This window comes from Culex pipiens, chromosome 2 (assembly GCF_016801865.2).
Source record: "Culex pipiens pallens isolate TS chromosome 2, TS_CPP_V2, whole genome shotgun sequence".
In the NCBI taxonomy this organism is placed as follows: domain Eukaryota; kingdom Metazoa; phylum Arthropoda; class Insecta; order Diptera; family Culicidae; genus Culex; species Culex pipiens.
The window spans coordinates 113461050-113599783 of record NC_068938.1 but is presented as its reverse complement, the minus strand read 5'-3'; the positions used below and the strand labels follow the sequence as shown (position 1 = coordinate 113599783).

The 138734-nt window shown below is 38.7% G+C and overlaps 9 protein-coding genes and 2 pseudogenes across 9 annotated transcripts; 8 read left to right on the top strand and 3 right to left on the bottom strand.

Moving 5' to 3' along the window:
• The first annotated feature begins 22889 nt into the window (after nucleotides 1-22889).
• LOC120414678 (sarcoplasmic calcium-binding protein 1) lies at nucleotides 22890-37383 on the top strand. The gene is made up of 6 exons (XM_039575963.2): nucleotides 22890-22956; nucleotides 23367-23458; nucleotides 28949-29115; nucleotides 31078-31158; nucleotides 36902-37054; nucleotides 37207-37383. The coding sequence occupies exons 2-6, from the start codon at nucleotides 23407-23409 to the stop codon at nucleotides 37327-37329; spliced, it is 576 nt and encodes a 191-aa protein (XP_039431897.1). The 5' UTR covers nucleotides 22890-22956; nucleotides 23367-23406; the 3' UTR covers nucleotides 37330-37383.
• A 2061-nt stretch (nucleotides 37384-39444) lies between these two features.
• Nucleotides 39445-44397, top strand: LOC120414676 (farnesol dehydrogenase-like). The gene is made up of 3 exons (XM_052707339.1): nucleotides 39445-43728; nucleotides 43790-43915; nucleotides 43970-44397. The coding sequence occupies exons 1-3, from the start codon at nucleotides 43153-43155 to the stop codon at nucleotides 44009-44011; spliced, it is 744 nt and encodes a 247-aa protein (XP_052563299.1). The 5' UTR covers nucleotides 39445-43152; the 3' UTR covers nucleotides 44012-44397.
• Nucleotides 44398-50236: 5839 nt separating this feature from the next.
• Nucleotides 50237-56811, bottom strand: LOC120414663 (tudor domain-containing protein 5). Its single transcript, XM_039575933.2, has 6 exons — nucleotides 56516-56811; nucleotides 56312-56451; nucleotides 55408-56251; nucleotides 55230-55352; nucleotides 51032-51081; nucleotides 50237-50970 (listed from the first exon to the last, which is right to left on the bottom strand). The coding sequence occupies exons 1-6, from the start codon at nucleotides 56717-56719 to the stop codon at nucleotides 50481-50483; spliced, it is 1851 nt and encodes a 616-aa protein (XP_039431867.1). The 5' UTR covers nucleotides 56720-56811; the 3' UTR covers nucleotides 50237-50480.
• A 3303-nt stretch (nucleotides 56812-60114) lies between these two features.
• On the top strand, nucleotides 60115-61627 carry LOC120414675 (ATP synthase subunit gamma, mitochondrial). The gene is made up of 3 exons (XM_039575960.2): nucleotides 60115-60274; nucleotides 60490-60801; nucleotides 60865-61627. The coding sequence occupies exons 2-3, from the start codon at nucleotides 60501-60503 to the stop codon at nucleotides 61455-61457; spliced, it is 894 nt and encodes a 297-aa protein (XP_039431894.1). The 5' UTR covers nucleotides 60115-60274; nucleotides 60490-60500; the 3' UTR covers nucleotides 61458-61627.
• A 4271-nt stretch (nucleotides 61628-65898) lies between these two features.
• On the bottom strand, nucleotides 65899-68024 carry LOC120414669 (inactive selenide, water dikinase-like protein). The gene is made up of 2 exons (XM_039575946.2): nucleotides 67326-68024; nucleotides 65899-67132 (listed from the first exon to the last, which is right to left on the bottom strand). Exons 1-2 carry the CDS (start codon nucleotides 67824-67826, stop codon nucleotides 66449-66451), a joined length of 1185 nt encoding a protein of 394 aa, XP_039431880.1. The 5' UTR covers nucleotides 67827-68024; the 3' UTR covers nucleotides 65899-66448.
• Nucleotides 68025-69257: 1233 nt separating this feature from the next.
• On the top strand, nucleotides 69258-71335 carry LOC120414716 (uncharacterized; annotated as a pseudogene).
• LOC128092662 (nuclear pore complex protein Nup50-like) lies at nucleotides 71246-71736 on the top strand (annotated as a pseudogene).
• A 15483-nt stretch (nucleotides 71737-87219) lies between these two features.
• Nucleotides 87220-88441, top strand: LOC120414674 (CDK-activating kinase assembly factor MAT1). The gene is made up of 2 exons (XM_039575959.2): nucleotides 87220-87469; nucleotides 87553-88441. The coding sequence occupies exons 1-2, from the start codon at nucleotides 87346-87348 to the stop codon at nucleotides 88365-88367; spliced, it is 939 nt and encodes a 312-aa protein (XP_039431893.1). The 5' UTR covers nucleotides 87220-87345; the 3' UTR covers nucleotides 88368-88441.
• Nucleotides 88442-88448: 7 nt separating this feature from the next.
• Nucleotides 88449-90280, bottom strand: LOC120414668 (protein maelstrom homolog). The gene is made up of 2 exons (XM_039575945.2): nucleotides 90192-90280; nucleotides 88449-90129 (listed from the first exon to the last, which is right to left on the bottom strand). The coding sequence occupies exon 2, from the start codon at nucleotides 90125-90127 to the stop codon at nucleotides 88589-88591; it is 1539 nt and encodes a 512-aa protein (XP_039431879.1). The 5' UTR covers nucleotides 90128-90129; nucleotides 90192-90280; the 3' UTR covers nucleotides 88449-88588.
• A 2254-nt stretch (nucleotides 90281-92534) lies between these two features.
• LOC120414658 (Bardet-Biedl syndrome 2 protein-like) lies at nucleotides 92535-109451 on the top strand. The gene is made up of 11 exons (XM_039575918.2): nucleotides 92535-92809; nucleotides 92971-93154; nucleotides 93220-93339; nucleotides 94926-95035; nucleotides 95093-95498; nucleotides 95579-96130; nucleotides 102544-102647; nucleotides 102743-102955; nucleotides 104113-104276; nucleotides 104476-104624; nucleotides 109217-109451. The coding sequence occupies exons 1-11, from the start codon at nucleotides 92684-92686 to the stop codon at nucleotides 109315-109317; spliced, it is 2229 nt and encodes a 742-aa protein (XP_039431852.1). The 5' UTR covers nucleotides 92535-92683; the 3' UTR covers nucleotides 109318-109451.
• A 10889-nt stretch (nucleotides 109452-120340) lies between these two features.
• Nucleotides 120341-134154, top strand: LOC120414654 (titin). The gene is made up of 5 exons (XM_039575911.2): nucleotides 120341-122876; nucleotides 122936-123088; nucleotides 123156-123256; nucleotides 123885-123985; nucleotides 124041-134154. Exons 1-5 carry the CDS (start codon nucleotides 121005-121007, stop codon nucleotides 133994-133996), a joined length of 12183 nt encoding a protein of 4060 aa, XP_039431845.1. The 5' UTR covers nucleotides 120341-121004; the 3' UTR covers nucleotides 133997-134154.
• The last annotated feature ends 4580 nt before the right edge of the window (nucleotides 134155-138734 follow it).

Below are 138734 nucleotides of genomic sequence, written 5' to 3'. Positions count from 1 at the left end.
TTCGTCATTTGCATCTGTTTACAAATGTTAACTTAATGCTGTAACCTAAAGATGGCTCTGCGAAACAGGGGGCTTTTTTGTTTGGGATTTGCGAAATAATAATTTTAATTGTTCTGTTATCATGGACCTCAATCGTGTTCCAAATTTATAATTCGAGTTAAATGAATTATACAATGAAATAAAGATGAAAAAAAAGTTCGCTCTACAGCATTGCCTTTGCGTTCTCGCTTGTGAGATTCCTACTCGAAACTAGGTGTCCGAAGGCTTGATTGTTGAGGCAATTGCAAACCTCTTTTTACACCTAAGCTTCCATCCACCCTGGGATTCGAACTGACGGCCTTTGGACTGTTAGTCCAACTGTCTACTAGCGACTCCACCGAGACAGGACCCAGTGAGAAGACTCCTACACCTGGACTAACCTCTAGGTTAGACCGGGGCAAACTTTTTTTTTTACTTTCCCATATCATTAAAAATGCTTATGATAAATCACTTATTAAGAAGAAAGCATGTATTTCCATCGAGCACCTTATGTTGATCAATCAGCATATTACCGTTCCTAAAAAGCTTTGTGATGTTCATGGGTGAGAGAACATACAATAAGTAATCCGTAATCACTTTCACTTTGTTTTATATCATTCTTGTTAATCAAAGTTTTAAAGTAAACTCACTCATGCAGTTAATATTCTACTTGATCTTTCACTTAAACAAAACCACTTGTTAGTTTTGCATTTAACTTATATAAAATATCAAAATAAATGGTTTTATGAAAACTTAAATTTTCAGAATGGATAAATCTTTCGAAATTATGAGAAGGTATGGATTTAATAAACTTGAACGTCTACCTATTAGGTAGAAAATTTGCTATACTCAAGAAGGAAACAAAATATATATTATCATTCATTATTTTTTTCTAACTTAACCTATTAGGTAGAAAAAAAAATCCTTTCAAATACCCAAGAAGCTAAAAACATAAATATAACAAAGGGTAAAGAACAATGCATTATTTCTTTCAACCATGAGAATGTTTATGTAAAATGGGTTGACTAAATAGTTGTCCTGTCTTTCAAATTATGGTTTGAGTTTTCTCATTCTTTTGTAATATATCATAAGCTTGTATATTTTTTTTACAAATATGAAAATAAAAAAAAAATAAATGAGGAGAAAAAGTCAAACATGGTTTTTTAGTTTTCTCTTCTTGTAAACGAATCTATTTTATTTATTATAATTTAGAAGATGAAATGTTTAGCACACCAAAATCAGAATAGAGCTCCAATTTTTGTATGGATCGAATTTCTCAGTTATGTGACAATATTTTGAATGATTTTTAAGGTAACATATTAACTAACTTCTGACCAAGTTTTATCGAAATTTAAAAAGTATGACCTTTGTTCAATCCAAAACGTAACAACTGCTGACATGAAAGTCATTTAAACCGTTTGAAGAGCCTTTGCACATTGTATTTGAAATGTGAACATTTTTTTGTTCGGCATTTTCAAAATTCAGCTGTGAGAACAAAAAATCTTGCATGCTGCACCCAAAGTTAAAGAACGAGGGGATAGTCCTCACGAAAAGAAACGTGAGGAAAGTGCTATTTTGCGAGAGTATAGTCCTGTCGCGTGTTCATTCGTTCATCCTATTGAGTGGCTGGACAAATGACCGCCACTAAATCACTGAACCATGGTGGCCCATACGGCAAAGGCACGGTTCAATATGCCGAAGGTCTTGGGTTCGAGTCTCGGTACCGGTACTTTTTTTTTTTTTGATAGATGAACTTTTTTTGAAGATGAACCCATGAGTAAAGTACTCTCGGTAATTTCGGGATTTATCCTCTCAGTCCGCACACAGCACCATTTTACTACCGAATCGTGCTCTTTATCCTCTCGTATGCCGATGTCCAGTTCTGGGTGTGATTATTCAAAGTGCGTTAAAACCAAGTGTTTAGTACCGAACATGTTTGTAATAGTCAAACTTTTTTTTCTATTTTTCGGTAAGTAGTAGACTCGAAAATATTTGTACCGGAAAGCCCGTGCAATTTCCCATAAGTTTGTCATTGACATCTTTTCGTATTGTAATTGATGTAAATTAATTTACTATCCGGGTTACTATCATCCAACTAACTACACTGAAAAAATATCCTGAGCTATGTAGTTAAGCTTATATCTGTCCGTACTTCCAATTGAAATGCTTAATTATAAGGTAAAAATATTTTTGAGACCAAAAAAGACTTTTGTGTATATTGTCTGAAGATTCCATTCTTGCGGTTTGTAACCGTTCGGAACCTCACTCGTGAAGGTTACCGCGATTTACGCGATTTGTTTTCCGTTTAATGTAAAAGTTGGGAAGTGTTCGCGTGTCAAGTGTTTTGTCTCCGGTAAACGACCCAGCAAGTGACGTCCACCAAGAACGCAGCCAGCAGAAGCTTCCGAAACCGACCACCAGAGGACCTCGTCGGCAGTGGGCGGTAGAGAGGTGACATGACGGTAGGTTGGAAGGTCAGGGAAAAGGCGCGGAAAGAGGAGGGGAAAGACGAAGACCGTCAACCGCCAAGGACTCCTCAAGACTCGTCCAATTGCCCGGAAAGAGTCATAGCGAACAGTTGGAACGCTACAACTCCACTGTTTCGCCAAGTAGTGCACGGCCACGGCCGTGAGTGATAGTGCCAGCGGGAACCAGGAGTGTTTGAGACCGCTGAAGGACATCAGGTATGTCCACCAAACCCGCCAGTTTGCCAACCCTAACGACCCCATCCGCCTAACCAACAAAACCAACCGTCATGGCTCACCTAACCTCAACCATCACCTTCAGGACCCCTCGTACCTCACGTTAAGTGCCAGTTCGGCACCGCCTCGCAACAACCGTGTCGAGGACACCAACCGGGGACTCGCCGCAACCATCGAGTCACCCCCAGAATCCAGTCCGCAGCCGGACGTGGACCCGTGTCGAGCCTGCTCCTCATCCGGGTATTCCGGACACCCTCGATGGTGCTCCGAAGGTCGTAGGACGTAACCATCCACGACGGAGAGCAGGCCGACCAGAACAACGAGGAGGATCCGTTAACGACCGCAGCCGGTCGACGCCATCCAGTACACCAACCCCGGAGGATGCGTCGCGAGACGGCGAGCGCCGGAGCTGCAGCAAGCGACTGCGCCGCATGACGGCGAGTAGCAGCAACCACAACAGAAGGAGAGGAAGCGGCGTCACCGGAAGCTGAGTCGGAGAACGGGGCCCCGAGAAGAAAGAAGAACAGATAACAGGTCAGATAGATGTAAGAAAGTGGGAGTAAATAGAAAGAGTTCGATCGAAGTTGTGGAGTTTTACCTTGGCCGAAAGCATTTCCCAAGCTTACCGCGATTCAGGACCGCCGGCATGCCGACCCAGAGGCTACATGAGGGAGTCTCGGTAGCGCTCGTGAGCCGGTGGTAACCCGACAGTTACAGGTTTTTGAAAATGTTGACGTTTAGTACACTTTTTTAAAATGTTTTTTTTTTTTTTAATTAATTCTGTACTTTTTTAGGAGAGCCTTTTTGTAACATCTTAAGCTATTTTCACAAAAAAAATTGAACGAATTATACTTGATTTGACTTTTAAACATAAAAAAGAACAAAATAAAACTCACAGAAGTGGGTGTTTTTTCTTTCAGTGTATTATTTTCACAAAGCCCGTAAAAACTTGCAGCAAGTTCGTCTTTGAACACCCTTTGATACGACACAAACTACCCATAAAAGTCCCATATGCAAAAACAGCATGCTGAGAAAAACGCAAGGCAAGTTTCTGGAGTTTTTTTTTTTGAAAAGGTCCAATAAACCAAATTTCCAGTTTTTGCTTGTTGGGTGTTTTCAAAACCGCCTTGAGTCAGGGGTATTAAAAAACACCCAAAAAGCAAAAACTGAAAATTTGGTTTATTGGACCTTTTCAAAAAAAACTCCAGGTTTGTTCCACACATAAGGCTACGTTTTAAGTTTTCACGAAAAAACAGGATTTCCTCCAGAATTCTAGACCAAAGTTCTGGATGTTTTAGGCTTTTCTGAAAGAGCACACGATTTTAAACCAATCTGCATCAATAACTCAAAAGTGATGAAAAGCATGTGGGACATTTATGCCATCAGGGGCAGCAAATTCTTCAAGACGCAGAAATATGTAAATTACGAAATAGGGTAATTCTCCGCCAACTCACACAGCAGTTGCCCCGACCCCTCTTCGATTTGCGTGAAATTTTGTCCTAAGGGGTAACTTTTGTACCTGATCACGAATCCGAGGTCCATTTTTTTGATATCTCGTGACGGAGGGGTGGTACGACCCCTTCCATTTTTGAATATGCGAAAAAAGAGGTGTTTTTCAATTATTTGCAGTCTAAAACGGTGATGAGATAGAAATTTGGTGTCAAAGGGACTTTTATGTAAAATTAGACGCCCGATTTGATGGTGTACTCAGAATTCCGAAAAAATGTATTTTCATCGAAAAAAACTCAATTTTTTTAATTCTACCATTTTCCGTTACTCGACTGTAAAAAAATGGAACATGCCATTTTATGGGAAATTTAATGTACTTTTCGAATCTACATTGGGTCATTTTTTTCATTTAGAACAAAATGTTTCATTTTAAAATTTCGTGTTTTTTTCTTACTTTGCAGGATTATTTTTTTTTCTTTGGATGTTCTACAAAGTTGTAGAGCAGACAATTACAAAAAATTTGATATATAGACATAAGGGGTTTGCTAATAAACATCACGAATTATCGCAATTTTACGAAAAAAAAGTTTTGAAAAAGTTACATTTTGCGTTTCTCTTTGTTTCTTCGTCCGTGTCTGTCGCGGGTGAATATGAACGGCCATGATCAACGACGACCAACAGTTTCAAAACTTTTTTTTCGTAAAATCGCAATAACTCGTGATGTTTATAAGCAAACCCCTTATGTCTGTATATCATTGTATTTTTGTAATTGTCTGCTCTACAACTTTGTAGAACATTGTTATACTCTAAAAAATAACCCTGCAAAGTTAGAAAAAACACGAAATTTTAAAATGAAAAATGTTGTTCTAAAAGAAAAATGACCCTTCTGGGTCAATGTAGACTCGAAAAGTACATTAAATTTCCCATAAAATAACATGTTCCAAAATTTTTTACAGTCGAGTAACGGAATATGGGAGAATTTTTAAAACTTTTTAAGTGTTTTTTTTTCAATGAAAAATACGTTTTTTCGGAATTCTGAGTACGCTATCAAATCGGGCGTCTAATTTTACATAAAAGTCCCTTTGACACCAAATTTCTATCTCATCACCGTTTTAGGCTGCAAATAATTGAAAAACACCTCTTTTTTCGCATGTTCAAAAATGGAAGGGGTCTTACCGCCCCTCCGTCACGAGATATCAAAAAACGGACCTTGGATTCGTGATCAGGGACAAAAGTTACCCATTAGGACAAAGCTTCACGCAAATCGAAGAGGGGTCGGGGCAACTTTTACCGATTTCGTGTGAGTTGGTAGAGAATTACCCAATACAAACATATTAAAAAAGCGAACTCAGCCCAACTGGCAAGAGGAACCCACGCTTACCACAACACTTTTTGAAATTGTGAAAAGACCTCTTATTTTTACGAGAAGGGGGAGGTAGAGGGGTTTGACAAATAAAAACAGTGTCCACGTGGTTTATGGATGGTCCCAAACACAACCTGTAAAAATAAAAAAAAACTTCCTCCTAAATCTTGGCCGATTTTAGCGTAAAATACATTATGGATAACGCCTAGGAGCGAGTGCTAAACCTGCGAAACATACGAGAATTTCTCCTCTTTGATGAAGAGTATAATTTTTTTAAATGTGGTTTTAACATTTTGGTAGTCCCAACCTTTCTGAAATTTTAATTAAAAAAGTTTGCATAGGATCTAAAATGAACATATCCCTATTTAATCAGCGAAACTTTCACAACCAATTAAGGCAAGGTAACGTGCTTTGAAGAGACGTCGCTAGCAATTGAAAATTTCTTTCTTGGCGTGTTTCGTTTTCAGATGCTATCGGCTTTCACTTTAAATTTCAACTAAACGGTAAGATCTCTCCTCCCAGGACATTTCAAAGTGTAACACTTTCAATTTAAATTTAGTGACAATAAAATAAAATTAACCGCCGAAATAATACATCGCATTCAGCGGGTGAGCGATGTATGATGATGAAAAGAAAGAATTTATTCGCCTTTGCAAGCAAGAAGCAAGAAAAGTCGTCGCCATCGTTTGTAGCCGCCTTGAAGAATCTTCGTTACTGTGCGACTTAACCGGCTGAAAATTAAGGAAGAAGGAGACTGTGGCGTAAGAATTTGCCCATCGCATGGTGTACGCAACGTTCGTTTCCCTGATCCACCAAACGAATAGAGACATGATCCTTCCTTTTCCCGAGCTCTCAGAGTGGCGGTTGGCCGAACAAGTCAGTTAGCAGCAGACAATATGTTTTATTATATTTTTTTGTCGTCAAGTCTATTATTACCGCTGCCTCCCTGGTTCTCTGCAATAGCACTCAGCTGAGAAGATGGTTTACAAGTACCTCGTAACCGCATACCGTCAAATCCAAACGTCCGTTAAAAATATGTAAATTAATGTTCCCGGCTGAACAGCTCTGGGCTGGTTGTCTAGGACCTTGCGATACAATCCGCTTGGAATCATCTTAAATTGAAACGTACATTAACCTATGCTTCCGCAAGCTTCATTTGATGTGTGAGTTGTAAAGCCAAAGTGATTGCAATGCCTTACTTTATTATTGAGTGCAAAACTTGTAGACTTGCTAACAATAACCGAGCCACTTTGATTAGTGGTAACGCTTCCGCCCCGTAAGCGGTAGATCAGGGTTGAAATCCCGGCTCGGACCAAAGTAAAGAGTAAAGAGAAGGTAGTGTATCATCACCAGTTGGCCCTTATCACGACACCTTAGGGAAGGCGACCACTGAATCCGCTTTGTAAATGCGGCCCCGATACTCTTCATAGGTCATGGGAAAATTTTACTAACAATCCACCATATTTAATTGACACTTTGTGTACTCAAAGCAAAGGTAATGACCGACAGTTTTCCAAAGGTTTTATAGAACACCCAAGTAACATTTTTTCCAGGAGTTCTACAAGAGCTCTTCAAGATAGCTACAGCATAGCAGTTTGGACCGCGGTAGGATAAAATTCTCTTCAAAGCCTCTTCAGGAGTTTGGAAGAGCACTTGAAGAGAATTTTACCCTACCGCGGTCCAAACTGCTATGCTGTAGCTATCTTGAAGAGCTCTTGTAGAACTACTGGAAAAAAATGTTACTTGGGCAGTTTTATAGAAGGTTCTTTTATTACTTATTATTACCCCTTTTTATTTAAAATTCAATCCAACAAACTTTTTTGAACAAAGTAAGGGAAAAGGGCATTATTATGACGCGTTAGAATTAATTTATTTTTCACAATTCAATTTAAATTGCTTTCTTAAAATGTGAAATTTGACTACTGGTTTGGCCAACCCGATTTTATGTTTACGTGTTGGTATGTAAAAAAGCTCGTACTTCATCAACATGGATGAAATTACCTTTATATGTTTCCTAGACATGTGCAAAAAGAAGAAGGCGAATCTCCGAGAAATTCGATCTCAAAGACTTGGCGCGCTGGTGCGACCATGGGTGATTGAGGGTTAAAGCTTGAAATTTGGAAAACTATGCACCATTTTCTGTTGTTCTGTGTCTGTCATATCCGGAACTTATCAAAAATATCCAAATATTGTGAAGTAACAAGGCTAAAACAGCTCTCTTTATTCGCCCCATGTGTCCAGTTTACCCGCAGATGACGGAACCATTCCAGACGGTTCAACATTTCTGATATTGAAATAAATTGCAAAACTATTCAGGATGCTCAAATAGTAGCATTTATAATAAAATTACAATATGTGAGTTAAATCCCATTAAAAATACCAAGTCAAAATGCCTTCTCCATTCTCACGGTTTGTGGATGCCCCCATATGGCTCTAACCGGGATCGAAACATCTCAATGAGATCACTCGAATAATTTGGTGTGGACGCCTGGTACCTTGTACCGCTTGCACTTTGTATGTGTCGAATGTCGGCGTATAAAAAATGGGTGAACCAGAAACTGATTTTCAAAACGTGTGTGTGTTTTCTTTTTTCATAATTTTACTTTTTTTTTATAATCAAATCATACCAAGGAGGGATTGGGATAGTTTAATTTTTGGCTATAACCCCTGCATGATGGCTACAGGAAATTATTATTGCAACGGATCGGCAGCCAAAGCCGCTAACCAAAATCGAAAAACTCAAAAAGTCCTGCACTGAAAACCCAATCATGATAGAATTTCAATGTTTCAAAAGTTGATCGTTTTGCAAAACAAATCACGATAGCTAAAATTTAACTCAACTCTAAACTATTTTGGAATAAAATAAAAATCTACGCTTTACCTCATAAATTTACTCATTTCTATAGTGTTTCATAGCATTCGGAAAAGGTCAGAATCTAATTGCGAAATTTGTTTGTTTTCTTTATAGAAACGCCCAAAAAAAAATGCATCCAAAACAATCGTCTACACAGCTCCTTGCTTTCGGGTTAGCTTCGGCAGCACTTTTAATTGAATCACTTGGCAACAATCGACTTGCAGCTGTTGAGCTACGTTTAGCATTGGTAGGCAAAATGTATGCACAATATAACCACAAAAATGATAATTTATTAGTTCGCAGTATGAGGTCCTGTATTTGCTGAGGTATTCGCACGGATTTGGCAGAGAATTTTGTAATGAACTCTCATGTATTGTAGAAATTGCCTGCGCCCAACTGATGATATCTCATCCCCCTTTTAGTTAGTCTTTTGTGCTTATTATAAAATTACATTCTAGATTCACATCTCGAGAGTAGCGGCAAGGGAACAAAAAGTCGTATTTAGATGGATAGGTTCGGGTTTGTCTACGAGATGAAGAGTATACGACACTGTGTCGGTCGGCCACCGCAGAAACACAAGTAGCAGCAGATCTTGGCTGTTGGCTCGCCGACACGAGAAATTAACAAAGAAAAACTTATTTGTTTCGCCGTGTGTATGATTTTCCACTTCCCGCTTTGAGGGAGAGAGAGAGAGAGAGAGAGAGCAAAAAAATGGCGCGATTCAGTGGCTTAGAACGGGGCAGCCAGCGCTACGTGAGCTGAGCATCTTCTAATAAATTATATCGTAAATCTAAACATAGAACATTACCAACCTGTAATGTTTTGTTATGACGTTTCGTTGTCATTTTTAACGTGCGGCTAGGCCGGGTCGCCAACCCAGTCATAGTTGCAAGAAACGCGACAGAAAAGTACGGAGCTAAAGCTCTACTTTCTTACGTTGACCACGCGTTCTGGTGTAGAGTACTCTATTCCTAGAATAGGTACCGTAAAACGGGGTGACTTTGATAGCCGGGGTGACTTTGATAGGATTGCGATTTTTCCGCAAAATGAAGAGCACAATTAAAATACGTAAGGAATGGTTCAGAAACATACTGACCGTGATAGAGAAGTGTTCAAAGTACCTCAAGAAGAACTTTTCATAAATTTTTGAAAGGTTTATAAAGTTAGTTAACTATAGTTAAGAAAATGTTGATGGATGTCATTATTTTATTTAATGATTTTTTCAATGAACATGATTTTTAATCGGAAAACGGAATGCATTTTCGGATTCTTTGGACAATTTTCCACTAGGAGAAGATTTAATAAGTTTGTAAATAATAAATAATATGTATTTTTGAAACACAATTTAAAAAAACTCCTTATTTATAGGCAATTTCAGTTAAACAAATTTCATGTAAAATGTGAAAACTTGTGATTCGTGCCTCAAATTCAGTATAAAATGCAATATAAATCGATAATTTTATAAACAAAACTAGTTTTAACAAATTTCAGGCAAAATTCTGACTTTTTAACAATTTTACCTAAAATTTATATGTATTTTGTTAAACAGTTTATAAACTTAGTTAACTTAACAAAAACATTGATTTTTTTCTTACAAACTATATCAGCTACTTTAGTGATGGTACATTTAACGTACAAATGATGTTTGAACATCTTAAATATGATTTTAACAAGAAAAAACTATGACTATCAAAGTCACCCCGGAATTAAAACTAAGAATTTTTAACGTAACTATTTTTCTAAACACAATTGAAAAAACTTTTTTTCCAAAATAGTGCATGGACTCTGTGTGGCCTACTCCAGTACATGTTTCAAAAATAATAATCTTGAGAAAAACCTTACCTATTGGAAAATATTCTAAAAACAAATTGAAATCCTATCAAAGTCACCCCGGTTTACGGTACCCGACGCCCGTCCAAGCCAACCAAGCTAAGGAAGTCAAGGAAACTGCCAACGGAATACGGACCGGCGCGCGTTCTGAGAGGAGCCAGGAAAATTATACGAGACATACTCAAACCTGATTGGGATCATTAATCTGCGTTCGCATACACTTCCATGATTTGATTAATCTGTTGAGCTCAGCTCTATGCTCAGCTTATGTCTGAATTTAATGTTGGAATGTTGAGACGGTCTGAGGAATGTAGAATAATTAAACTTTAATGATGGATTATTTCCTATTATTTTAATAAACATGGTTGCCAAAACAAAATACTAAAGCAAATTAAAAGAACTCCAACAGCGAAAATCTCGTGGTCGCTAAAGACCAATTTGAAACCAATTTAGAATGCAATAAGTTGCAAAAAGAAAAAAATCAGCACTAGCTGCACAAACATGGTTTGCAAAAAGATTAACAACATATTTTGCAAAATGGGTTTTTCGCTTGAATGTTGTTTGCCGTCAAGCTAAGAGTCGAACACCAAAACAATACCTAAAAGTTTTACTTTCCGATAAAAATGCTGAAATGTTGAAACTTAAATGCATGTAGACACCTCCGTGTACGCACGAGAGCAAGCAGCAGTCAAGTGCTCAGTGCTCCATCGTTTTTTCGATTTTTTTCGCCGTAGTTTACCGTGATTAGCCGCGAGTTTGCTCCTGCAGCATGCCAAAGGCCGGCCGTGGCCGTGGCAGTTCGAGTGCGGCCTCGAAAAACCCGCGAAGTTCGTCTACTGGCCGTGTGCAAAATGGTAAACAAACTAACGCCGTGTCGGCCGCCATCGCGCAGGGGAGCGTGAGCGCAGATGGAATCGACAAAAAGTTACTACATCCCGGGTATGTTCCGAGATCACCAGTGCGAACCCGTTCCGGTACTTCCGGTGCCACGACCAGTGGCACATCAACATCCGCCAACATCCCCATCAGGAACGAGTTCCAGATGCTGAGCGACGACGAAGAAAACAACAACACCAACGGTTGCAGCACTACCGACGACGACGACGACGATGATGGTCGTGCACGGAAAAAAGTGCCGACGTCAAAAAAGAACAATTCTCCAACGGAACGAAGACCACCTCCAATTTTTGTTTTGGACACGTTGGCGGACGATGTTGACGAGTTGCTGGAAGGCCTCGGATATTGTCTGAAAATCGGTAAGTCGGCAGTGCAAGTGATCACACTGAACAGAAAAGATTTCGACCTGGTGCTTGAAGAACTGAAGCGTAGCAACTTCAACTTCTACACATACGACCCAGAGAAGCCCCCTGTTAAGGTCGTCTTGCAGGGTTACCAAGACCGTCCGATCGCCGACCTGAAGCGACACCTCTCGAACGCCGGAATAAAGCCACGGGAGATAAAAGTGCTCTCGCGAAAGACAACAGTCACAGACAACAGTCCAAGATCTGCGGCTGACTAAGACACTTTACGGTTTTTGGGTAAACTGGCGGTTTTACACCAAGAGCCCGACAGACGTAGCGCAATGCCACCGTTGCCAGAAATTCGGCCACGGCTCGCGGAACTGCAACCTCCGGCCCCGCTGCGTGAAGTGCGGTGAGTCACACCTCTCGGAGGCGTGCGCACTGCCACGAAAGGCAGACTTGGGGGAAAACGCAGAACAAACTAAGCCGCGCGTAAAGTGCGCGAACTGTGACGGCAACCATACCGGTAACTACCGCGGATGCGTCGCGCGCAAGGCTTACCTCGAGGAGCAGGAAAAGAGGAAGAAGAAAGCAGCAGCGTCCCACTCTCCTCAGCGAATTACGAGCGCAGCCGTTCCTGCAGTTGGGCAGTGTACGGTTCCAGCGGACAACCCAGCGATCCCTCCTGGATGGGGGCGTTCGTTTGCCAGCGTGGTCGCTGCCGGTAGCGGCGAAGCGGCCCAGCAAGGAGTCACCGGGGAAGATCTCTTTACCCTGCCGGAGTTCTTTGCTCTCGCGGGGGAGATGATGACGCGGTTTCGGAGTTGCCGTAACAAGGCGGAGCAATTTCTGGCCCTCGGGGAGCTGATGATAAAGCAAAAGCATCTATAATTGATATTATTTTTGTCTGTGATCTAGTTTTAAGCTTACTCTCTATCTATCCTTTTCCCATTGCACTTTCTGTAAGTTTTTTGAAAACTTTTTCTTACTCTTGTCTATTCCATAGTTATAAGTAATAATTTTTCGATTGAATTACGATGTAAATCACAGCTGAAAGGAACACCAAAACTCTGTTGTGTACCTAAATGAACTCATTGTAAATTGATTATTCACAAATAAAACCGAATTGAATTGAATTGAAATGAATTGAAAATGCATGTAGAGATTTTACAACAGGCGTAATACTACCAGTTAACAACAAAACTGAACAAGATAATAAATGCATATAAAAATGAGTGAATAAAACAGAAAAAGAAGAAAAGTAAAGTAAAAGCAAAGAAAATAAAATTATCGAAAAAGAGATTGTAGTCAAATTTTACATCATGTATACATCTATAAAGGAAGAATTGTCAAAAGTCCCATATGTAATCTTACCATGATTTGTTTTTATGAGACAATTTTACTTTTTTTTTTAAATAAAACAAGATATGTAGTACGTCCATCTCGGGAATTCCCGAGACATGTTCTAATACTGAAAATTTCCGAATCCCTGGATTTTTTGATATTGTGTCCCGGGAATTCCCAAAATTGAACAAAAATCGAATCCTGGTCTAAAAATTCAGATCTGGTTGTGGAAATAGATCAACAGTTGAATACTTAGTAATCGATAAGATTTTTAAGCATTAATTTCGATTGATTTCGGTTGAAAAAGGAACAGAACAAAAAAAATAATTACACCGATTTCCAAATAATTAAACCGAATCCATTTTTTTTTACGTTTTTGTAGCCATTTCATGTAAACAAATAAATAATATAAATATACTGCCCATGTTCGCATAAATGTCCCATGTACAAAAACAGCAAGCTGATAAAAACGTATTCGAAGTTTGTCCCACGCGTAAGGCTACGTGTTAAGTTTTCACGGAAAAAACTGGATTTCTGGATGTTGTACAGTCATCCCACATATTCGGAACACCCACAAATTCGGAACACTTTTATGATAATTTGTCAATAGTATGCCAAAAGCAGCTTTTCTGTCGACCTAACTATTTTTAGAACCTTCATTTGGACATTATCTTGCTATTTCACTAGTAAAAGTAGTACTTTTTGAACAAAAAACTTCATTCCAAGACTATTTTGCCCAGAGCAGCAAAACACTGCCTCCAAATGGCCTGTTTCATAATTGTGGGATGTTATTGTGCCTCCCACAATTGTGGAACACCTGAATTTAACTGATATTTTCACAAAAAAAGTTTTCAAACCATGCATAAAAAATCACTAAGCTTGAGTTTCATTGGTTTCAGTGTGTGAAGTCATTATTTGGTAATAAATATGTACTCCTGGAGAGATCCAAAGTTTGTTTACATTCGTAAGAAAAAAGTGTTCCGAATTTGTGGATTTCAAGGGTCAAAGTAATTCTTCAAAAACTTCATATAAAAGTTAAAATATGCAGATGTTCGATACAGCATTCGAAAGATCGCAAGAAAAGCTTTCAAATGAAGGTAAAAGCGAATCATAAAGTTCAATTATCGATGTGCTATGATTTTTTGAACATTGGCCGATCTGGAAACCGTTCCGAATATGTGGGATGACTGTAGGCTTTTCTGAAAGAGCACGCGATTTTGAACCAAACTGCATCAATACCTGCGATCATGGACAGTGTATTAGTAAGAAATTGTCGTTCATTTTAAATCCAAAGCACGAAAAAGAACAACAAAAATCTATTTTAATTTATTTAAGCTTTCTGAAAACTGCTGTCGTTTTTGATTATCACCAATTAAGAGTATTGAGCTAATTCTATTATTTTAAGCTTGAAAAACATAACAAATATGATTAAAATCTTACTTAATCCACCCTTCGGTGGTTGGTGCCTTCCTCACATTTAAAGGGTGCTATCATACCACTAGACTGGGTAGTCAGACCTTCATATTGCAGGACACTGATGTGTAAAAATATCTGAGATCCGGCCTATAAAAAGTGCATAAATAACACTTAAGTGCTTAAAACTTTTGATAGGGTTGTCAGGGATCCGGACAACGTCTTCATCAAAATATCTGAGATCCGGCCTCCAAAAAGTGCATAAATAACACTTAAGTGCTCATAACTTTTGATAGGGTTGTCAGATCTTCAATGTCTTGAAGACGTTGAAAAGGTCTTTTAAACACCTTTCTAAAAATGTATAACACAATGGGTTTTCTAACAAAAACCACCCTTTTTACAATATTCCGAACTTTAGTCAAAATCGTTTTTTTAATCATCACTTTTGAAGTACTTAACTAAACAGCAAAATTTTGAATAGCGACCTATGGGACCCCAAGACGGATCGAATGAGATCAAAACGGATAAAGTCGGTTCAGCCAGTCTCGAGATAATCTAGTGACAATTTTTTGATCAACATCTCACCACACACACAGACATTTGCTCAGAATTTGATTCTGAGTCGATAGGTATACATGAAGGTGGGTCTAGGAGGTCTAATTGGTAAGTTCATTTCTGGAGTTTTTTTTTTTTAAAGGTCCAATAAACCAAATTTTCAGTTTTTGCTTTTTGGGTGTTTTTTGATACCCCTGACTCAAGGCGGTTTGAAAAACACCCAAAAAGCAAAAACTGGAAATTTAGTTTATTGGACCTTTTCAAAAAAACTCGAGATTTTTCGAGTGATTTTATAGCCTTTCCTCAGTAAGGTGAGGAAAGCAAAACATAGATTTCACAACTGTTTCAAAAAATTCCCGAGATTTAAAAACATGTTTCCCGTTTCCCAGGAAATTTAAAACCCTGCAAAATTGGACGTACTACAACCTGTTTTCTGCCCATGTTCGCATAAATGTCCCATATGCATTTACAGTCAGTTGAAATAACGTGCTAGGATAGCTGAAAAAATCAAAGAACTTCAATATGCAATCAATTCAGTGAAAATACATTCAATAGGGATCTCATACTCTTGTTTATGCTTTTGTTAAGTTTTTATTGATTTTTCCTGATTTATTACTCGAAAACTCAAGACAAAGCTTTCGCTTTAAAATGTGCTCAGAAAGGGACATTCTGATAATATTCGAACATTTTTTTCAGCCGGAGGACTCGAACGGACTCTTTTTTGAACGAAATCATGAATATCATTTTTAAAGCATAAAGTCACACAAGAAAGATTACCAGTAAATCTAGTTCAAAATGCACACACTTATCACTTTTTTAAATTCTAAATAATGTAAACTAGTGTGGTCCAAATCCGGGTACCCCCAGTGCTACCCCGGTATCAGAGATTGAACCACCACTAGTTTTTGGTATGAGAAGGGTGCATTAGGTGCGTTGTTCAATTGTCAGTTGTTACAAGTTTCAGAATCCTTATACAACAAAATCGCATATTTTCTGATTTTCTTTAGCAATTTAGTGACTTTTCTTGTTTTTAAGCGACATAAATAATTTAAATATTTCTGTTATAGTTAGTAGTCGTAAAATAGCAAACCACTGTAACAATTCACTTTTTCCCCAGCTGATGGGTTTTATTAAAAATAGGTGATCTAAAGCTGAGCACGTACGAGACCACCTTGCAAAGTGGACAAATCTTAACATGAGCACGACACGTAATCTCCCACGTAATACCTCTTCGAAGAATTTTGTTACAAAATGTAGCTGACCCGGGAAAATGATTTATAACTATCACAAGTTGACTCAACGCCATTCATTCCTTGCGGCTTTTTTATGTTTTACACAGAAAAAAAATCATGGTAATATTACATCTGGGAAGGGGTACATCTTTTATGTCAGAAAAAATGTGTAATTTTACCTCTGGAAATGTGTAATTTTACCACTTTTCTGGTGTAATGTCACTTTTTCAGTCTAAATTGAGGTAAAATTACATCATAAAAGAGGTAATATTCAACCTTCCAAAATTACAGCTTCAAAATTTACATTATTTTTTACTGTGTACATAAAATCTTTCAGTATTTTTTTTTTTTTCTTAGCATGGTTACACAGGGTTTGGCAGGATGAGGTTGTTCAAATTTCATCTTTAATATTCATATCGTCAAACTTCATCACAAAATCCCCCAACCACAAGTTTCCCGAAAACTTTATTTCAGTAGAGGATTCTAGAACAACTCAGGATTTAAATTTGAATTTAAATTTCAGTTTAAATCAAACCTGAATTCCCTTAATAATTAAAAATACAAATTGAGATTGCATTCAGTTCCAAACAATTAGTAAATAAATAAGACATAACGTTCATACTTTATGAAAACAGTGACTAAGAAGCTTATGTGTGCAAGGCTAATTGTTTATAAATTAATATTGAATCTTTATTATTAAGTAGTGAGAAATAACAAAAAATAAGAAATAACTTGTTTCCACCTTTGCATCAAACTAAATCATCTGCACTATAAGGGCTTGACGTTCTCTGTTTTAAAAAATCCTTTGCAAAACTAAACTTGAATGTCTACCTGTTTGGATATATCGAACAAATTAACAATCCAGAGGGCTTTAGTTCGAATCTCACGGTGATCGCAAACATTACAAGTGACAAAGAGTGTTTGGCCTCCCTGTGCCACACCTTCATACTTAGGAGACCCGGCAGGCGAAAGCAAAACGGCAAGACACCTGCCATTGGCACTAGCAATAGTGGCCAAATATTAAACATGGCCACGAAGTATAATTATAATAAAGTATAATCGGTACAATGATACGTTTAATCTGTAGAACCATTAAACTAGCTTTGCGATATTAATATTTTGTACTGTAAGGATTTTATTTAATCGCTTCATTAAAAAAAAATACGAATAAGTTCATCAATCTTCTCTTCAACAACAATACAAATCCTAGACCTGATGCACAGTTTAAACTATTTTGCTAGCGTAACCAATAAAAACATAAATTAGAAAAAAAATATCGATGTTTGCAACAGGCCATTCACCTTTCGATTAACAAACTAACACACACAGGACGTCGACATTTGTTGGCCCCTGCTGCTGCAATATTGGTTCAAATATTGAAAACAATGATCTTTGCCAAACTCGAATGTACACCAATTCACACCGTAATGCCACAAGCTGGAAATCAGCCAAAAACGCCATTCAACGTTTCTTGACAAAATAATACGGTCTTCAGTCTAATCGATTTCGACGACTTTTCATGCTAACACTTTACTCTCAATCATACTTAACACCGGCACCTGTATCGTCGAATCGCAGCTTAGCAGTTGTCTCTGCGATGATATTTTTGTTTGCAGGAGACATGGCGCGATCGCCACGAGATTGTCGCTGACCTCTTGTGTATTTTAAAATTGTTAAACAGCTCAGTCCCATTTCCGCTGGCATAAATCAAAAATTTCGGCGTCCTTTCTGGCGACAATGGCCTGCATCAATATGTTGTATTTAATAGAATGCTGCCCGTTTCTTTTTTTTTCTCGCGTGTTCACACATAATCATTTAATTCCTGAGTATCTATTGTACGGGGTTTAAAGTTTAAAACCGTACAACTTTTTTTGCCAACTCACGAACGAGAAAATAGCCGTTTTCTGTTCGGACCCGCACCAGGAACAACCCTAGCGCATGCGTTCCCAGCTTTTGGTAGAGCATTCCGTCTAATGAAACGCTCACAAAACAGGACACAATCTTTATGAAAAATATATATAATGAAAAAAGTATTCTATATTGTTTTTTAATGCTTGTTAAGAGCACCCTTGTACTATATTTATTCACTAGTAAAAACTCTTAGGATTCCAGAACTCCAGACCCACCTTCATTAAACCATTCATATAGAGCAATTCCAGCTCAAATCAGGAATTTTTCTAGTACTTTTGTACCCGACCCTCTCCGATTTCAATGAAACTTTGTAGACATGTTATCCTAGGCCTATATAAGCCATTTTTGTGTATATGGAGCCAACAGTACTCGAAAATAACATTTGAGAAGGGCGTAAGGTATTTAAATATTTTTGTATTTTGTAATTTAAAAATTACTGTATCTCGAAGCCGTTGCGTCGTATCAAAAAGTGGTCAAAGACAAACTTGTAGGAAATTGGACGGGCTTTCTGAAAAAAATACACTGAAACAAAAATACAAGCCATATCTATGAGATTTTTTGATGTTTAAGTCTAAAACTTAAATTTAAAGGTGATGACACGATATTTTTTCGTTCAAAATTTTTGAGGAAATAGCCTAAAATGTTACCAAAAGACTGACGAAAAATGCAGGATGGTATGTCTCTCCTAAAAAAATACAAAAATCATTTACTAAAACTGTTTTTTTTTTTTTTGAAAAGTGGTGTAAACATCAAAATTTTCAAAAGCCGGTAGACAATTTTACATAAAAGTCTCCATATTGACCATTGTCCTATGTCCAATCCTTGGGAAGATACAGCGGTTTTAAAAATAAAAATGTTGAAAAAACGGGTTTTTTTGTGGTTTTTGGCAATTTCTATATGACAGACTTGGTTTTTCAGTCTCGTAAAAATATTTTTACCGGAAAGCTCGTCCAATTTCCCATAAGTTTGCCTACGCGCGTGAGTCGCGTAGCATGCGTATCGCCGTAGGCTGGATTTTTGAAACTCCACATAATTTTTTCTTCGAAGTCAAACTAATCATCTTTCATTTGCGCCCTGGATATTTAAAATCGGTTGAAATGGAGCGAAGCTATGATTTTTTGAAAAAAGTGGTTTTTGTGAAAATCGATGAAAATGACAATTTTTCGGACCACCCTAACACAGCGTAGGCCACCGTAATGGCCAAACAAAAAAATACGGGTCTAATTATTTTGGCAAAGGAACCCCCAGATTTTTTTTTTCTTCAACTTTCATATGGAACTGCTGAATTAAAAAAAATTATATGAAAAAAAAATAAAAAAAAATTAAAAAAGCTCCTAAATTAATTTGTAAATAAAACCTAAAATACAACATGAATGTGAGGAAGGCAACAACCACCTTACGGTGGATTAAGTAACGTTTTTTATATAAAATAACCCTTTTTACAATCTTCCGGACTTTCCTCAACATGTGTTCATTAGCGTAACCTTTGAAGTACTTTACTAAACTTCATAATATTCTTATGGAAGTGGAGTGTCTTATGGAATCCGAAGACGGATCGAATGAGACAAAAACGGACAAAATCAGTTAATCTAGTGCCAAGATAATTGAGTGACAATTTTTTTTTGGTGCGCACATCCACATCCAAACACACACACAGACATTTATTAAGTTTTTGATTGATTTGAGTTGATATATATACATGAAGATGGGACTAAGGTGTCGAATTATGAAGTTTATTTTCGAGTGATTATTATAGCCTTTCCTCAGTAAGGTGAGAAAGGCAAACCGAACAAATATCTGTGTGTATGTGCGTGTGTGATCAACATTGTAACCTCCGTTTTCGCAGCACTTGCTGAAACGATTTCAGCTAAACTAGTTGCATACGTCATTATTGAACTTTGTGTTCGAACTTTCGATAACTGGTTCAATTTCGCATATATTCGGATGTTACATCCGTTAACAGAATCTTGAGATTCGTAGAAAATTTAATCAAACGGAAGCTGTTTTTTTATTACAAACCTCCTTAAGAAAATTAAGCCAAAAGTTCACATTTTTTTAGTTTCTTTCCATTTCCAGTGCTTCTCATTAGTGTTCTTTGCAACTTATAAATAAAATTAACAAAATTTAATAAGCAGTTCGTCACTCCAAATTCGCCAAATTTGCCTTCCTCACCTGAGGTAAGGCTATAGTCCTGCTCGGAAAATGAACTTCTTTCAGAAATGTCGTAGACCCACCTTCATGTATACTTATCGACTCAGAATCGAAAACTGAACAAATGTCTGTGTGTGACCAAAATTCTTACTCAGTGTTCTCAGCAATGGCTGACCCGATTCAGGTCAAACCGGTCGCATTAGACTCGGTTTAGGGTCACATACGTAGCTATTGAATCGTTTGAAGTTTCGATAAGAAGTTCAAAAGTTATGTATAAAAATGTGTTTTCACAAATATCCGGATCTCACTTAAATGTATGTAAACTATGTCCGGATCTATCAACCGACCCATCGTTGGTTAGGTAATCGAAAGACCTTTCCAATGAATCCAAAACATTGATGATCTGGCAACCCTGTCTTGAGTTATGACCACTTAAGTGATATTTATATATCTTTTTGAAGCAGGATCTCACTTAAATGTATATAAACTATGTCCGGATCCATTATCCGACCCATCCTTGGTTAGGTAAATGAAAGACCTGCCCAGCATCTTTTCAGAAAAATCAAATTTGGTCCACAATTTGGGTACCGACTTCATGCACCAAGACATGAGGTGAATTAGGGCAGCTGTTTCAAGCATGTGTTTGCTTAATATTTTCAAGAATCTGAAGCTTTTCAGTTCTTTTAAATCCACTACCCATAATTAGACTTCAGTCCAACTCACCCAGTTAACGGTAAACTTCAACACACTCTTCAACACAGAATTTTGATAAGAAAATTACATTCAATGGAGCAACCGAAAAACTGCTCGAATGGAAATGCTCTATTCCATCATATTTATCTGTGAATAATCTAGTTAAAATAACTTAATTTTGGGTAGGTTGTGTAATAGAGTGTAACAAAAATGACTTTTTGGCGGGCATTCAGGGGTTTGTTCCGGTGGGCATACTGAGCCCAAATCCCAAATATGAGCTTGATTGGACGTAACAGGAGCTGGCGCTCCGCCCTTCAATTTTAAATAGGATTTAACCCGTAAAAAAAGATGTTTTCAAAAATGTCAAATTTTGAGGCATTTTGGCCACTGAAGCGTTTACCAAAAACATCACTGGCATGTAGGCCAGATCCTTGCGCATCTTTTGGTATACATAACATTAAAGTTTGGAGCACCCTGGAGCTCGGTACAGACCTTCAAAGTTTAGCATTTTTTCGAAAAACCGGCCCCGGCAAAAAAGATATGCGTCGCGTCTCGCGACGCCCGAGACGCCATTTGATTTTGCTGGGACCGATTTTTCGAAAAAATGCCAAACTTTGAAGGTCTGTACCGAGCTCCAGGGTGCTCCAAACTTCAATGTTATATATACCAAAAGATGCGCAAGGATCTGGCCTACATGCCAGTGATGTTTTTGGTAAACGCTTCAGTGGCCAAAATGCCTCAAAATTTGACATTTTTGAAAAAATCTTTTTTTACGGGTTAAATCCCATTTAAAATTGAAGGGCGGAGCGCCAGCTCCTGTTACGTCCAATCAAGCTCATATTTGGGATTTGGGCTCAGTATGCCCACCGGAACAAACCCCTGAATGCCCGCCAAAAAGTCATTTTTGTTACACTCTATTGTGTAAGTAGGTTTTGGGGTTACTTTCTGCTGTTAGATACACTTTAAATCCTGTTGAAGTAACTAAAACTTTATTCTTATAAATACCTTTAGAAATAAGTAAAGTTAACAGAGACATAACTTTGTTTTTTTTTTAAGTAACTTTTAGAACCGTTTTTTTGTGTGAGTGATTGATCCCCTTTTAGTATCGCGCAAAGCTCTCTCAATTTATTACAAAACTTCGAACTTAGGGATTCGTTAGAGTTTTGGAAAAGGGTTCTTTATGTGCGAATTTTCTACTATGGACGATTTAAAAAACTGTCTTCTTTTAAATCGTAAGATAGATGTTTGAAATAGCTGGCCGAAATGTAAAGATTATTTAAATGAAATAAGAGCCGTTCGTAGTGGCAGTGCGTGGCCGAATGGTTACGCTGTCCGCTTTGTAAGCGGATGATTCTGGGTTCGATTCCCATCTGCTGCAACCTTCCATCGGATGAGGAAGTAAAATGTCGGTCCCGGCCTTGGTTGTTAGGCCGTTAAGTCATTCCAGGTGTAGGAGTTGTCTCCATGCCATAAGTACAAACAACACACCAAACCAAGCCTACTCCGGTGGAATCGCTGGCGGCGGTTGGACTCGCAATCCGAAGGTCGTCAGTTCAAATACTGGGGTGGAAGGTTCCTTGGAGTAGAAAGAGGTTTGGGTGCTCTCCCCATTCAAGCCTTCGGACCCCTAGGTTCGAGCAGAAACTAGAGCAGAACTAGAGACCACAAAAGACCCGAGGGTCGTTAATGTGGATGGCCTTTTTTTTTTTTTTTTTTTTTTTTTTCAAGAGCCGTTCGTTTAATGAAATGTACTACAGCAGCCTTCTAATTTGAACCAAATGTTTGTGATTTTTTTCAATATTTGAGACTTTAGTCAATCAAAAGATCATTACGGAAGGTTACCAGAAATGAGCTCGTTTTTGGTTTGAAAAAAACCCGTAACAATAGAACAATCCCGCTTGCCACCTGTTGTTCAACCATCAACGCACGTGGCCCCGCAAAAGGTATTATTTTCGCGCGTAACGCGTCCCCAGCTGATGTTTCCCGTTCGGCAGTGGCTAGGGCTTCGCCGCCAGTGCGCACACTCGGCCTTTCGGCGGCCGGCGATCGTTCCGTGATTCGTCGCGCTCGATGCCGAAGTCGGGGCAGGTTCGGGTCCGTTTTTTATCAGTTGGTGGCCGCGCAAAGTTTTTAAAAAAGAGCACCACGATTCTCAACTCTCAAGATTGTTTTAGTCTTCGACGGGAGTTGGTTTAGACAAGTAATAGCCTCTTCCTCTTGTAGAATAACGGATTTCTGAGTGTAGTTTTTGAATAGTTTGTATTGTAACAGGGTTTTGGTGTGATCTTACTAAGTGTTACTTGGCTGATTGCAGTTGCAGTGAAATTGTTTGCATACTTTGGTTTTTAAAGGATAATTTTGTGAAGTAGCAGTTTTGAAAATGTGTTAACGATTTGAAAATATAAACTCGTTGTTAATCGAGCTGCAACTGTGGAAAATTACCAACAAATTACAAGGAAGCTGGATTGTGCCAAAGTTGACAAACTGAATTTTAACAAGAGACCTTTGAATTGTTTGTGCATAACTGTGTTGCTTGAGTTGTGATAAAATATCTCGATGATGAATTGAAAATCTAATAAATGTTTTTTTTGTTTCTCTTTCCGCCAACAGTTAGTTCAAGTAGAAACTAAATTAAATACCCAAAATCAAAATGAGCTACTCGTGGGATAAGCGCGTCGAATTCATCGTCGGTCACATGTACGGTAAGTATTGGCTTTGAAGGTGGTTGTTTAAAAAATCAAACAAACAAACATAAATAACATGTGTGTATAATGGCGGGCTAATTTTTGTCAGCCGTGAAAAGATATTAATGAGAGAAGAAATGTATAATGTCTTATGCCGATGAGCAAAGGTGCGAGGTGCGAGAAAACGATACCGAGGACAGAGATCCTGGTGAAGTGTACGATTAACCCTCAAAGTAAAATTAGAGCCGAGGGAAAGAATACAATACGCCTCACCGTGAGGAATTGACATTAATTAAGCATATGACAAGTGACAAAAGTAAGCTCGTGCGGCGATTCAGCAAGTGTATAAAATGTTGCTAAATTTAATTTTGAGCACTTTTCCTCGCATCCTCCTCATTATGGTCGGTTCTGAGGACATTCCCACCCTCTTGGAAAAAAATGCAACTTTTAAACAATGCACCGAAAGTGCATTTGACATACAAGAGACAGAGAGACAGAGAGATGCCTTGCTTTCACCCAATTGTGACCACGGGACGTTCCGAGGTCCGGAGGTCCGGCTATTTTTAAACAATTACAAACATTTCGGCATAATAATACGCGAAAGTATTTATTTCGCACGTTCAGCTGACAGATGTAATTAAATTTGAAGCTCACGAGAGAATGTTGCCTGGGGGCCGGCCACTTGGTCACCGCTTAACAATGTCCGACCGACCTGAGTGGCCATTTTTGGATTGCTGCCGTGTTATAAAAGAAGCAGTCTGGCTGGCCGCGTGTCGTCGAGCAACTTTGAACTCGACCGTCGTAAATCAATCGACGGTGTACCCTTTTGCTACCGGATTGTCGGAATCGCGTGTGGCATTGATGATTTCTGGTGGATGTTTGGCAGTTTTTGAGAATGTCTTCGATTAACTTGACGTTAAGCCTTAAAGATTTTTGGGAACTTGAAATCAGTTCAAGAATTCGATCTTCAACCACGCATCACAGCCGTTAACATCATGTAGGCATCTCACTGAGCTGCTCTTTTTGCTGCTCTCATGTAGTGAGTGGAAAATACCAGCATCCAACACCACCCACCTGTTGCTTGCTTGGTCTTTAAGTAATTTTTCCGCAATGAGAATCATCATTTGCTGGATTGTTTGATTGAAATTTAATTTCAACGATTCCTGAAGGAGTTTTTTTTCTACTTGAATGTTTTCAGGTTGAATAAAAATCATAGTTGAAATTAGCTTGGGGACCATCCGTAAACCACGTGGACACTTTTTTGGGAATCTGTGACCCCCCCTGTTAGAGGCCCCCCCCCCCCTAAAGTGTCCACGTGGTTTATGGATGGTCCCTTGCTTAAATTTTCAGTTAAGCTTTGGAGATAAAGTGTACCTTTATTTTTTTATTTGGTTAACGGGGATGCTTAAAACAACATCCCTCACATATGGAATAAATAGAATTGACTTGAATAAGGGGAGAATCTTTTGTGCTTTGTGAGATTATATTGCTCGACAGAATCACCCCTAGAACCATCAGGACTTAATTTTGGGATTTTGCCTTCCCAAAAATTCGAGATCCTTCCATAATCCAACATCGACCCGTAAATAAATCCGGGTAACCGCTCTTTCTAGCCGGTGAAACAAAACGTATAATTTTTCCTCCCAATTGAAGGGGCACATGTTTCTCCATCTTCAAACATCGAGTACAAACATTTTTTCCCCTCTACTTTCTTCAAGCTTTGTTGTTTTTCCGACGAAAAGAGGCAAAATTCAGGTTTCAACCGAAACGAGAGCAGAAAATTATTGTAAATTGAAACAAAACACCGCCGCCACTCTCGAACACAGAGGGAGAAAAAGACTGCAAAAATTAGTGGTGATTCGCTGTGAAATTGTGTGTAATTCTACAGTGTTGCACAGATTCGTTGAAATCGCACTTAAAGTCTAGCTCGCACACACCCCATTTTCCCGCGGAGTCGAAGTCAGGCCAAGTCGGTGATGTTTTCTCGGAAATCGTAACCCAAACTTATCTTTTATGAAAAAGGTTATCTGGGCAAGGCTGCTCGCGTTGCCGGGGTCGGAAAAAGCCACCCCGTAAGATGATGTTTAGAGTTTGAAAGTGAAAACGAATAAAACATACTTGTGTGTACATTTGTTGTTGTTTTCCGCGGGAAAGATACGAGGATGGTGGTGCAACAGTTGGTTTTGGGTCCCGCGAAGATGCTGCGGGAGCTTCTTAACGTGGGGGAAAATTGATTTATGGCTTCACGGTATGCAACCGGGTCGACAGTTTTTTTCTGTTTTTTTTTTTTTCGTTTCTGTCGGAGGACCTGCCAAACGAAAACAAAAGTGGGTTGGACACGTGCCTTGAATCTGCAGATTGGTTCCTGCCAGCTAATTCTAGGAAGCTGACATTTAGGAAAGAACATTCCCAGGGAAAGCAAGTGTTTATGGAAAAGAGTTTGAAGTAATTGAAGCTGATTATAAATAGGTTGATACATTTTTCAAGTGTAAATAGTATCTCAAAGAAATTACATTTTACAACATTTTTAAAATACTAAGCAAGACTTTGACATTCAATTGCCGAAATCAGTTCAAATTCTGTTAAGAATAGTTTAACAAATCAACCAAAAGTTCAGCTCTTTTCAATTGGTCATCAATGTTGAAATGTTTATAAAAAATCTCCTCAAATTTAAAAGATCATAAAACCTTAACATCAATAACAAAATTGCCATTCGACATTGTTAAAACTTAAATCTCTGTTTGATGGAGACGCCTAGTATTTATGACATTTGAACTCTTTGAACTTGAGCGTCTTTTTCATATAATCTTATCTATCATATTCAGATGATCATAGGTGTTCAAATCCAATCTGAAGCAATAAAGTATTACACTACAACTCTGGTAGTTTGACATCTTTTTGTTTGACACTTTTTGGTTTGTACTCCGTTGGCTTGAGAAAAAACATAAAAGGTTACAAACTGTTCCTATTCTAGCTGTAATTCCGATAGACGATACACTATTAAAGCCGATTTTCATAGATTTCGATATCGATCGTTTATCTGAAAACCTTTATGATAAATCAATTATTTTTTAGATCTGACAACTCTGTTTTGAGGCGTTGGAACCTGTGGAGTTTTTCAAGTCTGTCTAACTGTCTATCGATTGATAAGTGTCAAAAATTTCCTATGAATTTCTTGAGTTTGATGATCTGGCATCCTGTCATGGATAATCTACTTTGAACTTTGATGAAAACTATGTAGTCTTCTGAACCTCTTTGTCACTCGCAAAAAGCTCTAACCGCGCTCAAAAGAATGCTCTTCATTGTGCACCGCAACATTCCACGCACGTTTTCAATCAGCATAGTTAGAACAATTCAATTTGCACCTTGGTTTGCCGATTCTCCTACATTTCCCTCAAGAAGCAAAGTCCACCACCAAGAACGCTAGAAATCACGTCAAACTGTGGCTTGGGAGCATGCACCCGAGTGCTTTGTGCCCACTTTGAGTGGGGTCAAATTTGCCAAAGGGTGGCGAATGTAACTTTGGCATGGCATCATTTAGAATTCAAAGCTGGAAAGCGAAATATTACCCAGGCCGCTTCACGAACGCCCGAGCAGCTCGTAAAAAGACACATTATGTAGAGCGAAAAAAAACTTGAAACAGCATTTCAATATTCGTGGCTGGCGTGGGTAAATTATTGGTCGTATCGAACAAATATTTTTAACCGCAGCAATTTCCCACGGTCTCCTCCCGGTCAAGGGTACTCGCGGCTGGCACAAAAGTTGTACCTTTATCCGCCGCTAGGGACTGTGCACATGTACCTACGCGATTCGGCAGTTCGGCAGAGAGCACACTCGCTAGGTTATGCAAATTTGAAATTTCACCGCGTCGGATCACGGCATTCGAAGGTCCAAACGAAAGTATAAGTTGGAAAGTTGTTTCGCGGTTGCAAAACCTCCATATTTAATCAATACACATCAAATGAAGAATCGGTTCAGTGAGAGCTTTGAAGAAGATTCCTGAACCATCGGGCGTCTCCACCATTTCCGCGAGTCCAAACTAAGTTTAACGACACCACGTGGTGCAGAGATAGGCCTACAACTAGAAACGGAGACATCAAATTCTCGTTAAAATTTCATTAGTTCCGAAGTGGAAGTGAGACTGTATCACTCATTCACAGCTCATTTGCAGTCTTCTTTAATTTAGTTTTTTTTTGCCTGATGTCTCGAACATCAACTCTTCCTTCTTGAGAGGCTGGCTGGCTGGCACGCGATTCCGATCACTTTCCGTGCCACACAATTCGACAAGGATGTGGTGTTCGATGGCCATAAAAGTTAAGGGCCCTCTTCGTCGCGCTGGGACACTCGATAAGACAGCGAGCGAGTATTTGCGGAAATGGCTGGGGAGTATAGCTTTGTGATGTCTATACTGCTTGCTGCCACTAGCAGTGGATATTTGCGGATCGAACTAACCCGGTTGTTCAGTTGGATCATAAGTTGATATAAAAATGAGAAAATAATACTTGGGCACTCTAAGGAGAGTGATTTTTTTCAAATATCAAAACAATCGACCTAGCTGGCAACGTTGAGTCTGAGAAAATATTGCAAAATCTAAGAGTTATCAAACAACTTGTTGAGAAAACTATAGGAACTCGTTTCAAACCTTCTAATTTGTCGAAAAGAAACAAGTCTGGAGTTTTTTTTAAAAGGTCCAATAAATCAAATTTCCAGGTTTTGCTTTATGGGTGTTTTTGAAACCGCCTTGAGTCAGTGGTATTGAAAAACACCCAAAATGCAAAAACTAAAATTTTGGTTTATTGGACCTTTTCAAAAAAAAACTCCAGAAGTATCTATCTAAACTTAAGCCACGTTCACTCAATTTATAAATTGTCAGAAGTTCTAGAGAACCGTTATTCAAACCAAATGAGACAATTGACAAAAAATAGTATTAGATTAATTTTACCATTTATATTTTCTTATAATAATAATGGCAATCGGTGGAATTTTGGCATGGTGCAATTTTTTGACCGAAACCATTTTAAAAATTCTTCTAGTTTGTTGATTTGCTTCAAAATTAGCACGAGTCGCCAAATTAATGCCCCGCTGAACGCTGATAAGCACAATTTCAAGCTAATTTCGAACCCCATCATTCATGTGCGCTTCCCACCGTAATCAAACCATTTTCTGCTCTATTATTAATACGACTACTTCCGGCCCGCCACATGGACGAATATTTTTCATTCTGCGGGCATACGTTAATGTGATATTTAATTACAAAGTGACTTTCATCATACCTTGATTCGGTTACAAATTGCACCTCGTTGCAGCAACAGAACCAGTGTGAAACTTTACCATTATCAAAATGCAATTAGGTGGTTCCCGTGTGGGGTTCACGCTCGGTGCACACCTGGTGCAAATTTTGAACAACTCGTCACCGTGTACACACATGTTACCTCGTTTTTTGATTAAATAGACTCGTTAGTTCCAGTAGGTTAACTCACTGAATATTTGCGTTTTTTTCTGTTCCAGATCTTGACAACAACGGCTTCCTGGACAACAATGACTTCCAGTGCATGGCTCTGCGTGCCACCGTCATCGAGGGCAAGGGAACCATCAACCCAGCTCGCCTGAATGAGTACCGCACCATCATGAAGGCTCTGTGGGACGAGATCTCCGCCCTTGCCGATTTCGATAAGGTAAGTTAACCCCCATCTCTCCCCACCAAAATCGAAGCAGCAAAGTTCAATTCATCTCACCTCAGTGGGTAGTGGTGTGTGGGGGAGGACACTCTGTTCAAAGTTTACACAAAATTACCCCTAATTATCCATTCCGCGGCCGGGTGGGTGTTTGCACGCCTCGTTGGCAGTACCCACAGTTGTCGTCGCCCCGAAGGCATCGCCATGCCACCCACTAAACTCTCTCTCTCTCTCTTGTCGACTCTGGTCGACTTCCACGGTGGAAGGAGTAACGAGATAAGGAGCGCAATATTATCCGGTTTTTGTCATTCAGAGAATGTCCGTTCTTGTTGCAAGAAGTTCTCTCTCAAAACACAGGTTGTATTGTTTCAAAAGTTGTTGAACTTCTCGTGAAAGTGTTAATTAACTGAATGATAGCGGCCAATTTTGGGAAGATCCAATGACACCGTTTCTAGGCTGTAGCCTGTAATTAAACGAGCTTCAAACAGTTGGCTAATTTACTCACCTGTTGCTTCCACATTCTTGGAATCGACTTTGCAGTCCATTTTCCCGGGAATAGGACGAATGCTCATTTGTTTTTCGGTGAGATTCTACGAAGTAACGAAAATAACATGATTTCATTAGTGCAAAATATCTTAACTTTTCTCGCTCAGATGCCAAACAAAGCTTCTCCACTTAATGACAATTGTTAAAAATATTTGATGGAGGTGCATGGTTGATTATCATTTCTCTAAAAAATATCAGCCAAAAATTAAAAAAAAAATCTCTAAGGTGAATCCAACTTCAAACGCATAAATGAGCTCACTTTAAAAACGCGTTTCTTCTAAACACGCCCCGCTTTTGCCTGTGCTGTCCCACCATCATTCCATCACAGAAGGCAACACAGAACGGCCTAATTGATGTTCTGTCTTATTACTGCTCCGGTGATTTCATTATTTGCGTCGCCCATGCTGTGACATTTTGCCTAGCAAATGTTTTGATATTAGAGCTACGATTTATGTCTGCGGACAGTGTGTGCGGGCGAAAAGTGGGCATAATTTTACTTTTTACTGTTTTTGCCAAAGTTTTTCGAGTTGTCCGAAAATTTAAATGTGCAAAAACATCAGAAAGTACAGAACAGATTCGTTAATTTTTCGCTAGATCGAATGTCCGCTTATTCGTTTAACCCTATTATTCGACAATTACCCAGCACGTAGTTTCAAGCTTTTGACAGCTCATTCGAATGCAGTTCCATTCAAATCAGCGAATCTACTCTGTTTTAAGAGTTTATTAAACGACCATGCTTCTCCATTACATTACTAAAGTTGGGATGGAAACGCATGGTTATTCAGTTTTCAATAAAGTGTTGTTTGAACAATTTTCTAGACAAATCACACTTCAAATCCAGCTTTCAAGCTCTACACAAATTTTGAGCAAATTTACCCAAAAAAAATGCCACTTTCCTCCTTCAAACCACCCACTGTGCAACGTGGGAAAGCTGCCACGTGCTCTTCAAATGAAAACACACTGTTTATCTTTCATTTCCAATTTCGCCCACCCACACTCACACATACTCCGTGAGAGTCAGAGAGAGAGAGTTTCGTCATTTTTTTTCGCTGTTCATCTACTGGAAAACTGCACGTTTGAAGGTGGAGTGCATACGGTGTAAGCGTGTGTACGGCGCGAATCACTTTTGCGGTTTGTTGCCAGCAATTAGCACGTGATTTGGGGCGGATTTTGCTTCCCGCCAGACCACACACCTGGACTTTGATTAAAGCTGTGGAAAAGATTTTCTTTGATTGGATATTCGGTGGAATCTAAAGTTGGTGGATTAACCTGTTTCGAAAAATTTCCATTATTTTTTGAAAATAGTATATTATTCGCAGCCCAACTTGTCTCAAAATTCTCATCAGTTTTTCTTATCACATTATTTTTATATTACGGTATTTTACAACAATTTCTTTTTTTTTTTCTTCTGAACAGGATGGCAAGATCACCACCGATGAGTTCAAGCAGGCCGTCCGAACGACCTGCCTGGGCAAGCCCTATGCCGATTTCCCCAAGGTAAGTGAGATGTTCTATTTTGGCGGGAAAGCTAGCAGAAAAATGCTGCTAAATTTTGCAAACACAAGAGTAATGTCCAGTTTGAAATAAAAACAAACAAAACTTAAACAATTTCGATTGTCTCGTTCGATCTCCGTCAGTGGGAGGAGATCACGCAGCAGGGATTTCCGATTATTGTGTTTATTTGTAAACAGCAATAACCGGGCGCAAATTAAGCACCACAATTATCTACGCGCTGAAAATGGGCCAGTTTGCAGTTGGAGTTGGTGGTGAATATCTAAATCAGTTGTAAGACAAATAAACTGACCGATTTTTTTTTAAATTTTACTTAGACTGTGCTAGCCAATTTGTAACTCTTAAAATACTAAACAAATCATTTTTGTTTTATTCAAATCTTCTTTTATGTGTTATGGTACGTTACAATCTCAAATGACAAGAAATTCCGAGGAGATATCCAATTAAATTTTCAGCTTCCGTCTTTTTAACAAGAAGCTTGTTCTATTCGTAGAAAAGCACCTCACACGTGCTTTCTAGACATACTTTTTGCCAGTCAGTCCGACTGAGTTTTCTCTTCCTGAAAGATCTCGACTTTATTTATAATAAAATTACACCTCGTTTTCACCAGGAAATGAAAGACTTAACTTGTCGTCTTTCCCTTCCCAAAAAACACGACGCCAGTAACATAACTTACTCGCCAAACAAACATGCCATTTGTGCAGTGATTAACACTGGCCATTGTGCGTGTGTAAAGTGTATTTTAAGTACGTTCTAACGACGCTCCGATGCTGCGATGCCCCGCACAAAAGTAGCTTAATTTATAATTATCAAATTCGCACGTATTCTGTGTGTGTCTATTTTTAATGACGTCTACGCGCCACTTTTAATTGGTTCGGGATTTGACAAATACCACGCGGCTCCACCACACCGCCGATGCGTTCAAATTTTTGCGAAACTTGTTTGTTCTAGAAAGGGGGGAAATCAAACGTGAAACATAGCGAGACACACAGTAAAAAGCTTAAAAATAGAAAGTTAAATAATTGTTTGAAATTTTACAAGATTTCAAATCTTTCAGCGTAAAAAATCTTCACGACGCGTGTCAAAGAATGATTCCTCAGAAGGGGGGCTCAGTTTTTCCTCAACTTTCCACCCACCGCTTTTTTGTGTGTAGTTTGTGGACAGAAAGGGAGCAACCAACAAAACACTGGTTGGCTGATTCCGACGCTGCTGCCCTCGGGATGAACGCGGGTTCAACATTTTTATTTATTAACTTTGCGGGAGAAAAGTAGAGAATAATTAATGACTCCGCTTACACGACGCGATGACTGATGGCCACGGTGAGGCAATTCCCCACCAAAAGTGGCGACTAAATCAATTTGGATCATGTCTGGTGTCACTTGGGAAAGTGGTTGGCAAATCCGTTGAAATTTAGGCAACTGAAAAGCTAATTTGATCCCTTGATTATGCCTCAAGATGACAAACGTTCAAACTTATCAGATATTGTTATTGTTTCTATCATGTAAATGCCATGACCTCTAGAGAAACAAAGCATAAATCATTTTGTTTAAAAATGGCTGAAAACTATTTAGCTCAAATTCCTAACAGATCACAAAGCCCAGCAGCGCAGCCCTTCCTAGTACTAGAACTAGTTTCGATTCCCATTTGGTCTCTACGATGAAGCCATAAATCAAGCCGCTACCAAAGGATTCTTGAAGGCCACGGACAATGCCAACATGGTGTGCTCGTTTTAATGGCATGTACTCGTAAATTCCGCGAAACGGCACTGCGAGAGAGTTGCCTTCTTGCCTCGAACATTGTGGCATCCACTAAGAAAAGTACAAATGTGAACAAATACTTTGAGTTTTCCACAAAAAAAAAAAACAAACGTAAAATTTAAGGACAATTTTAAAATAATTATGTTAAAACACAATTTTCAAATTCAAACTGTTGCTTACTGTGCCCACACAATTGGTCAACACCGAAAGAGAAACCAAAATTTCTTGTTTCCACCCGGAATGACCCTATAAATAAGCTGCAGCCCTTGCGTTTGCAGCGGACAGCTTCCGCCTCGGGCTGGTTCCAACAATGCCTCCACCAAAGATAGCAACAGCAGCTAAATTAGCTGGCAATAGAACGCCACTTAACGCAACATTGACACGCTTGAAATTGTCCCTTCGGTGGGGGCAACAATTGAATTTCATGAGTTATGCTCGAACATGGCGTGTACATTAAACATTCACGAGCCTTGTCCTCGTTGAAGAAGGATGAAATGTTCGGCTTTTGTCATCATCTTCGTGAGAAAAGTGGGATTTTCGTGTTGGACTTGACATTAGGCCCACCTCATGGGGCGATTTGGATTAAATTTGAGCATCAAAAGTAACTCTTCCTGCAAATTTGCATTGATTGGCGTTGGTGGACCAGAGCGATTCAGGTTGGTGGGCGGTTTCAATAAAGCAATAGTCGAGAATGGGACAATTTATGGTACACACTTCAGCTGTGGGATAGATGGCAGCCGTTTAGAAATTTTCTTAGGGTGTCCTTGCCTAGAAAAGGCTGAAAATTTTGGCGAAATGTTAAAAAATACAACAAAAATATCAAAACGTTTTCCGATACAACCTTATTCTGCAGAATCAAGTTTGTTCGCATTACTTGTTTAGAGCGGATCCTGTAAAATAAAGCAGATATTAGACTAAGACATTTATGTTTGCCCTCATATTTTTGCCACAACGTCAGACCTGCATACATTTTGAATTGTTTGCGAGTTTGGTCATTGTCAAACACAAAAAAAAAATTGTTTGTAGTCTTGCAAAATCTGAATACCAGAGGTTGAAATTTCATTATTCATTTGACTAACGAATCTGTTCGGTTCTTGCATTGTAAGCATTGTTATATTTGAAGTTCTTACTGCTCATATGAAAGAACCCTTGACTGGTTTTCAACGGCTTTTTTCAAAATAAAACCACCCTAGCATGCAACTCTGTTATCTACCAAACAGCGACATAATTGCAATCAGAACTCAAGTACATTCCGCCTAAAGAGCAGCCCAACCAAACCATGTGACATCCCCCGGCCACATTGCTGCAAATGATTTGTGGCTTTAATATCTGCCTGACTCAACCAGCAAGCACCGGAAATGGAGCCAAATTTCGCAATTATACAAAACTTATTACGCGCTGCGATGCTTCCTCAGAACTCGTAGGCCTACAATGCCTTCAAAGGAGACGCAGGGTGGCCGCTTTGTTCTCTCGAGTGGAAAATTACAGTTCAGCACCTGCTCGGTGCTGCAACTTTTCCAAAGTTGGACGGAAAACCATTCGGGATCACAAATTCCTCTTCCCGCCAATCGCGCCTCGTGGACATTTCTACTCCGATTTTGGCAAAAGCCACTTCCCGGAACCCGGGCGGAACTTCACAACATCATTACAAGGCACCCCACCCTCCTCTACTTCTGTGTTGACTTCTCATCAGTAGCTAGAGAGCAAGAGCAGAACGCCCTTGAGAGAAAGCAGTAACACATTAACGGAGTCGTCGGTTCCTCTTGGCCACCCCCCCCACTCGCAAGCTAAGAGGCCGCGACGACCATATCACGACCAAAGAAGCTGTTTTACAATGAAAATTTAATATGCAAACTTCGGCACAGACAAGCATACTGGTTTTATTTAATGAAACGGAGATTTCGAATGAATTTATCCGCTTTTACCATGTTTCTAGTCAGCGTATAACTCGATGCCAACATTTCAAAAAGCATCATGTACAAACCATGCGTTTTGAGAAAAACGCATTTGAATGTTGAGCATCCATTTTCAATTGAGGTTTTGCAGCGCGACTGTGTTTCAAATGTAGGTGGCGCCAAAATGAGGTTACTTGCCAAAAATCGCATTTCTTTCTGCTGGATTGAAGAATAAAATCGCTTATTTCTCATGATTCCCTGCATCAATCTTAATGAAACTGGTTGCAAAAGACGAGAAAAATTTTTTGCTTGGAAATAATGAACATCAATTTTTTGGCGCGCAAAAATTTGTGACCTTTTTCTTTAAAAAACATGTTTTGGAACACGAAAAAATGAGTTTCCCGATATATATCAATGAAATAAATAGTTAAATAGTTAATAACAAGTGTGTTAACGTATATTCAACAATTTTTATTGATTTTTGACAGACTTTCTTGCCAAATAGTTCAAATTACTATCTTTTACTAAATTTACAGTTTTCTCATAGTAAAATCAAACAAATATTGGAAAGTTATACACCACACTGTTGGAAATAATTTTTCTCATCCGAATCCAGCATGAGTTTTATAAAAATGTTGATTATGAAGGAAAAAACACATTTTTTCAAACAATCATAGGTTTACGCTATTTGTTCATAGGTAGCGACATGTGTCTTTAAGCTTTGCTGCAAATTCTCTATTACCATTTTTATATAAAAGCAAAATAAGATGTTCTAATGATAACAAACGATGAAAAACGTTGCTTTTGTTGATACTTGATCATCCATATTCAATAAAACATTATTTCCGTAATTTTATTTGAGAAAAACAAACATAACTTTTTTGAAATCACCAACGTCGATATCACCCTGCTGTCACTGAGGAGGGCGCTTTGTTATGATTCGTTTTTCTTCGCCGAATGTACATGGCGCTTTTTTCATGTTGCTTTTTTTTCGTCACGAGGTTTATGTAGCCTTTTGTTTGACAGGTTGACAGGGCTATATAAGCAGGGACTGCTGATGGCAGAGATTTTGTTTATGTTACTTTATTTAAAATCATGATTAAACAGACTTTACTGAAGTAACTTTTGCTCATTTTTGGTGGAGAGGTAGCTTATTAGAAGTACTTTCAGAATATACAATAACCCAGAAAGTGTCAAAATGTACATGATGCTTTTTGAAATGTTACCGTCGAACTGTCACTTTATTGCACACGTCTCTAAAAAAAACTCACTTCAGGTTTATATTCGCTAATAAACATACAAAAATGTCACCTGAAGTATACTTTTTGGGGTAAATTGTATATCTATTTCTCTATGGTCGCAAGCGCGAGCCCGTAACTTTGCCATGACACGAAGATGGTTTATATTGCCTCCAACGACGACGCCGACTGGCTCAGTGCGTTCCGGAGGTATTAAATTGTATTTCAATTCAAGACTACTTTAAAAATAAGCCCAACTCAGTCTTCAGAACACATGCTCGAAATCTCTTGACGGAGCCGGACGTTTCGGGTCATCATCACTAATTCACGGTGACATAATTAGCACGGGGCGTTCGTCTTACAATCCTTTCTGCACATACGGATTGAAAGCATTTAGACTTGGTTATCGGTGCAAATTGCGTGATATAGTGAGGACTTTACGACTCTATCAACCAAATGCACTAATTGTGTCCACTTCATTTCGCAAAGTGAGGCTCAGAGGCCGTTTGTGGCAAACATAAAACAGAACGCCAAATCCTTCGGCGGACTTTAGTTTGGGGGGAAAAATCCTATCAAATTACGAAACGGAGGGAGGTCGTAAAATGCTCATCTTGTGGAAAGCTCGCTTCATTATCTGGCAATTATTGAAATTTGGCTCGATTTCTTTCCACATAAGGACGCCGCTGGCAAGCGAATTTGATTAGCAGACACATTTCGACGTTGTGATGATTTGAAATTTGGGTGGATCTGCAGCGATAAAATTTGTTCGATTTTTAAGAACATTGAGCGCCAATTTTCATCTTGAATCTGTTTTTCTCTCTCTCTTTCATTTCCACAGGCCATGAAGGCTTTCATTGATGCCCACTACCAGATGATGGACATCAACAACGACGGCCTGGTCAGCATAGAGGAGTACCGTTACAACTGCATCACCAGAATCGCTCTGGATGACATCAAGCAGGTCGATGATTCCTACAACAACCTCGTCAGCGTAAGTACAAAAATGCCACGAAGCCGAAAATTACGCCCTGTTACTGAAAGACCATGCGTCTCCATCAATTCATCAAAATCGGTCGTAAATTTCCGGTTATCAAGCAATTTGTCAACCATACTCACTACTGTTTTCCCATCCAAACCCAACAGGACGAAGACAACAAGAAGGGAGGAATCACCCTGCAGAGATACCAGGAGCTGTACGCCCAGTTCATGGGTAACGAGAGCGACAAGTGCCCAGCCATCTACCTGTACGGCCCAATCCCCGAATAAGCTGCTCAAACCAACATTCGAAGATTCACCATCTATAGTCGAACAAAACAAAAATCACCACCAACAACCGTATAACGTAACCGCTTCTGCTTAACACACGCGTAAGCTAACACCAGCAAGTTTCATGTATTAAGCAGTTATAGCGTCGTAAAATCAGAGAATGATGCTAGAAGGTGCGAAAGAGGAAAAGATCTAAATCAACTTCTCGATCAAACACCATCCTGATTCGAATACTAAAACATCCCAACTATACTGACTACTGACTGTAAAAAAAACATCCAAGCAGAAAAAGTCAATGTTAATTATGAAAAAATATTAATAATAAACAACAAAAAAAAAAAACAAAAAAAACCTACCAAAAAAACAACTCTAGCAATCATCATCCAGCGATTCAGATAACAGCCCGAATCCATCCTCTTTTGCTGCCCTTGGTAGACGACCATGGACGACCATCACCACTGGTGGTGAGTTCCGATCGGGCCCACTTCCACCACCAAACCACGGCCGGGTCGGACTCACCGCAATAGAAGCTTGGCTAAACGGCGCAGCTCTATTGCTTTTTTTGTTACTTTTTCAGTTCATTCATTGAAAATAAAACTTTTTTTCTTTTCACAAACAGCTAGGCGCATTTGCGCAAGCAAATGTGTTAGCCCGTTTGCTTTATTAAATTGTTGATTTTTTTTTTCGTTATTTGCTTCAATTTGTACATATAAAAAAACCAAGTGAGAATCAATATCAACTTTTTCAACTCTAATTATAATGTTCAATTTGATTATTCTCAGAGCATACTAACTATTAAGGATAAGGGAAACCATATTTCTAATGTTAATGATTTTTTAGTGAAACTGCTATTTCTTATTCTAATTATTATTGTTCATATATGTTAACGATTACGGTGTTTTAAATGTTAGCTTTAATGTTTAAGAAATATTTCTCGCCTCCTTCTTTGAAAGTTTGAAAATCTGTAACAACATCAACAGCAAAAGCACACCAACATCGTGCGAAATTGAGGTTATGTCATAATGTTCGTTTGTAATAATACCATCAAGATCAAGAAAATAACATCAAGCAAATAACAAAAATAAAACAAAAGAAGGTTTGTTAGTTTTTAACTCTAAATACTAATAAATAGCTGCTAAGTGAATGAAAAGAAAAGACAAAAAAATGTTCTAAAAAATAGCTAGGTTATATAATTTCATTAATGTTACTCAGTGCAGGAAACTATCTTCAAAACAGATAACTTTTATTTCGTACTTTTACTATAACTACTGTATTTGTTATGAAGCTGTACTAGAAGATCAAAAAAGCAGTGATTATTTCCTGACAAATGAATACAATGAAAGGTAAACAACAGAAATTCCAACATCTGAAATTAAACAACTTACTAGAGAGAACTGGTTTGACCAAAGAACATCCAATTTTAACTATAAACAACTTAGTTGCGAGGTAGTTTGTCCCATTAGTTAACCTTTAATTGCGTGTGTCGTAGTGATTCCTTTGAAACAGAGAATTCATCTAAGATTTTGATTTTATTTATTGCCCAAAATAATCACTGTTTTTTTCTTCACTCAAAAAAAAACGAATTATCCCATAAATGTGAAGAGAAACTTTGCTTAGTTGTACAATACCAAAAAAAACTCGTCAGAATAATTAATAATAACTTAGAACTACAGCCCAATAACACGAATTATTTATTGTCTTCTTGGGAGTTTTTTAAGGACAAAATAGTATACATTTTAGAGCACTCCACCTGTCTAACTGTGTGTATATGTTTTATTCTTGGAAAACTGCTTCCCGCGGTCGCAACCACAGCCAACATCCTACGGACGGCCGCCGGGAAGTTATGGTGCGAATACAAGAAGTAATAAATAGTTTGTCTTATTGATTGTATTCGTAGAAAGTAACATCTTTTTTATATACAACATCCAAAGATTCGCTTAAATATTATCAACATTTTTGTTCGAAAAAAAAACATCCCTATCAATTATATTTTTTGCTAAAATCCTTTTAAATGTTACACATATATAACAACAGACAACAAGATCTTTAAACCAAAGAAGATTAGCAAAAAAAGAAATTGAAGAAAATATGAAACCACCTAAAAAGAAAAAAAAAACCTATTTTGTTTTATTTATGTTAACTAGGCACTTAAAACTTACGCACTACTGTACAGGAGGATGGCAGAAATTATTTCTTATGTTTTCATCGAACGTTTAAGTTAGACTTAGAACACTGTATTTGTTCATCTAAGAATCGCATGTTACGAACGAAAAGTATGAACTAACTTGAGAAGTTTTGATCAAGACAAACTGGACTTTGTTTAGTTTGCTTGGGTTAAAGCAGTTAAAGTTGTTGTATTCTTGTTGACAGTTTTAGAATTAGTCAACTCATTGCTGAACTGAAACTTGAGAGTTAGGAACGCAAGTTCAAGGAAACTTGAGTTAAAAACTTTTTTCTAGAAATATCCTTTCAAAAAGATATTTTTAAATCTCTTGAATGTTACAATTTTTTTAGAAATATTTAATAACTCTGAAAAAATTGTTTAAACGTGGTTTAAATCACATTTGAAATCATCTCATAAAGCGATTTAAGACATTGCAAGCAACAAATCTAGAATTTTCTCATCCTCCTGTTGGTATGCATGCTTCAGTGTTACTTTTCTTTGAACGTTTGTGACGGAAGATTATCTAAATTATGATGACCTGGAAAATGGTAGGTGTGTAATTGAGCATCTCTCCCCTCTTCAGGTTTTTTTTTTGTTTTATTATAGAGACTTTACACCATTGTGCATTCATCTCTTCAAGGTGGATAGTGGAAGAGGAAAGGTTACCGAGTTTTAAATCACTTGTCTGGCTATATTTCAATAATTGTTACCATGCCTTTTTTCTAAATATTTCTGTCTATGTTTCAAATATTTAGCGGAAAATTTTGATCTTAAATTATCAAGTTCTTCAATTTTATCTTCGTCCTCTTCTTCCAGGGATTTAACAGTTATCTCATAACACTTATTCCTATAATATTTTGCTTTTATGACATCTTCGTCTTCTTCATCTGTTGATTCTTCTTCAGCCATCTCTCTTCGTTTTGTTGTCAATTCGTCATCCGCGTCCAAATATGCTTGTAAGCGCTTCCGGGTTTTGCGAGTGTGCTTAGAAAGCACGGTCTCGAATCCATCGTTGTCTTCTTCGTCAATTTGACTCGTTTGTTTTGAATGTTGGTCTGATTTACTGTTGTTGCTTTTACTGCTGCTGCTGCTGCTACTTGGCTCAGGTTCAATCGGTGGTGTACTGCTTTTTTGGTTCACCTTTTTAGTTGAATCCGCACATTTTTTTGTTCTTTGCTTTGAGTTTGCAAAGCGATTTTTTGCCTATAATCGTCACTGTTGCAGCACCATTGTTTACAGTGATTGATTTCGGCGCTGGCTGTTTCAGCAACATCCCACTATGGGGTTTCAGGCGGCCATAAATCGAAAAACCGACATACTCTAATTATTTTTTTGGTATTTTTTTCGAAAATAAACATTCTAACTAAGAAAAATCCGGAGTTTGAAAGTTGTAGGATCAAAATTCACTGAATTGCAGACCTTCAAAGGCAAAAATGGTAAGAAAAAACATGTTTTTTGACAAAAAAATGATTATTTTTCATAGTTGTACTGTGTAGCTGTTTATGTATTTTTTCCTGCATCATTATATATATTCAGAAAGGTAATTGATTCAACTTTTCAATAACATTTTTCAAAACACACTTTTACACGCTAAAAAAAAATAATAAAAATCAAAAAAGATGGATTATTATTCAAAATTTAGTTTTTTTCAACTTTGTTAATGGAGTCCTTTTTTTGTGTGCATTTGTGCGATCTGAAAATTTTGCAGCCTAAAATTTGAACCATGTCCTAACTTGTCTCTAAATTTCAAAGTGCACTTATGTGCACTTTTTGAGTTATGCCATTTTGAATATTTTGATTCATGCAGGAAAATTAATGATTTCGCGTATACGCTTGGTTAAAAGCATATTATTTTACCTGCTGAGGAAGAAATAATGTACCTACTATGCATGTTTTGAAATTGATTTGATATTCATGACTTTGTTGGTACTTAGGTACGTTTATTAAAATTAGAAATTCATTCAAAGAGAGGTGGATTTTAACTCAAGAAGAAGGGGAGGGAGATTGAACGTAAATCAGAAACTTTAACATAGCATAAACCGCCATTCCGTGCATCAAATAGACAGAGCAAGAATATTAAAATTCACCACTTTAATGCATGTGGCCTCAAATATATGAAAAAATCGAAAATTAAACTTTTTTTTGCAAAAATATCAAAATTCATTTGTTTTCATTATACTAAGTACAAACAACACAAAAAAGTCACAAAAAAGCAAAAAAATATTTTTGGCCGCTCGCTTATATGGAAATACCCCATGGTGCATCCGCAGGGTCCGAACTCCATTTGGGATTCCTGGGAAGAAGTTAATCCAGCGGTCGTTGGTGATGGTCAAAATTTCGCCGTATTTACTCATCACTTTTACTACGTCGTCATTGCTTATGCCTAGAGGTAGGTCAAGCACACGAACTTCCGTAGCGTTGTTGTCCAGGTAAATCGGGATTTTGCAACCCTGATATACCAGAGGTTTGTCGATGATGGACGAGGCCACTGCTGAGTCGGCGAACTGCAACACGGCTATTCTTCTTCTATTGCATAATTGCAATGCTCGCAAGTTTTCTTGGTTTACTTGAAGGTCTGCGAGGAATTTTTTTACAAGCTTCGGGCCTGGTTGGGTTTGGAGTTGACAAAAATCCAGAACCACACTGTTTTTGTCTACGGTGCACATTTTAAAAAAGCGGCGACGCGCACACAAACTGCGGACTGGCGTTGATAATGCGACTTGTAAGGTCGGCGGTTACTTTGCAACTCTCTTCAGGCTTTACTTTGAATGTCGTCGTGCCTTCCGAGCTGGAATGCTGTAGGAAAGTCACCCTCCTAGTCGGCGTGCTTCCCAGGCTGTTAACTTTTCTACAGGAGCATTGATTGTTGATATTTACCTTATAAGTGCGTTGTTTACAGATGATTTTAAGTTGCCTTGATCACCAAGACTTGCCATGCACTTACTGGTAGAAAAAGTTGTTTTTTTCCATGACCCACGCAGAGTATTGGGGCCGCATTTAAAACGCGGATTCACGTGACGATACACTACCTTCCCTTCACTTATGCATTTTCGGGAGTTCTGAGATGTACAGAAATTAAACACACTTAGATTTTGTTACCGAATTTTCAACTGAAAATTACCGAGCTCGGTAATGCAGTTCATTATTGTCCATCGTACAACCGAAATTCGGTAGAATTTTTGTCATTTTGACAAATGGTTTACCGATCAAAAACTTTACCGATATTTCAACTACCGAATTCGGTTAAAAAAAATGTAAGTGTGCAAACATTGACAAGAAAATTGATTTGGCCTGAATCAAACCTGGATTTTCAGCATGCTTTCGTCTGACAAGGTTCGAATCTCGCTCGAAGTCACCTTTTATTTTTTAAATTTTATAATCATTATTTGACATAACAATTCTGAAAAGAAATCTTATTTTCTTCTAAAAATGATTACAAATTTGTAAATTTAATCATTCGATCAACAGAACACACTCTGCTTTTCAGTCACAGTCACAATGAAAACGCACAATTCTCATCATGAAAAATATCATGACAAAATCAATATTGCGTAGATCCAAACCTATAATTTTCACATGCTTTAATGACTTGCCTGAAAAACTGCAACGTTCTATAAAAAGCCCACCTAACAACTCGATCTCCCACACCCTTCATCATCATGGAGCAGTGGCGGGGTAAGATTGCAGTGGTGACCGGTTCAAGTTCGGGAATTGGCGCGGCCATCGTGGTTGAGCTGGCCAAATCCGGCCTGGTTGTGGTCGGATTGGCGCGGAGGGTTGAGAAAACCGAGGCGTTGAAGCAGCACTTGACGCAAAACGTGCGCAAAAATCTGCACGCCGTAAAGTGTGACGTCAGCAAGGAGGCGGACGTTTTGGGGGCGTTCGAGTGGGTCAACAGCAGCTTGGGTGGGATCGATGTGATGATCAACAACGCTGGTGTCTTGCGGGAAACCCGTCTTATCGATGCGAACAACAGTGTGCCGATTCGGGAAGTGGTTGATACGAACATTTTAGGTCTGGTCTGGTGCACTCGGGAGGCGTACCAATCGATGAAAAGGCGGGGTGTTTCGGGACACATTATCAACATAAACAGCATTGCCGGGCATCACATTCCATTCGTGGGAGATTTAATGCAGTCGGTGAACATCTACGGACCAACGAAGTACGCTGTAACGGCCATTACTGAAGTTACGAGACAAGAGCTCCTAAGGGATGATTCCAAAGTTAAGATTACGGTGGGTTTGATCAGCAATTTTTACAAGTGTGAAAATAATTATAATATTCCCCATTTTATAGAGCATCAGCCCAGGTGCTGTTGATACCGAAATTTTGGATTTCGCCAAATTTAACATACCCGTTCTGAAATCGGAGGATGTGGCCAAAAGTGTGCTGTACGTGCTCTCCACCCCACCACATGTTCAGGTAATCTTATCATTGATTAATTTTCACTTTTCACGCTATTAAACTTCTTTCCAGGTACATGAACTGATGATAAAGCCTGTTGGAGAACGGTTCTGAATGCTTGCTCTATTTTGGGTTTCGTTCACTGCTGATCTCAACTACCGTAAACTGGAGTGGATCGGGAGTAAAGTCTGAATAGAGACAGCAGGTTTATTTCAACAACATAAAATTAAGCTAATGACATGAAATTCAAATTATAAACTTGGCATGAAGGGTCCAGATTTTCGGTACAAAGAGAAATTTTATTTTTTCTTTTTTATTTGCCATTTTTGATTTTTGATTTTGACTCAACCATTCAATAGTTATAACAAAACAGCAAACATTCAAAGAAAAAATCTCTTGCATAAAGTGTTATAATAAATTTTTTGCCTTCCTCAACTTACTGAGGAAATGCTATAAAATCACTCGAAAAATGAACTTTTTAATTAGACCTCTTAAACCTACCGTCATTTATACATATCGACTCAGAATCACCAGCTGAGCAGATGTCTGTGTGTTTGGCTGTATGTAGACATATGTACCGAATCAATGTCACTGCACGGATAGAAATCCTGTCCAGGAAATCGACAACATTGTTGTCGATTCGTTCTGAAATTCGTTTCAGAATGTTGTCGACCAGTCGTACGGTAACATTTGCAACAAAATCGAGAAAAATGTTGTCGATTTTGAGTGGTTACGGTTTGGTGACGCCTGGCTCAAAACAAAACAAAAAGCAAGCAGCCATCCGAATATCTCGTCTCTAACTGAACCGATTTGTACCGTTTTGGCCTCATTCGATTCGTCTTGGGGTCCCAACAATCTATTTTGAAATTTATAAGATTTAGTAAAGCACATCAAAAGTTATTCTTAAAAAACTGCTGCATATAAATTTCACAATTTGGGTGGTTTTTGCATGCCACATTACTCATTTTTAGCAAGGTTATGAAATGACCTTTCTTGTGGATTAAGAATTTTCAAGATCTGACTTACCTATCTAAAATTACAAGCAGTTTAAAAAATGGTTTGAATTTACATAACCTCAAATGGTCGGGTCGGATCGCCACGAAAAAGCCAAAGCCGTGTAGAGGGATGCCATTTTCCTCAAAGGCGGTGTCTGTATACAATATATAATCTTAATAGACATCACACCGTCTATTCAGACTGAATTTACTAACTAAACGGGACAAACACAGAACACCCAGAGGAGATGGGCGGGAATCGAACCCGGGCCCCTTAGCACACATGAGGGATCGGCAGCCGAAGCCGCTAACCACCGCGCCACGGGGTCCTCACTGCATCTTGAAAAAAAAAGTCTGTAGGTCACCCCCCCCCCCCCCCCTCAACAAGTACGTCACATTTTGCCGGGGGGGGGCCTTGTTTTCGATGGGATTTTTTATATTTTTAAACTCTCATAATTTTGGTATTTTTAGCAATTTTAAAGCAAAATAAGTTAAATTCTGGAGTTTTTTTTTTTTTTTTGAAAAGGTCCAATAAACCAAATTTCCAGTTTTTGCTTGTTGAGTGTTTTCAAAACCGCCTTGAGCCAGGGGTATTAAAAACACCCAAAAAGCAAAAACTGAAAATTTTGTTTATTGGACCTTTTAAAAAAAACTCCAGAATTATTCTAATTATTCATTTTTTAGAATAAGCATTGCGATATAAAAAACAGTTTTGTATCTTTTAAAAATTGGAAGACTTGGTATAGCATTCAAGTATTAAAAAATCTTGAAAACGGTTTTTCACAGCTTTGTATCTAATAAGTTCAAACCAATTACAGCAGTTTTCTTATGAACACCCTGCTTTCAAAGCATTTATTTTTATCAAGCAAGAATTTTGCAAAATATTGAAGTTCCAGCTGAAAAAAATGTGACTATATAATAAATTATAATGTGATACCGTCATCAGGGGTGACATTGGGTCTGGGGGGTGAGTTTGGGTCATACAAAAATGAAGAATTTGTATGACCCAATCTCCCCCCAGACCCAATGTCACCCCTGATGACGGTACTTCTAAATAATAGTAAGCAAAAAATTTTAGAAAAGAGGATTTAATTTAATTGTGTACATTTCAAACTAATATTATGCAATCATAAAAAAACCTAGCGTGACGTCACAATCTCGCAAACCCCCCTCCCCCCTTCGTCACATCTTGTCACACCTTCGGTAACCCCCCCCCCCCCCCTCTCCCCCTAAGAGCGTACGTACTTTATGGATGACGCCTCATCACTTATTTTTATTAGGACCTCTTAGGTGCTGCGATCACGTTAGGGGAGATCCATAAACCATGTGGACACTTTAGGGGGGTTGGAATCACTCTATAAATGAGAGGAAGGCACCAACCACCTAAAGGTGGATTAAGTAACGTTTTCAACATTCAATAACGTAAAAAATCAACACTGCCGATGTTAAAAGATTATAAAGTTGACCAAGGCCTGGTAAGGGATCGGTCACTGACAGAGATTGTCTCATATTTGACAGATCTCGGGAGTCGTTGAACGTTCACTGGCAGTGCCGGTCATAATCAGCATGTAGATGCGACCGTCAGTTCGACGGCAACATTTCAAAAGGCATCATGTACATTATGACACTTTCTGGGTTAGGTATTGCGTATTCTGAAAATACTTCTATTAAGCTACTTCTCCACCAAAAATGAGCAAAAGTTACTTCAGTAAAGTCTGTTAAATAATGATTTTAATTAAGTTACACAAACAAAATCACTGGCAACAGCAGTGCTTGTTTATAACTGGAGTTTTTTAAGGTCCAATACACCAAATTTCCAGTTTTTTGCTTTTTGGGTGTTTTTTAAAACGGCCTTGAGTCAGGGGTATTAAAAACACCCAAAAACTAAAAATTTAGTTTATTGGACCTTTTCAAAAAAAACTCCAACCTGTCAAATAAAAGACTACATGAACCTTGCGACAAAATAAAAGCATCGTGAAAAAGACGCCATGTACATTTGCCGACGAAAAGCGAATCATAAAAAAACTTCCCCTCCACTTAGAAAAGGCGCCATGTAGGGGAGTGTGGGGTAATTTGGACACCCTAAGGAAATTGCTCTGTTACGGGCTGCATGGATATTTCAAAGGAATGTGGATGACACCAGAGGATAATAGAGACCATATTTGATGGAAAAATGTCATTCATTTCGATAAATTTTGATGAAAAACCCATTTTTATCGTAAAAGTTAAAAGGTGTCCAAATTACCCCCACATTTTTGTGTGGGGGTAATATGAACACCCCTATGGGGTAATTTGGACATGCCTTGTGGGGTAATTTGGACATGCCTTGTGGGGTAATATGAACACCTTTTGTGGGGTAATTTGGACACATGTTGAAGAATAAGTTTAACATTTGATTTTTTGAGCATGTTTTTCATCCTTCAACCTGGTTTTGTAATTGCTTTATATTTTGAAGTGTTGCTCACAATATTTCATCAAAGGTTTAAATAATGATTTTGTGATAGAACTATAATTCAATAGGAAGATAACAAATAGTTCAGTGTAGTATACATAATTTAATCATTAATACTGAAATGATTTAAACATCGATTCTGGATCAGGCACACTATACTTGTTTTTAGTGATTAAGGTATCGTTTATGTTAATATAAATCAATCTTTATATAGAATTTATTAGCCTGAAATAGTAGTTTATGCAACAAGTTGCAAAAAGAGGATTTTTTCAGCACGTACATTTATCCAACGAGGTTCACCGAGTTGGATAAATACGACGAGTGCTGAAAAAATCAAGTTTTGCAACGAGTTCCATACAACATTTTTTGCAATTTCGAAAAACACCCATTGAGTGAAATCGGTGAACCTCGTTGGATAAATACGACGAGTGCTGAAAAAATCAAGTTTTGCAACGAGTTCCATACAACATTTTTTGCAATTTCGAAAAACACCCATTGAGTGAAATTTTAAGTCGAATTTTCATGTATTTTGTCAATAAATCGTTTAAATCTAAAAAATGTTGAAAAGTGTTACTTTTCGAAACAAGTGCTGAAAAGTTGAACTTTTCAGCACTCATTTCAGTGCTGAAAAGTAGAACTTTTCAGCATTTATTTTGAAAAGTGTTGCTATTCGATTCTGTTATTTTTGGTACAGAAAAGTAGGCTATTTCGTCGTTCAAGAATGACAGGAAAAGTAAGTAGTTTCACGACGGAATTGCAAAAATATCATTTTTTTTACATTCTGTAGCCCTTTAAATTTAAATATTATTGTATACCAGCATAGAAATTAGAAATGTCAAAGAAATTAATTAAAAGCAATCAACATTAGAGTCTTGTTGAACGCCAAATGTACAGTAATCAGATTTTCATCAATTCGAATATTGGAATAAATTTATCTAAATTAAAAAAATAGGGGTTTTGTGAAAGTTCTCATTGCTCACATTCATTTTTGATTGTTTTGACATATTAAATCCCTCTAAATTTATCTAAATCCCTTTAAAAACTCATCCAACCATGAAAGTTACTTTTTTGTTGCCTGACAGGTAGACTTTCAGGTATGTCCAAATTACCCCACAAGCCATGTCCAAATTACCCCCATAGCATTTTCTATCATAAATTGCGATTTTTGATGATAAAAATGGATAAAATGCATAATTTTTATACGTACATATCTCAGGCATCGTCCAAGCATCCCCCCTAAACAAAAAATGTCCACTTTTTTGCCATATAACTCCTGCAAAACCTTATTTCCTAACCTTCAAATATTAGAATTTAAGGCAGTGCAAACCGGCCTTTGGAAACTTTTACATATTATACCAAAACTACTTAACCTATTCCAACTTTTTTGGTTTGTCCATACTCCTAGGCCATTACTAGTACTAGCCTTATCACTTAAATTGCCGTTTTCACTTTATATCCGAAGAAAACGTGATTTTTTAAGGGGTGTCCAAATTACCCCCACTGTCCATATTACCCCAAACTCCCCTACGTTAGGCGAAGAAAAACGAATCATAAAACTACCTGCAACGCTGCTCTACTTTGTTCTAGCTGTTTCATTTTTCAAATAAAACTGAAACAGACCACCCGCAGTTCTAGTTTCATTTCCGCCAGTTCTAAAAACCAGCAGGGTGAAAAAGACGTTGGTGATTTCAAAACAAGTTATGATTGTTTTTCTTACATATATTTAATGACGGAAATAATGTTTTGTTGAATACGGATGATCAAGTCTCAACAAAAGCAACGTTTTCCATCGTTTGTTATCAAACGTTTTCCTCAAAACGCACGGTTTGTTCATGATGCTTTTTGAAATGTTGGCGTCGAGTTGACACACACGAAGTTGATACGAAAGAATGCCGAGCTCAACACTTAAACAGCTGGGCGACACGACGGCACCTTCTTTCTCTTTCTCTACTTTTCTTTTTGCGGGTAAATATGGTGACAACGATCAGTTGAATGCAGTCATGGTGATGGTGATCTGATCTTCTACAATGAGAGAATATGTAATCTAGAGAGCCTATATGGAGAGGCGAAATGTCACTCTCAGGGTTCCAATCGAACTGTCAAATCGGGATTTCAATCGAGCAACAAGATCATGCAAGAACAAGGTTGGAATCAATTTAAAATAATTTTGGCAAAAAACCATACTTATAACAATTACAAGTATTGTAAAACTGTTGTTGATAATAATCTGGTAGTTTTTATTATGTTCGGTTACAAGAAAAGTGCCAACACAAAAGAAAAACTACAAGTTTTTCAACCTTAACTTTAAATGACTTTGGGTGTTTGAAATTTCTCCCAGAACATTTCATTTCCCTATGTAGGTCCCTAATGTAATCAAATAAAAAACATGACGTATGGTTTGGAAAATTTCAAAATCTGTGGTAAGTTGACGTTTCCAGCCCAGCAATGTTTTTAAAGTTGATTGTAGATGACGCCGTAAGTTACTTATTTTCCTAAGTAACTTATCTATTTTATTTTACTTAGATGTTCTAAGGTAAGTGGTTGTAGATAACCCATAAAGTGATTGTACATAGGCCATGAACGAAAGACGAGCTCAGCCAACTGTCACAAAAAATTACGATTGATCACAAGCAATTTCTCAATATTGCTCCACCTGTCGATAAATTCTTTAGTCCTTTCAAACTGCATACTTTGATGCTATTTTTTCCTTGATTTTCTTTCTAGTTCGATGAATCCTTTCCTCGACGGTAGCTTGGATTTCATTAGCTCCAAAAGTGCTTTCCATTTGTTAATATTTTCTTTCTCTCATGGCTTGCACAAACATGTTCCTTTGCGAAACTGAGCTTTGAAGGGAGTTTGACAGCTATTTTTCGAATAATGAATTATTTAAAATATTGATAAACATTCAAATTATATTGTCAACATTCAAAAACAACCAATCTTTCTTAAATATTAAGAGTACATATCATGATATTAGTACACTTGATCGAACGGAAAAATGAGAATTGCTGATCTTTGCTTAAATTTCTAAGCACACAAATGGTTCATAGGTCTTTTTGATCTATTGAAATAATAATAGCTGATGAAATCGAATAAATTTAAAAAAAAATCGTCCAGTCATAGTAACGTCAAAACTTCAATCAGCACTGCCAGCTCCACCGTTCAGCAGCGGCACATCGATGTAACTCAGTTCACTGAACGTGGAAACAGACTCAAAATCACTGAACCGAACCTTCTTTTGCTTCTTAACTTTCGGCACAGCCGACTCACTCTCGACAGCGACAACATCATTCCGTGGAGGACTCTTCTCCACCGTTCCGCCCTCCATTGTCGATCCACCGTCGTAACTCAGCAGTTCGTACCCGTTTACCTCGTAGACTTCATCGTCAAACAATTCGTCGTCCTCGGACTGAACTTGCTCGACTTCTTGCGACGGCTGCTGGATCGTGCTTTCGTCCACCAGTGAGTGAGATTTGACCTTAAACCTACGGCTCTTTGCGTTCTGCATGTACTGGCAGCGCTCGGCCAAGGATTGCGAAAAGTACTGGCCAAAGTTAAAGCCCTGATTGCGATAATCGCCGAGTTCCTGAAGCGACGGATAGTTTCCGCTTTCTAAGTCATCGAACCTGGAGAAGATAAAAGGTTATTAAATTCACCTAAAAAGGTAGACAATATGATTGGACCTACCTCGGATATAACTCGCAAAAAAGTTTCTTCCGGTTTCGAAAATTTTCTGTCTGAAAAGAATACAATTTCAAATGGTTAGCAAGTTTATAGCTTTTGCACACTTAAAGAAGAACACGAAAGACTTATATTTATTTGAGATTTGATCTTTTTGGGACATGTTTCAGCAATCCAGTCGAAAAATAGTACCGAAACATAGAACTAACGAAATATCAGCTGCCATCAGTCAAAAATACGAACGAGAAAAGCCAACAACTAAAAAATAAAAGCCAACTCCAAGATCAGAGCGAGACAGTAATGACTTTTTCGAAAAATACAACTTAGTGACGGTTTATTGGCTTACAGTAAAAAAATAAGCAGCAAAAACAACTTTTTTGAATTATTCGTAGCGCGCACTGGACTCACCATCCAGAGGTCGCCGGTTCGAATCCATGATCACTGACAGTGCCGGTCATAATTGTCATTTTAATGCGACCGTCGATACACACGAAGTTGACACGAGAGAATGCCGAGCTCAACACTCAACAGTTTGAGTGTCGGGCGATAGGACGCGCAAGCTTTTTCTCTTTCTCAATTTACCTCTCTCTTTTTTGCTTGTGTGGATAAGTATAGTGTCAACGATCATTTGAATGCAGTCATGAGCCAGGTGATTGAAATTTCCACCTCTATCACGAATGATAGAGGTGGTGAGCAGTGCTGAAAATGTCAGGGGTCATGACTCGAAAATCGGCGACGCTGACACGATTTTTTGAGATCCATTCACTGAACCGCAAAACCGTGACATAAACAAACCTGGCGCAGTCGTGAGTGCCCTAGCTCAGCTGCAATGCGAGGCAGTAGTCGACCAACGCTCATTCGACGTTGCACGCACACACATAAAGAAACAAGTTTTTACACAAAAAGTTCGTATTTATGCGTGGAAATGTAATTTTGAATATAAGTTATGGTTGTTTTAAGTGTTTTGCACAGTCTACAACCATTCAACTGTTTGAAAATAGTCGAAATAGTGTTTAATGAAGATTTTACGAGTCAGTCATATGACACGAATTGAGTGAGTGTAGCTCATTTTTTCACGTCTCTCATTCTCCAGCAGCCAACCGGCACGAGTCAGGCGGCAGTGGTTGAACAGACACAGTAGGCTCACAGTCATATGCTAGCAGTGAACTGACATTTTGGTTTGCTTCATGTGTACGCTGGGTTGGAAACTTTTTGCAGGCCTGGTGGTGAGAGTCAAATGACTGTGTGAGTGACTGGATTGAACTCATTCTTTCGGACGTGTGTGAGCGAGAGCAGGGTATCAAAGTGATCAAAATCAGACGGATATAGCGAAAATACACTAAACCCCCGGTGGTTGGTCACTTTTTCGTTTGACACTTTTTTAGTTTGTACCCCGTTGGTTGGTCAAAGTCAAACTAAAAAGTGACGAACTGTCACTTTTTACACGGTGCTCACGAACACTATCAAAACAAACGTTTGGTAGTGCGTGTGAACTCCGTGTAAAAGGGGTGTCAAACTAAAAAGTGACCACGTTCGTTTGACAACAGTTGGTGTCAAACCATCGGGGTTTCAGTGTAGAAGACGACCTAAGACAACTGTCGTAAAACAAATGTTCGTATTATTCCCTGGGCCTGGTAAAATTAGACACCAAGCATTAAGAAAAGTTCAGGAAAAATAGAGAACCACTTAAAACATTTTTTTAGGCAAAGAACTTATGATTAGGATAATACAACCACACCAAACAGTGGGATCAGCGTTGTGGAGCCTTCCGGAGGTAGGGCGTCCTCCAAATGCTAATGCTAATGCTAATGCAAAGAACTTATGATTAGGAAGCGCAGAAAATCCAATTCAACTAAATGAAAAATTTTGACAAAAAAAAAATTAGTCGCTGCAAATATTTTTTATAGTTTTTGTCACCCTTTCAAAAATATTTGCATCGACCTAAGTTTAGGCTACCAAATGCCCTTTTTAAATGTATGTATGTTATAAATATATTATAAATATGTGTATAATCAAAACTTTACATAATAGTAGTTTATGCACTAGCGTGCCCAACTCTTTGAGGAAGGTGGGGCAATAAAATGGACGTTTTGACAAATACGTCATTTGTGGACACCCCCTGACCAAATTTAGAACAAATTTCTGAGGATGGTGGGGCAGTTGCCCCATGTTGCCCCACCCTGTGCACGCTAGTGGTAGATAGAGAACCTGGAGCCTTTTAGAGAACGGACGACGGAACGGACGGAAGCACGAGAACTGTCAAACGGAGGTACCAATCGAGCAAAAGACAAAGGATTTTGCTCGATAGGCACCTCCGCTTAACAGCTCCCGCGCCTCGACCGGCACTTCAGGCCTGAGACGTCCGTTCTCTAACAAGCTCCAGGCTCTCTAATGGTAGATAAAAGAAGAGAAACCCCGTTGTGCGATGTTTTAGGTACATCCACAGCAGTTGACTCAACATACTGCGAATCAAAACAATACCGTCTACAATCACAAATTACTTCCCTTTCCCACATTGTCGCGCCCCTTTCTTTTAGCCGTCTCGACTTTGACCCGCGGTGGTCAAAGGTTTACGATCCGTTTCCACAGGCCACCAGCTAGGTCATCATGAAAACCAAGCCAACGTGGAGGTAAGAAAATAGGACACTTGCAAGGAACCAGAGCTATACTGTTCTAATCAAGATAATTCGGATGATCTAACAGAACTACGGATGTAGTTAGTTACGCTCCTTCCAGGATGTTCCTCGCCTGAGCGTCAACTGATTCGCACTGTGCCTGCTATTTTGTCAATAAATCGTTTAAATAAAAAAATGTTGAAAAGTGTTACTTTTCGAAACAAGTGCTAAAAAGTAGAACTATTCAGCATTTATTTTGAAAACTGTTGCTATTCGATTCTGTTATTTTTGGTACAGAAAGGTACCAATTTCATTTTTGCAATTCCGTGGTGAAACTACTCACTTTTCCTGTCATTCTTGAACGACGAAATAGCCTACTTTTTTGTACCAAAAATAACAGAATCGAATAGCAACACTTTTCAAAATAAATGCTGAAAAGTTCTACTTTTCAGCACCCAGATGGGTGCTGAAAAGTTGAACTTTTCAGCACTTGTTTCGAAAAGTAACACTTTTCAACATTTTTTTTTAATTCAACGATTTATTGACAAAATACATGAAAATTTGACTTAAAATTTCACTCAGAGTGTGTTTTTTTGGAATTGCAAAAAATGTTGTATGGAACTCGTTGCAAAACTTGATTTTTTCAGCACTCTTCGTATTTATCCAACTCGGTGAACCTCGTTGGATAAATGTACGACTCGTACTGAAAAAATCCTCTTTTTGCAACTTGTTGCATAAACTAATATTTTAGTTTAAAACCATTTTCGATGTTGCCTTCTTCACTAAGGCAATAATAATGAACATTTTACAACAACAAAAAATGAAAATCGGCTCGAATTAAAAACTGAAACCGCCTTGAGTCAGGGGTATTTTGAAACATCCAAAAAGCAAAAACTGAAAATTTGGTTTGTTGGACCTTTTCTTTGTGCAAATCATCAGCTACGATAGGAATACTTTCAAATTCATACAAATATAAATAACCATAATTGAACAACACTTTGTTTTATAAAATACATACTGCATCAGCATTGTTTATCATCACAATTCCACATAAAACACTAAAAGACAATCAGGCAGACGCAAATCTTCGCTTTATTCTACCGTATCCGTGTAAATCCAAATTATCAAAGTTTAAAGTTCATCACACTAGGGGAGAACTAGCCATTTTCTTAGTGTTATAGTTTGAGATCTGTTTCCACCAAAATGGGCCGTCACTTGAACCACAAACAAACAGACGTAAATCATTGAACATTGTTATTAAAAATGCCAACCTAGTTGTGAACGGGTGCATCATTCAACTGTCAAAAGAGAATAAATGAGCGTTTTTAATAACAAAATGGCGTGGATAGTTTCCAATCATTCGAATTGACCGTTAAGTAGCTTTTTGATGAAGTTTAAAAGAGATTTACATCTGTTTGTTTGTGAATGAACTATTTTTTTTTTGTTTTTGAGGTTAAATTTTGTTCCGGATAGCAAAAACAAATGTTGAGACGAAATTTTCGACCCTTGCAAAAATAAGTCTAAGACTTTTTTCAATTGCGTAGACGGCTTGCGGATTTACGTCTGTTTGTCTGTTTGGCTCAACTTACACTTTTCTCCTTGTACGGCAGATCGTCCTCCCAGACGGCGTGTCCTTTGACAAACAGCTGCTGGTTCACGATGTAATCCTGCAATCCACTCGTGTCGATCAGCACCACGTGCAGGACGTTATCCTGTGGAAAGCAAGGATTGTGACGTTGGAATGATTTGGAACAAAGCGAAACTTACCACTCGATCAACGTCCACGACGTACGCGTAGAGGAGCTTTTCGTAGACCAGCGAAAGCAGCGACCACGAGGCGTCACGAGTCCAGCGGTGATTAACCGGCTTCACGTAGGCCAGCGATGCCCGCATGGCCTGCGCCGGAACGTCGGCGAATATCTTGGCCATGTACTTCAGATCTCGCAGCTCAACCAGGGCCACCGTTCCATAGTCGATGTAAAACACCTTCAACTTGTTATGCTCGTACTCACTCACGATCCGGGCCCGGTGCCACTGGCCGTGAAACTTGGCCATACAGTAGAACCCAGTTCGAGCATTTCCCGGCTTCAGGCGCCACTCCTCGCGAGGCAATTGACCGTAATACGCTTCAATTTCATTCATCATGTCGTCGATCTTACCGACGTTGTCTCCAATGTGGTACCACAGACGGTTCGGGTTGTGCACCTCGGTCACAAACACCCGGATCGACCCCTTCGAGACGATGCTGGGCGGAACTTTGGCCACTTCTATCTTATCGCCAACGTTCATTGCGTCGGATGGAACCTCCAGAGAGTTGACAAAGTCCAACGCATCACTGTCCGGGATGGCATCTCTGCTTGTCGGAGCCGGTTCCTGAACCTGTTGCAGCTTGCTGGTACCGTTCATCGTGAACTTTGGCTGGTCGTCCGAACTTTCCGAGTCATTCTCGTCAATCGCATCTCCGTCGTAATAGTCAAACTCGCTGTTGAAAACCTTCCTCGGTTCCGTCTGACGATTATTGCCGTTGCTTTTCTCGTAGGACCTGTTGCCGCCGGAGTGATTACCGTTGCTTCGACCGTTATAATTGTTGCTGCTGTTGTAAGTTTTCGGTCTAAAAATTAAAAGAAGCATGTTACAGAACCCCTTTCAAACAATCTCCTATCAAACTTACCGGTAATTGGAGGTCATATTCGGCTTTTTATTCCGGTTCCAGTTGTTGTTGGTCTTGCTGGCGTTGACGAGCTCCCGGATGTGCTTGTTACTTTGGGTCACAACCGGATCAACCGTTGCCGTCGGACCGAGTCCATTGACCTTCATGAAGATATCAAAATTGTCAACTCTTTCCAACACGCAGGCTAAACATTGTCCCACTTACCCTGACGGTGTCCTTGAGCGAACTCAGGAACTGTTCCACCGAGCTGAACCCGAGCCTACGGAAGGGCAGCTCGTAGCCCTCCATGTTCTTAAAGTCCCGGGCCAGATCGCGTGCCGTTAGCCCCTTCGACGAGCCGGAAATGGCGAGCGACCGGACGATGCACTTGATTTCCTCCATTGTGCTCTGCTGCGGCTGGTCCACCATCGTCCTCGAGGTCCTTCGATTGTTTTGAACAAAACACGCACCACCGACGAAAGTGACCGAAGCGGCTTTTGTTTGGTAGTTTTTATGTTATTGGTAACGTTCACAAATCGCGTAACGCCAAAAGACATCCCAGTTATAATTCCAAGGCGATTTTCCAAGAGGTAAGCAAATAAAGCTACACTAGGACGAAAAAAAAAACTAAATTTTGGAAAATCTCAACAGATACCCCCGGCTTGATTTTTTAGGCAATCGAGAAATTAAAAGTGAGAGAGTGTGCGTGCAACATGGAGTTAAACTTTTAAAAGTGCCGTGGTAATCTTCACAGAAACTTCACAGAAAGTTTAACTCCATGTTGCACACACTCTCACTTTTAATTTCTCGATAGAGCTTTATGACGTTTTGCGTATACGCACACTCCCAGTCACGAAATATTCTAGCAGAGCTGGTTCTGCCAGAATCCTGCTAGAACGGTTGAACATTTTTGCTAGAATGCTGTAAGAATATCCAGCTCTGTGAGAACTCTGCTAGAATCCTGCTAGAACGTCGTGACTGGGCTAGCGCACCATTTGATTTTGCTGGCTGACAAAATTTAACCTCACTTTATTTTCGTGTTCTCCTTTAGGAATTTTTTTGAAATTTGCAAAAAATGGCATTTTGGGCACCCTGGGGCCTCCTGAGGGGGCGCTATATCTTTTTCATGAAGGCGCAGCACAAATCGGCAACTTGGCAAATTTGCAAAATGCAAAGTTTCTTTTGGGCCCTGCTGAGGGCGCCAAATTGTTTAAGAAAGGCGACATTTTTTGCAAAGAACTTGTTAGTCGACGACTAACCTCGACTAACCTACAGCTCAGCCCTGTTCGTGTACGTACACTAGGCCGTCCCAAAAAAATGAAAAGTTGTCAAATCTTCGGTGCTCACCCCTAGAATGATAGATTAGGATGTCAGGAACAATGTTTTCATACAACAAAAAATTCCCGAAAATGGTTTACAACTCGCGCGCGGAGCTTGAATGAAAAAAGTTCATTTTCCGAGTATTTTTCAGAAATGCGCGTAACAATCATACTAAAGTCATTAAAATTTGGTCACCTTGGGCTTCAAGTGATAGTTTAATGTCCCCTGAACAAATTCCTGTACAGACATAGTCCATAAAAGCTTGTGTTTGGGCATGGCAGGGCGTTTTAGGGAGAAAAATTTGTATTTTTTAGACAAAAAAATCAAAAATCACTCCCCAAAACCAGCCAAAAAAAATCTCAGCCAAAACTAATGCATTCAGCTTATAGGAAATTTTACGGAGATCATTTGGCTTTTTTTAACATTCAATTTATGTCCACGCAAAGCCGAGATATTTGCATTTTAGTGAACAAAAAGTGACGAATTTTCAAAATTCTTGGTATATAAGCGTTTTTAGCATAAAACATTGGCTACTATGATTACAAACGAGAAGGCATATATTTTTGATATATTTATTTTGTTCGCTCAAAAACGATATTTGTTAATAAAATTTCATGAAAAAACATGAGATTTTCTCACAAATAAAGCTCTAATGGGTAACTTTTTTTGAAAAAAATAAGTTTTTTGTAAATGAATTTGTTTCATTCGAATGTACATACATAAAAAAAATCACGTTCACAGCTTGGAGATATGAACTTTAATAAAATTAATTTTGATTTATGATTATGTGTCGTTTACGTCACATTGTGAGAAAATCTCATGTTTTTCAAATTCTTTTTCAAATTTTCTTTTCTTGATTTGTGTGCACCTACGTCGAAGACCAAGATTGTTTACTCTTTGCTCTTTGGTCTGACAGTCTTGGTCTGACAGATTTGGTCTGACAGCTTTATCATGGATTTTGGTCTGGCCTAGGCGAGGGATAGGACACAGCACCTTCCTGCTTTGCATGGACATAAATTGAATGTTTAAAAAGCAAAATGATCTCCGTAAATTCCTATAAGCTGAACGCATTAGTTTTGGCTGCAAAATTTTTTGGCTGGTTTTGGGAGCGATTTTTGAAATTTTTTGTCTAAAAAATACAAATTTTTCTCCCTAAAACGCCCTGCCATGCCCAAACACAAGCTTTTATGGACTATGTCTATACAGGAATTTGTTCAGGGGACATTAAACTATCACTTGAAGCCCAAGGCGACCAAATTTGAATGACTTTAGTATGATTGTTACGCGCATTTCTGAAAAATACTCGGAAAATGCACTTTTTTCATTGAAGCTCCGCGCGCGAGTTGTAAACCATTTTTGGGAATTTTTTGTTGTATGAAAACATTGTTCCTGACATCCTAATCTATCATTCTAGGGGTGAGCACCGAAGATTTGACAACTTTTAATTTTTTTGGGACGGCCTAACGTACACGCAATACATACGCACGTAAATTACTATATAAGTCTGGAGCAACATTTGAAAGGTGCGGTGCGACATTGCTCTTACGGTCTTTCGTCCTATTTAAAGGCTGGTATGCAGATCGGAAGGAAAGGGGTCAAGAAACAGAACAAACGAGAGGGAATGATTTTTTGGGGCTTTTCTTCGCCCTCTCTGGCTTTCTTTCGCTGCCGCTGCTGCCCATTTGAAATTTTTCTTGACCGGTTCCTTCCGAAGTGCGTATACCGCTTAAACCGTGGGAAAGTCCAAGGGAAATTCGCGAAAATGTATGGGGAAAATCCTCGCAATGACCCTTTGTACGTTGTACATAAAAAAATACCTAGGGCTTTAGTACCCTATTGGGACAAAATAGACCCCCGCCGTTCCGTTCGGTGGGTTAAGCTAGAGAGCCTGGAGCTTATTAGAGAACGGACATCTCAAACCGGAACGGACAGTTCTTGTGCTTCGATTGGGTCCTAAAATAAAGCTTAGATTGCTGATATTATTGTTTACAGCGATAAAGCTTATTTTTCTGAGTACAATCAACCTTTGTACGACCACAAAGAGTTTAAAATGGATTTTAAAATCAATTTTGAAATATTAACCTCGCGGTCCTTCTTGACAGAAAAGCTCCTACTTGACAGCTCGTTCCAAGGGGACCATAGATGATCCATTGAAAAAATGTTGTCTAGTCAAAAAAAAATGTTTGCATTAAAATGAAAAAAAGTGATCAGAAATTGTTTTTAATCGTGTTATTTACCGTTGTACATAAAAATTGACATAGGGCTTTAGTACCCAATTGGTACTTTTGGTTTGAGATGTCCGTTCTCTAATAAGCTCCAGGCTCTCTAGGTCAAACCATTCCTCGGATTATTGAATAAAAAAAATTAGCCGCGTTTAAATAAATAAGGCCGATTTTTGCTCCGGCTTCGCCAACTGTGCGGTGCACCTTTTTTTGGCGTTCACCTTGCTCTCAAACGTCAGCGCATCCACCGCGAAAACGTCATCCGTAGTTCCAGTGCTCGCCACCGGACACCGCAGTGCGCCTCCTGTCTTGTTCTGCTGCCAGGCCACTTTTGTGTGCGACCATCTTTTTTGACATCCTGCGCTGAAAGTTCCGACCGACCGGAGAAAATCTTCCCGTTTGCCCATCTTTGGACCGTTTCCGTCTGCAAAAGTTAGCAAAGGTTGGTAGCCAAAGGCCGGAATCGTTGAATTTGATATTGGTTGTTTGGGAAGTGCGGTAAAATGGTTGTTTTGAGCGGGTGGAAAAGTTTCTTACATAACACTGGTCGTCCATCGTTAGGTTCCCGTCGCCGTCATAGCCTGCTGCTGTCAGAATTCCGGAATTATTGATTGTATAATAATTTGTTTTCTTTTTTAAATATATTTTCTGCTGCAGGAAGCCGCAAAATGTTCAAGTCCGTCGTTCCGGTTCTCGGCCAGGTGCCCGCGGAGATCTGCCTGGGACAGCAGAACCGTGGCATGGCCACCCTGAAGCACATCTCGATGCGTCTGAAGTCGGTCAAGAACATCCAGAAGATCACCCAGTCCATGAAGATGGTGTCGGCGGCCAAGTACTCCCGTGCCGAACGTGACCTGAAGCAGGCCCGCCCGTACGGACTCGGTGCCCAGCAGTTCTACGAGAAGGCCGAGGTTGCCGTCAAGGAGGAGGAACCGAAGAAGCTGTACCTAGCCATCACCTCCGACAGAGGCAAGTTGATGTTTGAGTGACTGGCTAATAGTGGTATTGTTTACTAATGGAAGTTGATTGTAGGTCTGTGCGGTGCTGTCCACACCGGTGTCGCTCGCCTTATCCGTAACGAGCTGGCCGAGGATCCCAACATCAAGGTGGTGTGCGTCGGCGACAAGTCCCGTGCCATTCTGCAGCGTTTGTACAGCCAGAACATCGTGATGGTGTGCAACGAGATTGGCCGTCTGCCGCCGACCTTCCTGGATGCGGCCAAGCTGACCAACGCCGTCATCAATTTGGGCTACGAGTACACCGATGGTAAGATCGTGTACAACAAGTTCAAGTCGGTGGTGTCGTACGGCGTCGCTGACATGCCAATCTTCAGCTTGAAGTCGGTCGAGTCCGCCGAGAAGCTGCCCGTGTACGACTCGCTCGACTCGGAAGTCATCCAGAACTACCTGGAGTTCTCGATGGCCTCGCTGCTGTTCTACGCCATGAAGGAGGGCGCTTGCTCGGAACAGTCGTCCCGTATGACGGCTATGGACAACGCTTCCAAGAACGCCGGAGAGATGATTGACAAGCTGACGCTGACCTTCAACCGAACCAGACAGGCTGTCATTACCCGCGAGCTGATTGAAATTATCTCGGGTGCTGCCGCGCTGGAGACCAAGGATTAAGCTGTGCGCTTCTGTGAATGCCGCGAACGAAACACGAAGAACCGAAAGAACATAATTCCCCCGGGCAGGTCCGCCAGCTCGGCCTGCGTTAAACACACTACACACTGCGTCAACATCTTATCGAAGGGATAAAATAGTACATTCAATAATCAAGGATTATGTTAACAAAAGTTTTGCCTGTTGAAATGCAGAGAAAAGAAATGTCCCTTTTGAATTGCTTCTCCGAAGAAAAAAACAACAACCGAAAGAATGTGCCGTTTATCAGGTTGTCTTCAGAGATTTAAAATTACAGAAAGAATGCATCTTAAAATAAGGAAGTAAAATGCCTTAAACGTCTCGAACCCCAAACGATAACTTTTCAATAGAAATTGAGAATAGCCTCGTTTTCGCACTACGTTGTAAGGGTTGTGATGCATTTGCGAACCTTATCAATACCAATCAGAAAGCTAGCGACCATTTTGAAGATTTCTAGCGCGAATTTTGTTTACACTCCTAATGCGAAATCTTAAATTTTAATGAAAATTAAAGTTTAGCCAACTGAAAACCAGTTAAAATGCATTTCGCGTTTTCCTATGTTTGAACTCCTTTGAAAGCATTTTAAATTTTCATAAAATACCAATGTACAGTCCCACGAAAAAAAAATTTTTGGGAAAAAAAATCTGTCAATACCTTGAAATTTTCAAAAATAATGACTGGAAAGCAACTGTATGCCTGTAACATGCATTTAAAAAAAAACCTTTTTTCATCCAGATGTTGAAATGAAACCTAGGCTTGTAATTTCAATTTTAATATTTTTTTTATTTTTTGCCCCTTAACCCCTTCCCGCCCAGAGCAAAATCGAGATTTTTTACGTTTTTCCACATTTAAGGCTAGTATGGAGATCGGAAGGAAAGGGGTCAAGAAACAGATTTACGAACAGCAGAACAAAGGAGAGGGAGCGTTTCCTTGGGGCTTTTCTTCACCCTCTCTGGCTTGCTTTCGCTGCCGCTGCTGCCCATTTGAAATTTTTCTTGACCGGTTCCTTCCGATGTGCGTATACCGCTTAAGTACGGTATGCTGATCGGAAGGAACGCGGTCAAGAAATGTTGCGTGTACTTTTCGTAACCCCCAAAGAAAAGTTGACAGTTCGGTATGAGCGCGATTGACGGTGTGCGCGCTTAAGGTTCTTTTGAGGAAAAAATAAAAAGATTAAAAATATTCAAAAGTTAAAATTAAATCGGAATTAAATAGATTCAAAATGTTTATTCAAAAACTTTTAACAACAATTATGAACAAAATTAAGAAATCAATAATTGAAAATTTCTTTAAAAAAAAAAACAAAAAATTAGAAATTCTTAAATTCTGGAATTAGAAAAACTAAAATTAAAAAAAAAATGTAATTATGAAATAAAGAAATCAAAAAATTATGTAATCATGAAATAAGAAAATCAAAAAATCAGGAAATTAGGAAACCAGGGAATTAGGAAATTATGATAATAGCAAATTAGTAAAATATAGAAAATAAGAAAATTAGGAAATTATGATATAAGGAAACAAGGAAATTAAGAAATTAGGAAATTAATATGAAAGGAAATTAGGATGTTAGGAAGTTAGGAAATTTGGAAATGAGGAAATTAGGAAGTTAGGAAATTTGGAAATGAGGAAATGAGGTAATTAGGAAGTTAGGAAATTTGGAAATCAGGAAATTTTTAAATTAGGAAACTAGGAAGTTAGGAAATTAAATTAGGATATTAGGAAGTGTGGAAGTTAGGAAATTGGGAAATTAGGATATCAGGAAACTAGGAAATTTGGAAATTAAGAAGTTAGAAAGTTAGGAAATTAAGAAGTTAGGAAACTAGGAAATTACAAGTTTAGGAAGTTAGGAATTGAATTCTTAAATTCTTAAATTCTTAGATTCTTAAATTCTTAAATTCTTAAATTCTTAGATTCTTAAATTCTTGAATTCTTAAATTCCTAAATTCTTAAATTCTTAGATTTTTTAAATTTCCAAACTCTTAATTTTTTTTTAAATTTTGGAAGAAATAGAGTTTTTGATTGTTATAATTTCGAGGTTTTCGGAAATTTGTATTTCAAAAATCAAACCATCCACATTAACGACCCCCAGGTCTTTTGTGGTCTCTATTGCAAGTTTCTGCTCGAACCTAGGAGTCCGAAGGCTTGAATGGGGAGAACACCCAAACCTCTTTTTACTCCAAGGAACCTTCCACCCCAGTGTTTGAACTGACGACCTTTGGATTGCGAGTCCAACCGCCGCCAGCGATTCCACCGGAGTAGGCTTGGTTTGGTGTGTTGTTTGTACTTATGGCATGGAGACAACTCCTACACCTGGAATGACTTAACGGCCTAACAACCAAGGCCGGGACCGACATTTTACTTCCTCATCCGATGGAAGGTTGCAGCAGATGGGAATCGAACCCAGAATCATCCGCTTACAAAGCGGACAGCGTAACCATTCGGCCACGCACTGCCACAAATTTGTATTTACGAATTTCTATATTTTCAAACTTTTTGAATTCAGACTTGTACATTCGTTTCGAATTTTAACATTTTTGAGCTATTGAATTTACAAAAACTTTAATATTATAATTACTATTCAATTCTGCATTTTTTTTATTTTGAATTTTGTTGAAATTTTCTTTATTATTTAAAAAAAATGTTATGTGAAATTTCTGAAATTTATGTTTTTCATATTTTTGAATTTGTTGTTTGGTTTGATTTCAAAATTTCAGATTATTATTGTATTTTTAGTAAAAACATAGATATTTGTATGATTATTGTCAAGTTTAATTTCACTCCGATTTACTTCATTTTGGTCCCACGAGTGTGGATCAATCGGACAGCGCAGGGGACTCGTAATCCAGAGGTTGGCCTACTAGCAATAAATAGTTGGTGACACGATGGCCGACATCTACAAAGACAACTTCTTTCTTTTTTTCTCTATTTCAACCAAAAAACTAAATCTGTCCTTTTAATTTCATTATTCTGCATTTTGAGATTCGGCGGGAATTTTAAATATGATTATCTCCAATACAAAATTATTAAAACGTTTGTAATTATCAGTCGCATTCAAAAAGAAAAATTACAATTCTTTGATTTTTTCATCAAAACATATTACAAACAAGCACCGCGCGAAGAAACGTCAAACGCAATCTTTCCGTTTTTGTTACTTTTCAGCTGCGTACCGCTTAAGAAAAATCTTTTCGTGACCCTTTCCTTGACCGTTTCTTTTGTATGGAGTTTTGCGTTCCTTCCCATCTGCGTATCAGCCTTTACTCGTAACTGGATGGACCAAACTGGACAAAAATTTATTGGTTATTAGTTAATATTCTATATTAACTAATGCAGGTTGAAAAAAAGAATGGTAACAGAGAAATTTAATCCAAAAATTAGTGGTACTCTGGAGTAACCATGGGCGTTAGAGGGTTAAAAAGTCGTTCTGAATGAAATCTATATTATGGTATTATATTTTAAAGAATTGATTGGATAAAATTGATCAATTTCACGAAAATCTTCAACTTTCACGCTGTCCGCGAAATCGTGAAAATTCACTAACCCTAAACATGATCCACCCGAATAAAGTTTTCAGAAGAAAACAATACACAGTAAACAACAGTTAGATTTTGAATTCAAACTACAAATCAACCGTGTTGAGTTGCGTGTTAAGTTTTCGTGAAAAAACTGGATTTCCTCCTGATTTCTAGAACAAAGCACTGGATGTTGAAGGCTCTTTTGAAAGAGCACACAGTTTTGAACAAAACTGCATCAATAACTCGAAATCGAAGAAAATGCATATGGGACATTTATGCGATCAGGGGCAGTATGGTAATCTTCACAGCAACTTCACCGAATGTTGCACACACTCTCACTTTTAATTTCTCGATAGTTTCTTCGTTGATATTATGTGTTAATCTAAACAGAAATTAAGCACACTTCAAATTGTGATTTTCGATTGTTTTAGTTGCTTTGTTTTTTTTTTAATACTGAGAGCTTTTGTATTCTCAAAAAGCGTGGCATTTTTTCGCATTCCCAAAACCCTGAATAACGAGTAAACCTTACCTTGAATTCCGGTCAGCAGCTTCTATTCTGGATTTTTTGCATAGTTCAATAAATTCTTATTCTGTTTCCTGTTTGAACGTACCGTTTGGAACCGGAACGTTGCCTTTGGTCACCTTTAACCAACGAGCTGGTCGACTGTCATAGTGGTTAGGTTGCAGGTATTTCCTTCTTTATTATGTTACTCCGTGTATTTTCCGGGTGTTGAGGATAAAACAAAAAATGTGCAGTTGACTTGCAATCATGACTAGAACTGCAACCACACAATGTGATGCTCTCAACATCAAACCAGAAAAATTCAGCTTGTTAATAGCTGTCAAGACATACGGCAAACAAACTTATACGATGAAGCGGAAAGACTTTGTCTGGTTGAATAAAACAACAGATATAATTTTTACTTACTTTATTATGTTATATTATTCAGTATCAGCTACAAAATTGTCGTTTCAAGATGTTTTAACTGCATTTGTTTTTGGAAAATAATTTTGAATGTTTATTTTTCATAGAACGAAAAATGTCACCTATCCTGCATTCGTCTTTTGTGTAGTTTAATCCTTTTTTTATATCTCTTTCTCGTCTCATTACTGTGTAAAGATGGCTCGATCTCAGCTTAAGACGCGCTGCTACGTATTAAAATTTAAAAAAATAATAAAACTGTCCTTACATGCTAGTTTATAACACATCTACTAATTAATATGTATATCGCTTTTTCTCTCACTGCCGTATTGATGTTTTTTTTTCTTGTTATCCAAATGAAATAGTTGCGTTTCTTCAAGACTTATCTTACCAGCTAAAAAGTATCTGTTTTGTGGTTGTGTGAAATAGGTATAAAAACACTGTTGGAAATGTTACAAGCTTTAAAGAAAGGTTGGCTGAATCTAATGTGCGGCTGAATGTGGAAATCAAAAAAGTTAGTGTTTTGCAGCATTTTATGTGACTTATTCCTTGGCGGGAACTTCAATGACTCGTGGTTTGTCGATGATTCGGGCGGTGCGATTGCCCTTCTCGACGATGCCAATGATCCAGGCTTGGCATCCCTCCTGCTTTTCGATGTCCTTGCAGTAGGCAGCGGCCTGTTCACGGGGCAAGCAGATCAGCAGTCCACCCGAGGTTTCCGCCGAGTGGCCCTGCAGCAGCTGGAACATATTTCCGCAGGCCTTGGCCACGGCGGCCATCTTGGCAATCACCGGCAAGTTGTGGATGACGAAGGAGACTTCGTTCTTCTGGTGCGAAGCCAACGTCTGGGCGTGGCCGAGCAGACCGAACCCGGTGATGTCGGTGGAACCATGCGCGTTGTACTTGTGCATGAGCCTGGCTGCGATGCGGTTAAGCCGAGACATCGAGTCCATCGCACGGTGGTACGCCTTGCGGACGTCCTCCTCGGAAACGACCAGCTTGATGCGGTTCCAGCGCTCGGACTGGTCCAGCCACTGGTGCGCGTTGACCGCGACCTGAGTTCCGAGGGCCTTCGTAAGGACCAGCACGTCACCGACCACAGCATTGTCCGGCACGATGAACTCGTTCTGCTGACAGATCGTGGTGGCCACTCCACCGATCGTGCACCACGGGTTGACCACACTCTGGCCACCGGTCACCGATGTACCCGCTTCCAAGGCAGAATCCTGTTAAGAATGATTAATTTAATTATGTTATTTATGTTGGTATCAGCTGATTGATGTTTTGATTGCATTTCGCGCCAAATGTCAACCCTAGGCAAAACCGATCCCAGCAACCGGTGAAAATTTAATACAATAATAACAGGAACAACAAATTGCAGGTTATGTAATGAGTTCCCGGTCCCATCCAGATTCTTACCTTGAATCCCCGCATGATGAGCGGAATCACGACGTCGCGCTCCTTTTCCGTCATTTTGGTGCTGACGGCCAGCAACATCAGCATGTTGTCGCACTCGGTCACTCCCATCGCGTACAGATCGCTGAGGACATTGGCGCAGGCCACCTTTCCCATCATGTACGGATCGTCCACAATCGGGTAGAAAAAGTCCGTCGTCTGGACCATGCAGAGGCCACCGTGGCGCAGCGGGATGACGGAACAATCCAGACCGATTCCGATCCGGGGCGAGGACATGGACAGGTACGCCGCTTCCGGATCCTGGGTGTAATCCTGCTGCAGCGACGAGACCAGCTTCTCCAGGACATCCTTCGGAACCTTGCAGCCGCGGCCCTTCAGATCGGCAAACCGGGTTAACCGGAACGAAGCTTCCAGATCGTGGGCCGTCGGATCGAAAGGACGCCGGACCATTCCGGTGCTGGCGCTCAGCTCCGGTACCAAAGCATCATGATGATAATCACCCATTATTAATCACTGCTCACTATTTAAACAAACTGTTTTACTTTTTAATTTTTTCCTCAAACACCGCACTTCACTTGGAGCGCTTGGCTTTTGGCCGCACTGTTTGGTTACACACACAAAATTGAATCGAATTCAAAATGGCGAAAAGTTTTCAAAAACGTTGCCGTCGCAGGGAGCGTCCCCGTTTTTCGACCTTCTCAGCCAACAGCCAATGTGTGTCTGACTATGTGGCGTGTGTGTGCTGTATGTATTCGACCTTTTCGACTTTCTAGAATTTTCTTTTTTTTGCCCTGCGCATTTTGCCAAAGTTTATTTAAAAAAGGTCAGACAGCTTGTCAAAAATGCTGGAACGCAAGGAAAATGGAACCGATTAGCGCCATCTATGAGTTTTTTTGGCCTAACAGTCACCCCACCAAATTGGAAAAATAACGCCACCTATCCCAATTTTGTTCACCTTTCACTCATAGAGTTATCTACGTGCGCATGTATTGCGCGTATTGAGAAATAATCAGTTTTGGTGATTATATTAAAGGGGTCTCAAATATAGGAGCGCAAGGAATTTTTCGAATTATCGCAGCAATCGTTTTTATTTCTATTTTACATTGCTGTCAGTTCAGCTCAATTGTTTATGCTTATTTTTTTTTTTGTTTTGAAAGTCCTTTTTGGAGGTGAGCGTTTCAAATGGAAATGATATTTAATATTTAAAATTTATCTTCTTCCTTCTATTGCAGGGGTCATGTTTGATTAAAATGTTAAATCCATCCTGAGGCTTCTTCGCAACATAATTATTTTATTATGTAACGCAGTTAGAGGGATGTGGTAGAGATTTTGTTACGCTTTATACTTTTCTGTTTGCCAACAACGGATTCCGGATGTGACCACCGGGGAACATGGGAACCGGCCCATGAGACGAAGGTGTACACTAAAAAGACTCTCCATTCAAAATCATCAAGTTTTATACGTAGCGACGCGTCGCATGACCAGTTTACGCTTTTTCTTAAATACGGTTCTGGATGGGACCACCGAAGATCGTGGGACCGGTTCCGATGTTCCAGTCTAATGGATTTTTGTTTTGTTTGTGTATACTTGAGATGAGATGATAAAATAAATAGAATCAAAATGGAAACTAAATTCTTGACAAAACTGGATATTTCGGTTGCTCGTTCCCCGGCTATTGCAGAGTGCAGAGATTTTTCGTCAGATTCTTTTGATAGTTTGCGTAGAACCAGAGAGAAATACTCAAGAACTCTTTGGTGGAACCGTGTTTCGGTAAATTGTTGGTCATTTTGCCATTTTTACTCGTCACGAGACGTGCCGTTTAGCGTCATCAAAATCAAGGAAGACAGCCCTCAGGCCGTTGACCTTAACCATCAGGAAGTGTCCATTCTGGGCATGCCCGGATTAGCTTATTCATGGACACAAAGTTCTCCAAAGATGGGGAAGCTGACGGAGCCAACGCTGTGTGGCCATCCGACCCGGTATCCGGTACTATCAAGCCGGCCGCAAAAGTCTCAGAATCACAGATTCCACCACAGCAAACCAACAAGCAATCGTCAGCCAGCAGACAAAGTTCCTTCGAAAATCTAAGATTGACAGTCAACAAATATTTGAAAAAAAAATCTAAGCCTACTCTCCGACCTTCTCTAGGTCTTCCTGGGTTTTCCCATTGCGACGATATCTTTCTGCGGCGATTAATTGGAGCGCAGGATTCTAATTTTTCTCGAAATTATTAATATTGCGTGTACGTACACGAAAAAGATTGAGGTTAAATTTTGTACCAACCAGCAAAACAAATGGTGTACTAGTGTGTGTGAGCTCGGGCTTAGATAACTCTATACGTAAAGTCAGTCACGTTTACACTTTTTGGCGCGCTGTTTGATTTTTGGTTGAGCAACGTTTTTAAAAACTTTTCGCCATTTTAAATTCGATTCAATTTTGTGTGTGTAAACCTGGGTGCGGAATAGTTGTCCGCAAAGCGGCCTCAATTTTGAACTGTCAAAGTGGAACCAATTTACTGTTCGCCAAAAGCTAGGGAAAAGTAGCAAGTATTGTAATCGATCTTTTTTTGTCCGAAATAAAAAATCGGTGGCGTCAAGCTTTTGAGGAATGATTCGAAATTAACAAATCTAGAGTTTTTTTTTTTAAAAAAGTCCAATAAACTATTGTTATAGGGGAACAGCATCTAATTCCAGCGTGCCTCTTATGTTGGCAGGTCAGAACTTTGACATTCAATTAAAACTAATTGGGTACTAAAGCCATATGTCAATTTTTATGTACAACGGTAAAAAACACGATAAAAAACCATTTCTGATCACTTTTTTTCATTTTAATGCAAAAAATTTTTTTGACAAGACAACATTTTTCCGATGGATCAACTATGGTCCCCTTGGAACGAGCTGTCAAGTAGGAGCTTTTCTGTCAAGAAGGACCGCGAGGTTAATTTTTCAAAATTGATTTAAAAATCCATTTTAAACTCTTTGTGCTCGTACAAAGGGTTATTGTACTCAGAAAAATAAGCTTTATCGCTGTAAACAATAATATCAGCAATCTAAGCTTCATTTTAGGACCCAATTAAAAGCGTTTTCAACTGAAATCGAGTGATAAATAGTCGAGGGGTGAGACACATGCCCTAATTAATTAATAATAATCGTTTAGTCAATTAGAATTTACAAATAGTTGATTAGAATTATCGCTAATCAATTAGCGTATTCCTACCCTTCAAATGTTATCTTGGGCTGACGGATACGACGGTTACACGTCAAAACATCAAAACAAAACAAACGTAAAGAAAACGTTTGGAAATTGAAGTGACCAACCTGGTTCTGAACGAAGTCTCCGTGTGGTCTTCTTCCGGCTGACTCAAATATCGAAGCAAAACTCTCTAGGCAAGATGGCCAAACGGGGTGCACAGTCCGACCTGAACCACGGCAACTGGAACGATGAGGAGGAGGTGGGCTGATTTGTCCAGACGTCCAGAGCCGAAAAAACGCGTGATTCCGGAAGATCCCGCGGGCAGCGGTGTATCGTCGTCGGAGTTAAGGTGCGTTCAAGGGATTCGCCAGGGTGACGTAGACACCGGCGTTGAAACCTGCTGAGGGAGAAACCAGTCCATTTTCGCTTCTCAGTGGAATCGCGAAACCTACGAATGGGACGGCGGCCACGACGTCCGCGCGGGGAGCCAGCATCTTTGCCACGACCGACCCGAGCAAGCAGGTCTTTTCCCGGATTGGAAGCCCGCCGAAGAAGGACACAGCAGGTTACGCCGGCAAGCACACCGGGGATGAGGAGTATGCGGCCAACGTGAAGGCGCTCAACTTGGTGGCCGAGAATTCGATGTGCAAGCTGACGCCGATCTTCAAGATCAGCAAGGTGGACACAAAGGAGCCAACGGCCGTAAAGCCGGCCACTAGCGGACTCACGTTTGAAAGTGTCGCGCCAGCGACGACGACAAACACGGCCGCGGCACCGACTCCACCGGCAGACAAATCATTCAGCTTCGGGTTTGGCTCGACAAGTTCCACGACCGGAACGGGCTTCAGATTCCCCAACGTGATCAAACCCACCGAGGACAGTAAGCCGGACGAAAAGGCTACCACCGATGACGACGAGGACGAACCGTTCAAGGTGGAGTTCACGTCGGTCAACGAAAAGGACAGCATCTTCTCCAAGCCGTGCAGTATCTGTTCGTCACAGCCAACGGCAACTACTCAACTACATCGGAACGCACAGCCAACGGCAACTACATCGGAACGCTGCACATTAAAAAGATGGACGGGAAGGTGCAGGCCCTGGTGCGGGCCGACACCAGCATCGGCCAGATTTTGTTAACATAATTTTGAACGAGACGGTACCGGTGCGGGGGATGGGCAAGAACAACGGCTTGTTGGTGTGCGTTCCGACGCCGGAGACATAGCCACCGCCGACGTCGGTGCTGCTGTGGGTCAAGACCGGCGAGGAGGCCGTCGAGCTTTATGAAACGCTGCTGAAGCAAAAACCTAACTTAGGGGTGGACATTTGATGGAAATTGTTTAATGTTACACTAAATAACTCAAAATTTGAAAAATAAAAAAAACAGAAATATGTTCTCCTGCAAAAAGCATCATTCGGACGTGGAGCCCACGGTCATGCCACTGTCATGTGATCTCACGTTCACTTCTACGACGGGCATCGCAGACGATGTCGCCTCCACCACACAAGCACATCGCTGCGGTACATCCGCCGGCCTTTAGATCAACGGGCGAGGGCAAATGTCGGTTGCCACCGGAACAGAATCGCTGCCGAGATCGCAGCAGTAGAGTTCGAAACTAGCCGTTGGGGATGATAAGGATGATTAGACGCGGAAGACATACCGACATCGGTGGCTTGGCGAATGCCAATCATGTCGGTCTCCCGACGTCGAAAAAAGCGTCCATTTCGGAGCCGGAGTCCTCATAGCCCCGTCAATTAGTCCTTTCTTGGAATGGGCCCCGCTTACGGAAGAGAGACAGGTGGGAGTAGCTGTTGCACACTTGATCTGTTTCTCTTTCGAAAGCATTAGACCGTGCCGTGCCGGATCTTCTTTTTTTTGGGTTATCCATCGTTCCGATTCCTTTCTAGCGGCGTCCTAGATCTGCTGTTTTAGTCCTTATGACATCATGGCCGTGCTCTGCTTATCGATCCTGTGGCACCCTGCGGGGCTCGGCCACACCGGTCCGCTGCAGTGTCCGTCACACCCGCCACTTGTACGTACACTTATCGGTTCTGCGTGCCCTCACTTCTGTGTTTGACACTCGACTGACCCCTTGTGGATGTGTGAGGCTTATCCTCACAACCTGCCAAGATGTTGGCGCTTTAGGTGAGCACCACATCTCGTTTTCTCTAATAGATGTAAAATGTAGCCTTTTGTATTCAAATAACGATAACCTAACTAATATAAAACTATTGGCTTGCTCTTGGCTACGAATTACAGAATATAAATGGTTTAACGATTATTAACTTCTAGCGATATCATAATGACCGTTCGCCTGAGATATAATCGAATAACAAAGTCGCAATGCTACTTCCTTAGGAGATGTATTATATGTAAATTGATGTTTTTGAAATATTTTTATTCAATAGTTTATTACCGTATGATACTTAGTGTCTGTTTTATAGAGTGATGGACAAGAATGTTTGATAGTCGTCCCGATGATGTTGCACCCTGAGCTGATCCCCTCAATTTTGACTGTTTTTATTTTGATTTTAGGGTTCTGGAGACTTTAAATATTTTAATTATTTATTTTGTCGGTAATTTATATTATTCCTTTTTTATGAGACCTATATAAACTCAGTTTTGATTTACGAAACTTTTACTTTTTGCTAGGATCGCTGCTTGTTTTTTTTTTAGTTCGTGGCTCAGTTGACTGACAATCTTATAGACTCTGAGCTGTTTTTGTCTCTCTAAGCTCACATTTCCGTCTTTTTTTTTCAACGAGTTCCAAATGCCGACTTCTGAAGCTGAAGCTCGAAACTCAAAGTTTTGTTTTTATTTAACGAGCTCGAAGCTCAGACTCCTGAAGAGCTCAAAGCTCGGAGATTTTGTTTTCGACGGGCTCGGAGCCCAGACTCCTAAAGAGCTCGAAGGTCTGTTTTGTTTTTTTTAACGAGCTCGTAGCTCAGAGTTTTTGTTTGTTTAGCGAGCTCGAAGCTCTATCCCGAGCTCGAAGCTCTATCCCGAGCTCGAAGCTCTATCCCGAGCTCGCAGCTCTATCCCGAGCTCGAAGCTCAACCCCGGGCTCGAAGCCCAATTCCGAGCTCGAAGCTCAATCCTGAGCTCGAAGCTCAATCCCGAGCTCAAGGCTCAATCCCGAGCTCGAAGCTCAATCCCGAGCTTGAAGCTCAACCCCGGGCTCGAAGCCCAATCCCGAGCTCGAAGCTCAATCCCGAGCTCGAAGCTCAACCCCGGGCTCGAAGCCCCAATCCTGAGCTCGAAGCTCCATCCCGGGCTCGAAGCCCAATCCCGGGCTCGTGGCCCAACCCCGGGCTCGAAGCCCCACCCGAGCTCGAAGCTCCATCCCGGGCTCAAAGCCCAATACCCGAGCTCGAAGCTCATGACATCTTTGATTTGGGATTCAGTTTCCTTCATTTCAACCAGGTGCAAATTTGTACCGATACTCTTTTGTTCTTCTCGGATTTTGTTTTGTCATCATAATGCACATTTTGTCAAACGAGGAGATTGTTTCGGAACAGTTTTTACCGCTGCGATGGCAACCCTGTTAACCTCCCACTCTAACTTTTGGGGGGGGGAGCGGGCGATTATCGGGCATCGCCAGTGCCAGTTAAGATTCTTCAGCCAAGACACACACCCTAAAAATTTCGATTTTTGTGTTGCGCACTCACACCAATATCATGCGCGCTCGCCAGCACACACACTACCCTATTTTTCATAACGCGCAAGCTGTCAAACTTTTGTGTTTGCTTTTTTTTTTCAAACGTGATAAAGCAGTTTGTTAGTTGGTGCGTTTTTTTTTGTTTTGGCGGAATTGAAGGTAATTAGTTATATTAATTAATCATTCAAGCTTTTACTACATTTCCCGACAACAGGTTTTGAATGATTTCCCCAGACTGTGGAAAAACCACCGGGGACAACTTTGCAGCTTCCTCCTCCGCCACCTCTCCAAGTGGCGCACCGCAAGCATCCCGGAGACTAAAACGGCCGCTATGGCCCTGGCCAAACCAAGGAGGAACCTCGTTCAGGGTGCTGCACATCAGCTTCGGAACAAAATCAAGGACGACATCGCAGCTGCGGAAGTTTAGCAGCCGTCTTCACGACGGGCAGGCGCACCTCCGGCGAGCAAAACGGCCAAACACCACGTGGTTCTAGAGAACAACCGCGGCTACGGCGACGATCACCGCCACCACCACCACAACTGCCTCCAGGACACGGTCATCGAGGAGGATATGGCCGCCGGAGGGGAATGAGAAGCAGAGGTTAGGCCAGCGGGACAACGTGAGGAGTTTACGGACCGATGGCGGCACTTGCAACAGTGGCGCCCAATCCGGATCGCGTTTCAGCCGTGGTGTAGAGCGAGGTCTTGCGCCGCATGCTCATAAAGAACGCCGCGAACAACGTCGTGGCCGACACAAACCAACAGCAACGGCAGCCGACAAGTCAACAGCGTCGCATTCCGACCCAGCAAGAGCTACAGCTTCCACACCTAGAGACAAGATGTTCGAGCCGTCGAATCGTTCGTAGCCAACCCGGACATTCTGCAGTTTGTCCAGTACGTCTGCCCCAACATCCAGCGCAGTCTGCCGCCGGAGCGAACCAATTATCCGCGCCGTCACCAATGGCAACTCAATGTTCCTCGGCGGATCAACCGTGGCCGTGCTGTCCAACTCGCTGCAGCAGATGCTGCATCTCCACAGGGGGCGTCATGACGTCGGTACCGGCTGAGGTCACTTCGGCAAAGCTTCCATGAGCATTTTTTTTTTCTTATGTTTGCTAATTTGGCTGGTTTTACTTTATACAACTAAATATGCCTTAATTTAACTAAATTTACATAAATTATATTAAAGTTAACTTAGGTTAACTAAACATTACTTAGAGTAACAATATTTAACAAATTTTATCTAAATTTTAGTTAATTTAACTGTATTTACCTAAATTTTACAAAATCGAACTGAGATTTACTCAATTAAGAATAATTTATCTTAATAAAACTCAATTGAACTTACATATTTATTTTAAATAATATTCAACTTAATATACGTAAATTTAACTAAAATTTCCTAAACATAATTTAATTAAGGTCATTTGCCTTATTTTAAAAATAATGTATATTTTTTATAATTTTTGCACGCATAAAAAAGCCAAATCAACCTAAATTTAACTTAATATAATTAAATTTAACGTAAATTAACCAATTTGCACTAAGTGTAAATGAATTTTACCACGTTTAAATAAATTTAACTGAATATGATTAAATTTAATTCTTTTTTTTAGCTAAAATTATTTAATTCAACTGAATTTAGCCAAATTTAATCAAATTTGACTAATTTTATCCAAATTTAGCCAAATTTATTGAAATTTAAGTTGTTTTCAATTCATTTAAAACTTCAATTTAATTTAAATACATTTTGCTAAAATAAATTAAATTTAGCTAAATAGAACTAAATTCAACTAACTTAAACTATATTTAACATAATTTAAATAAATTTAACAAAATTCATAAAAATGTAAATAAAGCTAAATAAATTCAATTGAATTTCACTTAATGATATTTAATTTATTTGCATTGAACTTAATTTAACTTAATTTAGCCACTCTTCAATTCATTTAACTCAATTTACCATAATCTAACCAAATTTAACTAATGTTTACTACATTTAACTAAATTTAACTGAATTGAACAAAATTACACTAAATTAACTAAATTTTTTTAAGTTGGTTTGAATTAAGTTAAATTGATTCAAATTTAGTTGAATTAACTTAATTACGTTAAGTTAACTAACTAAATTCATATCAACTTAACTAAATTCAAACTTAATTTTACTTATATCACTAAATTACGTTAAGTTAACTCAACTTAGCTAAATTTAACTGAATTTAACTAATTTTTACTACATTCAACTAAATTCAACTGAATTGAACAAAATTACACTAAATTTACTTAAATTGAACTAAATTTTGCTAATTGTTAATGAATTTAACTAGATTTTAATTATTTTACTAAATTAAAATCAATTCAATTAAATTTGAATCAATTCAACTTAATTCAAACCAACTTATGTAAATTTAGTTAATTTTAGTTCAATTCAGTTAAATTTAGTTAAATGTAGTAAAATTTAGTTAAATTGAGTTGAATTTTGCTAAATTGAGTTAACTTAACGTAATTAGTGATATCAGTAAAATTTAGTTTAAATTTAGCTAAATTTAGTTAATTTTAGGTAAATTTATTTATATGAAGATAAATTTAGTTAAGTTGATTTTAATTATGTTAAATTGGTTCAAATTTAGTTGAATTGATTTAATTTAGTAAAATAATTCAAAATTTAGTTAAATTCATTAAAAATTAGTAAAATTTAGTTAATATTAAGTAAATTAAGTAAATTTTGTTAATATTAGTTCAATTCAGTTCAATGTTGTCATATTTAGTTAAATTTAAGTCAATTTAGTATAACTTTGTTCAATTCAGTTAAATTTAGTTGAATGTGATAAAAATTAATTAAATTAAGTTAAATTGAGTTAACTTAGCGTAATTTAGTGATATGAATAAATTTAGTTGATTGCAGTAAAAATTTGTAAATTTAAGTTTAATTTAGTTAAATTTAGCTAAATTGAATCAATTTAACTAAATTCAAATCAACTTAACTAAATTTATCTTCATTTCAATAAATTTATCAAAAATTAATTATATTTAGCTGAATTTAAACTAAATTTTACTGATATCACTAAATTACTTAAAGTTAACTCAATTTAGATAAATTTAACTAAATTTATACTAATTTTTACTACATTTAACTAAATTTAACTGAATTGAACAAGATTACTCTAAATTTACTTTAATTTAACTAAATATAACTACATTTAACAGAATTAAATTGAATTAAACAAAAATCAAATGAATTTACTTAAAATTAAGTAACATGACTTAAATTGAACAAAATTTTACTTACTATTTATTAATTTCACTAAATTTCAATTCTTTTACTAAATTAAAATCAATTCAACTAAATTTTAATCAATTTAGCTAAATTCAAATCAACTTGAATAAATTTATCTTCATTTAAATAAATTTGTCAAAGATTATTAAAAATATTAATATTAACTGAATTCAATGAAATTAAACATAGATTTACTAAACTTCACTAAATTTAGGTTTCCAAATTTACCAAATGTAACGTAATTTAACAAAATTTAGCCAAATTTTAGTAATATCAATAAATTCAGTCATATTTAACTTAATAATATTCATTTTAACAAAATCGAAATAAATTCAACAAATTTTACAAAAAAATTAACTTAATTTAGATTGTTTTTACTAAATTCAGCCAAACTTAACTAAACTTAGTTAAATTTAGCTAAATTAACCACATTTATGCAAATTAAACTTATGTTTGCTTAATTTAGCTTAATTTAACTAAATACAGTAAAATTTTACTTAATTTTACTAAATTTAACCTAGTTTTACTAAATTAAATTTAATTCGACTTAATTTAAATTAATTCAACTTTTTTAAACTGATTTTATTCAAATTTAGCCACATTAAAGAGAATAAGACTAAATTTGAGTACATTCAAAGAAATCAAGCTTAATCGAACTAAATTTATCCAATTTAAAGTAAATTAACCGCAATTGTAATGAACTTAAAAAAAATATAACTTTATTAAGCCAAATTTAGCTAAATTTAAATAAATTAAACGAAATTTTACTAAATTTAATTAAATTTTAACTAAATCTAACTAAATTTTATTATTTTAACTTAATTCAATTAAATTTTACTAAATTTAAATCAATTTAACTAAATTCAACTAAACGTTACTAAATTTAACTAAGTTTGACTAAATGTATCTAAATGTAATTTAAATTAACTAAATTGAACTCAATTTCACTAATTTAAACCTAATATAACTTAATTTAGCCAAAGTTAACTAAATTGAAATAAATTATGCTAAGTTTTACGAAACTTAATTGAATTTTACTTAATCTAACTAAATTTTACTTATTTTAACTAAATGTAACTAAATTCAACTAAATTTATTTAAATCTTACTAAATTCAACTGTATTTAACTAAATTGAACTAAGTTTAACTAAATTTAACTAAATTCAACTTAATTTTACTAAATTTTACTAAGTTTAACTAAATTGAAATAAATTAAGCAAAAATTTACGAAACTTAATTGAATTTTATTTAATCTAACCAATTTTTTCTTATTTTGACTAAATATAGCTAAATTCCCCTAATTAAATTAAATCTAATTAAATTTAACTAAATTTTACTAAATTTCGTTCAACTAAATATAACTCAATTTAAGTCAAATTAAATTAATTCAACTAATTTTAACTTGATATAACTTAATTTAGCCGAAGTTAACTCACTTATTTTGCCTAAATGTTATTAAATTCGACTAACTTTAATTAAACCTAACTAAATTGAACTAAATTCGACTTAATTTGACCTAATCGAACTAAGTTTAACTAAATTTAAATAGATTGAACTAAATCTAACTAAATTCAACTAAATATTACTAAATTTAACAAAGTTTAACTGAATTTAACTAAATTGAAATAAATTAGGTGAAATTTCACGAAACTTTATTAAATTTTACTTAATCTTATTCTTATCTAAATTTGACTTATTGTGACTAAATGTAACTAAATTCAACTAAGTTTAATTAAATATAACTAAATTCAACTAAATTTAACTTAATTTATCTAAATTTAAGTAAATTTTACTAAATTTAACTAAGTTTTATTAAATATAACTAAATTTTACTAAATGTATCTAAATATAACTCAATTTAACTAAATTTAAATTATTTTCACTAATTTTAACTTAATATAACTTAATTTAGCCAAAATTAACTAAATTGAACAAAATTAAGCGAAATTTTACACACTTATTTTGCCTAAATGTTACTAAATTCAACTAACTTTAATTAAATCTAACGAAATTTAACTTAATTTGACTAAATCTAACTAAATTGACCTAAATTTAACTAAATCTAACTGAATTTAACTGAATTTAACTAAACACAACTAAATTTTACTTAATTTAACAAAGTTTAACTAAATTTTACTCAATTGAAATAAATTACGTGAAATTTAATGAAACTTAATTAAATTTTACTTTATCTAATTCTTATCTAATTTGACTTATTTTGACTAAATGTAACTAAATTCAACTAAATTTAATTAGGTCTAACATAATTCAACTAAATTTAACTTAATTTAACTGAATTTAACTAAACAAAACTAAATTTAACTAATTTGAACTAAATTTAACTAATTTTAACTAAATATAACTAAATTTAACTTAAATTCAATTGAATTTGACAAAATTTAACTAAGTTTTATTAAGTATAACTAAATTTAACTGAATGTAACTAAATTTTACTAAATTGAAATAAATTAAGCGTTATTTTACGAAACTTAATTAACTTTTACTTAATGTAACAAAATTTGACTTATTTTGACTAAATGTAACTAAATTTAATCAAATGTTACTAAATTTAAATAAATTTTACTAAATCTAACTAAAATTAAATATATTTAATTAAATTTTACTGCATTTGATTTAGTTTAACTAAATATAACTAACATTAACTATATATAACTCAATTTAAGTCAATTAAACTTATTTTAACTAATTTTCACTTGATTTAACTTAATTTAGCCAAAGTTTACTAATTTGAAATAAATGAAGCGAAATTATACGAAACCTTGTCAAATTTGATTTAATCTAACTATTTTTTACAAATTTTAACTAAATATAACTAAATTCAACTAAACTTAATTAAATCTTAATAAATTTAACTAAATTTTTCTATATTTAACTTTATTCAACTAAATTTAACTAAAGTTTACTGATTTTAACTGAATTTAACTAATTTTAACTAAGTTTAGCTAAATTTAACGAAATCTAACTAAAATAAACTAAAATTTGTCCAAATTACCAATAAAATCAATTTAAAGTCCTGTTAACATACTAACCCAACTTATATTTTGTTTAGCTAGTTAGGTAATTAGTTTAAGTTTTGTTGTTAATTAAATATTTTTTTAAATAAAAAAATAATCTGTCGTGTTTATTTGTCACCCTATTTTATTTAATCGCCCTAACTTGAAATCCGAAGTAAACAGGAAGGAGAAATCCCCCGGTTTCCGGCACGTCGGTCCCCCATTTATAGGCCCGTTATCGTGGTCAAAACGGGCCCAAAAGCGTGCCACAGACGGGCGTAACACAGCAACCAAAATGCGTAACGCCCGCCTAAATGTTGCATTCTGGCACGCAATGGGCCACAACGAGGGGAAAAAGCGTGCTGAAAATCGGGCCCGCTTTCAGGCAAAACGTCCCCGCTTTTTGGCCGTTTTCCGCCCATTTTTCTATGTGGGCTGTCGTTTCGACCTCAATGGCCGAATCCCATTTGAAAACCGACCACAATAAATAAGATGCCATCATTTTTCCTCTTCCAACACGACTGCACAATTTTTTTATAACACGACTTTACTTTTTCTAATCCGGTGAATCCGGATAAACTTCCTGTCTGAGGCTGACGTCACTGCACTTTCGTTCGTTTAAATACTCCACCTGACTTTGAAACTATTTTGCTTCGCTAGCCTTTGCAGCTGGTGGAGAATAAACGGAACGAACTTACCGGTTGCGGGATCCATGCGAGGATCCCATCCTCGTCGCTGCAGTGTCCGTCACACTCGCCACTTGTACGTACACTTATCGGTTCTGCGTGCCCTCACTTCTGTGTTTGACACTCGACTGACCCCTTGTGGATGTGTGAGGCTTATCCTCACAACCTGCCAAGATGTTGGCGCTTTAGGTGAGCACCACAGATCCCATCGTCTAGCTTCCGTAACTGGCAGGCCTGCTGCATCTTTCCGCGCTCCTCCTGCTCTCATTTGGCCAAAATCTTCAATTCGCCTTCCTGTGCAGCACCAAATTGGTCGGATTTAGCAGGCCTCCAACGAGAGTTTGCTGCTGGTTGAGGCCATGCCGAAATCCATGCTCCGGATGTGCCTGGAACCTGCCTGCACCGGATAAAACCGCACAAGAGTTTACTTAGTCTAGTGTTTTCCTAGGTTTTCCTGCCGTTCAGATCATTTTCAAGCTGTCAAAATGACTTTTCTCAACGACAAGATAACTTAATATGCGATGGGAATGGAATGTCAAATCAGCGCTAATCAATTAGCTAGTTGACGAAAATCAGCGCTAATTGATTAGTGTAAAAATAATTGATTAACTGTGTCCTGCCCCTCGTAAATAGTTCAATAAGAAGTGAGAAAGTAAATTTCTATCAAAAGTTATGCAAAATTAGTTGTTTAAATAGTGAAAATCAGCTAATTGGATGGAGTTAGGAGCGTGAGCTTAACCTGCCAAACATACGAGAATTTCCCCTAAGCTTTATAAAAAAAAACTCTAGAAATGTTAAGAAGAGGGTTGAAATCGAGATGGGCATAATAGAATAGACATTGTTTTTGGATTCGTTTGGGTCTTATGTTCTTGTACAAAACTTGCTTCTTGTTTTTCCAGACGGTGTGAGCACTACACAGCCTCGAACTTCCATTCGGTGGCTCCTCAGATACACAAAACTCCACCAACTTCCGACGCAATTCTTCGTCACGTGGAAAACGAAAAAGGCCTTCTTTGGCCGTCCATCGTTTAGTGTAAGAACAAAAACGCGCGGAACATTTCATTTTTCAACGAAAAGTTTAGCTCCAACAGACCCACAATGTTTGAAAACAAATCACTTTAGCTACAAAAAATAAGTCACGCTTGAGCTTGAACACAGCATTCTACTTTGTTTACGTTTACAGCTGTTTCGCAACTGGAGCAGTGGGGAGCATTCGAAAATCACGTTACGCATTTTGTCTATTCAGCACCCAGGTGTAAACCAAACAGTGCGGCCACAAGTCAAGCGCTCCAAGTGAAGTGCGGGGATATTCCAATAAAATGTTTTGCTTTATTTTTGTCTTTTGTCAATAAACTTAACAACTAAAATTTTTACATATTTAACATGACTTTTTACTTACTTCGCTGCAAGAATGATGTTGGTATAGAGAACAACATTGCTGGTTTGATATCACTGGGTGCGTTTATTTTGATGATAAAATTATTTATTACGATTATTTTCCTTCGGTCGTACCACTATCAACCCTTGTTTACACTGTAGTCACTGACGAGTCGGTACAGCGGTCGACCTTAGGATTTTCTACACAAACAAAGGGAGCGTTATTTTACATATTACGTAACGCAGTTAGGGGGGAGGGGGTGTCGGTGTCTGTTACGAAATGTTACGAAAATAGGGGGAGAGGGGGGGAGTGCTGAAAAATTCTGTTACGTAACGTAAAATTTTCCTATAAGAATTCTTTAAAAAAATGCAAAAAGACCTTGCGTTACGCGTTACAGGGGGGTAAGGGGGTCGCTCATCTGTTACGATTTGTTACGAAGGGGGGGGGGAGGAGGTCGGTAAAAAATCCCAAATTTTGCGTTACGTAATAAAAGAACGCTCCCAAACCAAATTTTAATGGTGAAACACAAATCAATCTCACGTAAATACCAAGTATAGAGTTAATTGCGCGTATTCCCGAAAAAGACGCGTGGCATACCAGCCTCGAAACGACGCGCCGCACTTTCGGCAAATGCGCGCTGTCAAATCCCATAGAGTTATCTAAGGCCGAGCTCACGCACACTAGCACACCATTTGTTTTGCTGGGCGATACAAAATTTAACCTCAATCTTTTTCGTGTACGTACACGCAATACATGCGCACGTAGATAACTCTATAGAGAATTTGCAGCAAAGCTAATAGACACATGTCGCCACCTATGAACAAATAGCGTAAACCTATGATTTTTTGTAAAAATGTGTTTTTTCCTTCATTATCAACATTTTTACAGAACTTATGCCGGATTCGGATGAGAAAAATTATTTCCAACAATTTGGTGTACTATGTTCCAATATTTGTTTGATTTTTCTATGAGAAAACTGTAAATTTATGAAAAAAGATAGTAAATTGGACTATTTGGCATGAAAGTCTGTCAAAAAACAATAAAAATTGTTGAATATACGTTAACACCTCTGTTATCAACTATATAACTGTTTGTTTCATTGATATATACGGGGAAACTCATTTTTTCGTGTTCCAAAACATGTTTTTAAAAGAAAAAGGTCACATTTCTTTACGCGCCCAAAAATTGATATTCATTATTTTTAAGCAAAAAAAATTTTCTCGTCTCTTTTCGTTCGTCGTCGGTGAGTTTGTCGGGTGAGTGCGCGCGTGTGTGTGTGAAGGTGCGGCTGGCTCTGGTAGAAAAATGACAGTTGAGCTAGTCCGTTTTGCGATGCCTGTCCGACGGATCGCATGTTTTTTCGCGTCGTTCGTCGTCGGTGAGTTTGTCGGGTGAGTGCGCGCGTGTGTGTGTGTGAATATGCGGCTTGCTCTGGTTGTCACGATGACAGTTGAGGCAGTCCGTTTTGTGGTTACCTGTATGTTTGTCTATTCCTTTCTATTGACGTGGCTTTTTTTTCTTCTTAATTAGATTGTAAAGTTCAAATATCGCGATCGTCTTTCTCGTTAGTCAGTCGAGTTTCTTTGCTCTATGATTTGCGATTGTTTCATGGGAAGATTCGTTCTTAATTGCGTTAGCATAAATTATATTTGACCTTTCGTTTCCCGCGAAATCACATTTTAGCATTATAGCTCGTAAAGCACGGTGACAAATATTGTTTCAACGCGATTGTTCAAGTCCTTCAGATAACTCATAACTCATCAGTAATTAATTGGTCGCTCATCTTATAAAAACTTAAAAGTATAAATAGTCTCAGGTCAACTCTACGTAAATGTGTTACGCTGAGTATAATATTTCACCTTTTAATCACACACAATTTTGATTCTATCTTTCCACAGCCGGCTGTCTAAGATTAAATCATTTGTGCTAAACTCAACACCAAATAACCGGGAATGGTCTCATCCGCATCATCCGATTGTTTGCCTTGAGAATACATAATACATCACCCTATCACTCAACGAAATTCATTGATTATTGGGCCACATCATCATCCTCTATGATGAATCCTGGCCATTACCCTTTCCCACTAACAAAATCCCAAGTAGAAGTAGTTTTCCGGCACACGCGGGGGTGTGGATATCGTATAGAACCCACCCTTGGTAGCAGCCTGTGCTAACTAACATTCCCGTCCCGTTCCCTCGAGATCTACAAACTGACATGGCGGGCGCCGTTGGTGGCCAATGACTGTTTCCTATTAGCAACGGCTCTAGTTTTGATGACCGTGATGTTTTATCTTTTCAGCGCATTCATGAATGCTGTTGATAAGGGAAACATTATTTGATCGTTGAAGCGTATGACCGGTTGTGTTGATAGGATATTACGGTCCTGTTCAGCAACGGAGAAGGACAACCATGGGTGGTCTCTCATGCTCATGCTCATGCTCAAAAAAAATTTTCTCGTCTTTTGTAACCAGTTTCATTAAGATTGATGCAGGGAATCATGAGAAATAAGCGATGTTGTTCTTCACTCCAGCAGAAAGGAATACGATTTTTGGCAAGTAACCTCATTTTGGCGCCACCTACATTTGAAACACAGTCGCGCTGCAAAACCTGTGCGTTTTGTTTTTGTTGATCTTCTTCTTCGAATTGCATGACATTGTTGCCGGAATTGTTTTTTTATTGCACCATAAGTGCAGAAAATCGCTGGCAACAGTGTCTACGGCACATTCTGAAATGCCACGCGGCGTGTACCTTCGAGAGAAACGGACAATATCTACGTGTGCATGTATTGCGTGTTCGTACACGAAGGATTTTTAGGTTAAAATCGGCCTTAGATAACTCTATTACATACATATTGGGAGCGTTCTTATATTACGTAACGCAACATTTCCATCTAAATTAAAAAAAATTGTATGGAGCCTAACACGGCCTCGGACCCCCCCCCTACCCCCCCTCTAGCCAACTTGATTCAATGTTGCCAACCCGGTTTACCTAGAGAGCCTGAAGCTTATTAGAGAACGGTCGTCTCAAACCAAAAGTACCAATCGAAGAACGAGAACTGTCAAACGGAGGTAATAAACGAGTAAAATCCTTTGTCTTATGCTGGATTGGTACCTCCGTTTGACAGTTCTCGTGCTTCGATTGGTACTTTTGGTTTGAGATGACCGTTCTCTAATAAGCTCCAGGATCTCTACACTCAAAGTCAGAAGTATCCCTCAAAAGGGTACTTTCAATCCTCAAAACGTTTCTTAATCCACCATGGTGGGTGCTGCCTTCCTCACATTTACAAAGTAATCATGAAAATAAGTTTATGAAAAAAATATATACCTGATACAGACTTTTCCAGAAAACATGCAGACTCTCATTTGAAGCGATGTGGCAACCGGGCGTTTCGCATCTGGCGCAACTCTCGCATGTAAACAAAAAGACCCGGCCTTTTGAGGTTATGCAAAAAATTACCCTTTTTTGTATCTACAAAAATGTTTTTCTTGGCATAACTTTTTAAATACTTTACTAAACAGAATAAAATTTAATAGGGTCTTAGGAGACCCCAAAAGGAACAGAATAAGGCGGATCCGGCCAAAATCGGTTCAGCCAGTTCTGAGATAATCGTGTGGAAAAAAAATCATGTCTACACACATCCCCACAGACATTTGTTCAGAATTTGATTCTGAGTCGATAGGTATACGTGAAGGTATATCTAGGACGTGTATTTAAGAAGTTCATTTTTCGAGTGATCTTATTACCTTGCCTCAGTGAGGTGAGGAAGGCAAAAAGGATACTTTCTATCCTTTTTTTTAAATTCACCCGGCGTCACCCTTTTAAAAATCATGAATTTTTTGAGTTCCAAATCCCACTTTTCATACGATTTTTTGAGTTCAGGTACTACAACCATAAAAATGGCTATATGGGTTGAACTGAAAAATTCGTATGAAAAGTGCACTGGTAAACACATTACATTACACTTTTTTCAGTTCACTTTTACACACTTGTATGGGATTTTTCAGTTCAAGTATGATTACACTCAAACCCCGATGGTTTGACACCAACTGTTGTCAAACGAACGGGGTCACTTTTTAGTTTGACACCCCTTCTACACGGAGTTCACACACGGGGGTTGAGTGTACACACTTTCGTGTAATCATACTTGAACTGAAAAATCCCATACAAGTGTGTAAAAGTGAACCGAACAGTGTGTAGTGTTGATTATCAGTGTGGGATTTGGAACTCAACAAATCATGAGGGCTTTTGTTAATTTGATTTGGTTAACCGCGGTGGATTTTCTTGAAATAATTCGAACTGTCAAAAATCTACCAAAGCATCTACCACATTGATCGCACAAAAATCTGTGGTAGAAAAGTATCCACCGGTAGATGCATTGGTGGATTTTTGACAGTTCGAATTATTTCAAGAAAATCCACCGCGGTTAACCAAATCAAATTAACAAAAGCCCTATGATTTTTGGTAAGGGTGTATGTCAAATTCAGCACATTTTCGATACCCTTTTAAAAATGATACTTTTTACTTTGAGTGTAGGTTTACCGTGCACTGCGCGGTGTTGTGGAGAGATTTCCCATTGTGCTGCACCCTCGTTCACACGCGGCGGAAGTCGGATGATTTTTTTTTTCTGCAAGATCACCCTGTACCGGCTAGGGTCTGGTGCAGACTTCAATTTGTTTATTTTGATGTCGTTTTCGATCACCGCGGGTTGACGTTTCGATTCAAAACATTGCTCAACAGCGAAGTTTTGTTTAGCAGTTTGGCTTCAGTTTGTGTTATTTTGGGTGAAATCAGGCAATTTTCGTGTAATTTGAAGACGAAATGGACGATCAAGGATGTCCCCGTTGCAAAACCACAAAGTACCGAAATCCGTCGCTCAAGCTGATGGTCAACGTTTGCGGTCACACGCTCTGCGAAAGTTGCGTCGAGTTGCTCTTCTTGAAGGGTTAGTTTGGATTCGTGTTTGAAAAAAAAAAAAAAAACATTTAATTAATTAATTTTTATTTATTCTTTTTAATTTTCTTATAGGTTCCGGTTCGTGTCCCGAGTGTAATGTTGCGTTGCGTCGGAGTAATTTCCGAGTTCAGTTGTTTGAGGATTCCAACGTCGACAAGGAGGTTCAGATTCGGAAGAGGATTCTCAAGGATTTCAACAAGAAAGAGGACGATTTCAACTCGCTGGCCGAATACAACGATTATCTGGAGATGATTGAGGAGATTGTGTTTAATTTGTGCAACAACATCGACATCATAAACACAAATAAGCGAATCGAGCAGTACAAGAAGGAGAATCGCGACGTAATTCTCAAAAACAAGACCAAACTGAGCAAGGATGAGATCGAGCTGGAGGAGCTGATTGAGGTAGAGAAGGAGCAAACGGACCAACGGAAGAAGGAACTGGCCATGATGGAGGCGGAGAATCGCAAGCAGAAGGCGAAGAACAAGGAAGATTTGATTGATTCGCTGATGGCCAGTTACGAAGATGCCAGCGCCATCGTGGACAAATTTGCCCAGCGCGCCGAAAAGCAGCACATTCCCCTGCCCAAACCGATGGCCCCGCCGCCACCGAAGACAACCCACTTTTCGACCGGAATCAAGTTCCAGTCCCAGCACGGGTTCCTGCCGGTGCCGAGAATCGAGGAAGGACCCACGTACGTGTACGAGGCGCAAGTCTTCCCCAAGGAGGGTCCGATGCCACCGGCGCTGGCGGACATTGGCAGCAACGGGTACATCAAGCACATCCGGGCGGAAACGTTGGGCGAGCGAGCCGGCGGATTCCAGACGAACATTTCCTGTTTGCGGGCTATTCAGGAAGCGCTCGTTGGGTTGTATCACGGTTGTTGAAGTTAATTTAAAAATGTATTATTTAATTTTTACAGTTTACTGAATTCATGAGGAATAAATTTATTGCAAAATAATGCCACGGTTTTTTTTATTCTAGTGTCAAGATCAACTTTATCGATAAACCGAGTATCAAACCAAATAAACAAATTCATTCTGTAGTCAGTATTAAGAACAAACAACGATTCAAACGATGTTCAAAAATGCATCGATCAGAGCTCCGCTCAGTTCAAATGTCCCCGTCCAACGGTCTTGACGGTGGTGCACAAATCCTGCGCACGTCCCCGCCCTGCCGCATTCATCCGGGCCAACGTGCCCCTGCCGCGGCCAGCAACCGGCGCCAGCATCAGCATCGACGTTTCCGTGTCCGACTGCGGATCGCGAACCTCGGCCAGTTTGTTCTCGCGCGACCACGGATTTTTCTTCGTCGGGCTTCGGTTGGCGCTTTGGGCCATCTGCATCGCGTAGAACGGGTTTGTGGTGTTGAACGTGTCGTTGGCGGCTCGAGTTCCGCCGCTCAAAGCCGGTTGCTGTGGAACGATGGTGGAGGGTTTTCCGGTGACGGTTCCAGCACGCGAGCTGTAGATTGTGGTGGTCGTTACATCTCTATCCGTGCGGTCAGTGCTGCGAGGGCGGGACATCTTGCTGCGATTGTTGTCGGAGGTCGTGGTGAGTTTGCTCATTCGGGACGAAAGCGCCGAGACGGTTCCGGTTATGTCCGACAGCGTAGTCATGTTGTGCGGCAGGTGACGTCCCTTTTCCATTTCGATGCCCACGTCGAGGCAGCAACTGTCGGAGATTACGTACGCCCAGCGCACAACCCGGGACAGCGCGCAGGCCACCTGATTGTTGAGTTGCTCGTGGACGTCGCAGGCGATTCCGGCCGTGTACGCGTAAACGTCCTTCTCCAGCAACGCTTTGGCCAAGTGAATCGACGGAAAGGTTTTAATGTCCAGCCCGTAATCCTCGGTGGCCAGCTTCAGATTGTAAAAGAAGTCAATCAACGGCAAAATCGAAAACTTGACATAATCCAAATCGGTCGCTTCCAAAATGCCCCGCAGAATGCTGTCCACCATCGGAATGTCCTTGTTCCAGGTGAAAATAGGCGGTACGACCTTCGATCCGCTGGTGTTCTTGAAAAATTTCAAAATCTGCCGAAGAATTTTCTCGTAATTTGCCTCCCCAAGCGCATCCGGCGGCACCGGAAGCTGATGAGTCGAGCTGCTGTGCGTCTTGGCGTCAAGGGCCATCCCCAGCGGAAGATCCGTCGGATTAATCAGCACGTTCAGACTGTCCATCACCCCATCGTTCAAGCTGTACTTGATGATGGCCAATTCGGCCGGAACATACTCGCCGGACAAGCTGACGCAAAAGTAGTTGCAAGAAACAAAGTAAACCTCCAACTCCCCGAGCGCGTTGTTCACCGATGCCGTCTGGATCATCTCAACGATCCGCTTCTGGATCTGTTCCTCCAGCTGGCGCCTCTTGACCGCTTCCGCCTGCACCTGACTGAACGGCTTTCCCTGGGCCGTGTACCGTTCGCCGTAACCGCCCGCTTCTTTCGGATTGGCTTTGTTCTGCTTCGCTCTTTGATTGTACGGTTCGCGCTCGTGCGGGGCCAGCTTCTCCCAGTGAGGACCGGCCTTTTCCGTGACCTCGGCTAAGCCACTGAAGCGATAGCCGGCCGCTTCTTCCTGCTCCTTGAACTCCATCATGAAGAAGTAAAACGGGCCCTTGGCCGCGGGTTTGTTTTTCTTCGGCATTTCTGCAACGGAAGAAGGTTGATTTTTCCTCAATTTTGAAAGATTTATTTAAAAAAAAACTTACCGAAAGCGTTGTTTCGCTGTAACCGCAAGGAAAGTGACAACCAGCGCGAGTTTTGTTCGAGGTTTTCTTTGTTTGTACACTCAAAACGGGAAAGGTTTCGGGTCCAAGTTTCACACTTTCTTTGCACACCCTTACCAAAAATTATGATTTTTTGAGTTCCAAATCCCACTTTTCATACGATTTTTTGAGTTCAGGTACTACAACCATAAAAATGGTTATATGGGTTGAACTGAAAAATTCGCATGAAAAGTGGGATTTGGAACTCAAAAAATCATGATTTTTGGTAAGGGTGCAGCTGGCAGTGCAGTTTAGAATAAAATAAAAGTTTACCCAAATTAGAGTAGGGTAACAGCATCTAACTCCGGCGTGCCTCTAATGTTGCCATATGAGCACTTTGACGTTTGATTACAGCTTATAAAAAGCGTTTTCAACTGAAATCAAGTGATGAATAGCTCAATAGGAAGTGAGCAAGTAAGTTTCTATCAATAGTTTAAAAAAAAAGTTGTTTAAATAGTGATAATCAGCTAATTGGACGGAGTTAGACTACTTGCAACGCGGCTCTACTTTGTTCTAGCTGTTTCATTTTTCAAATTGAACTGAAACAGACCACCCACAACGCGGAGTTGCAGTTTTATTTTTCGAGCAGTATTTTGAAACCGAAATAAAACTGCTCGACGAGTTTGTAAAAATAAGACTGTCTGCAGCGCGAAGTTTTGTAATTGTTTCAAATTGCGAGCAGTTTTAAATTTTTAGAACTGGAGGAAATGAAACTAGAACACGGTGCTCGCAACGCGCTGATCTATATGTTGTTTCAAAAAAATGCTTTTAATTGTGTGCGTATGATTATCAACACAGCATCATAGTGTGTGTGTAAGAATACGTGGATATCTCTATATATCTGATTTTTTTTTGAAACTGAGTTCTATTCCAGTTCCAAATCGTCTCACGTTTGAAACAAACTCGTCGAGCAGTTTTATTCCGGTTTCAAAATACTGCTCGAAAAATAAAACTGCAACTCCGCGTTGTGGGTGGTCTGTTTCAGTTCTATTTGAAAAATGAAACAGCTAGAACAAAGTAGAGCCGCGTTGCAACCAGTCTAAAGAGTTTGAAAAAAGAAAATGTGATTTATTTTCCTGATAGGGACTATTCCTTCCATATAAAAATGTGTATTCGTATGAACAACTGTTTACAAAGCGGGAAGGGGTGGGAGGTCTCAATTTTTCAAAAAAAAAGAGTGTTCACGTGGGAAAGGTTAGTCTCTAATTTAGTCTAAAAACCATGGGCAACCCATTTCCTCTTTTTGATCTATTCCACAAATTAAAATTCACAGATGTAATTCGCTTACTCAATTCCCAGTATTTGAAACGCGCTGACGCGAATGTTCCCTGGTTTGTTTCTAATTCGAATTAAAAAGCACTCAAACTTACAATTCTGCTTTCAGACGTTTAAGTTATTGAGTTTGGTCCTAAAATTAAGCTTAAATTGCTGATATTATTGATCACAACGAAAAAGCTTATTTTTTTGAATACAATGAACCTTTGTACGACCGTGATTTTTAAATCAACTTGAAAAAAAAAAATAACTTAGCGGCCCTTCTTAACAGAAAAGGTCTTACTTGCCCAGTCACGAAATATTCTAGCAGAGCTGGTTCTGTCAGAATCCTCCTAGAACGGTACCAGGAACGGTAGAACATTTCTGCTAGAATGCTGTAAGAATATCCAGTGCTGTAAGAACTCTACTAGAATCCTGCTAGAACGTCGTGACTGGGTGACAGCTCGTTCCAAAGGGGACCATAGAGTTATCTAAGCCCGAGCTCACGCACACTAGCACCCCATTTGTTTTGCTGGCGGGTACAAAATTTAACCTCAATCTTTTTCGTGTACGTACACGCAATACATTCGCACGTAGATAACTCTGTAGTTGATTCATTAAAAAAAAAGTTGTCTTGTCAATTTTTGTTTGCATTAAAATGAAAAAAAAAAAAAATGATCCGAAATTGTTTTAAATCGTGTTTTTTACCGTTGTGCATAAAAATTTACATTGGGCTTTAGGACCTTATTGCAAAAATTAAATTTTTGCTGAAATACTTTATTGGGGAAAGTAAGTTACCAAATATCAGACGCGATCCGATTAGGTTAGGTTACATTAGATTAGATTAGATTAGAAATATCAGACTTACGATATTGTGCCAGAAAACTTGTTAAAGAAACTTGTTTCCTGAAATTAATGCAAATAACGTGTTCAGTAAATGCACTCTTTACGAGCACGTGCTTGCCACGCAATGCGCATGAGCACCACGCGTTGCACCGCCTTCGCTAGTTTCCATGGCGCGCAAAAGTATCACAAACAACGCGATCTACAGCAAAAGCATTTGATGTGCTGGCCACGCACAAATTCGTACAAGTTTGTTTGCCTGCCAATAGTGTACAAATTGCGATGCAAAATCGTTTCTAAATAGGCACTATTTTGACTATCCGCGATCCGTCCCAAAAATGGACATCTCCATAAAGCCGGTTTTCTCCTTCTCGCTCAACTACAAAGTCTTTGAGAAGCTGGTCACTTGTGGCAAATACGACGGAATCCACTCGTGTCTGACCGTGGTGACCAACGCCGATAAGGTAAGGGAACCTCTCACAGTCAATCCAATTGAAAGGACCAAAAAACTGGTTACCCCTCAGCAGAGCACAGATTGATTGCCCTCGAAGAACCAAAGAAGTGGCGCGCGATGGCCCCGTTGTCCAAATTGGTCATGTTGATCTGTTTTTTTTCTCGTTCGTAGATTCTCATACACACGCCACACAAGCGGTATGGATTGCAGAACTCGAAGCTGTCGGTGTCGGAAATTAAAAACGATATCGCCATGCTGAACATGAACTTTCCCATTCGGGCCATTATCGCTGGCAAGCTCAAGAAGGACGACGAGCGGGATATTCTCGTCATTGGGAGTTCATCTTACTTTCTTGGTTGGGACATTTAAAAAAAATATCCTTCTGAATTGATTTGAAAACCATTTTTTTTTAATTTCTAGCGTATCACGTAGATGAAAATTACAATTTATTTCAGCGAGATTTTCCCGAACACGTAAGATCACTCCTGATTGGAAGTTTTGCCAACTTTGTAGGAAATATGTTGATTGTCGGTGGAAATGGTAGGTTTTAAAATTATCACACCCTTTTTGATGTTTCTTTGTGCTTTATTGTTTCTTAATTTGATGTATTTTATTTGTTCTGTGTTCTATTTTATAGATGTGTTTACAAACTTTTCTTTTGATGCATTTTTTTGTATGCTTTAAATTGCAAAAAAGATAAAATAAAAAAAGCAGATTTTATAAAATGAGCATTTTTATTATTTCGATGCGACGTCTACATATTAAGATTGCCAAGAAATTGTTTACTGTTCTCAAATTATTGTTTAAAACAAATATTTCCATTTTTTTAAATTGGGATGCTTATTGGTCGATTCCTTAAAACTTGTGAGTACGTTTTATATGACTCAAATGCCATTTGCTCATATAAGTCTTGTCAAAATTAATAAATCGATGCCTCTGTGTTCTCTTGTAATAAGCTTGCTGGTTTTCCTATCTAGTTAGCATAAGAGAGTACATAGTGTCCAGGGCATTCGTGGAAATACAATGTCCCATCCCAGAGGGTCCCGGAGTACCAAACCTTCTTAGCATGGTGCTCCCAACGAATACAACCAAATCTCGGAGCGTATGGTGGTGTGTGGTGTGTCCCCACGCTTCTTCCTCCCCTGTCGATTCAAAATTGTGTTGTTGTTCGAACACTCAGTGCTCAAACTCAACCCAATTACGAGTCATCTCTGCGATACGGCTTTACGCAGTAGGCCTGGCCGCTTTAACGCTTGTGTTGTTTCAATGCATTCCGATGCAATAGACGTATCCAGTTTGAAATGGCCGCTAGGTGGCCAATGGTGTTAGAAATGACAGCTTCCATGTATTTGAACATAGGAGCTCAGGAAAACTCAATTTTTAAGCAATAAAATGATTTTTTATTATAAAAGTATTGATTGATTAGGTGCACAAAATGTTTCTAGAATATTTTTAAAATAAAAACTGTTCGAAAAATTTGCAATTGAGATAAGTACACCATTCGATTCAGCAGGAATTTTGGGCACCAAAAATATATAGTTTTCATATGTTAAGTATTTTATTTTAAAAGAAAATTAACAAAAAGTATGAAAACCGAGACATTTAGTATGGGAGCTGTCAAATCTCTCACCATCAAAAAGCAGCGTTGAGTGAGCGTTGAGCTTTCGCTGGATTTGTCTATGGCGCACTACAAATGTTAATAAATGACAAGAAGAGTGCTAGGCGTCATCTAACCTAAGGCACTCTCCAGGATCCCTTCGAAAGATTGGCTGCGCTATGGTCTGATTAGATAGATTCTAGTTAGCATAATAGAGTACAGAGGCATCGGGGCAAGGTGCCATATCTCGAAAAACATATCGCAAAAAAAAACAAAAGGTCGAAATTGGACAAAATTTCTTTTCTTTTTTGAAGAATTTGCATGATTTTGATGTTTTTTAACATGAGCTGTTGACATTTTGTAAAAGTAATTTCCCAATATTTTCGAAAGATGTCTTTGTAAATCAAGGTATTGATGTTTTGTTTTCTAATTTAGTTAAATTGCTTTCTTTAAAAACTCTCCTCATGAAATCATGCGTTTGGCGTGCTATCATATCCAAAAATAATTCCTGAGAATATCATAATTTCAGCCGTCGTAAAAATTTTCAACCCCGAAGGAACTGAGGTTCTCTGGATGATAACGGCCGGTGGCGTCAACGCTCTTCTCCTAAGCGACATTGATAAGGACGGACAAAATGAGGTATGAATAACCGTTTTTTTTCGCAAATTTGTCTTACAAACCAAAACCATTCTTCAGCTCATCATAGGCACGGACGACGGTTGCATAAAAATCTACAAAAAGGACACACTGCTGCACGAGTTCACCGAGGGCAACGAGATCCAGAACCTGATGCTGATCGGCCCGAACCAGTTTATGTACAGCGTTAAAAATGGAACCATCGGCGTGTTTGAGGAGAATATCCGGCTCTGGCGGATCAAGTCCAAGACGAGGGTCACGGCGTTGGCCATGTATGACATATTAGGCTGTGAAAATAAGCAAGTTATCATCGGCTGGAAGAGCGGAAAGATAGACGTGCGTGATGCCCGAAATGGCGATGTTCTGTTCAAGATGAAGCTGAACGACTTTGTGTGTGGGATCGCGTGCAACGACTACCGCGGGATCGGCGTTCTCGATCTGGTGATTGTTACAGCAGATGGCGAAAGTACGTGACGGAGCTTCTCTATTGCTCACGCGTTAGATATTTTGGATTGTTTCTATTTGTTTCAATTTTTCTTCTTTCAGTTTGTGGATACACCACCCCCAGTGTCAACTTAATGAATTTGCACAATTTAGCTGATGAAGAAATGAGCAGTCTGCTATCACAAAAGCAAAAGCTATTACTCGAATTGAAGCACTACGAAAATAATATAAAATTCAACAAAGAACTCTCGTCGAGTAACGATAGCCAGCTCGTCCAGAGTGTGCCGGACAATGTTGGCGTAATTCCGTCCAACACCAGGCTCCAGATTGGCATCTCAACGAGCTACGATAGTACGGATATGAACATTGACATCACGGTTTCAACGAACAATGCAACCACAATTCGAGCGGTGCTAATTTTTGCCGATCAACTGTTCAAAGAGGAAACGTTGATTGCGCATTTGACGAAGGACGTTTCCCGGATTCTGATTCCGTTGAAGACACTGAAGGATAATGCGCAGGATATCCACATCAAAGCTTTTGTGGGCTACCCGACGAGCGTGCAGTTCCACGTGTTTGAACTTACGCGGCAGTTGCCAAAATTTGCAATGTACACGATTCCGCATAGTTTGACCGGGTCGCCGAAGAGTATTGGTAAGTATGTAAAAAATGTTTGGTGTCAATAGGGGTTATATTTAAAACTAACATTTGTAATTTTGACGATCAAAAATGTGAAAATTGAGCCGAAAAGGTTGGGCAGGCCTGGCTTAAATCGTATCGCCAAAAAACCACCACATCAGGAACTCTCTTCGTAGCATTTTGTCCATTTAATAAAATTTATTGTTGTGTGAAACATAATGCTAACTTGATACCAGTCCAATGCCTCGAACATTCGAAGTTTCGATTATCCGATGGTTTGTGTGGGACTTCGGTTTATCGAATCATGAACTTTTTTCCTTAAACAAACTTGTAGGAAATTTGATGGGCTCACTGAAAAAAATACACTGAAAGAAAAATACATGCTGCTTTTATGATGTTTTGGTTTAAAAGTTAAATTTGAAATTGAGCCCACGATTGTCGATCATTTTTTTTTAAAGCATAACATGTTTCAAAAAGATTCACAAAAATGCAGCATGGAGCAACTCTCCTGAAAAATTCTAAAAAATCATTTATCTAAACTGTTTTGCAGTCAAAAGTTCAAACACCTGTTGCGGAATTTGATTCCTCAGACAATTTTACATAAATGTCTCTATATTGCCCATTGTCATGTCGACTCGTTAGTCCAATCCTTGTAAAAATACAGCGGTTTAAAAAAAAGTTGATAAAACAGGAGTTTTTTTTTCATTTTTTGGTGGCCATTGCTATAAGTGAGACTTCATTTATTTTTTATTTCCCTTAAGTTTGCCTTGGACCGCATTTTAATTAGATTTTTTTCAATGGTGTAAGCTAATTTATTATCCAGGTTACTACCATCCAACAAACCACACTGAAAAATATATCATGTTTTCAGTTATGAGCAAAGCTTATCCAGATTTTTAAACAAAGATGGTTTTACCACAGAATGGTGCACGCCCGAAATGTCAAAATCGCGCAGTGGTACCAACATTAGAAAAAAAGTGTGGTTGTCATGCCATGGCACACTTTTTTGTTAATGTACCGCTGCGTGATTTTATTTATTTTTTTTTATAGGAATAGAAGCCGAGAACCAACAATCATGAAGAAAGCAGCGTGTATTTTTCTTTCAATATATTTTTTTTAGAAAAGGCCGTCAAATTTCCTACAAGATTGTTTTGATACTATGTAACGGAGTAGGGGCTTCGAGATACAGCAATGAATAAATTACGAAATACAACAACTTAAAAAAAATCTCACTTCTCAAATGTTATTTTGCCTAATAGGTCAAAACAACATCCATTATAGCAACTTGTTCAAGGGAATTAAATTTATAATATGAATAATATAATACATTGCAAAATTTGTAAACTTGGTAGATTGGTGTGGGACTTTGATAATATTTCTTTTTTTGTGTGATTTCGCCTTAATTCACGGATTCTGGACACAACGTCGTCAAATTTAATAAAAAGGTATTGTCATACAACACATACTTTATTAAATGTAAAAGAAAATCTTTATTATACATAAAATTAATTTGCAATTAGGATCCACTACACGCAAACATTTTTTGCTTCGTTTTTTTACGGAAATTGTAATTGTGTAATTGAAATAGCTATTTTCGCATTTTTTTTTTTTGCTTTTTAAGAAACTATTGAATCTGAATTAAGAAACTGATCTGAATCAGTTTAGGTAAGGCAACCAACTCTTTCGGAGCAAAAATCCGTATACTTTACCGACATGACACCATGGTAAAACAAAAAATTACAAGTAATTATTTAGATAAATTTGGAATTGAGCAGTTCTCTACGGAATCGGTATTTTATCTTTAATTTTAATTTTTGTATTTTTTAATCCGGCTGAAACTTTTTTGGTGCCTTCGGTATGCCCAAAGAAGCCATTTTGCATCATTAGTTTGTCCATATAATTTCCCATAAAAATTTGGCAGCTGTCCATACAAAAATGATATGTGAAAATTAAAAAATCTGTATCTTTTGAAGGAATTTTTTTTATCGATTTGGTGTCTTCGGCAAAGTAGTAGGTATGGATATAGACTACACTGAAAAAAAATGATACGATGTGATTTTTTTTGGTGATTTTTACTTTCACTTTTTAACACTAAAACTTGATTTGAAAAAAAAACACTATTTTTATTTTTTTTATATGTTTTAGAGGACATTAAATGCCAACTTTTCAGAAATTTCCAGAATGGGCAAAAATTCTTTGACCGATGTCGATATCTCACAATGAACTATTCCAATTCAATGAAATTTTCCGATCTTTTCGAAAAAAATATTTTCAAAAATTTTAAATCACGACTAACATTTTAAATGGGCGTAATATTGAATGTTTGGCCCGTTGAAATGTTAGTCTTGATTTATTTATTTTTAAATATTGTTTTCGAAAAGATCGGAAAATTTCACGAATGTTTCATATTTTAACATTGTAAATCGGACCTATAGTTGCTGAGATATCGACATTAGAAAATGGTGGGTTGTTTGGGTGAGACTTAGAAAACATCAATTTTCCTGTGTTTTAACCTTTGCATGGCAATATCTCAGCAACTAAGGGTTGTATTGACAAAGTCCGAAAAAGCAAAATATAGAGAATTTTCTCAGCTTTTCAAAAAAAAATTTTTTTCAAAAGTGGGCAAACATGGGCACTATTTTTAAAAAAATTAATAATTGCGACTATTTTGAAAAAAAAGTTACATAAAAATGGCTTAAACTTGAAAACGGACAATTTATCAAAATTTTACTGAAGTACTTTTTTATTGCAAATTCAATTTTTCATCGAAAAATGAAATTCAAAAATTTTTGCGACCTCTTTCGATTTTTTGAAAAAATCAGTATTGATTCAAAAAATCATAACTCGGTCAAAGAATTTTTGCCCATTCTGGAAATTTCTGAAAAGTTGGCATTTGATGTCCTCTAAAACACATAAAAAAATAGTGTTTTTTTTTTGCAAATCAAGTTTTAGTAACAAAAAGTGAAATTAAAAATCACCAAAAAAATTTTTACCGTGTATCATTTTTTTCAGTATAGTCCATATCCATACCTACTACTTTGCCGAAGACACCAAATCGATCAAAAAATTCCTTCAAAAGATACAGAAAAAAATCGAATGACCAAAATCTCAGAGAATTGCTCAATTAGGGAATTACTAATTAGAATTATTTTTGTTAAACGTTTAAAAGTTTACGAAATATCAAGTTCGCTTTTACGAATAATATTGTTGCCAGTGTTTTCACGAAAACATTTCTAGAGTTTTATTGGAAAGGTCCTATAAATACAAGCACAACACAAGGTTTTCACAAGCTTTAGAAAGCCTTTTGATCTTTTTTTTGATAAATATTTTTTGTAAGGACTTTGAAAAGAACAATTATTGCAGGCCAAGTGCGAATGATGCTGATGATACCTCTTCAGTTGACGCTCAGGCGAGGAACATCCTGGAAGGAGCGTCACTGACTACGTCCGTAGTCCTGTTAGATCTAATTGATCAAGACAGTATAGCTCTGGTTCCTTGCAAGTGTCCTATTTTCTTACCTCCACGTTGGCTTGGTTTTCATGATGACCTAGCTGGTGGCCTGTGGAAACGGATCGTAAACCTTTGACCAAAGTCAAAGTCGAGACGGCTAAAAGAAAGGGGCGCGACAATGTGGGAAAGGGAAGTAATTTGTGATTGTAGACGGTATTGTTTTGATTCACAGTATGTTGAGTCAACTGCTGTGAATGTACCTGAAACATCGCACAACGGGGTTTCTCTTCTCTTCATTCTCAGCTACCACCTATCTTCTGTTTATTTTGTTTCACTGATTTTCTAACGCGGCTTCTGTTTACTATCCTCCATTTGATTTCGATTTTACTCATTTGATTCTCTTATTTCTCAACGCTTTTTCACTCTATTTTACCAATTGATGCTGCTGTAACATACTTTCTGCTTTCCCTTAATTTGGCAGCGATGTCAATTTTGTTATCATCTGCCTTTTCTTTATTTATCTATTTGAATAATTTTTCATCTGCCCTATAAATTGCCCTAATACAATCTAAGCTTGTTTGTTACCTCTATTTATTAACTATTGTTAATTTCTTACTTCATACATAAATATCTTTCTTTTACTATTGATTCTTCAAATAGTATATTTCTTTCACTGTACATTGTTTTCAATCTTCACCCTTTTCTTTAAAAACAAGTGAGGTTTGAGCCCTTACTCAATTTATGGAATGGTTTAAGGATTAACACAAATATTACTATTGTATTTTTGGTAAACTTTTATAACATGCTTAGGACCAAAATTGTAACAAAACACCGCGACAGAAGAAATAGCAACAGATAAACAGACTCAACAATAGGGAAGATTTCAGGAGAAAACAAAACACAGTAGAATAACAATAAGTTTTTGAATTCAAACTAAAAATAAAACAGTTTTTGCTTTAATGAAAGTTGTTAGGCACACTATAAATGGTTAGGCGCTTATACTTACATCAAACCCTACGTAATGTACCACCCCCGGCCGAGTTAAAATGCGTAACCGGAAAAGAAGGTGTGCATGCCTGGCACGAACACTCAAAGCGTGTTCTAGCGTGCTGCTCGTACTGACTCAGAGCAAGGGTGAGATGTAGGTGTAAGGGCAGTGCGTGTTCGTCGGGAACCTAGTGCATAAGATCGGTCAAGGCCCGTTCTTACACTGAAAATTGCGAATTGCGAATTGCGACTTTGAAAAGAACAATTATTGACAATCAAGTTAGAACTGAGGAAACCCGGAAAATTATGCAAGTTATCAAGATTTGCCTTCTATCGGATGGGGAAGTAAAACTCTGGTCCATTTGCGTAAAAGAGGTTTTGGGTAACTCAACACTAGGGTGACAATAAAAAAAAATCAACATCAGGGATACCCGCTGACTCGAGTCCTTAGGCAAAAATAAGTAACTGTGTCAATTTTGAGCCAAATTGGTTAAGGTTTGAGGGTCGCTTTTTATCGTTGAAATTTATATGGAGAAAATTGCAAAAATGTATGCAGAAAAACATCGATTCAGTACTGTTCTGCCAGGTGGCGCGGATCTCGCCCAAAACTGTCCAAGTGTGATATTCTTATAGGAAATTGAATTTCCTACAACTTTGGCGAAGCGTGCAAAACGATCCTGATTTTTGGTGATTGTTTTAGTAAACAATATTTTTTTATATACTTTCTTATATACAACTTATATACCCTTAAAAATACCCCTTTCAAGTATATATGCCGATTTATTTTCATCGCATTGCTAATAACATAACTCATCAGGATCGACTCGGATCTTCTTGCACCCTTCGACAAAGTTGTAGGAAATTAAATTTCCTAGGAGAATCTCACACTTGGGCAATTTTGGGCGAAACCTGCGCCACCTGCTGTCAAAATCTTGAAGCGATGTTCATACACTCAAACCCCGATGGTTTGACACCAACTGTTGTCAAACGAACGGGGTCACGTTTTAGTTTGACACCCCTTTTACACGGAGTTCACACACACTACTAAACGTTTGTTTTGAAAGTGTGCGTGAGCGCCGTGACAGTGTGACAGTGACAGTTCGTCACCTTTTTAGTTTGACTTTGACCAACCAACGGGGTACAAACTAAAAAAGTGTCAAACGAAAAAGTGACCAACCACCGGGTGTTGAGTGTATTAACTTAAACTTTAACCGATTTGGCTCAAAATTGGCACAGTTACTTATTATTGCCTAAAGAATCGAGCCAGAGGGTATCTCTTCAGATTTTGCATTTTTTCAATTTTTCTTGTCACCCTACTCACCACACATAACCTTCGGATGCCTAGAAAAGAGCAAAAACTTGCAACAGAGACCACAAAAGACGCGGGGGTCGTTATAGTGGATTGCTTCGCTTTTTGACAATTTCCGTAAAAAAGTCGAAGCTAAAATGTTCGCGTGTAGTGGATCCATAATGACAGTTTATGCTAGAAGACTTATATACACAGCAAAAAAAATGTGTGAATTTGTAAGGTGTAATTTTAGAAGGTTGAATATTACCCCTTTTATGATGTAATTTTACCTCAATTTAGTCTAAAAAAAGATACATTACACCAGAATAGTGGTAAAATTTCTGACATAAAAGATGTACCCCTTCCCAGATATAATATTACCATGATTTTTTTCTGTGTATGGCTATACTTTTAAACAAAATAAAACTAGATTGTCTTGAAAAAATCTTAGTTTTGTAAAAAGTTGAATGAACTAAATCTTCCCACACCTGCTATAATACAGCGTGTTAAGGTACAGCGGCACGATGATTAGTGATCATGTCGCTGTCCGCAAACAATTAGCACGTCCGTGTGGAACGGTTTCATCGAATCAAAACCCCCATCAGACGACGCCACCTGTCCCAATTTTGCACTTAAGTCACGTTCACATTGAGACAATAACGCCGTGCTTGTTCCGTTTCCTTTCCGGGGGACGATCGATCAGCTTACATCAACAATCTGGCCGAGAAAGACCACGACGCCGGCGACAGTTACGTCGAGTTTAGGATCACGGAGCGACTCAAGCGGATTTGTATATGGATTAATCAGGTTAGTTTGCGGGGTTCATTTGTATGCATGATGGAGTTTAAGTGCATTTTACTTGAACGCGCGGGGGTGATGATCTCTTTATTTTCGTGCCACAGAATTTCCTTCTGCCGTCGGACATCGAGTACATGACATCATCGGACGCTGACGCAACGGAGTTGAAGCTGAACTTAATCAGTCTGCGGACCAGCAAGACCGTGTGCCTACACTTTAACAATGACGGCAAAACCCGTTTCCACACCGAGGACATTGAGCTGGCCGGTGACCTCATTCAGTCGCTGGTGCAGTTTTTGAATATTGAAAATATGAACGTGAGTATGGGACAGTGTAGGAATACTCGGAAAGGGAAGAATCATGGCTTGAACAGGGTGACGATTTAAAGAATTGTGTCCACTTTCGTGTACTTTGTCATACTGGTCATGTCTGTAGCATAATCATCTGCACCCGTTTTGTGTTGCCAAAATCAATTATTTAATGGAAATTATTTTTTTATGACGAGTATTTTTCTAATTTGGTAGGGTTCCATAAATGATTTCATGATTATTTCGCAACCAAAAAACGCCAGTTTAATGGGCAAATTAAACATGAACCCTAGCGTTTCCATATAAATTTGAAACATAATAGCAGAATTTTGTTAGTTTATTATTATCTACAAAAATAGTCAGACAGCTTGCCAAAAATACACTCATAATCGCTGTATCTCCTCAAAGTCCAAGTCTAAAATTCAGAATCATATTTTTTAACGAAATCGACACCATGTTCCAATAGGGTGTAATATGGTTGTATGAAAAAAATTAAGTTGTCCAAACTTAGTAAGCACAGCACTTTTTTTTCAGTTCCTTTTGTGGTCAAAAACAACTCCTCAAATTTTGGGACCGATCAGTTTAGTCCTCACTTTGCGGAAATCGATTCAATTTTCCATATAAATTTGTATGGAGGAAACCATTTTTTTTTTTTGGATTTTGGTATTTATCAAATCCACGTTTCATGCTATATCAAAACCGGACTCGTATTCGTATGCTCTGGAATGTGCTCTTAAACTTTGCCCAAGAGAGTATTGCTCCTGAAAGAAGATATATTTCGTCTAAACCCTGATTTTCGAACAAAAAACACGTTATAGACGAGTTTTGAACACGCTGTATCTTTTTTTAGGGGCAAGCTAGCACCATACTCTCTTCGGGAAAGTTGTAGATGACATTCTAGAGCATCCGGTTTTGATATAGCATGAAACGTGGATTTGGTTTTCTCCATACAATGAATAAGTACAATGAATCGCTTTGCGCAAAGTTAGGACTAAACTAATCGGTCTCACACTTTGTTTAGGACCCCAAAAGGAACTGAAAAAGTGCTTTGCTGGAAAATCGATTTTGATATTACACCCTAATGTTCCAAGTTGTTGTATGGTGTTATATGCAAGTCAATACACAAGGATTCTCCTTATTTTATTTTATTTCTCTCCCCCGCCCAGTCTGTAGCATATTTCCCCCTGGTTTACGACGAGATCCGAGAGTTGTTTGGCAAACTGCAAGGCCTGCAAGAAACGGAGAAGCAGATTAACTCGGAAATCATCGACAACATCAACCAAGTCAAGAGTCATCTCATCCGAGCCGAGGATGCCCGCTACTATAATGAGTATGTTTGTGTTTGTCATTGGGAGGGCGCGCAAAAAAAAAAATAGCAACCTTCTTAGCACCATAAAATATGGGTGATCGTTAAATGTTGAACCAAAACCAAGCTCAACATTCCGCGATCAACTCCAGTTGAATCAGGCTCTAACGATCGTTTGTTCCGTTTGCTTTTATGACTTTTTTGGTGGTGTGCAAAAATTAAGGGATGACGTTATCAAATACCACAACGAAATGATGAACACTAACGAAGACCTGTTGAAGAACTACAAGATTCGGTTGGTCAACGCGGGCCAGGTCCAACTGGCGCTGAAACGTGTCCACAGCATACTGTACAGCGCATCCAAGCTGAGAGGTCAGTATATAGTATTGTTGACTAACGCTTGATGAGAGCGTTCAAGTGGTTTTAGCACATGAGCTCAGACGATACGTTGCGTTGTGGTCGCGAGGAAGACGCTTTATTGGCATATGTTGTTGAATTATTCACGAGTCACAGTGAGGAAACAATGTTTGCCATTGTTAAATTTTAAGTCTTATTCAGGAGGGAACTAAACTTGCCGGTTTTGCGGTGTTACCGTTAGGAATAGAACGAAATTCTTCGACCTTCAGGGGTCTTTTTAACTAGGGACCCTAAAAATTTAAGGTCTCTTTTTTGAGCACATTTTTTTCTTAATTCGATTACTGAAATTTATCCAAGGACTTCGGGTAATAATTTGTGCCGGTTCTTTTCCATGGTTCAAAAGGTAGACATTTTCGTCAATTTGACCTCGATGTCTAAAATAGTAGGTATCATTTCAGAGCACTTAAAAGCTAGAAATTTTGAAATTGATGCTGTTAAATACTATGTGTCTAGTTTTGTAATGAAATTTGATGTTTTGCAACCCTGACAACTAACCATAGACAATAATAAGTGTACTTACCCTAGTTACCTAACCCACCTGTAAAACACACACAAATTACATGCAAACACACAAACACACAACATTCTAATTTGTAAACCCTACACCAAACATGTAAATACCTACAGACAAAACGACACAAATTGTACAGACATACACAAACCCTAAAACCAGCACCACTGCTACGCGAGATCTGTCATCTCGGCGCAGCATAACAGATGTAAACACAAAGCATAATTGAATAAAAGATAAGTCTACAACGAACCGTCGCGGAGTTCAGTTCGCGTCACAGTAAAAGCGGCAATTTTACTTGAACCAAGTCCGAAATACTAAGTCGCGGGTGTGATTAGTGGGAGAGAACATGCAGAGGAGTTAGTGTGAAGGAAGAAGGCATGCAAGGAGCGGAATAAAGGAAAAGGAGTGAGGAAGTGCGTGCAAGGAAAAGGAAGATTCTGGGGGAAGTGAATTGTTTGGGGACACAGGCCGTCGGTGATCCGGGACAGCCGAAACTTGTGTCCAGTGCGTGGACAGATGCACTAATTTTGTTTAATTGTATCTGTCGAAACCAATCAAAATATCCAAATATTGTACAGTAGCAAGCCTAAAACAGTCCCGGTAAAACCCACAATGAAGTGTTTGAATATATTTTGGCCACAAAAAAGTATATCCCTTCCTTACTGAGGAAAGGCTTTAAAATCACTCGAAAAATGAACTTATTTGTTAGACCTCCTATACTGCCGCTCTAATCTAGTCCGTCCCATATGTATCCCATAGCAAGCCTAGAAAAACGCAAGTCAAATTTGTCCCACCCATAAAACTACGTGTTAGAATTTCACGAAAAATTGATTTTCTTCGTTTTTCTGGAATTTTATTTGGTTTTCTGATAGTTCACATAATTTCGAACCAAACTTACCTCAAACTTGACGAAATTACAAATGGGACGGACTTGATTCGAGCGGCAGTATAGACCCACCTTAATTTATACATAATGACTCCGAATCAAATTCTGAAAAAGTTTCTGTGGAGATGTTGGTAAAAAATATGCAATTTATTTTCTCGACATTGGTTAAACGATTTTTTTCGGAATTGTTCCCTTCGTTCCAGGTTCGAGTCCCAAAGCTTTGTATAGGAAATTGTAAAGTTTAAGTTAGTTGTTCAATTATTATGCAACCGAACCATTTTTATTGATGAAAATGTCAAGGCGAACGTCATTAAGATGTTTCATTATAAAATCCATGATTAAACCATTGTTTTAAATTCACAAGATAAAATTTTGATAAAAAAATCATAAGAAAAAGATTTTTCATGCAAATTTAAGTTTGAATTGCATTTGAAACCAATTTTAAAGCAAGATTTAATCCCTCATTTAATAGGAAATATGATCTATGTACTGAAAATGTCAATAAATTTGAATTGCAATAATTAAATAACATTTTTTTTATTCGAAATGGCATTGCATTGACTTTGTGATTTTTATAAATTTTATCCACTTATTTATTTTAAATGTTTTACTGGACTTGAAATGCAAACGTATGATAAATAGTAACAGACGTTTTTTAAGTAGAAACCTTTCAAAAGTTTTACAAAACCTTTTTTTGATTTCAGATTAAAAATTGCCATGCCTTTGATAAAGTGGAAGTTACATATAACTATTAATTATTTTTTTAAATTAAGAAATAGTTCAACCTTTTTCACCATAAAAAAATCCAATAGTAGAGAAATTTCTCTAATTTTTCTTGAGCTTGAACCAAAAGTTGCGGCGGTGTTATAAATTCTGCAACATTCTCTATATTAAAATAATCTTTTCACACTCTTCGCAAATGCTGTTCCTTGGAACACTATGAGCAACGTTAGGTTTTTGAAAAATGCAACAATCATTAAGGGGCTCAAAACTGGTAAAAACAAAAACGCACCGATTTTACGGGTTAAATCCCATTTAAACTTCAATGTCAAAGCGCCAGATTATGTTGCAACCGATCAAGCACATATTTGGGATTCGGGCTCAGTACACGTAGGGGATCGTGCCCAGAAATACCCGCAAATCATAATAAATTAGCCTTTAAATATTATGGACTTCTCTTGCCACAGGAAAACTATTAGTGTTAAAGGTATCATTTGACGGTCGACCATTGTTCAGCTATGTATGTTTTCAAAAGACATTAAAAATCTTGAGTTAGAATTCATCACCTTCATGGAACCATTTTACATATAGTGATTTTTCATTTTAATTTACCAGGAATTTCTGGAATTGGTATCCTGATCATCATTGGCAGTCATTACTCCAAAAGTGAATGACTTTTTATTTTTTTAAAAAAAGGTCAGTTGAAGGAATATTTGTAATTTTTTTAAACCTTCCAGAAATATGTTTTGAATAATTTCAATACTTTCCTTACATTTGGAAATATCTCTCCTCATCTCTGTTACTCCTCATTTTTTTTATTTAAATAATTCATCTTGTTTTTTTTTCAGTAACGAAATACTCAAGTTTCTGTACGCTTGATTTTGGATTTGAAACGGCTTTGATTAGCGCATTTATTCATGCTTGCGACTACCTTAACAGCTATGGCGAGATTTGCACGAAAATCTTCTTTTTTCAACTTTTGGCAATTTCATATTACTGTCTCGCTCTGAAATTGCTAAATGGTACTAAACAAAACTGGGCCAACGGTAAACCTTTCAAGTTGAATTTCGCAAATAGTTCACTTAGGCTATCGAATTACTAAAAATAATTTTGTCGTTGTATTATCGTATCGTAGTGTTGTATGGGATCGTTGAATTCAATCATGACCCCTAAAAAGTTCTTAAGTAATTTTCATGATTTGTGACTAACCTAAACAAAATTACAAAAATGAAGTCTCCGTAAACACATATCACCCAAAAATCCTAAAATCTATTGAAACAATCAGATCAGTTTAGGTCTTGCTAACTTTGCAAAACATTTTTACAGGACCCAATGCAAAAATTGGGACTCTAACTGGAGTAACTCTCTACAAAATCGGCCAATTTCGACCATTTTTTTTTGTAATTTTTTATTTGGCTCAAACTTTGTGGGGGCCTACCCTATGACTAAGGCTACCAACTGTACGGATTTTTTCCTTACCGTACGGATTTTCGACCCTCTCCGCGGATTTTAAACAGGCCGGAATTTTTGTACGGAATTTTTCACATAATACGGATTTGTACGGAATTTTAAATCATTGCTTTTTTGATTGGGTTAAAGCTTTTGCTAATTAGACATTTTTATTTAACTGTCAGTTTGATTTTAAAGAGATAACTTGCATAATTTTCCGGGTTTTCCTCAGTTCAAACTTGATTGTCAATAATTGTTCTTTTCAAATTCCTTACAAAACATATTTATCAAATAAAAGATCAAAAGGCTTTCTAAAGCTTGTGAAAACCTTGTGTTGTGCTTGTATTTATAGGACCTTTCCAATAAAACTCTAAATTTCACGAATGTTTCATGTTCTAACATTGGAAATCGGACCATTAGTTACTGAGATATCGACATTAGAAAATGGTGGGTTGTTTGAGTGAGACTTGGAAAACCTCAATTTTCCTGTTTCTTTTTCTTTAAGCCGCTGTATCTCAGCAACTAGAGGATAATGTCTCTTAGACAATTTCATAGCAAATTTTCTGAAGTTTTCAAAAAATATATTTTTAGAAAAGGTCATTCATGGACACTTTTTTTTTAAATCGAAAAACTGCAAATATTTCGCAAAAATCAAACTTTTGGTGGCTATATCTTGAAAACGAAGTTCTTTATCAAAAAATTCTGTAAAGTTCTTTTCGATTGCAAATTTAATTTTACATTTAAAAAATAATTTGTTTTTGCATGAAATTTCGAATCCAAAAATCACTATTTTTTCAAAAATTTATAACTCAATCGCCGAAATGAATTTCTACCAATAAATCGCTCACATTCCTCGCGTAGGTACTCGCACAATCGTCGCACCACATAAGCACGGGTCGAACCTTGAACTAACCTCTATTAATTCAATCTCGTGTTGCTTGTTTCATTCTCACCTGGGCCGTACCGTGCTGTGCACAGTTGGAACGTTTGCCTCCACTATCATTGGCAAGTTCAAAGATGCGCTCAAAACGAACAACATCGAGGCGGTGCTGAAAATCATCGAGCTGGGAGAAATGTAAGTCTGGGAAGTGTGAGTTAAAGGGCTTTAGTTTTTGAAGTTAAGTTTTAACCTTTAATTGAGTTTTCTGTTCTGTTGATTCATGTTTTTAAAATAGGAAGTTTCGGTTTGTAGGTGAATAGAATTCAAATATAAAATAACAATTGTTTTTATTGTTCTTGGAAAGAAATTCTCTTAAAATAGTATAGTATCTATAAAACAAATAATTTGGAAAGCTCGATAGAAAGCTTATCTAATTTTTTTAGTGTTTGCTTTACCATAAGCATTAGTTTTTCTTCTACAAATTTCAATCCAATTGTCAATAATAGTTTCTCTAACAAAAATAAACCTTTAATTGCTTTAAACCTCGATTGCTCAAGTTTATATTGAGTCTAGAAATAATCGTATCCGTTGTTTAGTTTTCAAACACGTTCAAAGCGGTTTGTCTCACGTGCACTTAATTCGTTTCGTTTTCCTGGGCCATAAAAAAAGTTGCTTGTCACCCACGCTCGTCCCCCAGCAGGAATTAATAATCAAGTAGGCCACTTTATGAGAATTTACATTAGAGAGCATATAGCTCTCGTGCAATGAGTCGTCGCTCCCGGCGCAGTTGGCGGCGTCGCGTCGCTTAGTCGTTCGATGCAATCAAGTTGGGAGTTAAACTTCATATAAGTCAATTCAGAAAAAAGCAATGTGCTGCCATATTTGCATTGAAATTTAAGCCCACCACATGAACGAAGCCCAGACGACGACGACCAGAGATGATTTCATACCGAGTTCCACAGAAAATGGGTGCCCGCGCACGTCGCGATCGAAGTTGGCTGCGTTTTAAGTCCCCATAGGCCATAGTAGGCCGAAGAATTTCATTTCTTTTCTCGAGTTCTCGAAGAAATGAATAACAAAGTTCACATTTTTGCACACATATAGAAAGGTATGATGTCCAACATACCCATACCGGTGCAAATTTGTTGACTTTTGGTTCGGTCATAAAAGCGCAGAAACAGGTTTCGACTTTATTGACTCTCTCGGCATCAGTTGAGCAAACTTGAGTTTAACTTGCACAGTGCGCGATCGTTTAGGATACTGGATACATAAAGCACATTTACTACAGGGGGGAAAAAGTTTCGTGTTTTAGAAATATTTTGCAAAGTTTGCTTTTTTATGCCTATCTGTTTATAAGCGTTATACCAAGCGTTATACGCACTTCGGATGAAACCGGTCAAGAAAAAAATCAAATGGGCAGAAGTGGCATCGAAATCAAGCCAGAGAGGGTTAAGAAAAGCCCCAAGAAATCGTACCCTCTCCTTTGTTCTGCTGTTCGTAAAGCCATTTCTTGACCCATTTTCTTGGGAGGTGCGTATTGGCCCATAAACAGAAAAAAATCCGATGATAAAATCTCTTGCAAAAGTATGCACATTAGGGTGGTCCAAATCCGGACTTTTTTGGGGCTACCCCCTGAAATCAAAGATTGACCCATCACTAGGCTAAATTCCAAATTTGAGCTCATTCTGACCACGGGAACCCCTCCCTCCAATCGCTTAAAGTTTGTATGGGAAAATTCGTCAAAATGTATGGAGAAAAGCAACTGTTTTACTTTTTTACCTGTGGAAGGCGCCATAATTATCCGATTCTCACCATTTCTCAAATGTAGAACCTTCATTAAATTTAGAACAACTTTACCGAAGACACCATATTTTTAGGATTTTTTCCCGCGAAGTTATTAGCGCCCAAAACTGACCCTTTTTGCGCGGCAAGCTGTAAGGGGCTACCTAACAACGATGTTTATTTCCAATTCGTACACGCACGTGCTCTCTCTCAGGTTCAAACTCTCTCACGAGCTTGCTCGCCTGCCTGCCTGCCTGTTTACCTACAAGCGCGCGCTGTTTTTCTGCTTGGACATTTGTCGTCGTCGTCGTTTTCGTTTGCTATCCGCTGCGCTGCGTTTCTGGCATGTTTATTATGATTTTCAACTAAAATAGCAGGATTGTTTTGAGATATATTTAGCATATACATTCTTAAATTATGTCAAAAATAAAAAAACTGCGCTGAAAAAAAATGTTTAAAGAAAAGACAGCTTAGGCTCAGTTAACAAAATACAGCAAATGTAATGAGAACAATGTTTGTTTGTTTTCCCAAGCATTACACGCAGTTTTTCGTATATGCTAAAGAAACATGATAATGATTCAATTGTTTTAAAAAAAAATATACTTTAGTACAAATCAAGGCAATTTCACAATTATTGCTGCAAATTCTCATTCATACTCTTTAGAGAGTATGAATGGAAATTTGCAGCAATCATTGTAAAATTATTATTTAAATTTTTATTTTAGAGTTATTTTTTATTCTTTCTGGAAATTTCTTTCTGTGTTCCTAGACCAGACCTAGCAACAAATATTGCAACTGTTTATCATTTTTTGTCAGTTAACCTGTACATTTTTCGATTCAGGAAACATCTCTTTCTGCACAATCGTTAACTACATTCAGATCAGTTTAAAAAAAATCTAAAGAAAATTCCTTCCTTTTTTATCTAAAAAAACAGCATGGTATTTCTTGTAACAAAAGCAGATAAATTAAAATCCAAAACGTTTGCAAATAGGTTTGGATCAGAACAGATGACGATTCATGGTTGAACTAATTCATCAAATTTGTATTCTATCTCACACGCTCTTATAACATGATATCTATTGTTGTGTGTTTTTTTCGTTTTGTTGATCACATATTACATTGAATTTTATATCTAGAAACAAACCTGGTATTTTAGTTCAAAATTATAATAAACATGTCAAGAACACATCGCAGCGAATAGCAAACGAAAACGACGACGACGACAAAAGTCCAAGCAGAGAAACAGCGCGCGCTTGTAGGTAAACAGGCAGGCAGGCAGGCGAGTAAGCTCGTGAGAGAGTTTGAACCTGAGAGAGAGCACGTGCGTGTACGAAATGGAAATAAACATCGTTGTTAGGTAGCCCCTTACAGCTGGCCGCGCAAAAAGGGTCAGTTTTGGGCGCTAATAACTTCGCGGGAAAAAAATCCTAAAAATATGGTGTCTTCGGGAAAGTTGTTCTAAATATAATGAAGGTTCTACATTTGAGAATTGGTAAGAATCGGATAATTATGGCGCCTTCCACAGGTAAAAAGGTAAAACAGTTGCTTTTCTCCATACATTTTGACGAATTTTCCCATACAAACTTTAAGCGATTGGAGGGAGGGGTTCCCGTGGTCAGAATGAGCTCAAATTTGGAATTTAGCCTAGTGATGGGTCAATCTTTGATTTCAGGGGGTAGCCCCAAAAAAGTCCGGATTTGGACCACCCTAATGCACATCACTTCTGCGAGAAAATTTACTTAATACCTGCATATAGGCTACCTTGGATCCCAAAACGAAATATTTCATTAACCCCACAATAGGTCAAGAAAAAACTAGGTAACCCACAACACAAATGAAAATTACATTCACCAAATTCAAAATTCCACATGTAAAAGTCAACTAATTCATCACAATCAACCAGACAACAACGGACACACCGTTGTTATCGTCTCTTGGTTTTATCGTGTTTTCTGCAACAAGACTCCGTTGCTCGATATCTATGAAGATGCTTTGATTTTGTGTTGGAATTTACAGTTCCTGTGTTGGACGCAGTGTTGCGATTTTGAGCGCTCATCCACTCATGAGCGAGCATTTTTCGCTCATTCGTGAGGATAAGCGCGACGCGAGCTAGCTCACGTTTGCTCGTGCTCGTGTTTGCTCATTTATTTTTTGAGCGAAAATGCTCGAAAATGAGCGGTATTTTTTTTACCTCTAACGGGTAAACGATAATAACTTTTTTTTCAGCAGAGCTTCGAGGTTGTTTTTTTTTATGTAGGCTTGAATAGGCTAATCTTAATAATATTGGATGAAGCTATTTGTCATATTTTTTTTGTTTTGAAACTTGTTTTGGAGTCAGAGTTAAGGGGTTAAGGTGTTACATTAAGATCTGTACACAGTAAAAAAAACCATAGAAATATTACATCTGGGAAGTACGTCTTTTATGTTAGAAAAATGCGTAATTTTACTTCTGAAAATGTGTAATTTTGCCACTTTTCGAATCGAGGTTAAAATTATAACATTCAAGAGGTAATATTCAACCTTACAAAATTACAACTTCCAAATGTACACTTTTTTACTGTGTAGAAATAATTCGATTAATAAAAAAAGTTGATAATAGAGTGACACGTGAAAGTGAACTATTTAATAAAGCTGAAAAGTATCTTTTAAGGAATACAAATATGTTTTCTTGGTAATACGTTTAGTCATGTTTTAATTCCTGGGCACCTCATCTTGTGTAGTCAATTATTTGTAAATAATTTTGCATAATAAATGTCAAATCTGTGTCTTAGATAATTTTCACATCAAATATCTTATTCATATGCTAGAGTCGATCCAAATAAATAAATGAGAAATGAGCGTGCTCACAAGTAAAAACATGTTTTAATATAAAAAAAATCGATTACCATCCTATTTACAGCTTATTTAAGACCTAAAAATTCCGTTCCTTGACAGTTTACTCTAAATTTGAAAGTGAAATAAGCTAAAAAGAGTGTCTGGGATTCTTAGCAAATTAAGACACTTTACTTGCGTGTCAGCCATTTTTCATTTATCGGGAAATTAATCAAAACTAGTTTTCTAAATTATCAAACTCTGAAAAAAATATATAGGCTGACAACATTAAAGTTTCATAAATTTACCATTACCACATTGATCACACAAAAAACTGGGGTAGAAAAGTATCCCCCGCAATCCACCGCGATCATTTTTTGAAAGTTCGACGCCAACGAATAATTTGATGGTTTTTTCCGCGGTTAACCAAAATTAAATTACCAATGCAACTTTGATGAGTTCATGTCCCTTTTTCGCGATGAAATTATCTTCAAAAGTGGCAATCCAATTGGCCTGTGCCAGATTCATAAACAATACTAAAAATCTACCTGATTTGCTGATGAGCGCTCATTGAGCGCGAGCGCATGCGTTGAGCATGAGCGAGCACGAGCTACCTGTTAAGTCCTCATGCTCATGAATGAGCGAGCACGGATTCTGGCTCGCTCGCTCATTCGCAACCCTGGTTGGACGTTAAATGTACAGTAGGGTGCCCAGAAAAAATGACCCCCTGCTCCACAAGCGGAAAACGGTTTATTGGGTTATTTTAAGCATCTGTGCAAATTTTGAGCGAAATTGGTTGAGATTAACCCATTGATACCCGAGCCTAAAGCTGGCGAAAAAAATGTTTTTCATACAAAATTTATTTTTTTAAATCGCTAATAACCTTTCAGAATTAAGTTTTACAGCTTTGGTATGTTCTACAAAGTTGTAGAGCATTAAATTTCCAATGAGAATCTCACTTTTGGGAATATTTGGATGTAAGTAGCGCACCGTGTAGACCAAACTGTCAGAAAATTGGGTTTTCCATACATTTTTTCGATTTTTCCCATACAAACTTCACCCCCGAGTATCAATGGGTAAATGTTAACCGATTTTGCTCATATTTGGCCCAGAGTCCTAAAATAGGTCAAGGAACAATATTCAGCTTGTGGAGCGAGGTTTTGAGAAAAAGTCCCGTATTCTGGGCACCCTAATGTACAGTGCAACTTATTCAAAGAACACGTAAAATTAGCGAATTTTAAGCAGGATTGGGTTCGAGACATATCTTCTTTACATTTGGATATTATATGCTGTTTGGAGGATGTTTTGTAACAGATTGATTTTCAACTAAACAGTTTTAGATTTTATATGATTTCACATGAATCGATTATATCCGACAAAATGTGAAATGAATAATCAAATTTAACAGCCCATAATAAGATATACTAGAAGCATTCTAAATGATTTTTAAGGCATTTTTTTCTTTTCGCGTTAATGCAAACTATTTCTAAGATGCATTGGGTTGATACAGTTAAAATGCATACTAGGATGTAACAAAAATGATGTTTTGGCGGGCATTCAGGGGTTTGTTCCGGTGAGCATACTAAGCCCAAATCCCAAATATGAGCTTGATTGGACGTAACATTTGCCTTTGCCATCCAGCACTAAAACTTAGTCACTGTTCAGCATTTAATGCGCATTTATAGCTGCGAGTAAAAGCTGAACTGAAAGCTGACTTTACTCGGCTGATTAAGTACTGGCCTCTACTGTCTCTCAAACCCTTCGAAAAATGTCAAAAATTTTAGAGAGGAGAAAAAAATATTTCTCTCTCTTCTTTTCCTTACCCGCTTAGATTTGTTTACATCTATATTATATTACCGACACACAACTGGCGAGAGATGATATTTTTGATCGAAGTTGCACTGTTTGAGAGTCAATGCCAGAAGTTAGAGGTCGTCGTCGGTGTTGGTTCCTGAGCCCTTGTCCTCTGGCCTGTGCGGGAAACGATTGCTATGCGTGATCATTTGACTCCAAAAACCAGAGCACAATCTTGAACTAAATTCGTAGCTCTTATGTTTGGTTATAATACAAAAAACGGGTTCTCTCGATAGAAAATTTGATTTTTATTAAGAAACACAATCATCAAAACTAAAACTATGCTTCCAGCCTGGCCGGGGAACCAAAATTTCGACGACTACATGATTTTAGCACGGTCGTTCATCGCGTGCACTTCGTGGCTGTTTTTCTTTCATCTAGCGCAATTTCTCCGAGAACAAGCCTTGAAAACGCCATTGCGCCAATGTTATCGGAGTAGCCGAACGGCTTTTCGGCTTGATCTTTGACCATTTCCTAAAAATATATATATATATTTCTTTTAAAACAAATTTGGTGTTATTATCTCGATTCATACTTACATTGTTTTTTTACAGAATAAAATTTGGTATCAAACCAACAATTTGCTGCTACCTTGTTTATTATCAAATAATTTTGTTCGATGAGTGAGCGAGAATCTCAATCGGTTTGTTTTGCTGGTTTTTCTTGATGTGCTCTCTCTTTCACTCATCACTCAAAATAGTAATCGTGTTGCCAGTTTATAAAAATATCAAGACAGTGTTGCTAGCTGAGCAATTCTCTACGAAATCGGTCTTTTTTCTTCAATTTTAATTTTTGTATTTTTTAATCCGGCTGAAACTTTTTTGGTGCCTTCGGTATGCCCAAAGAAGCCATTTTGCATCATTTGTTTGTCCATATAATTTTTCATACAAATTTGGCAGCTGTCCATACAAAAATGATATGTGAACATTCAAAAATCTGTATCTTTTGAAGGAATTTTTTGATCGATTTGGTGTTTTCGGCAAAGTTGTAGGTAAGGATACGGACTACACTGGAAAAAAATAATACACGGTAAAAAATTTTTTGGTGATTTTTTAATTAACTTTTTATCACTAAAACTTGATTTGCAAAAAAACATTATTTTTGATTTTTTTTTTATTTTTTGATATGTTTTAGAGGACATAAAATGCCAACTTTTCAGAAATTTTCAGGTTGTGCAAAAAATCTTTGAACGAGTTATGAATTTTTGAATCAATACTGATTTTTTTCAAAAAATCGAAATATCGGTCTCAAAAATTTTTCAACTTCATTTTTCGATGCAAAATCAAATTTGCAATCAAAAAGTACTTTAGTGAATTTTTGATAAACTGCACCGTTTTCAAGTTACAGTATGGCCCATAAAAAATGCGACATGTGCATTTTTTCACAGAAAAAAATGGTGCCATTCTTAAATTTATTTAACAATCTGATTTTTTATGTATTATGGTGTTAATTTAGTATGTTTTGAAGATATCGTCATGATATTTTTTGCAGTTCACCAAAACTGTGTACAGGCGGTCTACAACTATGAATGTGTTTTTGGAACAATATTTACCCTAATTAAATAATTTATATTTCAAAAACGAAACAGTTTAAAATATCCAACAATGTACCGAAAGCATCATTAGAAGTCCTTCTTAAATACGCCCAATCAAGAAAGTTTTTTAATTTTGTTAAAATTGGTAATTTGTGTGAAAAATTTCATTTTGGTTATTATTTTGTGTGATCCTGTCAAAATAAATCAATAACTTAAAACCGTTGTCGATGGCTCAAAAGCGTGCCCAGCGGCTCTATAATGTTAAAAGTCACATCAGAGCATCTGTTAGTATCAATTACCATCATTAGTAGCATTTGTTTTTTTCGTTGAAACATTGCAGGCTCCAAAAAATACCAAAAATTGATGCATTTTCAGAATCGGGATATTTTTGAAAAGTTCACTATTTTACTATAACTGGTAAATAGAATGCGTAAAATTCGGTGGAACTAACTCTTACAACTCTCAAAAACAGTAACCTTGAAGGCTGTATACTTTTTAGTCCATAAAAATACCATAATAGGCTATCCAGATCGACCAACATGAAAAAAGTATGTTTTTCTTTATATGGCCTGGGCGTAGAGCAAATTAGAAAATTATAAATTTCAATGAGCTGTAACTTACTTTATGCTAAGGGAATGGTTTTAAAGGCATTGATTGTTTGTTTTGAACCTGTTTGACATGTACACATGCTACATACATCATTAATAGTAAAAATAGTCCGGATTTAAACCTATTAACAATGTCGCATTTTTTTATGGGCCATACTGTAAATCCATATTTAGGTGACTTTTTTGAAAATAGTCGCAGTTTTTAATTTTTTTTTAAATTAGTGCACATGTTTGCTCACTCTTGAAAAACATATTTTTGAAAAGCTGAGAAAATTCTCTATATTTTGCTTTTTTGAACTTTGTTGATACGACCCTTAGTTGCTGAGATATTGCAATGCAAAGGTTTAAAAACAGGAAAATTGATGTTTTCTAAGTCCTACCCAAACAACCCACAATTTTCTAATGTCGATATCTCAGCAACTAATGGTCCGATTTTCAATGTTAAAATATGAAACATTCGTGAAATTTTCCAATCTTTTCGAAAAAAATATTTTCAGAATTTTTAAACCAAGACTAACAATTTAAAAGGGCGTAATATTGAATGTTAGTCTAGACTTGAAAATTCATGCTTGAAAATCCATGCTCATGCTCATGCTGCTCAGCATTAACATGTGCTGGTTAATGGTTCATTAGCATTTTTTCATTTGTTTAATGTTTAATGGTTCATTAGCGTTTTTTTCATTTTTGGCATTTTTTCGAAAAATCAGCTTCGGCATAAAAGATATGCGTCGCAACTCGCGACGCCCGAGACGTCATTTGATTTTGCCGGGGCCGATTTTTCGAAAAGTGCCAAAATTTGAAAATCTATACCGAGCTCCAGAGTGCTCCAAACATCGAAGTTATATATACCAAAAGATGCGCAAGGATCTGGCCTACACGCCAGTGTAGTGGAAAATAACCGCTTCAGAGGCCAAAATGACTCAAAAACTGACATTTTTGAAAAAAAAAAAAATACGGGTTAATTCTCATTTAAAATTCAAAGCGCTAGCTCCTGTTACGTGCCCACCGGAATAAACCCCTGAATGCCCGCCAAAAAGTCATTTTTTTACACTCTAATGCATAAATGTAACTCAATTATTGATATTTATTGATTTCTTTGAAGTATATCTTTCGTTTGAAAACCAAAGCTTTTTAACAGTTTTCAAATAATTTGTGGCTGAAAAGGCGTTCATTTCAGGTCATTGTTTGAACAACCTAACTAACTACGCTCACTGCAAGGTGAAGGCTAGCAGAGTAGATTTTCAACTTTATTGCCTCATCAGTTTATCTGATGCACTTTGTCAAGTAGGGGAGTGGCATCGCTTTTTTAGTCTTTAACGTTTTTTGAGTACTTTTGTTATCTATGTAACAAATTAATGAAAAATTTAACATCCAGATGTTTAGGTCACTGTTCAAATTTAAGTTTTAGTCAAATATCGATTAGGTTGTTTCCCCCTACATTATAACGCTGTCCTAATGATGATGACGAAGTGTTTTGCGAACGTTCTACTGCATGCTATAGACATAATTCAGCCAGTTTTTTCTTATTCTATCGAATCTGATTGCAACTGTTGCCACCAACCAATCTCCGGCACGTGCAGTTAATATTGAAACAGAAAGTGGAATCATGTGTGTTTGAAAGCAAAGTGAGAAGTTCAAAGTTGCTTCAGTTTGAAGGAATGCATTTTATTCGAGGTTGTTTGCATCTTAAGCTCGCATTTTATCTTGTCGATTTTATGATCCAGGGATAACGTTCGCGTTAGGTAAGAGAGCGGGTTAATTCGCTTGGTAGCGCTGTTATCAGCAGAACGTCTGAAGTTCTCCACAAACACTCACGATAAGGAACCTTGGCAGGTCGTAAATGCCGCAAGGAATGAATCTCAAGCTGTGCACTTCTCAAGTGTGCGGGATTGTGTGTTTATTCCACGCATGTGTGTTCCCAGCACATGTGCCAATAATCGTTCAATGATGTGTTATCGCGTTAAGGCAATTAAACTGTAATTGAATGAGTAGCGAGTTCATAGACTTTTCGCTGAAATCATTGCATTACTTGGACTAAATATTGAAAACAAGCTCTCAAACTGGCACTCGAAAAGAGGTTCCCAACGCGACAACGCGTGTGGGACGTTCAACCATTTCGATACAGCCTTATTTGTGGGTAACGAATTGCCTTTAGAAGCCGGTTATTCGGCGAAAAAAAAACAAGCGACTTCTCACAGCAAGCTCCTCTCACTTGGGTGTGGGAGGATGACCAATTCGCTTGGCCCCATCCGCTATTTGTGTACCGATTTGGGCACCACCACGACTAGGTGTGTGTTGTTCGAAAAAAAAGAAGCTCTTTTTTGGAAAGTCTGATCTGATTACGGCGGAAGAAAAGCTCGTTTACGCAAGCTTCTATTTTTAAATCGTTGATGTGAGAAACGTGTACTGCTGCTGCAAGTGATTCCTGAAAGCTGGTTTTGCTCCGTATTCCGCTGGGATTCTGTATCATCTGCATTGAGTTGGCGATTCTGTCGAGTGAATTATTGAAACCTGGAACCTGTGAGGAGAGCCGGCGCGCGCGCGTGAGATTGAGCGGTGAGAGTCCTCATCTCAGTCGCGATCAACCGGTGGTGGCACTTTTAGTAGACAGCTTAGTTCAGCGCTCAGCTCAGTTCAGTTCAGTTTGTGTCACCGGTTGTAGCAGATGTGTTGTGTTTTCGCTCGGTCTTGGTTGGTTTAGTTAATCGCGCAGGCGTTCGCTGGTTGGACAAGTTTTGCGTACTCCACGTAGGTGTCTCCCCCGTTGATGCCCACACTCGCGAGTTGCAATCTCTCGATTCTCTCCGACTCCGGGAGGAGCTAGATTGAAAAGACCTTCGTGGGACACACTCGTTCATCTGAGGGTGATGATATTTAATTGAATGAATTTCGAAGACTCGGCTTAGTTACGTCGGACTCGTGGAACTGTGAACAACTGTGATCTCTCCCTTTCTCTTTCTCGCGCGAACTTTTGGATACAACGCGGCGGTGACTTGTGCAACTTCGGATGTATCAGAAGAAGGAAAAAAAGTGATACTTTGAAGATCTAGCGGATTACCTCATCACTGTTTGAAAAGTTGTGGGTGAAGAAATAAAAAGCTATAAAAAAAGAATAGAGGTGAAGAATTAGAATCCCAATTGACGAGTGCCGCTCAAATATATATCGGCAGGGGAAAACAGCATGTGATAGCAAGTGCCATTAGTGATCGTGATCGTGTGAAGAGGGTACGTAATAGCAGAGCAAATTTATCGAAAGTATTAGCACGCCTAAGTGAGTGAGTGAGCAATCGTCACAAGATGGGGCCAACTAAACGTGACAAGCAGGATAAGCTGAAAAGCCAGAGTTTGATCGACTCGGAAAGAATGGTCCAAACCGGTGGTAGCAGTCAGCAGCAGCAGAGTTCTTCGTCGATGATCACAAGCAGCAGTACCAGCAGCAGCAGCACTAGCCGCAAAATGCAAACGGCATCGTCGTCTTCTAGCAAGATGGTGATGAGCGGCAGTGACGGTGGTGGTCTTGATCAGAAAATCAGTGAAATCAAATCTGGTGGGGCAACTAGTGAATCAGTGCAACAGCAGGGTCAAAGGCTCAGTGAATCGAAACAGGCCGGCCAGATAGAGTCGAAGCAAATCGAAAATATAATACAGGAAATCAAGTATATTGCCAGTGACACGGCTGACTCAACAAAACGAATTTCGACCGTACAGCAAAGTTGTGATAGTACTAGAAGCGACAAGGAACTACACGAAGCCTTGACCAATTTTGACAAGGTTGCGAACGCGACCGTTTCGGACATCCAACAAGGTGCAACGAAAATCAGTGCCAGTGAGATCGCGTCCTCTGAAACAAGTGTCCACAAGAGTGCCTCTAGCAGCAAGGCATCTCAAAGTAGTGCAACCAGTGCCAGTGCCATCCAGAACAGTCAGATCATGAGCAGTGAAAAAATCACCAGTGAATCGAGCTCGTCCCGTGCTGAACAACACTCATCCAGCAAAACCATGAAATCGTCTCACACTTCGTCATCTTCATCATCATTTGCGAAAAAAGATTCTTCGACATTCCTGTTGGACAGCTCCAACATACAAATGCTACAGAAGTCTGATGCAAACCAAAAGGATTCCGCAGTGACTCAAGTAAAAGACTCAGGAAATCATTCCGTTCTACAAACCCATCAATTCCACACCGACGGAGGACCCGCAGTTGGTGGAGGAGGTCGCAACTTTTCCGACAGCCAGAGCTACTCGTTTTCGGAGAAGAATGCTCCGACTACCGAGGTAACTTACGACTCTGCCGGAAATAAGATCACCAGCACCACATCGTCCTCCAGTGCCACTCATGGCTTCACCTCCGCGTCATTCCACTCCAGTGGAGGTGGCGGCGGTGGTGGTGACTCACAACTTCAGCCAACTTCCGGTGCGCAGACCACCCGTGTTTCCGGAAATGTTGTGCAGGACGGTCACTACACCACAAGCTCCAGCTCTGCAAGCAAATCTTATTCATCCTCCAAGCAAGAATCAAGCTCATCAAACACCATGAACGTGTCCAGTGTGTCACAGAAAGACGCCGTAATCGATTCCACTGCGCTGGAAAACTACAAAATCCAGGACTCGGCCTCACAGACCAACATGCTGACGAAGAACGCATCGGCCCACACGATCGTTAGTCTGTCGTCGGCGAATGATTCGATGGCGAACACGATTCAGAGCACCCAGCTAGTCACCGAGATGAATCAGGATGTGTCATCCAAGTCCCAGCAGCATGCCGATTCGACCAAAACGTACGAGAGTTCGTCCCATTTCGAGTCCATGGACGAAAGCAACCGTTCGCGCAAGCATGTCACCGACTTTTACGAGCAGCGTGAATCGAACTCGTCCATCCTGAAACGTAAGATCTACGACGAAAAAGTGAAACGCCTCAGCCTGATCGACGAGCGGGTTGTTCCCAGGGACGTGGTTATTCAGGACATTGAGGATGACGTAACGAATGTCACGAAAACATCTTTCGAAGCGAAACTGTTTAATCCGAAAACGAAACGTTGGGAACTGGTCGACCAGAAGACGATTCTGGAAAAGGACATCACCGTCGCCATTCCGGCGGAAATCGTTCACGAGTTGGAGGTGGAACGTCCCGAACTTGCAAATATCACCACCACGATCCAGCTGACCAAAGTAAGACCTTTATGTTTAAAACTAACAATCATTTACAACATTCCTCATCTATTGCGCAGGTTTATGACGCCAAGACTAAACAATGGACGACAATAGACCAGCGAAAACACACAGATGTGCTGGAAAAATTAAGTTACCTTGAGGAGAGCAGTGGTCGCACCGAACTGAACGAGTCAGAGAGGGTGAAAAATCTACAATCCATTGATACTGTTGTGAGTAATTTGCGCTTGGTCGCTCGTGATGCATCGGTGATTAATCCACCTGTTGTTTGCATTTCAGGATAAAGTGATCATCAAAGAATCAAGCGACCTTGGCAAGATTCGGAAGCAAACTGGCAAAACTGTCCAAGAACAGTGCATCTGTGAGATCTGTACCTGTGGGTAAGTAAAAGTAATCCCCCTTGTAAGATCCCCAATTCCTCCATGTTCCAACAGCGACAACCACGGAAAAGTCTGTAGCCGCTCTCGAAACCTACAAGGCACTAACAAGATCATTCCCTAACAGAAGGTATCTCTCTGTGTGTGTGAGTGTCTGTTTTGTGCCTCGCCGACTGAAACCCACTTGCGGCCAGTAAATCAGTAAATACTCACGCCATAGATGGTCAACGCCGAGTCTCGCCCCGAGTCGTGTACGTCGGCGTTGTTAATTTACATTCTACCTCTTTTTTTCGTGGCCTTTCGCTGCTATATATAGCGGCATGACATCACCGTTGTCATCACTGGCTGCGGCGGTGCATGTCGTCATTGTTTTGTTTAATTTTTTTTTTATCTCCCTTTATCCGGAGTCAAAATAAAAGTTAATTTTCATAAACACCTTAATGCACCATACCCGTTCCGGTGTACCGGTGCCGCAGTTCAATGAAGGCTTCTGTCATAAAAGGCACCCTGCTGTCTTAATGCTCACTTAGCAGGTTTTTTTATAACAGTTGCATTGACTTTGACACCAACTGAAGTTTTAATTGAACTCAAATTCAATCAACTATCAATCATAATCTTTTTTCTTTTGTAGTCGACACAACTGTTTTAATTGCGGTAGCGGAGGAGTAGAAAAAATAACTAAAGCTTCCAACAAAACATCGGTCAGCAAAACTGAAAACTTTTATCAACAAGGTTAGTACAACTATAGAAAACGTCTTAAAATTTTGCTAATAATCTATGATTCCAGATTTATCTGAACTAAACGAGCAAAGCACCTACGTTCGTCGACGCACCTGGACAAAGGAAGATGCCGATGAGTATCTAAACCAAACTCATTCGTCAAGTATTGAAAGGAGCAGCACCGAGCAAAACGTGACCAACCGTAGATTGACCTGGACGAAGGAAGACTTTGAAAACGTTGATCTTACCAAATTAAAGCAAACAACAAATGTCATTGAGAAGCGACAACCCATTCGCCACGAAGATAACCTTCGTCCGGAAGGAGACTTCGAACGTCCCGAAAAGAGTCAATTTCGACCAGCCGAACGTCCGAAACAGTTTCGACCGGAGGATAACTTGAGACCTGAAGGATCTTTCGAATCTCCCGTCAAGCCAAAGTACCAACCTGGTGAAAGACAGAAGCCAATTCGTCACGACGACAATCTTCGCCCAGAGGGTGACTTTGAACGTCCCGAGAGGAGTCCATTCCGACCAGCTGAAAGGCCCAAACAAATTCGTCCGGAGGATAACTTGAGACCGGAAGGCACATTTGACTCTCCGGAGAAGACAAAATATCAACCAGGTGAAAGACCAAAGCCAATTCGTCATGATGACAACCTACGTCCAGAAGGAGACTTTGAGCGTCCTGAGAAGAGCCAGTTTAGACCGGCCGATAGGCCCAAGCAGGTTCGTCCAGAGGATAACTTGAGACCTGAAGGAGACTTTGAGCGTCCCGAGAAGAGTCCATTCCGGCCAGCTGAAAGGCCCAAGCAAATTCGTCCGGAGGATAACTTGAGACCGGAAGGCACATTTGACTCTCCGGAGAAGACAAAATATCAACCAGGTGAAAGACCAAAGCCAATTCGTCATGATGACAACCTACGTCCAGAAGGAGACTTTGAGCGTCCTGAGAAGAGCCAGTTTAGACCGGCCGATAGGCCCAAGCAGGTTCGTCCAGAGGATAACTTGAGACCTGAAGGAGACTTTGAGCGTCCCGAGAAGAGTCCATTCCGGCCAGCTGAAAGGCCCAAACAAATTCGTCCGGAGGATAACTTGAGACCGGAAGGCACATTTGACTCTCCGGAGAAGACAAAATATCAACCAGGAGAAAGACCGAAGCCAATTCGTCATGATGACAACCTACGTCCAGAAGGAGACTTTGAGCGTCCTGAGAAGAGTCCATTCCGACCAGCCGAAAGACCCAAGCAAATTCGGCCGGAGGATAACTTGAGACCCGAAGGGTCTTTCGAATCTCCTGAGAAGCCGAAGTACCAGCCTGGTGAAAGACAGAAGCCAATTCGTCATGATGACAATCTTCGTCCCGAAGGAGACTTCGAACGCCCCGAGAAGAGTCCATTCAAACCAGCTGAGCGTCCGAAACAGGTTCGTCCAGAGGATAATTTGAGACCAGAAGGAGAGTTCGAAAGACCTGAACCAGTTGGGTATAGCTATGTGCAAAGGTCACAGGTAATAAGACAAGAGGATAATCTTTTCCTGGAAGGTAACTTTGAACGGACAGAAAAGACCGTGTATGTAGCAGGAGATCGTCCGAAACCGATAAGACACGATGACAATCTACGCCCAGAAGGAGACTTTGAACGTCCGGAAAAGAGTCAGTTCAGACCAGCGGATAGGCCCAAGCAAGTTCGTCCGGAGGACAATTTGAGACCAGAAGGAGATTTCGAACGCCCTGAGAAGAGTCCATTCCGACCAGCCGAAAGGCCCAAGCAAATACGCCCGGAGGATAACTTGAGACCAGAAGGAACTTTTGAATCTCCAGAGAAGCCGATATACCAGCCCGGTGAAAGACAGAAACCAATTCGCCATGACGACAACCTTCGTCCTGAAGGTGATTTCGAACGTCCCGAGAAGAGTAAGTTTAGACCTGCCGAAAGGCCTGTACAAGTTCGTCCAGAGGATAACCTAAGACCTGAAGGAGATTTCGAACGTCCAGAAAAAAGTCCCTTCCGACCAGCAGAGAGACCTAAGCAGATTCGCCCGGAGGATAATTTGAGACCCGAAGGATCTTTTGAATCTCCCGAGAAACCGAAGTACCAGCCTGGTGAAAGACAGAAGCCAATTCGCCATGACGACAATCTTCGCCCAGAAGGAGATTTCGAACGTCCCGAGAAGAGTCCATTCAAACCAGCAGAACGTCCGAAACAAGTACGTCCCGAGGATAACTTGAGACCTGAAGGAGACTTCGAACGCCCCGAGAAGAGTCCATTCCGACCAGCCGAAAGACCCAAGCAAATTCGGCCGGAGGATAACTTGAGACCCGAAGGGTCTTTCGAATCTCCTGAGAAGCCGAAGTACCAGCCTGGTGAAAGACAGAAGCCAATTCGTCATGATGACAATCTTCGTCCCGAAGGAGACTTCGAACGTCCCGAGAAGAGTCCATTCAAACCAGCTGAGCGTCCGAAACAGGTTCGTCCAGAGGATAATTTGAGACCAGAAGGAGAGTTCGAAAGACCTGAACCAGTTGGGTATAGCTATGTGAAAAGGTCACAGGTAATAAGACAAGAGGATAATCTTTTCCTGGAAGGTAATTTTGAACGAACAGAAAAGACCGTGTATGTAGCAGGAGATCGTCCGAAACCGATAAGACACGATGACAATCTACGCCCAGAAGGAGATTTTGAACGTCCGGAAAAAAGTCACTTTAGACCAGCTGATAGGCCCAAGCAAGTTCGTCCGGAGGACAATTTGAGACCAGAAGGAGATTTCGAACGCCCTGAGAAGAGTCCATTCCGACCAGCCGAAAGGCCCAAGCAAATACGTCCGGAGGATAACTTGAGACCAGAAGGAATTTTTGAATCTCCAGAGAAGCCGATATACCAGCCCGGTGAAAGACAGAAACCAATTCGCCATGACGACAACCTTCGTCCTGAAGGTGATTTCGAACGTCCCGAGAAGAGTAAGTTTAGACCTGCCGAAAGGCCTGTACAAGTTCGTCCAGAGGATAACTTAAGACCTGAAGGAGATTTCGAACGTCCAGAAAAAAGTCCATTCCGACCAGCAGAGAGACCTAAGCAGATTCGCCCGGAGGATAATTTGAGACCCGAAGGATCTTTCGAATCTCCTGAGAAGCAGAAGTATCAGCCTGGTGAAAGACAGCAGCCAATTCGCCATGACGACAATCTTCGCCCAGAAGGAGATTTCGAACGTCCCGAGAAGAGTCCATTCAAACCAGCAGAACGTCCGAAACAGGTACGTCCGGAGGATAACTTGAGACCTGAAGGAGACTTCGAACGCCCCGAGAAGAGTCCATTCCGACCAGCCGAAAGACCCAAGCAAATTCGGCCGGAGGATAACTTGAGACCCGAAGGATCTTTTGAATCTCCTGAGAAGCCGAAGTATCAGCCTGGTGAAAGACAGAAGCCAATTCGTCATGACGATAATCTTCGCCCAGAGGGTAACTTCGAACGTCCAGAAAAGAGTCAATTCAAACCAGCTGAAAGGCCCAAACAAGTTCGTCCGGAAGATAATTTGAGACCTGAAGGAGACTTCGAACGCCCCGAGAAGAGTCCATTCCGACCAGCCGAAAGACCCAAGCAAATACGCCCGGAGGATAACTTGAGACCCGAAGGATCTTTCGAATCTCCCGAGAAGCCGAAGTACCAGCCTGGTGAAAGACAGAAGCCAATTCGCCATGACGACAATCTTCATCCAGAAGGAGATTTCGAACGTCCAGAAAAGAGTCCATTCAGACCAGCAGAACGTCCGAAACAGGTACGTCCGGAGGATAACTTGAGACCTGAAGGAGACTTCGAACGCCCCGAGAAGAGTCCATTCCGACCAGCTGAAAGACCTAAGCAAATACGCCCGGAGGATAACTTGAAACCAGAAGGATCTTTTGAATCTCCCGAGAAGCCGATATACCAGCCCGGTGAAAGACAGAAGCCAATTCGCCATGACGACAATCTTCATCCAGAAGGAGATTTCGAACGTCCAGAAAAGAGTCCATTCAGACCAGCAGAACGTCCGAAACAGGTACGTCCGGAGGATAACTTAAGACCTGAAGGAGACTTCGAACGCCCTGAGAAGAGTCCATTCCGACCAGCCGAAAGACCCAAGCAAATACGCCCGGAGGATAATTTGAGACCAGAGGGATCTTTTGAATCTCCCGACAAGCCGAAGTACCAGCCTGGTGAAAGACAGAAGCCAATTCGTCATGATGACAATCTTCGCCCAGAGGGTGAATTCGAACGTCCAGCAAAGAGTCCATTCAAACCAGCTGAAAGGCCCAAGCAGGTTCGTCCGGAGGATAATTTGAGACCAGAAGGAGACTTCGAACGCCCCGAGAAGAGTCCATTCCGACCAGCTGAAAGACCTAAGCAAATACGCCCGGAGGATAACTTGAAACCAGAAGGATCTTTTGAATCTCCCGAGAAGTCGATATACCAGCCCGGTGAAAGACAGAAGCCAATTCGCCATGACGACAATCTTCATCCAGAAGGAGATTTCGAACGTCCAGAAAAGAGTCCATTCAGACCAGCAGAACGTCCGAAACAGGTACGTCCGGAGGATAACTTGAGACCTGAAGGAGACTTCGAACGCCCCGAGAAGAGTCCATTCCGACCAGCTGAAAGACCTAAGCAAATACGCCCGGAGGATAACTTGAAACCAGAAGGATCTTTTGAATCTCCCGAGAAGCCGATATACCAGCCCGGTGAAAGACAGAAGCCAATTCGCCATGACGACAATCTTCATCCAGAAGGAGATTTCGAACGTCCAGAAAAGAGTCCATTCAGACCAGCAGAACGTCCGAAACAGGTACGTCCGGAGGATAACTTGAGACCTGAAGGAGACTTCGAACGCCCCGAGAAGAGTCCATTCCGACCAGCTGAAAGACCTAAGCAAATACGCCCGGAGGATAACTTGAAACCAGAAGGATCTTTTGAATCTCCCGAGAAGCCGATGTACCAGCCTGGTGAAAGACAGAAGCCAATTCGCCATGACGACAATCTTCATCCAGAAGGAGATTTCGAACGTCCAGAAAAGAGTCCATTCAGACCAGCTGAAAGGCCCAAGCAGGTTCGTCCGGAGGATAATTTGAAACCTGAAGGGGACTTCGAACGTCCCGAGAAGAGTCCATTCCGACCAGCCGAAAGACCTAAGCAAATACGCCCGGAGGATAACTTGAGACCCGAAGGATCATTTGAATCTCCTGAGAAGCCGAAATATCAACCTGGTGAAAGACAGAAGCCAATTCGCCATGACGACAATCTTCATCCAGAAGGAGATTTCGAACGTCCAGAAAAGAGTCCATTCAGACCAGCTGAAAGGCCCAAGCAGGTTCGTCCGGAGGATAATTTGAAACCTGAAGGGGACTTCGAACGTCCCGAGAAGAGTCCATTCCGACCAGCCGAAAGACCTAAGCAAATACGCCCGGAGGATAACTTGAGACCCGAAGGATCATTTGAATCTCCTGAGAAGCCGAAATATCAACCTGGTGAAAGACAGAAGCCAATTCGCCATGACGACAATCTTCATCCAGAAGGAGATTTCGAACGTCCAGAAAAGAGTCCATTCAGACCAGCAGAACGTCCGAAACAGGTACGTCCGGAGGATAACTTGAGACCTGAAGGAGACTTCGAACGCCCCGAGAAGAGTCCATTCCGACCAGCTGAAAGACCTAAGCAAATACGCCCGGAGGATAACTTGAAACCAGAAGGATCTTTTGAATCTCCCGAGAAGTCGATATACCAGCCCGGTGAAAGACAGAAGCCAATTCGCCATGACGACAATCTTCATCCAGAAGGAGATTTCGAACGTCCAGAAAAGAGTCCATTCAGACCAGCAGAACGTCCGAAACAGGTACGTCCGGAGGATAACTTGAGACCTGAAGGAGACTTCGAACGCCCCGAGAAGAGTCCATTCCGACCAGCTGAAAGACCTAAGCAAATACGCCCGGAGGATAACTTGAAACCAGAAGGATCTTTTGAATCTCCCGAGAAGCCGATATACCAGCCCGGTGAAAGACAGAAGCCAATTCGCCATGACGACAATCTTCACCCAGAAGGAGACTTCGAACGTCCAGAAAAGAGTCCATTCAGATCGGCTGAGCGACCACAACAAATTCGTCCACAAGATAACCTACGGCCTGAGGGCGAATTCGAGCGTCCTCAGCCTGTAGTTGTTGGTAAATTTGAGAGATCACAGATAGTTAGACATGAAGACAACTTACAGTTGGAAGGACATTTTGAGCGGACAGAGAAAACAGTCTATATTGCCGGAGATCGTCCAAAACCCATCAGACATACCGATAATTTGAAACCCGAGGGTGAGTTCAGCTCTCCTGATAAACCTCAATATCAAGCAGCAGAGCGACCAAAACAAATACGCCCTCAAGACAATCTTAAACCGGAAGGTGACTTTGAGAGACCTAAGCCGGTTGTTGTTGGAAAAGCTGAACGATCGCAAATCATTCGCCATGAAGACAATCTTCACATGGAGGGCAATTTCGAGCGAGTTGAGCAAACTGTTTTCATTGCCGGGGAACGGCCAAAACCAATAAGACATGAAGATAACTTACGTCCAGAAGGTGACTTCATGACTCCTGAAAAACCACAGTTCCGACCTGCTGAAAGGCCTAAACAAGTAAAACCCGAAGATAACCTTCGAACGGAGGGAAGTTTCGATCGTCCTGAGAAAACTCAGTTCAAACCAGCGGAGCGTCCTAAACAGATTCGTCCAGAGGATAATTTGAAAACAGAGGGTACATTCGAAACACCTGAAAAGCCGAAATACCAGCCAGGTGAAAGACAAAAACCAATTAGACACGACGATAACCTTCATCCGGAGGGCAAGTTTGAGAGACCGGAAAAGCCACAGTTCCAACCTGCGGAACGTCCCAAACAGATTCGTCCAGAAGATAATCTAAAGCCAGAAGGAGTTTTTGAAAGACCCCAGCCACAAACAGTTGGAAAGGCAGAGAGGTCTACAATTGTTCGACATGCAGATAATTTACATCTAGAAGGAACATTTGAAAGGACACAGAAAACAGTCTACGTGTCTGGAGAAAGACCTAAACCTATTAAACCTGATGATAACTTGAGACCGGAGGGTGTTTTTGAAACTCCTGAGAAGCCAAAATATCAACCAGGAGAGAGACAGAAACCAATTCGTCATGATGATAATCTCCATCCTGAAGGTGATTTTGAACGTCCAGAAAAATCACCATTCCGCCCAGCAGAGCGTCCAAAACAAGTCAGACCATCAGATAATTTGAAACCAGAAGGCTCTTTTGTAACACCAGAGAAACATGGTTACCAGCCAGGTGAGAGACAAAAACCTATTCGCCAAACCGACAATCTACGTCCTGAGGGAGACTTCGAGCGTCCAGAAAAGCCTCAGTTCAAGCCGGCCGAGCGTCCCAAGCAGATTCGTCCGGAGGATAATTTGAGAACAGAGGGTACATTTGAAACTCCAGAAAAACCTAAATATCAACCTGGGGAAAGGCAGAAACCGATTCGACATGGAGATAACCTACGCCCAGAAGGTGAATTTGAAAAACCTGTGCAAAAACCTGCCTATCAACCTGCTGAACGTCCAAAACAAGTTAAACCAAAGGACAATCTACAAATTGAAGGTGAGTATCATTCATTGAAGGAACACAAGGAGCAAAAACAACGCAAAGAAACGGAACTACAAGAAGTCCATGAAAATGGAATTCTGGATGGTGCAGTTATGGTTACAACACAAACTGTAACAACAATTCTTAAAGGCGATAAACCGAAGGCTACTGGCAAAAAGGTCACTACATCGGAAACACATGATAGTTCGAGCCTGTCACATACAAGTCAGGATCATCAGCAGAAGCATACAATGTCCTCAACACAACTTTCTCAGCAACAACATGACACGAAGCATCTTTCACAAAATATAATTGACTCACGGTCAATTCAAAACGTTGATCATTCGGTACATGGGCAATACTCTCGATCCTCTGCCGTTGAATCGACTATGTCATCCTCGAATCTACAACATTCAACACAAAGTTTGTCACATGAAACTAGCGAGAGAAACGTGTCATCATCACAACAGCACAGTTCTAGCAAAGTTGTTACTTCTTCGAGTAATGTAGTTTCTTCAACAAATCGAATTACATCGAATGCGCAGGATGAGGCAATTTCAAATTCCACACGCGATATTTCATCAAGGAATATTTCGTCAACCAACAGGATCATTCATTCGAAGGATGGGACAGTACATGATTCTGCATTAGACAATCACGTATCCTCGAAGGAACACTTTGTAGGAAGTCATTCATCGTCCGCCAGTAAGCGTATCGTGGTGGATGGTAAGGTAGTCACCGATAAAACAATTTCTCAACAGTCGGGTACTGAAAAATTGATTGACGGAGGTGTTTTGAAGGTAGATACATCCTTTGTACAGAACAAATCTTCGGGTTTCGACGGTACACAGATATTGGGATCAACTGAAACAATTTCAACGGATCTCAAGAACGAGCTGACAACACGAAAGCAAACTTCAAGAGGTAGCCAGTCAAACAACATCATTCATAGTACTCATGAAAATGGTGCTCATAAGATATCGGGAGCTTCCGAAAATGGAACTAATCAAGTTCAGGTTCGGAAGTTGGTAGCCGGCAAATGGGTAATGAGAACAGTTACTGAAAACGTCAATGGAAAACATGAAGTGCAATCGAGTAAAATTAATCAACGAGGACATTCCAACGTACATACTACGGCCGCGGCTGGAAGCAGGAGCGTGAAACAATCCAATGATGCACAAAGCACGAAGACGATTGGTGGCAAGCATGTTCATATTCATGGAGACGAAAGTTCAACAAGTGGGCAGGCAGCAGCTGGAATCAGGAGCGTAAAACAATCCAGCGATTCGCCAAGTATGAAAACAGTTGATAGTAAGCATGTTCTTATTCATGGAGATGAAAGTTCGATAAGAGGACAGGCAGCTGCTGGAATCAGAGGCGTAAAACAATCCAGTGATTCACAAACCATTAAGACAAGTGATAGCAAGCATGTTCATATTTATGGAGATGAAAGTTCCACAAAAGGACAAGTTTTAAGGAATCAGAACAATACAAGTTCGAGTATTGTACACGGTGGCGACACAAGCACACAGAAATCAACAAAACAAAGTGCCACTACGAGGATCATCGGAGGCAAGTTAGTTCACGTGGCTGCTCGCGATGATAGTAATAGCTCTTCAAGAGCTTCAGTCAGTCATTCAAGATCAGCAAACAATATAATACATTCCGAGTCATCGTCTGTGATGAATTCAGCTATCTCCGAGAGCAATTTATCCAGTCGTACAGAAGCAAAACAATCATCGCATATCATTTCTCAATCGTCTACTTCTGAGAGTTCCACAGCCGATAAACATTTCAATCGAAATAGTGCATTTTCCTCAACTGAAAGTTCCAACAATGCTATTCTATGTCGCCAGCAACAGTCTAATGCGCAACCTTCCGGAAGCAGCATGAGTGTGTCTGGCTCAATTCAACGGAAAAGCATTTCCAACTTGAATGATAGTGCAGTCTACTCAACGACAAATCGACAGAGCTACAGCTCACTGCATCGCCGTGAGAAAGAATCAGCGGATAGCAGAATGAACAACTACATAAAAACTTTGGAATCTGGACCAATTACGACTCGTGGTAAACTGCAACCATGCGCCCCTCCAACGATGAGTACATCGACCAATGTTAGCAATGTCACCAGTAGCAGTACAATTGGGCAGCATTCCAGTAGTAGTCAGCAGACGAAGATGTTGCGTGATTACCATTCGGCCATCAACGTAACTAAGAGTTCAACGAAAGCTAACGCTTCAAGCATTTCGTTTGGTGAAGATAATAAGTTCCATGGTACTAGCTCATATAAAATGCAATATGTTCAGAAAAACGACGGTCCATGCCCGGCCCATGCTCTGAACGACAACTTGAAAGTATCAAAGGTCACCAAGCAGCACACATATTACGTGCGTGACAGACGATAATATATTTTGGACATTTTTTTTGTAAGCTTTGCGAATTATAAAAGTAATGGCTTGTTTTTGTTGTCGCCAATAATAAATGATCATTTATAAGATTAACTAAAAATGTATTGGAGATACTCCAGCTTTGCTTGAAATAAATAAAAAAAAATATTTTTTTACGCAAATCGTTTTATTTAGAAAGAACTCAGCCGGAACTCGTGGTTGCCACTCATCCAGTCGGTGAAGCTATTACACTCAAACCCCGATGGTTTGACACCAACCGTTGTCAAACAAACGGGGTCACTTTTAAGTTTGCACTCCTCAACCGCCGGTGGTTGGTAACTTTTTCGTTTAACACATTTTTAGTTTGTACCCCGTTGGTTGGTCAGCGCGGTTTAGTTACCCTCCAACTTCCCACCCTCCAGATATTTTAAACGGATCTTTACCCTCCACCCTCCCAGTTTCCAAGCAACTTTTTCAAAACGGCGTATGTTTTATTTGAATTAATACATACAACTTCTTGAAAAATTACTCTTAGTCAATAAATATATTTGAGAGCTCTCTGAAGAAATCACTCAAATAATTGTAGAGAAATCTCTTGCAACAACACCACCACCAACCGTCCTGTTCCGCTATCGATGGCTAAGTTATGTTTCAAGCAGCACCAATACCCACACTAGGAATGTTACATCAGCGATGGATAAATTAAAGTTTTTAGTCAATGGGCTTTTGGGAGCGATTTAGATTAATAATTTGCATAATTTACCGTTTTTACTTTAAAACCAACAATTAATTAACAGATTAATCACATTTCGCTTTTCAATTAATGAATCATTCCTTTCTAAGATTTTTATTCATTTCAATCATTTTAAACATTTCAATAAATTGAAGTATGTTAAGTTGAATTTAAATATTACACTCAACCCCCGGTGGTTGGTCACTTTTTCGTTTGACACTTTTTTAGTTTGTACCCCGTTGGTTGGTCAAAGTCAAACTAAAAAGTGACGAACTGTCACTTTTTACACGGCGCTCACGCACACTATCAAAACAAACGTTTGGTAGTGTGTGTGAACTCCGTGTAAAAGGGGTGTCAAACTAAAACGTGACCCCGTTCGTTTGACAACAGTTGGTGTCAAACCATCGGGGTTTGAGTGTACGAGTAATTTTTATATTTAAGGTATTTCAGGCATACGAGTATCAAGTTTTTGAAGGTTTTTAAAGATTTCACGTAATTCAAGTTTTTTGCAGTTTTCATGGATTTTAAGTATAATAAGTATTTCCAGCATTTCAAGTATTATAAGTACCGCAATCAGGGGTGAGATTGGTTCATACAAAAATGCAGAAATTTGTATGACCCAATCTCACCCCCTCACGGTGCATCAAGTATTTCAAGGGTTTAAAGAATTTCAAGTATTCATTTTTTTCTAAGCATTTCAAGTAAATCAAATTTTCAAGTATTTCTTGAACCCAAGCATTTCAACATTTGTAACTATTTCAAGGATTTCAAGTATTTCAAATTGATTTTTAATATTTGTTGTATTTCAAGTGTTTCAAGTAGTTTAAGTAAATATTTCAAGTATCTTTTTCATTTATTTTAATTTCATAAAGAATTTAAAATATTTCCTGTACTTCAAGTATTTTGTGTTTTTCAAGCATTTCTAGTAATACAAATAAGTCATGTATTTCAAGTAATTCAGTTAATGTTAATATTTTAATTTTTCTATAATTTCAATTTATGTTTTTTAGATTTAATCGTCTCTTACTAAGTTTAATCATGAAATATCTTTATAAACGTTTCAGGAGTGATTGAAAATCATTTTTTTAGAGGATTTAATAAATTTTCAGTAATATGATTTTTTTTTTATTTTATACATGTATGTAACCCTCGATGTGCACATCCAAATTTAAAATATTTCTAGTATTTCAAGTATTTAACGTAATTCTATTATATTAAGTTTTTAAAGTTATTCATTTTCAAGTGATTCCAGTTTTAAAAATATTTGGAGTGTATCAAATATTTTAATCATCTTAACACTTTTTATATTTTCAAGCACTTCAATCATGTTCATTCATATCATGTTTTTTTATTTAATTTTTTTTAAAGAAATTTGTCGATGTTTTCAAATATATGAAATTCTTCAAACACTTTAATAACATAAAACAGTTAACAGTTTAAAATTTAAAAAATGTTCTTATGAAGTGAAAATCATTCTAAAACCCGAATAAAATGGTACTTGAAATACATAAACTATTTATTGTACTTTCAATATTTACAATATTTTCAAAGATTACTTGAACAGTTGGAATATTTTTGTAGCTTGGAATACATGATAAAATATTTAAACAGGAAGTATTTGACGTGTCAACAATTCTTAAAATACTTCAACAACATTTAAAACATTCGAAATCACTAACATATTTTTAAAACACTGAAACACGTAAAAAATTCAAGCTTCATATGATCAAAATACTCGACAAACCTAAAATGCTCAATATCATAACAAAAAAAAAAAACAAAGCAGAAAGACTAGAAACTTGAAAATTTAATATACTTGTAATCTTTGAAATAATTGAAATACATGAAAAATAAAAGTAATCGAAAAATGTTAAATCATTTCAAAATACTTAAAGTCCTTGCAAATGATAAAATGCTTGAATGACTTAAACAACTTGAATTAATTACATGAATCACATGAATTACTTAAAGTAATAGAAATACTTCAAGGTCTTGAAAAAACAAAATACTCGAATTAATTCAAAAAACAAAATACTCGAATTAATTCAAAAAACAAAATACTTGAATTAATTGAATAACTTGAATTACAGTTAATATTGGAAAAATTTGAAATTCCTGAAATACACGAAAACACGAAATTCTTCAATTACAAGAAATTTGAAGTATTTGAATTACTAGAAATGTTTGATACTTGTTTTACTTCTATAGTTTTTAAAGGTCCAATTACCAAAATTTTGCTGTGTTTTTGAATACTACTAACTAAATGCGGTTTCAGAAACACCAAAAAACAAAAAAAAAAAAAAAACAAACATGAAAAAACCCCAGACTTGAAGTACTTGAAATTCTTCATATACTTGAAACACTCGAAATACTTAAAATACTACAAGTTTTTGAAATATCTAAGATCAATCTGAAATACTATTGATTCTTGAAACACTTTCGGTTCTCGCAATACTTTAAATCCTTGAAATCCTACTTCGAAAACTTGGAAAAAATTAAATACTTAAAGTACTTATGAGACTTTAAACCCAATACTCCAAAACTTGAAATGTTTGGTGTACCGTCATTTGGGGTGACATTGGGTCAGACAAAAATTTCGAAATTTGTATGATGCAATCTCACCCCCAGACCCAATGTCACCCCTGATGACGGTACTTATAACCACTAGCGTGCACAGGGTGGGGCAACATGGGGCAACTGCCCCACCATCCACAGAAATTTGTTCTAAATTTGGTCAGGGGGTGTCCACAAATGACGTATTTTTCAAAACGTCCATATTATTGCCCCACCTTCCGCAAAGAGCTTGGCACGCTAGTGCTTATAACACTCTTGAAATATTTAAAATCGATTTGAAATGTTTGAAGAATTTGAAAACATGAAGTATTTGAAATACTTAAAACATATTTATTTACTTCTATTGTTTCTTTAAAGGTCCAATTTTGCTCTGACTCTGACTCTCTGACTCTGACTCAATGCGGTTTCAGATACACCAAAAAGACAAAATTTTGTTCATTTGACAGTAAAAAACTCCAAACATGAAGTACTTGAAATCCTTCAAGTTCATGAAATCCTTGAAATTCTTCAAATACATGAAAATTGCTTGAAACACTCAAAATACATAAAAGACCGAATTCTTGAAATATTTAAGATCAATTTAGAATACTTTAAATCATAGAAATTGAAATACATGAAATACTTGAAATACTTTAAAACTCGAAATTTATGAAATACATGAAATCCTTGAAATATCTGAAAACATGAAGTATATACAAGTATATACAAGAAGTATTTAGTTTTTTTGAAGGTCCATACCAATATTTTGCCTGTGTTTTTGAATACCGCTAACTCATTGCGGTTTCAGAAACACAAAAAAACAACAACAAAAAAAACTAAATTTTGCTTACTGGACTTGAAAAAAACCCCAGACCCCTTCAAGTACTTAAAACCCTTCAGATACTTGAAACTTGCTTAAACACTCGAAATACTACGAAATACTAAATTACTACAAATTCTTGAAATATCTAAGATCTATCTGAAATACTATACATTCTTGAAATACATTCAGTTCTCTCAATACTTTAAATCCTTCAAATTATACAAACACTTGATATACTTGAATACCTACTTCGAAAACTTGGAAAAAATGAAATACTTCAATTACTTATAATCAAAACTTGAAATACTTGAAATTCTTGAAATGTTTGATGTACTTATAAAAATCGAAATTCTTAAAATATTTAAAATCAATTTGAAATATTTGAAGGAATTTAAAATAATTGAAAAAATATATTATAAGTAATTAAAAAACTTGAATTGCATGAAATATTAAGATACTAGTATATGAAGTATTTAATAAACATGAATTAATAGAAACATTTGATATTTTTATTTACTTCTATTGTTTTTATAAAGGTTTGACGCAATGTGGTTTCAGAAACACAAAAAAAAACTAAATTTTGTTCATTGGACTTAAAAAAACTCCAAACATGAATCTTGTTTGAAACACTCAAAATACATAAAAAA

What these genes read in the sequence shown, in the direction of transcription:
- LOC120414678 (XM_039575963.2), top strand. Translation starts at nt 23,407, where the DNA reads ATGAGCTACTCGTGGGATAAGCGCGTCGAATTCATCGTCGGTCACATG. An exon ending in CCCTTGCCGATTTCGATAAG is followed by an intron (nt 29,116 to 31,077) that starts GTAAGTTAACCC and finishes TCTTCTGAACAG; the next exon opens with GATGGCAAGATCACCACCGA. An exon ending in CCTACAACAACCTCGTCAGC is followed by an intron (nt 37,055 to 37,206) that starts GTAAGTACAAAA and finishes CAAACCCAACAG; the next exon opens with GACGAAGACAACAAGAAGGG.
- LOC120414676 (XM_052707339.1), top strand. Translation starts at nt 43,153, where the DNA reads ATGGAGCAGTGGCGGGGTAAGATTGCAGTGGTGACCGGTTCAAGTTCG. An exon ending in ATTCCAAAGTTAAGATTACG is followed by an intron (nt 43,729 to 43,789) that starts GTGGGTTTGATC and finishes CCCATTTTATAG; the next exon opens with AGCATCAGCCCAGGTGCTGT. An exon ending in CCACCCCACCACATGTTCAG is followed by an intron (nt 43,916 to 43,969) that starts GTAATCTTATCA and finishes ACTTCTTTCCAG; the next exon opens with GTACATGAACTGATGATAAA.
- LOC120414663 (XM_039575933.2), bottom strand. Translation starts at nt 56,719, where the DNA reads ATGGTGGACCAGCCGCAGCAGAGCACAATGGAGGAAATCAAGTGCATC. An exon ending in AATATGACCTCCAATTACCG is followed by an intron (nt 56,252 to 56,311) that starts GTAAGTTTGATA and finishes TTTAATTTTTAG; the next exon opens with ACCGAAAACTTACAACAGCA. An exon ending in TGCCGTACAAGGAGAAAAGT is followed by an intron (nt 51,082 to 55,229) that starts GTAAGTTGAGCC and finishes TATTCTTTTCAG; the next exon opens with ACAGAAAATTTTCGAAACCG.
- LOC120414675 (XM_039575960.2), top strand. Translation starts at nt 60,501, where the DNA reads ATGTTCAAGTCCGTCGTTCCGGTTCTCGGCCAGGTGCCCGCGGAGATC. An exon ending in AGCCATCACCTCCGACAGAG is followed by an intron (nt 60,802 to 60,864) that starts GCAAGTTGATGT and finishes AGTTGATTGTAG; the next exon opens with GTCTGTGCGGTGCTGTCCAC.
- LOC120414669 (XM_039575946.2), bottom strand. Translation starts at nt 67,826, where the DNA reads ATGGGTGATTATCATCATGATGCTTTGGTACCGGAGCTGAGCGCCAGC. An exon ending in TCATCATGCGGGGATTCAAG is followed by an intron (nt 67,133 to 67,325) that starts GTAAGAATCTGG and finishes CATTCTTAACAG; the next exon opens with GATTCTGCCTTGGAAGCGGG.
- LOC120414674 (XM_039575959.2), top strand. Translation starts at nt 87,346, where the DNA reads ATGGACGATCAAGGATGTCCCCGTTGCAAAACCACAAAGTACCGAAAT. An exon ending in CGAGTTGCTCTTCTTGAAGG is followed by an intron (nt 87,470 to 87,552) that starts GTTAGTTTGGAT and finishes ATTTTCTTATAG; the next exon opens with GTTCCGGTTCGTGTCCCGAG.
- LOC120414668 (XM_039575945.2), bottom strand. Translation starts at nt 90,127, where the DNA reads ATGCCGAAGAAAAACAAACCCGCGGCCAAGGGCCCGTTTTACTTCTTC.
- LOC120414658 (XM_039575918.2), top strand. Translation starts at nt 92,684, where the DNA reads ATGGACATCTCCATAAAGCCGGTTTTCTCCTTCTCGCTCAACTACAAA. An exon ending in GTTGATTGTCGGTGGAAATG is followed by an intron (nt 93,340 to 94,925) that starts GTAGGTTTTAAA and finishes TCATAATTTCAG; the next exon opens with CCGTCGTAAAAATTTTCAAC. An exon ending in GATGCCCGCTACTATAATGA is followed by an intron (nt 104,277 to 104,475) that starts GTATGTTTGTGT and finishes GCAAAAATTAAG; the next exon opens with GGATGACGTTATCAAATACC.
- LOC120414654 (XM_039575911.2), top strand. Translation starts at nt 121,005, where the DNA reads ATGGGGCCAACTAAACGTGACAAGCAGGATAAGCTGAAAAGCCAGAGT. An exon ending in CCACGATCCAGCTGACCAAA is followed by an intron (nt 122,877 to 122,935) that starts GTAAGACCTTTA and finishes TCTATTGCGCAG; the next exon opens with GTTTATGACGCCAAGACTAA. An exon ending in TACAATCCATTGATACTGTT is followed by an intron (nt 123,089 to 123,155) that starts GTGAGTAATTTG and finishes TTTGCATTTCAG; the next exon opens with GATAAAGTGATCATCAAAGA.